This window comes from Onthophagus taurus, chromosome 11 (assembly GCF_036711975.1).
Source record: "Onthophagus taurus isolate NC chromosome 11, IU_Otau_3.0, whole genome shotgun sequence".
NCBI lineage: Eukaryota > Metazoa > Arthropoda > Insecta > Coleoptera > Scarabaeidae > Onthophagus > Onthophagus taurus.
This window is the reverse complement of record NC_091976.1, coordinates 26,703,053-26,846,384: the sequence shown is the minus strand read 5'-3', so window position 1 is coordinate 26,846,384 and position 143,332 is coordinate 26,703,053. Positions and strand designations below refer to the sequence as shown.

The 143,332-nt window shown below is 33.2% G+C and overlaps 5 protein-coding genes and 1 long non-coding RNA gene across 12 annotated transcripts; 2 read left to right on the top strand and 4 right to left on the bottom strand.

Annotated features, from left to right (window-relative positions):
• Positions 1-11,821: 11,821 nt before the first annotated feature.
• Positions 11,822-28,678, bottom strand: LOC111414351 (Rho GTPase activating protein at 71E). 3 transcript variants are annotated; one of them, XM_023045667.2, is made up of 10 exons: positions 28,181-28,678; positions 27,855-28,126; positions 22,630-22,831; positions 21,844-22,060; positions 21,503-21,580; positions 20,458-20,621; positions 20,258-20,401; positions 20,039-20,204; positions 15,391-15,532; positions 11,822-14,256 (listed from the first exon to the last, which is right to left on the bottom strand). In XM_023045667.2, exons 1-10 carry the CDS (start codon positions 28,343-28,345, stop codon positions 13,995-13,997), a joined length of 1,812 nt encoding a protein of 603 aa, XP_022901435.2. In that variant the 5' UTR covers positions 28,346-28,678; the 3' UTR covers positions 11,822-13,994. The 3 variants fall into 3 exon arrangements, with proteins under 3 accessions (XP_022901435.2, XP_022901437.2, XP_071055894.1); XM_023045669.2 differs by lacking the exon at positions 21,503-21,580 and having other exon boundaries at positions 28,181-28,674; XM_071199793.1 differs by lacking the exons at positions 27,855-28,126; positions 28,181-28,678 and adding an exon at positions 26,037-26,596.
• Positions 28,679-30,782: 2,104 nt separating this feature from the next.
• On the bottom strand, positions 30,783-44,820 carry LOC111414348 (stromal interaction molecule). Of its 3 annotated transcripts, none has more exons than XM_023045663.2 (10): positions 44,365-44,820; positions 44,167-44,312; positions 39,985-40,217; positions 36,811-36,923; positions 36,374-36,696; positions 36,151-36,321; positions 35,829-36,093; positions 35,653-35,715; positions 32,255-32,396; positions 30,783-32,049 (listed from the first exon to the last, which is right to left on the bottom strand). In XM_023045663.2, exons 1-10 carry the CDS (start codon positions 44,528-44,530, stop codon positions 31,671-31,673), a joined length of 2,001 nt encoding a protein of 666 aa, XP_022901431.1. In that variant the 5' UTR covers positions 44,531-44,820; the 3' UTR covers positions 30,783-31,670. The 3 variants fall into 3 exon arrangements, 2 of the variants coding, with proteins under 2 accessions (XP_022901431.1, XP_071056249.1); XR_002706262.2 differs by having other exon boundaries at positions 31,957-32,049; positions 32,255-32,421; XM_071200148.1 differs by lacking the exon at positions 32,255-32,396 and having other exon boundaries at positions 31,921-32,049.
• A 2,604-nt stretch (positions 44,821-47,424) lies between these two features.
• Positions 47,425-48,209, bottom strand: LOC111414349 (uncharacterized). The gene is made up of 2 exons (XM_023045665.2): positions 47,701-48,209; positions 47,425-47,643 (listed from the first exon to the last, which is right to left on the bottom strand). The coding sequence occupies exons 1-2, from the start codon at positions 48,112-48,114 to the stop codon at positions 47,584-47,586; spliced, it is 474 nt and encodes a 157-aa protein (XP_022901433.1). The 5' UTR covers positions 48,115-48,209; the 3' UTR covers positions 47,425-47,583.
• Positions 48,210-48,265: 56 nt separating this feature from the next.
• LOC111414347 (ras guanine nucleotide exchange factor E-like) lies at positions 48,266-59,171 on the bottom strand. 3 transcript variants are annotated; one of them, XM_023045661.2, is made up of 8 exons: positions 59,062-59,171; positions 58,754-58,991; positions 53,870-54,831; positions 51,155-51,241; positions 50,106-50,579; positions 49,569-50,053; positions 49,359-49,507; positions 48,266-49,148 (listed from the first exon to the last, which is right to left on the bottom strand). In XM_023045661.2, exons 2-8 carry the CDS (start codon positions 58,930-58,932, stop codon positions 49,082-49,084), a joined length of 2,403 nt encoding a protein of 800 aa, XP_022901429.2. In that variant the 5' UTR covers positions 58,933-58,991; positions 59,062-59,171; the 3' UTR covers positions 48,266-49,081. The 3 variants fall into 3 exon arrangements, with proteins under 3 accessions (XP_022901429.2, XP_022901430.2, XP_071056248.1); XM_023045662.2 differs by lacking the exon at positions 51,155-51,241; XM_071200147.1 differs by lacking the exon at positions 51,155-51,241 and having other exon boundaries at positions 50,106-50,348.
• A 145-nt stretch (positions 59,172-59,316) lies between these two features.
• Positions 59,317-66,041, top strand: LOC111414345 (WD40 repeat domain-containing protein pink). The gene is made up of 6 exons (XM_023045660.2): positions 59,317-59,435; positions 59,493-59,587; positions 59,635-59,745; positions 59,803-60,036; positions 60,095-61,888; positions 61,946-66,041. Exons 2-6 carry the CDS (start codon positions 59,501-59,503, stop codon positions 62,150-62,152), a joined length of 2,433 nt encoding a protein of 810 aa, XP_022901428.2. The 5' UTR covers positions 59,317-59,435; positions 59,493-59,500; the 3' UTR covers positions 62,153-66,041.
• Positions 66,042-73,258: 7,217 nt separating this feature from the next.
• On the top strand, positions 73,259-142,014 carry LOC111414355 (uncharacterized). Its single transcript, XR_011641907.1, has 15 exons — positions 73,259-79,198; positions 79,259-79,464; positions 95,550-95,671; positions 96,484-96,598; positions 99,998-100,417; positions 100,473-100,610; positions 104,883-105,112; positions 121,048-121,308; positions 123,831-124,032; positions 124,101-124,479; positions 124,535-124,867; positions 131,926-132,132; positions 137,330-137,573; positions 141,189-141,501; positions 141,574-142,014. It is a non-coding gene; the product is annotated as an uncharacterized lncRNA (long non-coding RNA).
• The last annotated feature ends 1,318 nt before the right edge of the window (positions 142,015-143,332 follow it).

Below are 143,332 nucleotides of genomic sequence, written 5' to 3'. Positions count from 1 at the left end.
GGATCAACATACCGGTCTTCGTTTATTTCTTCGAGGTGTACATTCGAATCTAGGCTTTTACACTCTTTCGGGGTTGAGTCTTTATTAGTTCGAAATGATTTCAATCTATTACTATGTACAATAGATTTTAGCTTTCCGTTTACTGATGTAATTTCGTAGTTCTCTGGTCCTTTAATTTTTGTAATCATGTACGGTCCTATCCAAGGTTGGGCTAATTTTCTATTTAGACCTGGTTTTATAGATGTGTCTTTTAAGAGTACCAACTCTCCTACGTAAAAATCTCTGTGCTTACTTCTTTTATTATAATACTCAGCCTGTCTTCGAGCGGCAAGCTGCAAACTTTCAAAAACCGTCTCATACACGTGGTTCATTCGCGCTGCCAATTCCGTCACATAGTTCTCATCACAGTCGTACTTACACCTGGAGGGTCGGAGAAAAACATCCACTGGTAATTCCATTTCCCTGCCGTATAACAAAAAGTGGGGGGTATAGCCCGTACTACTATGCACCGTTGATCTGTACGCCAGAAGAACATAGGGTAGCCATTCATCCCAGGTTCTTTGGTCCTTTTTAACATAGTGAGATAGTACGTCCTTGATCACCCGATGACTTCTCTCGATAAGACCATTGCACTCGGGATGATACGGTGTGGTTTGTATTTTGTCGATATTTAATAGCTTACAAATTTCCTTCATGAGTGACGACACAAAATTTGTACCCTGATCGGTGAGCAACTGCAGAGGAGTACCGTGGCGACTTACTATTTGCGTTACAAAAGCTCGAGCCACAGTATCAGCCTTCTGATCAGGTAAGGCTACTGCCTCTAAATATTTGGTGAAATAGTCCTGGAACGTAAGTATATACTTGTTTCCTTTGTATGTTGTTGGTAACGGACCCACTATGTCCATTGAACTTCTTTCGAATGGCTTTCGAACAGTTGTAAATTTTTGCAAGGGTGCTCTAGACATATGGGGGGAAGTTTTACGTCTATTGCATGACTCACAATTCGAACAATACTTTTTAACATCACGTGTCATAGACGGCCAAAATACCCTATCCTTAAGTAAAGCTAATGTTTTCGCTTGACCGCCATGACCTGCAAATGGTAAATCGTGGTAATCATGCAAAGCCTTCTGCACAAATGATTTCGGCAACACTAGTACTTCTTTTCCTAACTCATCAGTTTTAAATAAGAGCTTATCATTATCTATGAAATAACTATCCCTAAGATCTTTGTTTGATGAAAGCGAATCCCGTATTTCAATGCAAAACTCGTCCTTATCTTGTTCTTTCAAAATAACATTTTTATCCCAAACTGGCGTTGCTATATTTTCCTGTATTTTACATAGTGTTTTATTTTTAACGAAAGGTAATTTATATACCATTATCATGGTATTCGTTCCCTCAAAACATTCTCTTAATTCTTCTTTAACTAGGCTCCACTTTAGTTTATCGAGACCACATCCTATTCTGGGTATTGCCAAATATCTCTCCCCAGATTTATTCATTTCCTCCCGTAACGTTTCTAGACACTGTCTCAACATGTGGTACGTTGGTTTATGGTAGTATTCGTCCTTTGAAATTAAATGGTATATTTTTCGTTTCTCCGCTATTTGCGGTACTATGTCACCAACTCCTTTCTCCTCGGATCTTAATTTTTCAACGGAGCCAAATCGCTTTTTAAATTCCTTTGCAATACCAGCTCCCATCGCAAAATCCGCCGAAACGCAATGAGCTAATACCCAACCTTGGGGAGCATCAAACAAATTTCCCTCTACTTCATTAATGCATAACTTATCTTTCTCATCCTTTCGGATTAGGGAAACTATACTGTTTCGGCTGAGAGCATCCACGTTTCCATGCTTTCGGCCCGGTCTGTGGATAATCTCGAAGTCATACTCCATTAGCATTAAAGCCCATCGTGCTAGTCTCGAGCTCGGGTCTTTGATATTCATCAACCATTTCAATGGTCTGTGGTCTGTTATGATAGTGAAACGGCGTCCATATAAGTAGCACCGAAATTGCTTTATCCCAAATATGACAGCAAGACACTCTTTTTCGGTAGTCGAATAGTTTAGCTCAGCCTTCTTTAGTCCTCTACTAGCGAAAGCCACAGGGCGTTCATTTCCCTCTCTCACCTGGCTAAGTATAGCACCTAATCCTGTGTTACTCGCGTCTGTAGCCAAGATGAAAGGCTCATTGAAATCTGGGAAAATTAATACCGATTCTGATGTTATCGCGGCCTTTAAGCTTTCCACCGCTTCCAATTGCTCTTTTTCGAATTTAAACGCGACATCTTTGCGCGTTAACTTCGTAATTGGGGCCGCTAATCGGGTAAAGTCCGGTATAAATTTCCTATACCATCCCACCAGCCCTAAAAATTCTCTACAATTCCTAACGTTTTTTGGAACGGGGAAATTCTGTATCGAGTTGATTTTTCCCGGATCCGGTTGAACGCCTTGGGCAGATATTATGTGACCAAGATAAGACACCTTTGGGACCGCGATCTGGCTTTTCTCCATCTTAAGTTTTAGTCCTGCATCTCGGATTCTATCAAAAATAGTTTGTAGTTTGTTCAAATGATCGTCGACACCCGTTCCATTGAAAATTATTATATCATCTAAATAGACGAGGCAATGAGTACCTAACAATCCCGAAAATGTAAAATTCATGAAGCGCTGAAACGTCGCGGGGGCATTTACTAGCCCAAACATCATTCGGTTGCTCTCATAGTGCCCGAACGGCGTGGAGAAAGCTGTTTTTTCTCGGTCATTCTTCTCCACTTCTATTTGATGGTACGCCGACGCTACATCAAACACGCTAAACAGATTAGTCTTCCCTAACACATCTACTGTCTCTTGCAGATTCGGCAACGGGTACACATCTTTCTTAGTTACCGCGTTGAGTCCTCGGTAATCTATACATACTCGGGGTTTTATCGATCCGTCTGACATCTGCCGGTTAACGATTACAACCGGCGCCGACCAGGGTGAATGAGATGGTTTAATAATATTTTTCTTTAACAGCTTATCTATTTCTTCCTGCAAGAACTCTCGTTGATGAACTGGTACTCTATATGGACGTTTACTAATTGGTGGTACATTCTCAGTAATAATTTGATGTTTGACCTTGTGAGTTTTCGTAAAACTTTCGTCACCATTGTCGAAAATATCTCGATAATCTAGTAACAATTTTTCAACTTTCTCTTTGTCTGTTTCTGATAGGTGGACCAATGAGATCGATTCCAAAAATGTTGATGTCTCTTCGTTTTCTCTTATCATTGCAACCATCTCGCTTTTTACTTCTGGATTAACCTTCTTATTCGGTATTATACAACTATACGCTCTAGCTATCTCTGTATGCTTTGGAATCGTTATTGATTCTTCTCCTATGTTTGCAACCAATACTCGTGGTTTTTCCCCTCTTGGAACAGCACATCTTCCTATTAATATATTTGGATGAAAGGGCGTTTTACTTGATTCAATTACAATGTCGTTCTTTTTATTATTATTACGCACGTCAACCGCTAACACCTTCTCTGTAAACGGTTCAACGATATCTTCTTCAACGGTGATAACAGGATTATATTGACAGTTTTTATCATTGTTTATTTCGTTTTCTTCCGTATCTTTCATATCAGTTTCATCCTTAATTTCTTCTTCATTTTCGCATTCCCTTAACTCATTATTTTCTGCAACAATTCGTGACTTCTGCGTCACTAATCCACTACTTCCGCTGGGGTCTTCTTGACTTTCGCCTTCTCGGCTCTCCCTTTGACTTTCTTTAGTCTTTAATTTCTCTGTTTTTTTTTCTTCTTCTTCTATTCTTCTATCGTGACAATCCCTGTCCACATTTACATCGATCATTCGGCGATACCCGGTTTCATAGTCATCGTTGCTATCTGAACTTAACTCCCCAAACTCTTCTACCAAAACATTTACCTCGAGTGGCATAAACCTCGTTCGTTGATTCGTCTCCTCGGTTACGTACTTTTCTTCGACTTCACGTTTCTTTATTAGATACTCCGTCCTCGTTACTTGCGGTTCGATTAAATTTATTTCCGTTGATAATTCTGATACATAATCATTCGCGAGTTCCAAATTATCTACCTGACCTACACCTAAACCTGATGTGGTGGATTCTCTACATTCAAGGGAATCTGTAGACACAATACGCTGCGACCCCAAATTGACGTTCATGATACTTGAAAATCTAACATCGATACCTCCTACATTTAGGCTACCTTTACTAAAATCAATAATTACATTGTGAAATTCCATAAAATCGCGTCCCAATACTCCATCTGTGGTTAAAGGCAAATTGTCCAAACATACATAGCACGAGAAATCTCCTAAATTCGATTCATTCCCCAATGAAAAATTTAACTCAGTCGTACCTAGCATGTCAATTCCGTGTCCCGTTATTCCCGAAATACTAAAATCTCCCGACATAGGTTTAATTGCTTCCGAAATTACACAAGAATGTTTAATTATCGTAACAGGAGAACCGGTGTCTACTAACATCGTTATTGGTTTGTTTTTATTGAACAATTTAATAGAAAAAGGTGTTTCAAAAATGAGTCTCATATGCGGTATAATCTTATTTACAGTTGGGTCATAATTTTCGACAGACTTTATTGACCTATCGTAACCCTTTAATTCGAGTCTCCTGCGGTTCGGGTATTCACCGCAGGACGATATGCGTTTAAAGAGTTCGTCTCATTGTACCTGTTATTTGCGGGAATTTGCGGTGATCTAGTAACCTGCGGGGGCGATTGTCGGCCCATATAATTGTTATCGTTTACATTACGTCGCGGTTCGTTTTGATAATCTCGCTGTTGGTAATAAAAATTTCTTCGGTCGCGGTTGTTTACCTTATCGGATGAATGACCCTCTTGAAAACTAACACGGCGTGGGAGGTCACGCCTTTGGTCGTAGTTCGGTTGCATTTTATTTGAAGGTAACCTACATTGTTTACTAATATGACCGGGTTTCCCGCAATTATAACAATTAAACACGGTTGTCTGTGCATTACAAAATTTCGCAAAATGACCTGACTTTCCGCATCTGTAACATAATCTAGTAGTCGTATCCACCGCTCCTATATTAATTCGATTTGGACGATTTCGGTTTGTAGCCTGATTTAATTCTTCAAATGATGCGATCTCTTCCGCTTTATCTAGAGTTAAATCCGTTTCACGCATAAGTAACGTTCCTACCATTTGGCTTAATTCACGTTTCATTCCCACTTTAAATTGACTTAGTGCTAATTCATTAATTTTTATAATAACTCCCGGTAATTCTGCTGCTGTTACTTTCGCTTTGTCCTCCTCGATAATCTCATTCGCGATAGACTTTATACTGGTTACGTAAGACGACACGGATTCATCGTGTTTTTGGAACGCGCGCATTAATTTCCCTAGTGCTTCTCCCGGTAATTTTCGCGGGGTAAACTTTTTAATTAATTTTTCCCGTAATTCTACATATGTGACCTGATTACTCTGTAAGTTTGTTTCCGCCTTATAAAATTTATAAGCCTCTCCACTCAATCGATACCTAACAATATGAAGCATTTGTGTTTCATTCCAATTATCTAAGATCGCACGTTGCTCTAACCTTTCAAAATACAGTTTAACATTTTCTCGACCTGAAAAAGATTCTACCGTTCCTGCTAACATTCCTAAAGAAATCGGTGTAACCATCATTGGTGTTGTTAGAATAGAACCTTCAGCTTCGCCCGGAATTTCTGCTACGTTATCATCGGCGTTCATAGTGATTAAGATTTTTATTATTTTTAATGATAGTCACAAAATATTCACCTACTAACCCCTGCACGACAAAATTTATTACTTTATACGTACAAACAAAAGAATGATTGACAAAACATTAAAGAAAATTAACTCGAAATCTTTAAATTTTGAAACACGAAATAGTAACAAAAACAAAATAAAAAAATAACAATTAGATTTTATTTCTACTTTTACATCAAATTGTGCCAACCCCACACCTGACACCAGTTTGTCACAAACTAGCTCTCGAGAACTTCTCGTTTCCCGTAGTGGGTTTCCTAGCTAGGTCCACGGAGCGGCTCGCGTACCCAACTGTCCACGCACTACCGTTTTCTTGATAGCTAGCAATGACTGAGTTAGGGTTTGGCACACTGCATTCGTTCACTTGAAAGCAAACGGCAGTAATTTGAAATTAAGAATAAAAATAGATTGAAAGAAAACGAAATTTCACTGCTAAAGAATAAGTTTGCTTTATTTTTGAACAAGAACGTATTATATTATATATAAAAAAAAACAACTGACAAAGGTTTTAAAAAGTAAAAATTACATGACATAAGCTATTCAACAACATCATTACGAAATTTGCCGAGGTGGTTAGCAGGTTCAATGAGAAATCGGAAGTTTAAGATTTTAATAACGCTTACCCGTTTGTTAAAGTAAAATATTCATCGAAGAAAGAGAATCCAATTCAACGAATTTTATAACTAAATTGCTATAAGTTCAAATCGCACGACTCGAATTTAAAAACACAACAAAAACTTTAATTTCCCGGTTTCGCCCGATGCTTTTCTGTTCCAATCCCGTAACCGACTCCCCGATTTTTTCTTCATTTCTCCCCTGCTCCATCTACTCTAACTGCCACCTCGGCACATTCCTGCCAGAACCGCCTACGTAGTATTTAGTCTGGACCCTCGGTTCTCAAGACGCAACTTCGTAATTAAATTACAAAGTTCTGCCTGTATTGCGTTTTATTATTTTTTTTTAATCGCTTTCGAATCCCAAAATGCGGTTTGTTACACTGCTTAAAGGTCTACTAGCAACCTCAGTCCCTAACCAAAATCTTTGAGAGTTCTTATGGATTTGTGGTCTATTTCTTGCATTCTACAAGTCACTAGAAAGAGTGATTAATGAACAGCTTTAGAAGAATCTCGTTGTGCTACTACACTGTTGAATCAAACTGATACTATCTTTATGGATTCTATTTTATCATTTATATGCTGATAATACACATGTATATTGCAGCTTTATGACGCATGAGTTACCAACATTCTAATTTTTCAATCTTAGCCAGAAATCTTAATAATTTAAGTAACCACTTTCGTATCAAATGGAGATAACCCAGATTCTATGAGGTATCAGTTATAGGTGATTAGTTAATATGTTTCCTTTAATACTGGTTTTTGTGAATATTTTTCAAAGAGCCAGGAGTTGAAAAAATGTCATGCAAGTATGGGAAGTACGATTTAGGCCAAACTGGACATAACTTAGAATGTTGCATAAAGAATAAGATTTATATAAGTACGGAGGCTTTCACGGCCGGTGTGAATTAAACTAAAATTAGAACTAAAACTAGAACTAACACTAGAAACTTTCGGATATTGCCGTGCGTCTTTTAATAAAAGGTTTGACGTTTCGGATGCCATGTTGCAACCTTCTTCAGAAACTGGTTCGAAGTGACGAGATCAAAAATCGGTAACTATATATAAGTCGGAAAAACTAATTAATAATCAGTTTTCGTCAGTCTTCGTGTTCACCACCATCTTCCATGTTCTGCTAAGCTCCCAGCCATCCTCTCTGTTAACGTTATTTTTATGTCGGTGGATCTCTATGGCTTCTCTTGTCAGTCTTTGGTAGTATCTGTTGTCCCTAGCCAGCACCTTTGTTTGTTCGAAGTCTATTCGGTGCCCCTCTGCATGGCAATGTTCCGCAACCGCCGACTGCTGGATCTTCTTCAGCCTTACATCCCTCTCATGCTCCTTCATGCGGCACTCGACGTTGCGTCCAGTTTGGCCAACATAAACCTTCCCACAACTACACGATAGTCGATAGACTCCCGCTCCTTTTAATGGAGTTAGTTTGTCCTTGGCTATCGGGAGTGTGTTCCGAATTTTGCTGACCGTGCCGTACCGCACTACGATGTCGTTCTTCTTGAGGTGCCTAGCAATTCGTTCCGTTACACCTGAAACATATGGAAGACAGATAAATCCAAGTGGTTTTGTACTTACCGTGTCCTCTTTCTGCTTTCGCTGCTTGATGGCCTGGTTGATGTCCCTCGAAGTGTATCCATTCTTCTGCAGCACGCCTCGTAGAAAGTGTTGCTCCTTCTTCAAGTTCTCTCCTTCACATAGTCTCGCTGCTCGCTGAAATAATGTACGGATCACGGACCTCTTCTGTTGGGGATGATGATGTGAACATGCCTGTAAATACCTGTTGGTATGGGTCTTCTTTCGGTATACACCAAGTTCTATATCTCCATTTGTCGTCCTGGTGACCAATACATCTAGGAAAGGTAGTTTTTTGGCAGTTTCTGTTTCCATGGTGAACTTAATCATAGGATGTTGAGAGTTCAAGTGATCCAAGAACTCTTGGAGCCGTTTTTGACCATGTTGCCATATCACAAACGTGTCATCCACATATCGTAGCCATAGTTTTGGTTTCCACTGGCTCTTCTTCAAAGCGTCCTCTTCGAATAATTCCATGTAGAAATTAGCTATAACTGGCGATAGTGGAGATCCCATGGCTGCCCCTTCGAACTGCTCGTAAAATTCTCCTTTCTAGCTGAAATACGTCGACGATAAGCAATACTCCACCAGATCTGGCACGTATTCTGGTAAACCCTCCGGAATGAGTTTTCGGCGAAAACCCTCTACAGCATCCTTAACTGGTACCCTAGTAAAAAGGGATTCCACATCGAAACTTACCAACATATCCCCAGCCTCCAGCTTTACACCTTTTACCGATTCCACAAAATGTGTAGAATCCCTGACATACGATTCCGTGTTACCTGTAAAGGGAGACAGAATCTTTGCAAGATGTTTGGCCAGCTGGTATGTTGGGGAGTTGATGGCGCTGACGATAGGGCGGAGGGGGACGTCTGGTTTGTGCATCTTCGGTAGTCCGTAGATTCTTGGTGGTACCGGCGCCTGCACAAACAAACCTTTCTGCTGTTCTGCTGGAATTCCTGTGGTTTTTATCAGTTCCTTCATTTTTCTTACGATTTTGTCTGTGGGGAAAACAGATACTACCAAAGACTGACAAGAGAAGCCATAGAGATCCACCGACATAAAAATAACGTTAACAGAGAGGATGGCTGGGAGCTTAGCAGAACATGGAAGATGGTGGTGAACACGAAGACCTCTTCCCGCCTCACACCGGACGCGACGCAATTAGTCATTAATTAGCTTGTAATTAGCGTTAACTGATTATTAATTAGTTTTTCCGACTTATATATAGTTACCGATTTTTGATCTCGTCACTTCGAACCAGTTTCTGAAGAAGGTTGCAACATGGCATCCGAAACGTCAAACCTTTTATTAAAAGACGCACGGCAAAACCCGAAAGTTTCTAGTTTTAGTTTAATAAAAGAATAAGATTAGCTTCCATTAAATAGATTTCGACAAGGCAACAAAACTTATGAAATACAGCCAACTATTAAAAAGTAATGACCAGAAAGGTTCATCGCCATAAAAACAACATCAACAGAAAGGGTCGTATGGAACTCAGATAAACATGGAAGATGTTAGTGAACTTATTAACCAGATTTTGTCTCTGATTCTGAAGAAGGGTTTTGCCATGTACTAAGCATGGCATCTAAAACATCAAAGAGTGTTTTAATAGACGCACATTGATCTATACTAATACCTACACATCCCCCTATAATTTCAATTTCGTGTACTTTTATCACAGTAAATATACAGCTTTGGAGTATAACATTTAAAGCTTCCATTCATATCTTTATCAAATCGTATGGCTACATTTTGTGCTACAAACGACTTTTGATTCCAAAACAACCTGGTTGGTTGTTGATTGGTGCAGATGTGTTTGGTTTTACAAGATCAACTGCTCTCCTTAATACTCCAAACGAAACCCTGTGTAATTTAGACTCTTAGAAAATAGAAGAGATACTTTAGAAGTCTCAAAGTCTCAAAAAATACATTATTAGATAATACGTCGTCAGTTTGGGAACTAGCCACTTCAAAAAATCACTCTTAAAGATAAGGATTTAGCACAGAATACGACTATGACAGATATTTTCCAACAATAACGCCTCTGGCAAACCTAATTCTTGAGATATAAATTGACCAATGAGTATCAAACCATCATCAGCCGTCACAATAACAATAAGGCAAGTAAGTACATGGAGAGCTTTAATCTCTTTTGGTCCAAGGCATGATTCAAATTTCCAAAGCTGTTTCAAAATACAAAGATATAATGATGATGTTGATATTACATAAACGATAATCTTAATGGTTTTGGCAGATATGTATCAATTCAAGATGTTTAGTCTTTATTATTTAAGGGAGATGGGACTGGACTTTACTACTAGAAATTATTAGCAAGTTTAGAGTCTTGATACAACTTTAATGTGTAAGGTCATGCAAACAAGCAGATCACCCTGCAAAGTATTGGATAAAATACAATCTATTGTTACCTAATTTTCCTGGCATGAAACTTGCCAAATGGTGCAGCTTTTTTTTATGCTATGCTATAGCTCTGAATGACGTTTTTTGTAAGGATTCTTTTATCTTAATAGTTATTGTGGCTAAGACTTGTGAACATAAATGTAAGCATCTTCTTTTTGGTGAAAAATTAAGAAAATATTGCATTTCCTTGTTCCCAACAACTTTGATACTTAATACTTAATGTTCAATATTGTTAGATCTTTAACTTATTGGTGTGGACATAGAATGAAAAGCTTCTAAGTAAGTAATTCTTATCGGAAGAAGAGTTGGAAGAAGAAAGAATAGTGCAAAAAGTGTTGTTTTGACTCACGACTCCCAACAGCATAAGTATCGTCTTTAGTAGTTTGTAGATTTGTAGTTACACTGCCCAAATTTGAAACTACAAGAAATGTCTGCAACTACACTGATAATATTCCCAACCTCAGGAAAATACCTGATGCTTTTCTAGTAAAATTATGAAATTTGGTAATCCTTTTTGACACCCATTATTGTTTTGTGGGTTTTCAAAATGCAAATTTTTCTAAAGTTTTAGACATTTCGGTAATACGTTACCAAAAAATGTTTCTATTTCAAATCTTGTCCCAGAATTGTCTTAGTTGTTTCTGACATCTCATTAATTTACATTCATAGGGATTTTTATTGGGTTTATATTTTTGCAAAAATCTACTGTAGGAGGAAAGATGAGAGTTTGCGACCAGAACTTATAAAGTACTGCTTATTATTGCAAGGAAAAGCAAGCTTTTTACACACCACGAGAGCAACCTCGCATACAGCCAAAATTTTTGTAATTTGTAGTTTGCCAAAGACAAGGAATGATAGATACTGTATGTGGTTGGTCATCCTATTGTCTTGATTTATCTTCATTGTTTTAGGTGCGTAAATATTTTTTATCAAAAAAATATTTGGCTTGTGCCCATATTTATTTATTTAAGTTCTTTTCCATGTGAAAAATTAATATTAACTAAAAACACACTAAAATCGGGAAAGTATAGGAATTTGTTTATTTAATAAATAAATAGATTTGAGGTGGAAAATTGGTTCTATATTTAAATTTCCGAATTTATTTTAACAAGTTCAAAATTTAGTGCATTTTGTTGAAATATTCGACCTCGATACTTTGTTAACAAATAATTCATTAGTGTTTTTTTCCTGTTCAATGAAAACCTAAATAATTCAAACCGCGTCCGGAAAAAATCCACCTTTTTGCAAATTTAATTCCTTTGGAAGTTTTAGAAAAGTTTTAACTGTTTTTAATCTATTTCATTCAATTAGAAACTTTTTATTTGAACTCTTATTTAATTTACTCTTAATATTTAAATTTTTAATTTTCTTTGAATAAAGGAAAAGAATGTTTTATTATCATCAGTATTTATTTAAAAACTTGTAATACATAGAATACATTTATAATAATAATAACCTGAACACAAAGAAATATAATAGAGATCATATTATATAATAATATATACAAGTCGAAAATGTTACTTTGTTTCGATTAATTTTTTGGCATGAATCTCTTAAAAATACTGCTAAAAAAATTATCTTTCGATTCTTTGGCCATTTATAGCACAAAAATGCATTTATAAAACGAAATGTTTTCGATTATCAAATAAATACATTAAAAATTGTAGAAAAATGCTTCACTTTTTTTAATAAAGAAGTGAGTGATACAAATATATTTAATATACGATATTTTTTTTATAAAATTAATAACTAGGTACAAAAATATTTAAAAAGAACAATTGTACTATATTTAGGATATATCATAATATTCGTACGTTTTTTTTTTTTAATTTTCTTAAAAAACTCCTCGTATATAATATTGTAAATTTTAGCGTAATTATGCTTTTTTGGTGTTTTCGAAACATTTATTTATTTATTAATAATAATTAACGACGATTCTTCTTGGATAAAACTACCGATTCTTATTAAATATTTATGATTGATTAAAAAAAACATTAAATCGTTTTACCTCAAAATCCTTAAATAGATATTTAGAATTAAAAAAATTTAAAAACATGGAATGATTTCAATATAACTTATAAACAAACATTTTTATCTTCTAACTAATTATTAATTGTTGCTTTTTGAATACATTTTACACACAACATTAATAATTTATAACGAAAATGTTGGATATAAGATTGATGTACCATAATAAATATTAAAGGAAAGAACTCAATATTAAATCATTTAACCAAAATTTCACTTTCATGATTTATCTGGTATATATCTGGTCCCTTGTGCGTTCTATAATAAAAGTTATTACAGTAAAACCTCAATATAACGGAATATTACTTATTTAATACATAGACAGTATCTAATTAGGGTTATTCCTCTATTTCATATTGATAAATAAAGTCGGGGTATTCCCCGAGTTGTCTATAGGATGTATAAATCAAGGATTCATTTATATAAGGATTATTGAACTAGATATTTTCTAGTTCTAGGTCTAGTGTAGTTCTAGTTTTAATTGTTATTAAGCGCTAAATTGTTGTCTATTTTCACTGAAATAAAAGTAGAACTAACAGTAGACCTAGAACTAGAAACATCTTTATTTTATATTATGAATCTTAAGTCTCAAATTAACAAAATTACAAAACAAGAATAGAATAAATTAAGCATTTGCTAATTTAAAGTGTGGAATAGTAGTTGCCTATCCAGGCGTGACGTCACGAACGGGCCTTTGAGCTATGTATCTGTTCCAAGGATTCTACCGTCCTTGATATAAATATAAAACCACACATGATACTCCCTTCCCTATATTAATCCGTTACATCAAGATTTTACTGTCCCTATTATTATTAAAAATCATTAAAACGTAATAATTACAATTTCAGTCAAGATGATTTAATATTAGGCTCAAAAAAATGTTTTTAACATTAAAATAAATAAAATAAATGCTAAAATATATCTGGAATGCTTTCTTTTTTTAATGATAAACAGAAAATTAGATACTTTTGGGTATAATTCTTAATAAAAATGAAATTAAAAAAGTGATGATGACAAATCCCTGAACATTGAATATTTCTTCGTCAAGATATGTATAAATGCATTTGACGATTAATTCTTTTTATTTTTTTTAGATAATAATATATAGGATTGAATAAAATTAATGATATATGAAGCAAATCACTTTTTAGTTTTAAGCAATCCCATATAAATACTAATTTTACGAATTATTACAAATTTTAAGTATTCTAAATAATTTTTTGTCTTTAAGAAACTTAAAATTCAATAATAAATAGTATTCGTATCAATACTTATATTAAGTTAATATATTAAGCGTATCAAATGACGGATTCTTTTTATTCTTTTATATTTTATTCCCCCCCAAAAAACTATTAATACACAATAACGAAAATTAAAGAACCCTCAACACAATTTGGGTGATGTAATTATCTCTTTCTTTTTTTAATACCGCAAAATCCCACAGCCATTTACGAAAAACATTAAAAAACCTTCAATATTTAGGGCTGCATTTTTTAGTTGTCGTTGTTTTCATATTTTTCTTTATTTAATAAAAACTAAATCCGAGGCTTATACGTCAACGTGACATGTATAGTCTCAAAAGTTCTTAACGGTTGCGAACCACCAACGACGACCGAATCGAACGTTTGTTGTTGCTCAATTTCTTGAATATCATCCGCTAATTTTTCGTTCGATGACGGACACGTGCACAATTCAGTTTTCGTTTTGAAGCTGCACGAACGCGAAACTCCATCGTATTTTATTTTGAAACTACCCGAACGGGAATTGGTCGATTTCTTTTCACCGCGACTTTTAAAACTATAACAAATCGTTAATAATAGTTATTTATTGTGTAAGTGTTTTAGACAGCATTTTATTCACGCAAGAATGTTTAATTTTTTTAAGTGAATAAAATGCATCTAAAACACGCAAGCAATACAACGTTTTATCCACAATCAAACTCATTAGAATTGCCAACAATTGCCAACATTTCATCTGACGTTATCAAGAAATGATTTAACATTTCACTCTGACAGCGGCTGTCACCTCAAAAATAATTGGAATTAACTAAAAAAACATTGGGAGATGTTGAATTGTGCCTATTTATTTTCGATTGTTTATCGACTCCATTTGTAACATATTTGTAAAAAAGTTAAAGTTATAAAGGTAAAGTTGGTGAAAAATGGAAAAAAGTGATTATGTTCCCAAGATCTTGAGGAAGCTGAAGAAGCAACTGTCCAATGTTAATGTTAATATAAATAATAAATAGGATGTGATTGATTTAAGATAGTATTTTTCATTAATCCACTAGTGGAATAATAGTATATTAAAAAACAAGTTTCCTAAGACACGCTTGAAATGCACGAATTCAAGTTAAAAAACGAGTGACGAAGCCACGAGTTTTTTAATGAATGAGTTTATCCTTTTTTTTAATAAAAATAAAATAAATTTTGACAATGTAGGGAAATAGGTATGTAGCAGTTGGTAACACCGTAACATTTGAAAATAGAAATTTGAATTGACAATTAGAAACTGTCAAAACACAAAATGTATTCACCTGAAAAAAAAATGTTTCATGTACACCTCCTAAAATAAGAGATATTGTTCTAGACCTTGTATTCGATGCTAAGAACGTGTTTAAACATCCATAGACAAAAATTGTCACATTGACCACTAGAAAAATAAATGACCCAATATCACCAACTTGAACTGGTTCCATAAAATGTTACTAAAATCTCATTACAGCATCGGATGCTGTAAGGAGTCTCATTACAGCACCCGTTTGAGTACTGTAATAGCTTTCTTTACCGTCGCGAATTACAAAAAGTAACTTTATTCCACTAGTGGATAAAGTGGTACTTTATACGGCTCATAAGTGTGGATAAAAGTATTCAATTATAAGGTGATTGTGGATAAAAGTATTTTATATTAACAAAAATGATTTCTTTTTACCTATTTGATCTCGACCCATTTTCTTTATTCCTTCTACTTGACGAACGGTGTAAATAATGACGTTTATCTCTTGAATTTGATCGTCTAATACTCGGTCTTTTTTGTATTGATTCAGCACTTAAAGATAAACCCATAGCGCCAACTAAAAACAAAAATATTATTATGAAAAAAAGTTAAAAATAATTACTTTTTCTTCAAATTATGTAACAACATTCTTAGGTATGTCCAAACTTGCGTGTTAATGCTGCGCAATTTGGAGATACCCTTATGAACTTTAATATACACTGCAGTGATACTGATAAAGCTAATGATATCAATCCACTTTTATCTTAGATATCCGCGTTTTTAATTTATAGCAAAAAATACTTTTTGTTTGTTTTCTAGAAATCAGAAGGAGTCGTCAAAATACTGCTTAGAGAAGACTACATACAGCTAGTAGAAGACTAAGGCCCACTTTTACTACCTCTTGATAAATTTATCCGATAGATAAATTGGCGCTCTTATTCTCGTTACTACCATCTTCTGGTTAAGCTATCTAAGGGATTCTTACCACGGTTACGGCTATTTTATGCGCTCTGATTGGCTAATAGATGGGTTTATCTATAAGAATAATTTAACTAAAAGATGGTAGTAATGGACCTTAGCCAATGAGAGCGCTTAAAACCGCTGTAACCATGGTAATTATCTATCGGTTAAATTTATCAAGAGGTGGAAAAAGTGGGCCTAAGCACTGCTATTTGCTACTCTGGTAGTAGCCGGTCTTCTAAGCAACTACCAGAAAACTCGATACTACTTGCAAAGGACTAAAAATTGCTTATATACACTAAATACTACTAATAGAAGAGCAGATATTGCTTGCAGAAGATTACTTACTGCTTGCAGAAGATACTGAACAGAGACTGGAAAGGCAAGGAGGTGACTTGACAAGAAGAATGGAGACAGGAAAGGGACTGTATACTTTTTAACTCAACCCCAGTTTTTGGTAATGTAAGTTTATCTGTATTAACTTTAAAAATTTGGGAAAAATCGATTTCTTGGAAAATCATCATGGAATTTTCACCAATTATAAATTAAAGCATCTATTTTTCAATGAAAAAGTTCGTTTTGAAAAAACACTTTTACTTGTTAAGATATGTACTTTTTAATTCAACCCCAATTTTTGGTAATTTTAAATTTATCTGTATTAATTAAAAATTTGGGAAAAATCGATTTCTTGGAAAATCATCATGAAATTTTCACCAATTATAAATTAAAGCATCTACTTTTCAATGAAAAAGTCCGTTTTGTAAAATCATTTTTACTTGCTGAGATATGTACTTTTTACCTCAATCCCAATTTTTGTTAATTTTAAGTATCTCTGTATTAATTTAAAAAATGTGGGAAAAATCGATTTCTTGGAAAATCATCATGGAATTTTCACCAATTATAAATTAAAGCATCTACTTTTCAATGAAAAAGTCCGTTTTGAAAAATTACTTTTACTTGTTAAGATATGTACTTTTTAACTCAATCCCAATTTTTGCTAATTTTAAGTATCTCTGTATTAATTTTAAAAAATGTGGGAAAAATCGATTTCTTGGAAAATCATCATGAAATTGTTACCAATTATAAAACAAAGCATCTACTTTTTAATGGAAAAGCCCATTTTGAAAAATCACTTTTGGTTCTTGAGATATATACTTTTTAACTCAACCCCAATTTTTGATCTTTTTAAGTTTATCTGTATTAACTTTAAAAATTTGGGAAAAATCGATTTCTTGGAAAATCATCATGGAATTTTCACCAATTATAAATTAAAGCATCTACTTTTCAATGAAAAAGTCCGTTTTGTAAAATTATTTTTACTTGCTGAGATATGTATTTTTTACCTCAATCCCAATTTTTGCTAATTTTAAGTATTTCTGTATTAATTTTAAAAATGTGGGAAAAATCGATTTCTTGGAAAATCATCATGAAATTTTCACCAATTATAAATCAAAGCATCTACTTTTTAATGGAAAAGCCCATTTTGAAAAATCACTTTTGGTTCTTGAGATATATACTTTTTAACTCAACCCCAATTTTTGATCTTTTTAAGTTTATCGGTATTAACTTTAAAAATTTGGGAAAAATCGATATCTTGGAAAATCATCATGAAATTTTCACCAATTATAAATCAAAGCATCTAGTTTTCAATACAACAGTCCGTTTTGAAAAACCACATTTGGTTCTTGAGATATAACCTTTTTAGCTCAACCCCAGTTTTTGATCTTTTTAAGTTTATCTGTATTAACTTTAAAAATTTGGGAAAAATCGATTTCTTGGAAAATCATCATGAAATTTTCACCAATTATAAATCAAAGCATCTACTTTTCAATGCAAAAGCCCGTTTTGAAAAATCACTTTTACTTGTTAAGATATGTACTTTTTAACTCAATCCCAATTTTTGTTAATTTTAAGTATCTATGTATTAATTTTAAAAATGTGGGAAAAATCGATTTCTTAGAAAATCATCATGGAATTTTCACCAATTATAAATTAAAGCATCTACTTTTCAATGAAAAAGGCAGTTTTGAAAAATCACTTTTGGTTCTTGAGATATATACTTTTTACTTCAATCCCAATTTTTGTTAATTTTAAGTATCTCTGTATTAATTTTTAAAATGTGGGAAAAATCGATTTCTTGGAAAATCATCATGGAATTTTCACCAGTTATAATTCAAAGCATCTACTTTTCAATGAAAAAATCTGTTTTGTAAAATCACTTTTACTTGTTGAGATATATACCAAGGAAGCCACAACGGACAAAATTTTATGATTACCGCTCTTCAACTAACGACATCTCTGTTATCCCAATGATATCAAAGTATTAGCAACCTCAGCAAGTCAAGCTAACCGTTCAAAAGTTAATTCAAAATATTGAAGATGAAGTAGCAAGAGTGATCAAAGATACAGAGTCAATTATGTCTATAGTAAATAAGCTTTTCGTCTGAAGTCGACTTGACTAAATCCGATATTTCCATTGACTGCATTATTTTTTTCCGGGATGATTAACAGGCGGAAACAAAATTGACATTTCTAACATTCCTTCACGATATAATTGAGATTCCAAAAGAAAACTCGCTTATTCACGCTTTAATTAGGGTTTCTTCACGCTATAATTGGGGTATAAAAAAACCGACATCGCTTCACGCTGTAATTAGGGTTCAAAAGAAAACTGACCTATCCTAACATTCTTTCATGTTTGGGTTTCAAAACAAAACTGACCTATCCTAACATTCCTTCACGCTTTAATTAGGGTTTCTTCACGCTATAATTGGGGTATAAAAGAAAACTACCTGTCTTAACATTCCTTCACGCTGTAATTGAGGTTCAAAAGAAAACTGACCTATCCTAACATTACCCAATATTTTTGTCAGAGTTGATTGACATTTGTAAAAAAACTGACCAAACTCAACTTTTCTTTTCTGGAACTCATTGCTCTATTATTTCTACTCATTAATTTTTCTTCTTACTCATCTTACTATGTTAAAACACATTCTTTGATATTTTGCTGGAACTGCGTAGAACAGGATGTAGATAGGATGAAAACAAAACACGATAGCTGTTTGGAGTTTTCGGCATTAGCAGTTTCTGGAAAAACGAGATTATGACATGTAAGCTACTTTTTTTCTGTCTCTTTTAGTCTCGGAGATGGCTAAACGAATTTGAAACACTTTGAAAGTTGAATTCCTCCAAGTCCCAACAACTGCTATTTGCAGAAAAGAAATAAGAGTGTAGAAAGAAATAAATAAAAACCATCTGAAATTCTTTGATAACAGTTCAAAATAGAAATTTGAAAGACATCATCTACTTACAAGGGCTTAATATGGAGTAACACTTAAATTTTTTAAATCCATTGAAAATATGATTGGCAGAAGTGTCAAAATTGACTATAGTTTGGATTATCAATAGTATATGAATATACATAAAAAATTGATAGCTTGAGACAAGGAAATTATGATTGCAAATAAAGCTGGGTGCAATTGTATTAAAGTTATCTTACCCATGGCTCCAAGATAATCTTTTTGGATAAATTCATTTTCTTTCCAAGTGTGTGTCAACTTTTTACGCTTTTCTCTTCAAGAAATTTAATTTTAAAGAAACAAATACCAGTGGTACATAATCTCCTAGACAATAACTGAACGCACTTCCAAAAAACGGACAGATATTTTAAAATTAAATATAGTATGAAGAGGCCATTAGCTAATATTCAAAAATTGAATCTTGAATATGGCAGAATTTCTTTCTTTCGTGGTTAAGCATGTTATGACAACTTAGGTTCTTAGGCTGAGATCAATGGTTAGGTGTTTGACCATGTTTGTATTGTACTATAATTTATTAGGGAGTGCCTAAATTTATTACATTGGCTTTAATTTATAGCATGCTTGATTGAAACCCACGAAATTATGGCAACAAGATTTATACAGTGTTTGGACTCTGGTGAGCATGTGATAATCACTAAATGTGGGAGTAAGGAGTTTTCCTGGAGTTGTGCCATTAGTATACAAGTATCATTGTTCTTAATTAAGTTATTGTTATTGTAAAAGAGTGATCACATTTAAACTGAGCGAAATAAAGATGATAAAACACTACAAAATTAAAAAATAAGTTTTAACAATCCACAAACCTATTGTTCCTGAAGAAGGTTTTCTTAAAAGCGTATTTGTTAGAGCCGTCATATCAGCACTGTTTAAAGGAATTTCTAAAGAACCCCCACAACTTGAGCACTCAACAGATGGTGCTAAAAACCACTGGGATCTCGTCCTCATTCTTTCCGTTTGTCTTTCATGCACCTTAAAAAATCATTTTAATTAACAAAACAATTAATTAATTTTTTGTTCGTTACCTGAGGAAGATAACTTAAACTTCTTGTACTCTCCGCGTATCTATTAACCGCCCGTAATTCATCTAAAGTCATTCGAAGCGCTGAATGAGTCGCGCTCGTTTTCGACGATTGCGTTTCACTCGAAGATCTCGAAGTGCTATTACCCTAAAGCAAAAAAATATTTTTAAATTTGTTTAACGAGATTTTTGAATCATTTAAACCTTAAATAATCCATTTTGTTCCAATGATATACTCAAACGCGTACAACTTTCCAATAAAGTATGTTCTGCAATCATCCCCAAAGAACTTGAATTTAAAGTTTGTGCTTTCAATCCAGACTCAGCTAAAACCGGAGTTGATTGGCATTCTTCCACTTGTGACATTGCTGAAAGAAATAATTTATTTTCTATGGCGGGATTTAGATGATTTATTTTTTTTTAATTTTGATTAAAAATGAGTTTATTTTTTGTTATATATTTGTTTAAACTTACCTTAAAGATTGATATGATTTTAATGTCTACTTTTTTTTCAATTTAATGCAAGATTCTATTTAAACATAAACTAAACGTGCAAATAAGGTATAAAAACTGGGAGTTCCTACTGGGAAATAAAAATGATTTATGTTTTAATGGTAAGACATGCAGCACGAGCACAAAACCATGCAAACGAATGCTAAAACAAACACAAAAAATAAAAACTAATCATACACTATAGAAAATCATAAATTTATTATTATTTTTTTTTTTATTCAGTATAAAAATATCACAGCGTCGCAGAATGTGTTACGAATTAAATTATTCTTTGAACGATTAATACTCTTCTAAGTACAAAATGCTTCTCGACACTAAACACTAAATAATTTAAAAAAATGAAAAAACACCAATCGAAATTAATCTCTAAAAAAAGGTTAATTCGATGGTTAAGCTGCCTTTTTAACTGTTTTTTTTTTCGAAAATGAGGAAACGGCTAAGATTTTAAATTAAACAACTATAAAAAATCTAAGAAACGGATACTTAACAAAAAAAATGGGATGTGAAATTGTAGTAGTTTTAAACATATTTGTTGTATACAGGGTGTTGAAAAGTAACACATTAATATAAGTTTTTTTATGATTTTATATAATTCCAAATTAATTTAATTCAGAATTATACTAAATATGCATTACTTTAGTAACTCCCTGAACATAATATAAAAATAATAAACGTAATAAAAACGTAATAAACCTAACAAACGCAATAACTTAATAAACTTTTATATCTGTTTTACCTTCTAAAGTATATTTTGTGCGCCAGCGATCGCACTCGCATTGTAACCAAGTTTTTTCAGCCTCTAACGAGACTTGTCCTACAACGACAAAACCATCAAAAAATAATTATACGACGCGCATTTTAACGTTTCTTTAAAAATAAAAGTAATTAGGCGGTTAGTGATGCGCAAAAATCAACAAGACAACGATTAAAAAAAGTTTGCAAATGGTTTGATTGCTAACTTGTTTTTAATGGAAATAAAGCTACAGGATGTCGCGGGGACGGAGTTTGTTTGATGAACTATTTGTTTAAATAAAGCTAAAAGGACTCAAAATGTGCGTCTAAAATCTTCTTCCTCACCTAATAAATACTGTTCCAGTGCTGTGTAATCACCGGGGAAGATCTGGCTGTGACCCTTCGAATTCGCTGCCGGCGGATATTTAAAGGAACATATCCATTCGCCTTGAACGCGTAACACACGACCGGTTACCCTCGCGTAAAACTCATAATTATCTCTACCGAATAAATCGGATGAAGCAAATTCTTCTATGAGATGTTTCATCACCCTTGTAGCAACCTAAACAAATTACAGTTAAAAAAAAAGTCATTGTTAATAAAAAAATAAATATAAAAACAAAATGCATTAAAAATAACATGCTTTTTGATTAAAGAAAAGAAATTGATTGTTTTTTTATAAAAAACTTTCTTAGAAATATAAAAAATCACACATCAATTAAAATACAGGGTGTTTCAATAACATAAACAGAAATTTCATTAAATATAAGTAAGTTTTGTCTTATTTAAAACACCTTGTATATTTTTCTAATCAAAAAATATTAATATAAACTTACATTGACCTCAGCCTGTATGAACGCCAAAAAAAAAAAAAGAAAAGCATTGTACAGCATGAAGCAAACTAAACTGTTTCTTTTTAAACCCTAATTTAATTAGGGTAATTATTATTTAAATTAGGATTTATAAAACATACTTGTATATGGTAATAAGAGTGCGAGAATATTTAAAAATTGTTTATATTTAAAACAGTGTGTAAATAAATAATCAAAAAATAAATCGTGTTTGAAACTCATTAATTTGAAAATTGTAAAGTTTTTTTGGTAACACGAAAAAAATTAAACAAATTTTTACCTTATAACGCATAACATCTTCCATTTTCGCCGTTTTTCCGTCGCTGACGCACGTGTGGAAAAAACTTGGGGCTACACTCACGCCCAGGGCTTCGCTGGTCATCCCAGTACCCGCGGAATCGCTATTTGAAGCTATTACGCGAAACGTACCGAAAAGAAGCACCAGGAGTTTTTGGGTATACATTGGAAGCGAACTTATTATTCTAAAAGAACAAATAAATAAATTTGAATTAAACATATTAAACTGGGTTAAAACGTAAAATTAGATAAAAATGATAAAAAGAAAGTGTTTTATGTTATTATAACTTTCTAGTGGTGAAAAGGCAAGATTTGAGAATTAAAAAATTAAAAAGTAAAAGCTAGTAAAATTATTTCTAGAAAATTGCAACGAATTAAATATAGATTTTCAAAGAAAATGTAAAAATAATGATGGGAAAACTGTTTCATAAGAATTCTATTGTTACATCAATGCGAAAAAAACTTGGACAACAAAAATAGCAGTAATAAAAACGTCTTTAAAAAAATTTTAAATCTCACTTTTCCGTTTAATTGTGAAACAAGACGTGATTATTTGTATTTAGAGATCCACGTGTTTGTTTTCGATTTATATCAAAACATTCATCAATAATATTTATCAAAGGGAAATGTCATTTTTAAGTGGGAATTATTAAACCTATTTAAGTACGCTTTCCTGCTGAATGCTATTTGATTACATTTTTTTCAGTTTTACATATCTAGTAAATATTTACAATCAGCCCCTGTAGTGAACAAAATGTAATGACATTCGTATATATCATTAATAAAGAGTATTCACACCAGATTATCTTATATGACTTCTACTTCTTAATTTCACTTAAGATGCAATATACAAAAATAAATTTTCATAGAAACCAGGGCGTACCTAGTTATTTTGTCCCACATAAAATGCAACATGTCTGAATGATTCTAGTTCTAGGTTTAATGTTAGTTCTAGTCACAGGCGTAAGTAGCCTAGTTAACATAAGATATCACTATGTTGCATACCTATATTGAATTAAAACTAGAACTAACCCTAGACCTAGAACTAGAATTATTCGGGTTTAGCCGTCTTGAGAGACGTGCGGCTAAATCCGAATGTATCTAGTTCTAGGTCTAGTGTTAGTTCATTCAATCAAGCTAGAGGGATAAATAGTCACAGTACAGTGTGTTAATTAATTATCGTACCCGACGTCATCATTGCAAGTATGCAACCAATATCACAGTGCAATACGCATCATACGCAAATCCCGTATTGCAATAAAAATACTGTGATATTGGTTGCATACTTGCAATGATGATGTCGGGTACGATAATTAATTAACACACTGTATATAGCAATGCAATAAAAGAGACAATGAGACAATGGGAAGATATGGTAGAGGAGGGGAGGGAGGGATACCTGATTATTGGAGGCGACTTTAATGTAAAAATAGTGGAAGAAGGGGGAAGAGGAGGCCGACGATTCAAGGATAAGATTCTGAATGGAGAAGGTAGGGAGATTCTGAGGTGGGTAGAGGAGAGGGGATGGGAGATACTGATTGGGAATATACCTATACGGGTGCAAGGGGGGCGTCCGTGATAGATTATGTGGTAGTGGACCATAGAATGTGGGAGAGGATAGAAACTTTTAGGGTTAGGGCGCCAGCCTCTAGAAGTGTGCATAAAGGGATCGAGGGGAAGAAGGAACAGAAAGATAATGAAACATGGTGGAAAATACATTAGGGTAGATTGGTCGAAAGAGGGGATAGAACATTATAGGGGAAAGTTGGCAAGCTGGGGCCGACAGGTTAAATGAATTAATTGAGGTGGTTAGGGAGGCGACGTTGAAGAAAGAGAGTGGGCGACGGGGGATCAGACTGGGAAAAAACGAATGGTGGGATAGGGAATGCAGAGAGGCCAAGAGAGAAGCTTGAAGGAAATTGGGACAGTGGCAGAGAGGGGAGGTAGAGATAGATAGATATATATAGAGGCCAGGAGAAAATACAAAGAAGAATGCAAGAAAAAGAAGAGCGAGCTGACGGAAAGGGAGGCTGAGAAGATTAAGGAGTTGAAAGAGGAAAATGAGGTATGGAGATACTTAAAGAGGATGAGGAAGGGAAGAGAGGAAATCAGCAGAGATATACAAATGACTGAATGGAGAACCTACTTCATGGAATTGTTGGGAGAGGTGGAAGAGAGAAGACTGGGAGAGGGAGAGCGAGAGGGAAACGCTGGACCACATGCTGAGAGGGTGTAGTGAGGTAAGGGAGGAGGCAATGGACAGGAAGCAGATTTTGAGAGAGGGGGGCGAGGGCAAAAAATGGATAAGGGAGGTGATGGGGGAAAGAAGGTCACAGAAGAATGATACAATGAAAGGTATGGGGAGATAGTGACAGAGGAATTTCCAAAGTATTTGTTGATGAAGGGGGATAATGAAGCGGAGAGATTGAGCAGATTTTGAGAGAGGGGGGCGAGGGCACAAGATGGATGAGGGAGGTGATGGGGGCGAGAAGGCGAAGGTGTGGAAAGGGGGGAAGAGGGTAGAGGATCTGGAGGTATATATATATTAGAATGTATTAAAGGGAAAATTGTAAATATTAAAAAAAACAATAAAACGCTTATTGTTAATGTTTCCTGAACTGTCCGGGTCTGGAATCAAAACAAATAAGTTCCGAAGAATTACGAGAAAGCAGTACGATTTCATGCAGGAATTTTGCACAACAGGAATTTAAAAACTATGTTTCTTTGCCTTTTCTTAGTGAAATCAATGAATGATTTCTCGGAAACACTCAAGATTCCAGATTAATAATATGGCTCTGAAATAGTTTTTTAGTGCCAAAAAAAATGGACCAATTGAGACGCTACGATATAAAGATAAAAACTTTTTTAAAGTACTATTTCAATATTGACTCAATAGTGAATGAGAAACCAACAAAGAAACATAACCATTTAGTATTTTCCATTTTTTCTACCCATACAAAAATTTAAACAGAAAACGTGATTATTTATAACTAAATTTTCTTATCTAATTTGAATATAAAATCATTTAATTTGATAACTTTCTAAAAAATTCGTGATTTTATTCGAAATCGTTTTTTTAATTATTATCATAATAGCTTGATTAATAAAAATGAAAATTGAAACGATATCCGCCCACAAAAATTGTACTCATAATTATTAATATATTTAAAAAGTAACCACAACCGACTTTCATGATACAATCAAATATCGCAATGATGAGATCAAAAATTAACAGAGTATAACCGACGTTTCTCAACATACCAAGGAGAATTACAGCAACTCCCACTTTCAAAACCGTATCTATATACACAATTTAATTTCATTTCACCACGTGCGAATACTTTCTATATAGCAAAAAAAAGAAATAACAAAAAAATATTAAAATCTTACTCAAAAATGTGTATCGTAATATTAATTATTGCAATTCTATTTGTATGCATGCCGTAAGTAACACGTGTTATTATTATAATTAAAATATGCAGTTTGGTAATACAGATAAAGAAGTCGGGCGTCATTCACGGCACAATTATATCCACACCTGCTTTAATAAAGTTAAAGTCACGCGGTACTGCCAAATGAACCCGATCGTGCGACAATAGTCAATTTAGTATTGTTCGGAAGCAAAAAAAAAAATAAATAAATGGACCCCCTTTTTGTAATTATTCCAATTGTTTGAAGGGGAGTTACGCTCTGAATACCAATGCAACAACGCTTTTTGTCGACAGGAAAACAACAATCATAATACACAAAATAAATTGTCTTCAATGGAATGTGTAGTCAATAAAAAATAATTTTCCTTTTTTTATTATATTATATTATTATCTTGCCACCAAGCGATTAAATTAAAATATTGAAGTGGTCAAAACCGACGTTAAATTTTAGAACGTTCCAAAGGTGTATAATTGTAAATCTATCCTTTATCTTAACAAATAAGGCAAGATTTCAGATAAGATTAGATTAATTCGAAAACTACAAATTTTCAACATATACTCTTTGAACTAAAAAATAAATTTTGTTAATACAGTAAAAACCTCGATATAATGGATTAATATAATTAGTTAATTTAGATTTTTGTTCAATAAAAATATACAACAATCTAACGCTAAATAACAATTAAAACTAAAACTAACACTAGACTTAGAACTAGAAACATTCGGGTTTAGCCGCACGTCTCTCAAGACGGCTAAACCCGAATGATTCTAGTTCTATGTCTTGTCTTAGTTCTAGTGATAGTGTAATACTAGAATTAACACTAGACCGAGAATTAGAAACATTCGGATTTAGCCGCACGTCTCTAAAGACGGCTAAATCCGAATGTTAGGGTATGTTTGGGTTTAGCCGTCTTTAGAGACGTGCGGCTAAACCCGAATATTTCTAGTTCTAGATCTAATGTTAGGTCAACTTTTAGTTGTTAACTAATATTAGCACTAGAACTAACAGAAGACCTAGAACTAGAAACATTCGGATTTCTAGTTCTAGGTCTACTATTAATTCAATAAGAACTAGAAGTACCATCCTTGATTTATACACCATATAGACAACTCTGTGAATACCCCAAGTTTATCTATAAACATGAAATTGGTCTATTTCATGTTGAGGAATAACCCAAGTTAGATCCTATCTATGAGCGCTATTTTGTCCATTAAAACGAGGTTTTATTGTGTTGTAGAAGTACATTCATTATTTAAGCAATATTATTCACGTTGAAGTGAGTCAGAAGAGATTAATCATTAAAACATTTTAACACTATATGCAATTATTAAGTAGAGATTGGGTCAATAAAACATAACATTCATGTTTATAATAAAAACTATCAATATTTCAAACAAATGTTTCTAAATGAAATGATTAATAACAATAACACTTTGGTTATTGACTTGAAAAGTTTTTTTTAGGAATAAAATGAGTCATACAAATATTCAAACAATATTTGCAAATTTTTCTTTTATTTTAATGTAGTGGTTATTATTTCCTGTCTAAATTCTATATAGTTGATTAATAAACATAAAATTTAAGAAATGTGAAATAAATAAATAAAAATATCTTAGATAAATTTGTTTCTAGATCTTTTCATATCGAAATTTACATAAAACTTTATCTCCCCACAATATACTTACATTTAAATATTAAAAATTTGTGAACAAATTCTGGAATTTTTTCTTAAAGGTACAATTAGGAGACAGGTCAAGGAATTATACCTTTACTTACCTATGTATTTTATCTCTCTGTGCTTTAAGATCTGTCATATCAATAATTTCAAAAAATTGATGTTCTACTTCTCTCCCAAAAACACCACCGGGAATTTTTCTCAAAAACTTTTTAAGAACACTAGCAATTGTATACACACTAAAATTGTCCATATTAATCAGTCGGCCTGTTTGCAAAAAATGCGTGAGCTTTTTCATAGCACCTTGATGACCAGGGGCACGAAAAACATCTTTCCTCAAGGGAGCTTCTTTATTTAACTTTAATATTAATACCTAAACAAACAAAAATTAATCAACAAAAACAATATTAATAAGTTAAAATCGTACTAATAATGGTCCCGGAATATCGTTTTTACAAACTTCTTCAAGGGGTACCCCAAATTTAACTTTTTCCAGTCTTCGAGGATAAGGTGCTGAGGGATGTCCACAAGAAGTGACCACATTGCCGAATGTAGCGGCCCTTCTATGCATCCTGGCCGCCCAACTACTCATTTTCAATTATATTTGGGGCGTTTAAAGAGCCTAAACAGACTGCCCCAAAACCATTTTTATCCCCCGGATGTTTCGAAGCCGATCCCTTTGATTTATTTATTTCGTTCGGAACGGTTTCGGGGGCGCACGGTCACCAATACATTCTCGACAATTTACAAAAACTAACTGTTTCTTTTAACTTTTTTTAAACACACCACAAACCACACCTCACACAAACGTAAAAATCAATGGACAAGTTCGCACCAAGCACTTACATTTGTTGATCTGCGGGGAAATTTGTATCTAACCCACTTATGAAGTGAAGGTCCTTTTTAGTACCTAACTTCACGTCATGTAATTTGTATACAAAATTAAATAGTTTCACTCTTAATTTATAGATGGAGGGAATTTTAAATTAATCTTATTATGCTGATTAATTCTTAGAATGGAATGAAACGGTTTTGTGAAAATTAATTCTTCTTGCTTTATATTTGTTAATTATTTCAAAAATTATATTGTCAATGTCAAAAAGAGGTGCAACCTCAGTTAATGTAGTTATTGTTACTTTCGAACAAGAGATGGCGCTTCTTTTTAAATAATTTCATTCTTTAACCCTTTATGTCCCACGAAGTCAAAAATTTTGAAACTTTTTGAAAGAATTAAAACGCTATCAAAACACACTCAGTAAAGGCCTTTGGAATCAATTTTAGCAAAATATGCAGTCCCCCCATTCCAGGGGGATAATGGTACTTGATAGTACCCATTTTTATTGAAATTAAGGAATGAGACTTGTTCTAACTTAAAGCTCAAAGCTTTCTCTTTAAAATGATGTATAATAATTGTTGGGTTCGATGGGAAAAGTATTAAGAAAAAAAATTTTGAAATAAAACTTATGTACATTTTCGTATAACCTAAAAGTGTCAAAAAAGATGCTAATTTAAAAATTCCTGGAAGCCGTATTTATTGTAATTAAGGAATGAGACTTGTTCTAAATTAAAGTTCAAAGCTTTCTCTTTAAAATGATGTATAATAATTGTTGGGTTGGATTGGAAAAATATTGAGAAAAAAAATTTTGAAACAAAACTTACAATTTCGTATAACTTAAAGTGTCAAAAAAGATGCTAATTTAAAAATTCCTGGAAGCCGTATTTATTGAAATTAAGGAATGAGACTTGTTCTAAATTAAAGCTCAAAGCTTTCTCTTTAAAATGATGTATAATAATTGTTGGGTTGGATTGGAAAAATAGTGAGAAAAAAAATGTTGAAACAAAACTTACATTTTCATATAACCTAAGTGTCAAAAAAGATGCCAATTTAAAAATTCCTGGAAGCTGTATTTATTGAAATTAAGGAATGAGACTTGTTCTAAATTAAAGCTCAAAGCTTTCCCTTTAAAATGATATATAATAATTGTTGGGTTGGATTGGAAAAATATTGAGAAAAAAAAATGTTAAACAAAACTTACATTTTCGTATAACCTAAAAGTGTCAAAAAAGATGCTAATTTAAAAATTCCTGGAAGCTGCATTTATTGAAATTAAGGAATGAGACTTATTCTAACTTAAAGCTCAAAGCTTTCTCTTTAAAATGATGAATAATAATTGTTGGGTTCGATTGGAAAAATATTGAGAAGAAAAATGTTGAAACAAAACTTACATTTTCGTATAACCTAAAAGTGTCAAAAAAGATGCTAATTTAAAAATTCCTGGAAGCCGTATTCATTGAAATTAAGGAATGAGACTTGTTCTAAATTAAAGCTCAAAGCTTTCTCTTTAAAATGATGTATAATAATTGTTGGGTTAGATTGGAAAAATATTGAAAAAAAAATGTTGAAACAAAACTTACATTTTCGTATAACCTAAACGTGTCAAAAAAGATGTTAATTTAAAAATTCTTGCAAGCTGTTAGCAAATCTCTTGATGTCATCCGTCCATTGAGTTGGTGGCCTCCCTCTACTCCGTTTGTCAGCTCGAGGTCTCCATTCCAACAGCCTTTTCGTCCACCCTTCATCTGCCCTTCAGACTATGTGTCCAGCCCAGTTCCATTTAAGTCTAGCGATGCGAGAAATGACGTCTGTAACGCCTGTTCTTCGGCGAAAGTTCTCATTTCCAACGTGATCTCTTAGCGATACTCCGAGCATTGATCTTTCCATTTTACGCTGTGTTGTTCTAAGCCTGTTGGCAGATGTTATGGTCAAAGTCAGTGTTTCTGCCCCATCACTGATTGAACACTTTTCTTTTTAGACATATTAATAGGTTGCTCTTAAACACATCTTTGAGTTCATATGCTGCCTATGAGAGGGTTATTCTCCTCCTTAGTTCGCAATATCTGGTTGTCTCTTGTGATTTTAATTTCATTGCCAAGATAGGTGCACTAGTTCAATTTCTTTCGAATGCTTAATTCAGTTCTAAAGGAAAGAAAGGATAACTTATTAAATAGAGGCAAAGAAAACTCCACAATATTAATAAAAATATGGGTGTTTATTGTACATCTCTAATATTTTCTTAATCCTGTGCGTGTTTAACGCATCCAGTTATTGAAAAAAAAAACATTGCCTTTATAGCACAGATATCACATTGGATAAGGTTAAAAATTGATTTAAATTATTCAGGTTTGTTTAGTTTCGAATAAATCTAAGTCAAAGACAAAACTCAATCATTTTTATACAATTTATTTTCTTTCTTAGATTTATTCCTAACTGAACTAAAAAAATACGTTTTCTAAGGCCTATAACAAGAATGAGACGATATGAATCATTTTTACCCGATCTTACAACGAAATTCCCTCACTCCATCAAGTACGAATAGTACAAATTTTTGCTTTACTGAGGGGTTTCTGGAATTTTTTGAAAAATTTCCGTTCGCATTCACAACCACATAATGAGTTTACATTTTGGAATTTTTATCCGGAATTAAAACAATCCGAATCGAAATAATCAGGGCATAAAATACAATAAAGAAATTTTCTATGGGATTTTTGAGATTTATTATTGCTTTGAATTACTAGATGTTTGTAGATGAAGGCCCCAATTTTGAAGAAGGAAATAAATGTACAGCTACAATTTAGAAATTAAAAGAAAAGAACCAAAAAGAATTTTTTAGAAATTTTAAGTACTGCAGCTTTTCTAGATTTAATAAGTATATTCGAAAACATTAAAAATAATGAAAAATATAAAAGCAGTAATAATAAATAGATAATAAGATAAATCCGCCGCTATTATTTTTTTTTATGGAAGACAAATTCTTATTTAAAGACAAAAAACACAAAACCCCGAACGTACTTGTCTTATTTTTTACCAGATCAAAAAATAAACCAAAAAGTCAACAAAAAAAACGAATCATCAGAGGTCAGTCGCTTTTGGTTTTTCCAAACGAAAAAAATTTCTTCTTTTTCCGCTTAATTTCTTCATCGATAACCGAAGAATCCGTCGAACAAACGTCATCAGTGGAACCCGTATGCTCCCTAATCGTCTGCTGTTTAATATGGTGTAATTTCTTCGGTTTCCGTCGATCCATATGATCCAAAGACGGTTCTGAATGCGACGTTTTCGATGGTGGCAATGTGGCTTCAGAGGAAGTTACATTACCAACGTTGGTGTCTTGAGAAAACGAACGTGTCATTGTCGATAAAGATTTATTAAGAGATGGATTACGGAGGGATGCTGGTTGAGATAACATTCGGGTATGTTTAGGAACTAAAGGTGAAATATCTTCAGACCAGTTAGTGCTGAAAAAAAATTGATAAAAAACATTGTAATTAATAATTAAAAAAAATAATTTAAAAATAAAAATTGGAAAAGAAATCGTTTTCTAAAAATATCGAAAACCCAAAATAAAAATTTAAAAACTAAAAACATGTATAATGAGTAAAAAAGAAGAAAATGAAAAAAAAGCATTCTTCGTTTTATAAAAACCCAATTTGATTTACTCACACGTCCCCTCCAACGATGAAATTAACAGTATTTGTATTGGTAGTTTGTTTTGGTTCGAAATAGTCATCGTCTTGTCTACTGGCTTCGCTTCCGGAAGAGTCCGCCTCTCTCCAACTGTGCTGCGGCCATGAATCTACGGCTCCTACACAGACATCGCCATCTTACACCTTTCATGTTAGTAACACACCCGAAGACATGCATGGAAAAAATAGGCGAAGAAAAAAGTTTAAACAACCAAAATAAATGTTTTAAACCCTTATCGACTTCTTTAAGAAAAAAAGAAATACACCTTTAAGATTTCTAAACAATTTTTAAGGCTTACCTTAATAATAAAATTGTTTAAAAATGACTTGGTTAGTTCCAACACCCATTACTAACAAATGATTGATTTTTCTTAATTACTTTTAATATTAAAAGGGTAAAAAAGGATATAAAACAAAAATGCAACTCAAAATATCGCCTTTATGTAAATATTAATTCACATTATATACAAATACTCTTATTACTTACATGTCTTAAGACGCTATTAAGTACCCATCTACGGTTTACGTTTTTTCCCTCAACTAATTTTTTTTAAGAAACTTTTCTGGGGGTGATATAAAAAAATTGACGAAAAAACATAACATAATTAAAGGACTCAACTACAATAACTTCTACATTCAAAAAGAAACGAGAAGGGAACGAAATAGAATTGAGCATAATTGATTTCAAATACTAAATTAGTATCAATTACACTGATTCTAAAAAGAACTAGGGTACTCCGTTTAGAAGAGTTTTATCAAACTACAAAAATCCCTTGTTAGATTAAATCCCCCAAAAAACTAACTAAACAAAATAATAACTAGATACAGAAACAATAACTACAACTAAAATAATAAATATTCTTGTAATCATGGAAAGCTTTAAAGATTATTTTCTTTTTCTTTCCATATTTTTCATTGGTTAAATATTATTTAAGTAACATTCCATCTTAATCGTTTTTAAGATTTTTTTAAGATTCATGACAACAGAAAATAATCATAAAACCTGTATCAAAATACTGAACGATCATAAATGATTAAATTAAATTTGATCTAATGAAAAAGGAGATCTTTTAGATATAGATGCACGCTGGAGGATGATTTCTTTCTAATAACTGGAAATATCTGCATAACTCGCATACTCGTCAATTTGGTGTATGTCAAAAGATAACGATATGAAAATCTTTAACATCTATCTGCCCAGAATTTGATTCTAGCAACAGAATCTGGTGTGCGCCAAAAGATGGCAATGGTTTGGGTGAGATCTTAATTAAACCTTTCAAGATTCGCTTTCGTGTAGGCAACTTGAGATGTTGTCGGTGATATGACATAACATATATCATAGCTAATTGCTTGTATTTGTGGTCAGAATTAGGTCAGTTCAACTAATTCGGTGTTTGCAACGATTTTTGATGCTTGCCAAAAAATGACACAATGAAAAATTTGGTGATTTAGACATGAATGAAGGACACTCTACTTTATCTGGTCGAACTTTGCTTATAGCAACTGAATCTGATGACTGTCGCAAGATGGCAATATAAAAAATGTGCACTTTTAGTTTGGGTAAGAGTCGAGAGATTAAGTTTCTAAACATTTTGTCTCATGTTTTGGTGCAACATGTTTTCTGATTAATTGCTGATGTAACTTGACATGTTGTGGTTGATATGGCATATATCATAGTTAATTGCTTGTCTTTATAGTCAGAATTAGGTTACTTCAACTAATCTGGTGTTTGCAACGATTTTTAATACTTGCCATAAAATGACACAATGAAAAATTGGGTTATTCAGACATGGACTAAAGATACTGCACTTTATTTGGTTGAACCTTGCTTATAGCAACTGAAACCTGATGGTGACTTGATATGTTGTGGCTGATATGATATATATCATAGCTAATTGCTTGTATTTGTAGTCAGAATTAGGTCAGTTCAACTAATTCGGTATATGCAACGATTTTTGATGCTTGCCAAAAAATGACACAATGAAAAATTTGGTGATTTAGGCATGGATGAAGGACACTTTACTTTATCTGCTCGAACTTTGCTTATAGCAACTGAATCTGATGACTACCACAAGATGGCAACATAAAAAATTTGCACTTTTAATTTGGGTAAGAGTCGAGGAAGTCTTCTGGATTAAGATTTTCTCTAATGGGATAGGTGGTTGGTTGTCCATATAGATAAGACTTGTATATATTAATTGAGCTGAAATTTAGCACCGGTTTTGGTGCTTATCAAAAGATACTATTAGAAAAAATTTGATGTGTAATACATAGATGGAGGTCGGGGAGAATTTCTGATTAATTGCTGATAAATATATCATATATTCAGAGTTATTCATATTAAGTGATCACGTGTTAGACACTTATTTCTGATCATTGCCAAAATACAATACAATACACTTCCTATCTAGTTGGTGATTAGTTATATCAGTAAACCTGGATAATCTCAAAAGTATAAACTTATATATGAGAATCATACTACAAGGTAAGATATGGTAGAAGATTAGTTTTGAATTTGGTAAGTGCCAAAGGATGGCAATATAAAAAATTTGTACTATTAGTTTTGAGCAAGGGCCAAGGAAGCATTCTAGATTAAAAGTTTCTCAAGACTGGTTAGACTGGCTAATTGGTTGTCCATGTGGACAAGATATTGATATATTAATTTCTCTAGTATTTGGCAATGGTAAAAAAATGGCTATACAAAATTTGCATGGATGGAGGTCGGAGAAGTTTTCGATATATTCATAGTTAGGTCGTGTTTAAAATAGTTTTTGACGACTGAAGCAGAAAAACATCCTTCTCTAGAGTTGGTAATTGAGCAAGGGGAAGATGCAAGAGCTATACTATAAGGCTCTTTAACGCCAAGACGTTTGGAGGCGATTTTTCGACTATTCATTGACTTAGTAAAGAGAGTCTCTGATTCCCAGCAGAAATCAATTTGACCATGGAAGCCTCTTGATAATTGAAGATGAAGGACGCGGAAGATTAGATACAACCAAGAAGTTATTAAGACGTTGTGTAATGGCGTCATGCAAAAAAACTACTCATAAAACAGAGTAGAACATCATTCTTAAAAGAAATAAAGTTATGGTTAGTTTTTGAAACGAGATGCCATGAAAATCTTGAAGCTATTTAATTTGAGATTATTATTTGAGATCGATATTCAAAATTTATGCTTTAAATTTTGAATACTTTCATATTTTCACTATTAATTCAATCATTTTCGATCGCTCAGTACAAATATTTTTTTGATTCCATTCAATCCACCTTAAAAATCATTCCATAACTGTTTATACATAAATAAATACAAACCATTTCTTATTTTTTAATCGGAATTATGAGATTCATCAAGTTCATCAAAAGAACTATTCTTACCTGGTGTAGAAGTATAAACGGAGCTGGTTTCATCGTCCAAATCATCTTGGCTGCTAATTCGATCTAAAAAAATAAAATAAAATAATAAGAATAAAACAAAAATAGATATCTTATATTTGTAAGTGATGCTGCAATAAAAATTAAATCCGCATTACATTATTACAATTAACACGTACTTCTTAATAAACCAAAAGCTCGACCATTTAGTCCTTTATACAACGCCGTTTCCAACGATTGTAAACCATTATTATGGATAATATTAAATCCGCACAAACTCTCAATTTGTTTCCATCGATGAACTCGTTCTTGTAATTCTTGGGTAACTTCATTTAACGCTGTTCTCGCTTCCACAATCGTTCTATCAACGTCGTCTATTGATTTACCATGGGTGCTTACAAAAGCTCCCACAAAACTTGATCGTTTTTTACGCAATTTTTCACACTATAAGAAACAAAATAATAAAATTCCTAAAAAAATTTATGAAATAATTAAACTTACAGCTTCTCTTGCATGCTGTAATTGCTTTTCAGCTTGCATTTTCTTTTTAACGTAAGCTTTATTTTCAGTTTCGTGCGTTAATTGTAACCATTGTTGTAACCCAACCGGTGGGGACCAACAAGGAGCTTGTTGAAGTTTACTTTCAGCTATTAATAATTCATTTCTTAACATCTACACAACGAAAAGAAATTATTTCTTTTTTAAATAATTATTTTTAATTTACCTCAATTTCTTGTTTAAGTTGTGAAACTTCGCCGTCGGAATTCGAGTGATGTAAAGAATTCGGATCGGCTTCGCTTTCTTGTAAACGTCGCTCTAAATTTTGTTTTTCTGATGTAACATGTTCCTGAGCTTGTCGTGCTTCTTCCAATTCTTTTTGGAGTTTTCTTAATGCCGTTTCCGCGTTTTGAAGTGTCTCCATTTCCGTGCACATCCTCGTTATGTTCTTTTTGAAGTGTTTGTTTTGTTGGTAACCGTACCAAAAACCGATACCGCCACCAATAATCAATAAAATTACAACGAAATCTTTCCAAGAATTATGACCGTCTAGAAATGATAGAAAAAAATATATTTTTTTATTTGTTGGGAAGTAATTTTATGAATTGGAGGGGATTTGATGAGAAAATGATTGTTTTTTTTTTTAACTAATTGTTTATGCACCTTTAGGCGGTCCGAATAATACCACATCCATTGCTTTGAGCGAGATTTTTTGCTTGTGTATTGGATCTTTAATGCCTAGACTGCTTAGATAGTTCATATTATTTACAGCCAACCTAAAATATAAGTTTTATTTTTCGGTTCGAAATTTTTTGGAGAAATATGAACGTTAAAAGAACATAATCTGAACCTGTTTTGATAAATATAAACTTTCTATTTACATGCTTAGGAAATATTCTAAAAAACTTACATTATGGTTTTTTGTAACTTTTAAGAAATCCATTTTATGTTTTATAACGAAATTTACTTGTTACCTACTAAGAAACTTTATACCAATATCAAGAACGTTAACAATTGTAAACGATTAATTCTTATCGTAAAAGTTTCGTCATCGAAATTGACTCAATCAATACTCAATGTAAAGAAATAATAGAAATAATGAAGAAGAAAATAAATAAAAAACATTTTTAGCTTGAACAGATTGATTTAGTTAATTGACTTATCAGATAAACAAATTGTTTTAATTTTTAAATATACATACCAAACCAAAAAGAGAATAAATTTAAATCTAACATCAAAACCGTCATTTTCTTCCATCTTCAAAGAACAACATTAAAAGTAAATCAAAAACGAAACACAAAACAAACACTTTATTACCTTTTTCTTCTATTTACTCTTTATTATTTAACACATGACCACGAATCACAACACCTGACATTGAGAACATCATCGCGTTATAAAATCAGCGTATCAAATCTCCTCCCATAGATTCATTAATCATGTAATTAAGCATAATAAGGTCAAAAACAGTTTTTTAGTGAAGCGAAACCTTTAACATCATTTTCACTACTAACACGAAAAAGAAACCATGGCGAAAGAGGTGTAAATAAAGCGAAATTAATAAGAAATTAATGCTAACTGTAATTTTTTTTCAAGGTCATTTTTAGGTTTAGGATTAAAAAAAATCTGGAAAGTTTATAATTGTACAGGTTAAAGTCTAATAGATGGCAAATTTATACAAAAAATGTTAATATATCATATTAATGTTAAAATATATTTAAGATTTTTTAAATATTTTTTTGAACTAAAAGTAGAACTAACTCTAGATCTAGAACTAGAAACATTCGGGTTTAGCCCTACGTCTCTTAAGACGGCTAAACCCGAATGTTTTTAGTTCTAGGTCTAGTGTTAGTTTTAATACTAGTGTTAGTTGTAGTTTTAAGTGTTATTCAGTGTTAGATTGTTATATATTTGTTAGCCGTCTAAAGAGACGGACGGCTTAACCCGAATGAGTGTTGGTTGTAGTTTTAGTTGTTAACTAACACTAGACCTAGAACTAGAACCATTCAGGTTTAGCCGTCTTGAAAGACGTGTGGCTAAATCCGAATGTTTCTAGTTCTCGGTCTAGTGCTAGTTCTAGTTTTACACTAGCACTGTCACTAGAACTAGAATCATTCGGATTTAGCCGTCTTGAAAGACGTGCGGCTAAATCCGAATATTTCTAGTTCTCGGTCTAGTGTTAGTTCTAGTTTTATTCTAGCACTGTCACTAGAACTAACACAAGACCTAGAACTAGAAGTCTTGAGAGACGTGCGGCTAAACCCGAATGATTCTAGTTCTAGGTCTTGTGTTAGTTCTAGTGACAGTGCTAGAATAAAACTAGAATCATTCGGGTTTAGCCGTCCTGAAAGACGTGCGACTAAATCCGAATGTTTCTAGTTCTAAGTCTAGTGTTACTTCACAACTAAAACTAGAACTAACACTAGAATTAGAACTAGAAACATTCAGGTTTAGCCGTCTTAAGAGACGTACGGCTAAACCCGAATGTTTCTAGTTCTAGATCTAGTGTTAATGTTAGTTCTAGTTTTAGCTGTTATTCAGCGCTAGATTGTTGTATATTTTTATTGAACTAAAAGTAGAACTAATCTAATAAAAAAACGCAATGGTGGGGATAATTGTTCGAATTTGTGTACATTAAAATTAATCATTCAAACAGTTATTAACGTTTAAGTTTATCCTTTATACCGAAATTTTACTTTAATATATTTTATTTTAATTTATTGTATCTATCCTTTTTGCGATTTTAATGACGGTGTAAAATACACAAAAACCAGGTCGTACAATTAAAATATTTATATACTGATAAGGAACTAAAAACATTGTTGTTAGAATGAAAACGAAAACCTCTATAATAATTTGAAAACAAAGCAATTATCATTGCAAGATCAACCGCAAAGTTTATAATATTAAAATGAGAAACACTTTGATTAGATTTTTATATATGTACTCACGTTATGATTTGAAAATAAAACCAATCGGTAGCTTGATGAACAATAACTGCGTGGAAAATTGCGTTTCGAAAAAAAATCGGAACAATTTCCTGATTATTTTAAGCGGTATTACTCATAAATATTTTAAATATTTCAATAACTTCAAGTATTCGCTACGTTTTCAATGAAATAATTAAATTAACATAAACAAATAAAAATCGGAATAATTTTTATTTTATTAATTGACCTTCATGATATTTCCCCTTTGTATTAAATAGGTAATTTTTAATTCGTTGGGTTCTTTTACGTCAAAACATGACGGGGATTCTTTTATTATTTTCAAATTATGCAATTTAATGTGTACAAATTAACATGCTTTCAATGTTATTTAACAAGTTTTTTTTATTCTGTTGAATCGAGTTGTACAAACAAGTCTGTAATTGTTTCTTAAAATTGGAACTTTAATACTCATACGAAATATTATTTCGATGATTATTTCTCCATGAATTTATTTTTAGATTGTGTTTAGTTGAGTTTTATGATAAAATGGATCGTATTTCATACCTTAACACGTGTATTGATTCAATTAGCTTATTTTTGAGACAGAATAAAATTTAATCATGTTTTTAATCCCCAACATATGTTGTAAATTTATAAATTTATAAACATGTGCAAAAACCTGTGATATTTGTTTATTACCACTCAATTTTTTTTGTTTACATCATACCAAATGCGCATTTAACACACATTTTACGTTTAATAAGTTCCACCAAACAAAACTAATCCTTAAAATATTTATTTTATGTAAAAATTTTTAACCATATTTTTTATGTTACTATTATCGTTCATATTTCTTCAAAGAATCGGTTTCGTTTTAGTAAAAATAAAATTAAATAAAAGTTTTTACCTTGGAAGTGCAGCTCCAGTTACCTTATTCTGAATAAAATTTGGAACATATTGCGGCAAATCCACACAAACAGAGAGCCATTCAACGGTTTGCTGAACAGTCCAGTTGTGGACTTCCGATCTTAACCAAGATTCCCAAAGCTCTTTAACGGAAATATGCATATCGTCGTTTTGATGGAATGCTTTTTGACGCTTTTCATAACCAGAATCAATTTTTAAATCTTGACGCAAAAACTAAAAAAGGAAAATAGCTTATACACATTCAATTCTTTAATATTTTTAATTTAATAATATATAAGAAAAATAGTGTGCCAAATGAAACACTAGCAAAGAAAAAATAATGAGTCACCAAATATTTGCGAAATATTTGAACCCGGACTAATCATAAGAAGGAAAACCCGCTAAAGTGTGAAACCTCTAGAGATATCACGTTGTTAAACACAACATAGAAAATATTCTCCAAAGTACTAATTAAAAGACTGCTTCTTTATATAGAAAAGCCAAAAAAGTACCAAAGTGGTTTGGGTTGATTCTTTGTATGGTTAAGGTAGATCATCGATGGACCAAATAATTGTTCTACTTCAACATGGACACATTCCATATGTTTATAACAGCATCATGAGATTAAATATAGCAGCTAATGTGATCAACGACCCCAAAAAGGTTGGCAGAATCGTTGTAATCTGCACTGATAGCAGAGAGGCTATGCGACACTTGAGGAAGCTAACGTTTATAATAGTGATGGAACGGATAGTGATTTTGTGAAAAGTCGGATACTGGATATTCGGCCATTATGGTTATAATTTCTGGTGCATTTCTGAAGTGATACCCTACATTGCCACATTATTGCGAAATTTGAATAAAAATGAAATTAATAAGAAAGCTAATAAGATATGTCAACTTATTTGAACCCAAGATACAAAATGAACTTTTTTGATGCTAATTTAACTAACGAAGCAACTCTAAAAAGAGGATACTTTAATTAATAATTGGCGATATTTCCACAAGAAATGAATTTTATAGCGAATTTTGAAACTTATCTCAAAAACTAAAAGTTATTTTTCAAAACGGGTTGGTTCATTGGAAAGAGGACACTTTTATCAACATTTTGGGAAATTTTCATACTCATATTACAAGAAATGAATTTTATACGAATTTTTAAAATTTAGTCGGCGAAAATTGCAAAATTCGAAAAAATTGTCGATTATTTCAAAATGTTATATCTCAAGAACTAAAATTGATTTTTCAAAACGGCTTGTTGCATTAAAAAGAGGACACTTTAATTAATAATTGGTGATATTTTCACAAGGATCCTTCAAGAAATGAATTTTATAGCGAATTTTGAAAATTATCGATGAAATTTGCAAGATCGAAAATTTGATCAAAACTTCAAATATTATTTTCTCAAAAACTAAAAGTTATTTTTCAAAACGGGTTGGTTCATTGGAAAGAGGACACTTTTATTAACACTTTGGGAAATTTTCATACTCATATTTCAAGAAATCGATTTTATACGAATTATTAAAATTTAATCGGCGAAAATTGCAAAATTTTAAAATATTGTCGATAAAATGACAAAATAAAATAAACCAACCCTAACATTATTAATAAACGGTTTTTTGTCGGATAGAACACTGAGAGTAAGAGTGAACGACGCATATTCGGATATTTCTTTCCAAAACAAGGAGTCCCTCAGGGTTCTCCACTATCCCCTATTTTATTCAACATTTTTGTGTTTGATATGATGACTGAAAAACATAATAAGAAAGCATACATTCTCCAATACGCAGATGACACGGTGTTAATATCTCATGACCGTACTTTGAATGGAGCAATAGAAAATCTTCAAAATCTGACGAAAAAAATAGAAAGCTGGTATAGGACGTGGCGTATTCAAATTAACCCACAAAAAACACAGTTATTATTACCATTCCATAGAATATCTGATAGATCACCTAAAATATCGATAGCTAACATGTTCATTACTCCAATTAAGGTGTGCAAATATTTAGGGATTGATCTAGATAACAAATTAAAATTTAATGTTCACACTAAAAAATCTAAAATGAAATCTAACGCTAGGGCGAAATATTTTAGATGTTTAACATATAAAAACAGAGGCATCAGTTTTAAATGCTCAGTCCACGTTTATAAAACCATCTGCAGACCGATTTTGGATTATGGAGCATCCATTTTGTGCGACGTAGGAATTCAAGCCAAACAAACAAAATAACAAAACTAAGAAACCCTAGAAATCCACTTTATAACCCATCGAATCAACTTCTTTATGAGAAATGTAAAATAACACCAATTACAGACCGAATAGTTGCACTTGCTAATAAAAGCAATTTAAAAATAACTGAAAACCACAATCTCACATCGCTATTTCTTTCGGATAACAACCCTTTACCGAATGTCAATTAGTTATTATTTGTTGAAGGATATGAAGTAAATTATAATTATTATATGGATGAAAGTTCAGCAAGGGCAGGAGCACCTCGGTCGAGAGCCCGTTCCGGAGAATATAATAAATTTAAAATATAATTGTAAACAATGTTTGTATAATAATTGTAATTCCGGAATAAATACTTTTACTACTACTACTACTTGTCGATTATTTCAAAAATATATTTCTCAAGAACCGAAAGTGATTTTTCAAAACGGCTTTTTGCATTAAAACGAGGATACTTTAATTAATAATTGGTAATATTTTCACAAGGATCCTTCAAGAAATTAATTTTATAGCGTATTTTGAAAGTTATCGATGAAAATTGTAACATCGAAAATTTTTTCAAAACTTCAAATTTTTTTTTCTCAAAAACTAAAAGTTATTTTTCAAAACGGGTTGGTTCATTGGAAAGAGGACACTTTTATTAACACTTTGGGAAATTTTCATACTTATATTCCAAGAAATGGATTTTATACGAATTTTTTAAATTTAATTGGCGAAAATTGCAAAATTCGAAAAAATTGTCGATGATTTCAAAAATTTATTTCTCAAGAACTCAAAGTGATTTTTCAAAACGGCTTTATGCATTAAAAAGAGGATACTTTAATTAATAATTGGTGATATTTTCACAAGGTTCCTTCAAGAAATGAATTTTATAGCGAATTTTGAATGTTATCGATGAAAATTGCAACATCGAAAATTTTATCAAAACTTCAAATATTGTTCTCTCAAAAACTAAAAGTTATTTTTCAAAACGCGTTGGTTCATTGGAAAGAGGACACTTTTATTAACATTTTGGGAAATTTTCATACTCATATTCCAAGAAATCGATTTTATACGAATTTTTAAAACTGAATCGGCGAAAATTGCAAAATTCGAAAAAATTCTCGATCATTTCAAAAATTTTTTGTTTAAAAACTCAAAGTGATTTTTCAAAACGGCTTTATATATCGTATTGGGATTGTTACAATGAGGTTGCTAATGACAAACCTGATATAAATGAAGTTGTATTCAATGAAAAAAGTCCTATTGGAGTTGATTATTATCTACAGTGTCCAACACCTAAAAAAGATACTAAGTAATAGGTTTTTAATATCTGGCTAAAACCTCGTTCCTTCAATGATTAACATGTTTCTTTTTTAATTTTTCTTATTAGAAATATGTTTAGTGCAAATTGGGGTGTATCTGGTGAATCTTTAAAACCAGATATTTCGAAAATAAATTGTTCTAACAAATTTTTTTATGCTGTATCAATAAAAACAAGACTTACAAAATGATGTTTTTAATTTGAAAAAATTTGAGAGGGGTGTCATCCCCCAAATTTGAAGGAGGGTAAAGTTTGGGGTACAATTTTTGCGTCAAAATTTATCCCCCTGAGAAACAAACTTGACAGGTTTCAGGTTTTTTTTTGATAAAATCCTTGGCAGTTATGCCCTTCAGCTCATTTTCAATGGACCACCCTGTATATTATATGAAGCTATCATTTAACTCATCTCAACATTATTAACTAAGTTTCCCTATTGATCAACGCATTTATAGCACAAGAAGGTTACATTTGTCAAATTACTTTTGACACACTCACTGTACATAATATTTATTGTTAATACAATTAAATTTGGGGGTTTTAGATTATGAAATCCTTCAACATAATTCTAAATATCATCTTTAATACATTTATCTAAGAATTTTTTTAGGTTATGTTCTTATTCTTTTAATATAAATTAATTAACATACATCACCAGTTTCAGTTAAATCAATGTCACCATTAGCATCATCATCTAATTGTTGATGTAAAGCTCGAATAGCCTCTAATCCAGGTTTATCATTTGAGGCTCCAAATAAGCAATCGAAATCATCAACGTAACAACTTTCATGTGAATCTAAAAAACTAGGTATAAATCATCTTAAACGCTAAATACACATCAAAATAACCTTCTACAACTTTAGACATAGACCTAGAAAGCAATGAGTACCCCATATTTCCATTATTCCTCGGTTTTTCCGGTTCGGTGTTGGATTGATGTTGAATTTGATCACAATTTCCGTCGAACCAACACACTCCAAATACAAACCAAAATATTAATTTGCTGCACTTCATGGTTGTGATAAATTTAAGCCCCCCGCGAAACGTAGAGTTGGGTGTAAATGGGAAAATAATAATAATATTAATAAGGTGGTTTTATAAGTAAAATCGAAAAAGAAGTCTTGTAAAAAATTTACGGTTCACATAATAACAATAACGTTTGATGCGCGGCGGTCCACGCGTGACATTTCACAGCCGAAATTGTTGTAAAATTTACAGATGGTTTTTTTTTCAAGGTTGTATTCAATGCTGTATGTACAACAAAAAAGTCAATTTGTTCTTACTACGAATTCGTTTATTTGTTTGTTGTGATACCGGCTTTTTCGAGACTAACGTGAAGTTTTCGCGATTACTTCGAAACCAATTCGTATCAATTAAACTTTGTTTGAACTTTATTAATTAGATAATTGTTGGTTTTTGTATTTCTTATTCGACCGCTAACAACTTAAATAAAAACAAATTAAACGCAAAATTGGTTCGAAACGCGAAAGGAACTTAGCCCCATCTATGGAAGGTTTTTTCTTCATTAACATTATTAAACGATTAAAAACAATCATAAAATGTTACAATAGAATATTTTTTTACTTCCGTTACGTGGAGTTAAATCGTTGTGCAATGTATTATTTATAAATATGTTAAAATTTATTTGGCAATGATTTTCTAAACAAACTAAAAGAAAATAATCGAAACGAAATATCAATTAACCAGACAACAAATAAGTCTAGACCAATTATTATTAATAATCTTATCTTTATATTTATTGTTTTTATGGCTAAATAAAAGAATAAATAAATAATTTATAAGAATTAAATTGTTATTAACGTATGCAACCCAACTTACCAAAAAGTTATTTTCACACTCGAAAAACTGTCAAAATACATCTGACAGATCTGACACACCTGTCAAAAAACCTCAAAATTGTCAAGTGACAATTAAATTTAGAAAAATAGGAAAAAAGTATATTTAAATAAATCTATTATAAAATTCATGATTATATTACAAAGAAAAATATGATTTGTACTTCCCAAGAGTTTCATATTCCTTTTTTTAATAATAACTTTTTTCTACATACTTTTTAATTGTTTTACGAATTGATAAGATAACTGTCATTCGTGGAATACATAATGGAGCGTGCTAGACGAAATTTAAATCATGATGAATGTGTTCAAATTGTAACTTTGTCCAATGAAGGATTAACAAATCGCAAAGTTTTACATACTATTATTCTATTATACAACTTATAAAACGGTCGGTAGGGTTCTGCAGAGATTTATAGAGACCAACGATTATGCTAGACGACGTGGCCAAGGCAGGCCACGAGCTACAAATGCGGTGGAAGATCGATTTTTGATGCTTCTAGCTCCAAATACAGCTAAGCGAGGTTCATGACAAGATACCATAAGAAGAAGACTTCGTACTCAAAATTTACGACCTCGGGCAGCAGCTACTGGTCCCAGATTATCTGTAAACCACCGAAGAAACAGATTGGCTTTTGCAAGAAGGCACGTGGATTAGGAAATCCATCATTGGGAGCAAGTGTTATTTACGGATGAGTCACGGTTTTGCCTTGTAAGTTCTGATCGTCGTCCAAGAGTGTACAGAAGGCCAAATGAAAGATATTCCACATGTAACATTCCAGAAACCACATTATACGGAGGCGGTTCAGTGATGGAATATCTTTAACAGCTTGCACGGAACTTTTTATCCTTGATGGTGGACGTCTGAATTTTGAACGATACATAACAGACATTTTAGAATCTTTTGTGATACCTTTTGCACCTTACATTGGCGATGGGTTCATTCTTATGCAGGATAATGCGAGACATGCGGCACATATTGTTACTGAATATGTAAATTATGTTAATATTCAAGTCTTCGAGTGGCCAGCCTGTAGTCCAGACCTAATCGAGCATCTTTGGGACATAATGGGACGTAGGATTAGAAGTCAGCATCCACCACCTAACAGCTTAAACGAGCTGCGACAAAGTCTTATTCGCGTATGGGAAGATATCCCTCAAGAAACCATCAGATCTCTAATTGAAAGTATGCCATGACGATGTCGGCTACAATAACAGCCAAAATACCTAAATACCTCAAAAAAAACCTGGATGTTTCTAGTTCTGGGTCTACTGTTAGTCAACAACTAATTGACAACAAACCAGCCTAATATCTTGACTTAGTATTAGTTGTTGACTAACACTAGATATGCAGCAGCCCAAGGCTGCAGGTCCGTATGTCGCAACGGCCTGAAAACAGGCAAAATAGGCATTCCTTCTCAAAATCAATCTTCGGATCAAATATACGGCACCAGAAAGACTATTACACAAGTTTTGAATATGAGTATACCATTTCAATGTTGAATCTAAAGTTATTCTAAGGAACTTAATAGCTTTTACTTTACTATTCTTGTTTCATTATTCTCAACATCTGCGTCTTGTTCTTGTTTATATTTAATCTATTTGATGTCTTGATGACTGTCGAGCTTGGCACTTACTCGATCGTTGGAACTTACCCTTGCTGCGACATCGCCAACACAAAAGGTATATTATCTATGTATGCAGCAAACAATATAGGTCCCAGAATGGAGCCTTGTGGTATTCCATATCTGCAGGACTTCACGTTGGATTTAGTTTCAGACCAGCTAACAACCTGTTTTCGGTTTGAAGGTATGAAGCCAATAGAGCATGTGGCGAACGCCATAAAAATGTAGTTTGCGCATTGGTGTAGCAACAACCTATTTTAACCTTTTCATTGTTATCATATTTCTCAACTATTTCTTGTACCAGGTTAATAATTGCAGTAATTGTTGATCTACCACTTTTATAACCATCTGGCTGTTATCCAGAATCAGTTTGTTTTCAAGAAAGTTTACCAAACGCTTATTAATTAAACTTGAATTACACAAAAAATTTAGAAAAAAAGTATATTTAAATAAATCTATTATAAAAAATATTCGATTATAAAGTAAAAATAAAATAACAAATACTGGTCCACGATTATATTACAAAAAAAAATATGATTTGTACTTCCAAAGAGTTCCATTCCACCCCATTAATTTTTTAAAATAATTATTTTTTTCTGTGACTCAATCCAGAAGATTTCACAGATTGAATTTTCTTTAACAAAATCTATTAAAAAAAAACATTAAAACAACACATTATTATAAAAATTAAAATTTAACTTACTAAATTATTATGATCAATTTCTCGTTGTTTCTTTTTACGATTAATGAAACTACTAGAAGCCATAGGTTTGTTGTCGGTAATCGGAAATTGACTTTTTCGGTTATTTTGCGAAACGATTCGATTCATTAACATGCAATTATTTCTTTCGATTTCCCTCACTTGATACGAACTGAAACTTTTATTCGAACCGGTTTTTTCTAAACTATCCAAAATCCCTGATAAATCTGAAACGCGACTTGCACTTTCAAAACCACTTCTTCCATCTGAATATTCCACCCCATCAACGTCACTTTCTGAATCTGAACTAAACAGGTTACGGAATTGATCTTGAAAATCGTTTTTCATGCATTTCTCGTCATCATCATCGTTTGAATTCGAGTTTTTCTTCAACGAATCGTAACCATCGCCAGACATTTTCAATTTGTTTGCATGTATGAATTAATTAATGAAAGAAATATTATTTTGGATGGATGGATGTTGGTGATTATTGATTTTTTTTGTGAAATATTTATTATTTGATACTATGGCAACACATTTTTTTGTATTGATAAAAAATAAAATCAAATTTAGCTATAAAAATTTTTATTTCATCATGAAAAATATATAGAACATTAGTAGAAACATTTTTTAGTATGTGTATTGATAATAATAATTATATATATACGAAAAAGACGATTTTTTGAACAATTTTATGATCGAATTTTTTTTTTTTTCAGGATAGGATCATTTTTTAACAGATCTTAAGATTTTTCATATAATATATTTGGCTTTTCTAATTTTCCCTAAAAAAAACAATCAATATTTACATACACTAGAACGCGAACAACGCACAATACTTTTTTTTTTTTAAATAAATTAATAAATAGCTATTAGATTTTGCAGAAGCTCAAAATGGGGACTATCTATAAAGGTCGCAAAAACAGAAAAAACAATAAATTCCATTATTACATTTAGGCCCCTTTACCTATATTTTAATTAGTTAATTCAATTTTCATTAGTAAATTCAGTCGTATCCATATCTCAATCACAATAGATATTAAAATAAAAAAGAAAATAAACAAAAAAAAGTTATTTAAAACAATTACTTCAAGAAGAAACAACAAGAATCGAAATAATTTTTCAATAACTTTTTCTTCTTTATACATAGATATTGCATCTTTCATATTTTTTTTTGTGTCAATAAAATTGTATATGTATATAAAATATGAGCAAGTTAAACACAAGTTACATTGTATAGGATACAAGTTAATGATATGACAATTAAATGATAAACGTATATCTTTTCATTTTTCTTTAGAGCATTTTTTCGTTTTTCAATCGTATTTAGGACCGAATCATTGTAAGGCACTAAGGTTCTTTTTACGCACTTCCAAGGTCTTTGTCAGTAGTTTCCTTGGTTCAGGTTTACTTTGCTAACTGGTTGAGAACCTCCACGTTGTACTTGAGGTCTTTAAACAAAAATACAATTAAAAACATCTTTTTAAAGACATTTTTTGATCTTGTGCAATGTTTGGAATAATATACAAAGTTAAGGATGTGGGTTGAATGAACGATTTTAACCAAGCAATGGTGAGTAAGGTTGTAAATAATAGTTGTTGGACAAGAGAAGAGTTCATCATATATATGTTTTGTAATACCAAGAATAGAATAAACTTTACCTGGTACTTCTAGGTCCTGGAATTCTTGATGCAGGTCTAGGAATACCTGTAACAGGTCTTGGCAAACCACTAATTCTAGCTTGAGGTTTTTCAATATTAACAGGAGCACTACTTTGTCTTGAGGCAGGAAGAGCAGGGACTTTAAAACCCTACCCAAAAATAAAAAATTAAATAAAATCTACATAAAACTCTAATTTCTATTAAACAAACCTGTTCGTTTCTGTTGAAAGTTTGAGTATTATTTAAACTGGGCGGATCAGACGTAATAACCGGTAAATTTTGACTTACTGGCCTTAAATTAGTATAAGATCCTTTCAAAACCGGCCGAATGGTGGTCAAATTACTTCGTGAACCATGCAAAACCGGTTCAGGCATCCTCAAATTACTCGCCGATCCCGTAAAACCTCGTCCAGGAACGCGAGGAATATACGCCCAACGAGGTTGCATTTCCGCTTTTGGTTCGGCGATTTGTTTTAAATTGTGCATGCTTTTAACGGGACGTTCTGGTGACTTTAACGGCCGATCAGAATGTCCTGATGATTTTGAAAGCGTAGATCTACTCGTTAAATAGTCTTCAGTTGAGGATAAATCCGAGTCGGAAACGTGCTCTTTTTGGCGAAAAATTGGAGAAATATCGTGATGGAAAAGTTTTGACATTGATGTTGAGGGTTTTGGTGTAGACATAATTGGTAGACCTAAAGAAAAGATTTGTGCTAAAAAATATTTCTTGGGGAATTAGAAACTTACTTCTTTCTTGAAATTCAACAATAGCATCGACTTCGGCCATGTTTAAAACGCGACTAGAACCACCACTACTATTCGATCGACTACTTCCGTGTTCCAAACTATCATTAGATCCGGAAACGAATCCTCCGGAAAATCGTTTAATATTGACCATCCGATCTAATAATTCGTCTTTTTCTTCATTTTCGTCATCGCGATCCGCCGTAATTATATAACTTCTATCTTTAACATCGTCTAATGGATCATCTAAAGAAATCGTTTCATTTAAACAAGCCGTCGTAACATTATTAAATCGCCCCGGTAATTTTTTATAAGTCCCATACATATTTTGAGTTGATTTTGGTGTAGTCCGAAACGTTCCGCTCGATTTTAATTTCGTTGTTGTTACTGGTGGTTGTTGTAAATTAAATGTTGTGTTGGGGTCGATATTTTCTGAATGAGCATGGTCGAATGTTGGTTCGTTGTTTTTTGATGAGCCTGAATTGATTATGTTAATATTAGATTTATTTTTTAGTTTGAATGCTGTTTTTGTGGAGTTTTTGTTCAATTTAAAGAAATAATTTTTTATTATAATCAGTTTCTATGAAATGCATGCGAATTTTATCAAAAATACTGTTTGTAAGAAAAAATTTTGCATGCATATGCCGTAATTTAAATAAACATAGACCAAAAGTTGGGCCTGACCAGGAAAAACTTTTTTGCTGGATCAGGTAGAAAAATAAAAATTCAAGAAAGAAAAAAAAAAACATTAAAAATAAATAAATTCACGATCCCGAAAAATACCATGCGTAAAAACATTTATAAACAAAAAATTCACCGATCATATTTATTACTAAAAATACTAAACTACTAGAGTTATTCAAAGAAAAGTTACTCGAGATGAAAATTAAAAAAATAAAAATTATGAGAGAACAGAGATAATAATTTAGAAATGAAAACATAAAAAAAACAATGATACAATATGATAAAGTGGCGTAGATATATGCAGCCAAATAAACATTAATCTTTTGAAGCGCACCACCCTCTTTTTTGTCTTTTTCAACTATACATACCCTTGAGTGAGTGTAAAAAGGACGTGAATAGCTTATAGAGGTGCATTAATACTAAACAAAATGAACCTAGGGAAAGTTTTGAGGGTTCTGGAAAAAATATAAATCAAACTCTGGTCTATGAAAGTTAAAATAATTAAAATTAAAAACAATTAAGTAAAATAGAAAAATCTACTTTGTCATAATCTAAATATCTACAAAATTCTATTAACAATTAGAAGACTTAAAAAATTGTTCTAAAATTTCTTAACACACATTTTAAATTATAATTAACCAATTTATCAACAAAAATTTATTATTTATTCAAATAAAATCTTAAAAATTAAATTTGTATCTGTGTATTTAATTAAGATATTTCAACCTTGAGAAAAGTCTTTAGATTAGAACAAGATTACTCTTTGTACCACAGTTGAAAAATTATGTAAAAAGCAATCACACTCCCATCATATTTAAAATGTAAATCAACCGATCTTAATTATTGATCTAAAGAACACAGCTTTAAAACTTGTACCTAAAACTATATCATATTAAAGCAAGACTGATGAAATGTATGAGCAAAGCCAATGAAGTAACATTTCTAGAAATTTAGTTGCAATTATCAGCTGCACCAAGTAGCCAATAGAGCTAAAATCTCTGCATTTCTAAGCCTTAAACTTTTTGACATTCATATCAATGAAGAAGCTGGTGAAGACGGAAATATTAGAATTGTCACAAACCAAAATCTATGTAATAAATCGTTTCTGACAATGAGCAATACACGCTTGTTGCGAACGCTTATGTATTTGTGACATTCCACATGATTATTATCTACTTCTTCTGATGATGCAAAAATTAATAAGGTAAATAAAAACCTCTGTTTTTCTGTCTGCTCTCAATTACGTCAAAAACTTTTGGAACAGTTATTAGTAGAGTATTTTTAATATTAGGAGATCTCTGCGCATAAACAACATATGATCGTTTATGAGGAACGAGATGAGCATGATCAGGAAGCGCCCAAAGTAGCCAAATATCAGCAAAATCATCAATTGACAACTTTGGGAAATTACGAATCGTTGAAACAAAGATAGTGTTATTAGAAAGCTGACTACTTCACTGCCATGAATAAAAACTTCATTCATCACGATTTAATGACACCCTGTAATGTGAAGTTTGCATAAGAGGCAATCTATTTAATCAAGAACGTGAAAAAGAAATTATCTGAGGAAGCGGAAGTTGTAATTATAAGAAAACGTGAGATGTTCGACAATAGAAATGAAGTGATACAAACCTACCTAGATACAGTTGAGACATGTATGTGATGAAAAATGGAATACAACAACTGATGATAAAGTTAAAACATAAATGTCAAAGTAACTCGCAAAACAATGAAGTCTTACTAATCGTCTAGGGCAGCATAATCATTCAAATCAGCATATATTACATAATTAACTGAGGTTTTTGTTTTATTGTTCCTTATGGTTATGGATATTAATTTTTATTTTTTCTGATAGCATATCTTTACTCTTTAGTTTTGCCAACTTGGCTAAATATGCCCTAGCAGATTGCAACATTGCGCTTACTTATTGTACACCATTTTGAAGGACCGAATAATGTCATAAATAACAACATAAGTAATAAAATAAACTTAGAAAAGATCTTCACAACATTAATGTAAGATCTTATATTATTTAGGGGAACATCTTTAATGGCACATGGATTTAAATCACATTTAATAAACATTTTTCTAGGATTAGGTAATTGTACTCTAAAGATTAAAGTACATGAATTCAGATTATATTTGTTTCTTCCTACATTTATTGTTCCTTCCTTTCCTTTGAAGAGGGCATAATAAGAAACAGCGTCAGTAGTTGTGCAGTGAAAGCTTACATAGCTAGTGTTATTAGAAATAAAATTATGTATCACTTTTAAACTTGTTTCTGAAAAAGGAAAACATTAAATCTGAAACTTTACTTCTGGAACATATATAATCAAGGTTACATAGTGTGGTAGAGGAACAAAATCGAACATATGGCGATCTTAAAATAAAGTTCTTGGATGTGAGTGGTACTCAAATTAGAAAATTTGAAACCACTTTAATATCAGTAGCTGATGACCTTCCAATATAATAATATACACACAATACATATTTTAAAAGGTGTAATTAGCTTTATCCTTGATGATAAAACAATTTTAAATTAAAGTTGTTGGTTTTAAGTGGTATTGACCTTGAATGAACCAAGACGATTCGAAATTCCAAAAGGCCATTAATTCTGAATTAGGGGAAATAGCTTATTTATTTTGCGCCACTATGGATTAAATATTATTATTTCTTTAACTCCCACCATTGATTATCTCCTTGGAAGAGGCGGTTAAAAGATGATTCTAACTTAAGAATGACGAAGTGAACCAATTTTTTAATTTAATAGTGATACTAATTAATTAAGATTTTATTTCAATAAACTCCTTTATAAACTTTATGGAATTATAAGTAAATCAATGCCAAAGATTAAAATCTCCCGACTTATTTAAATCAACATAATTAATGATAATGCCACATATCAATTTAAATGAGATTATGTAATTATTTTAAAATCCTGTTATAATCCGGAGGAGGTGAATAAAAATTACTTGATGACTCACCTAAACCCAATCAATACAATTACACAAAAATATTCCCATTTACTTGTAATTCCATAAAGATAAAAATAATTCGAAATAACAAAAAACAAACTTTCTTACCGGTTTTAGTACTATTATAAACAATATTAGGCGATTCTGATTCATTGGTTGCAATTTTACTTTCCAAAAATCGTTTTTTAATCAATTCCTCTTCTTCTAACATTTTATTAATTCCGTTTGGCACATCTAAGTTATTCTGTATGTCAGAATTACTAGACGAGCTCATATCGCAACTCAATTCCTTAGTAATATTCTTCTTAAAAGTATTATTCATGTTATTACCCTCAATAATATTCGAAGCGTTCAAATTGTTGGATGAATTAATCAAAGTATCGTCACTGCTTTCTCTCATTATAACCGTAGTATCGCTCATATCCGAATTGGAAATTGTAAAATCATTCGTAATCGTCGCGTGATAATTCGGAAGGGTCGGTAAAGTGCGTTTGAGGAAATTTTCGGCACTATCCGAATTTAAACTGCTACAGCTTTCCGAAATCGACTTTTGCATAAATATTTCTTCACCACTGTGGTTTAAGAAAACTTCACCCGAATAATCCGCATCTCTTATCTCTCTTAAAACCGGATCATTTTTAATGTAACTATTTTCCATTAAATTCGTAAACGTCGATGAACACATCGAATTGATAAGACTCGGTGGCGACATATTTTGAAAACTGTCCACATTTAATGAAGAACTCATTATGTTATCAAAAATTGTGCAAGAAGCCGGTTGTGATAAATCAAAATATAATGGTTTTGTTGTATCAATTATATTTGATGTTATTGCTCCGGAAGGATGATAATATGTTTCTTGGAGGGTATCATCATATTTTACAGCCTCTGAATACTGTTCGTTAAATTGTTCTATACTAGGTCTTAGGAAACGTTTTTTTGGACGCGTATACGTTCGCGTATCTAAAAATTTTTTATCTAACAATTCAGATTGGGCGGGTTTTTGTACAGCTTCATTTAACCATTTCGTTATATCAGATTTTTCTGATTTTATTGTTGCTTCATATAACCTATAATAAATAATTACTTTATTACATAATTGTATCAATATTTAGAAAGTTTAATTAATTATCGTCTAATTTTAACTATGGCTATACTCTATTTTTTAATTCGGAGGAGTGTTTTCAAATTGAAGCGCCAAAAGGAAGAATTGCTATTAGATGTCACCGGCCGGCTAGAAACATTCGGATTTAGCAGCACGTCTCTCAAGACGGCTAAACCCGAATGATTCTAGTTTTAGGTCTAATGTTAGTGCTAGTGAGAGTGCAAGTGTAAAACTAGAACTGACACTATACCTAGAACTAGAATCATTCGGGTTTAGCCGTCTTGAGAGACGTGCGGCTAAATCCGAATGTTTCTAGTTCTCGGTCTAGTGTTAGTTCTAGTTTTACACTAACATCTTACTATGTAGAAGACCGAATGAACTGACACTATACCTAGAACTAGAATCATTCGGGTTTAGCCGTCTTAAGAGACGTGTGGCTAAATCCAAATGATTCTAGTTCTAAGTATAGTGTTAGTTCTACATAGTAAGATGTTAGTGTAAAACTAGAACTAACACTAGACCGAGAACTAGAAACATTCGGATTTAGCCGCACGTCTCTCAAGACGGCTAAACCCGAATGATTCTAGTTCTAGGTCTAATGTTAGTTCTAGTGAGAGTGCAAGTGTAAAACTAGAACTAACACTATACCTAGAGCTAGAATCATTCGGGTTTAGCCGTCTTTAGAGACGTGTGGCTAAACCCAAATGATTCTAGTTCTAAGTATAGTGTTAGTTCTACATAGTAAGATGTTAGTGTAAAACTAGAACTAACACTAGACCGAGAACTAGAAACATTCGGATTTAGCCGCACGTCTCTCAAGACGGCTAAACCCGAATGATTCTAGTTCTAGGTCTAATGTTAGTTCTAGTGTGAGTGCAAGTGTAAAGCTAGAACTCACACTATACCTAGAACTAGAATCATTCGGGTTTAGCCGTCTTTAGAGACGTGTGGCTAAACCCAAATGATTCTAGTGTTAGTGAGAGTGCAAGTATAAAACTAGAACTAACTCTATACCTAGAACTGAATCATGAAGTGTTATTGAAAGTGCAAGTATAAAACTAGAACTAACACTATACCTAGAACTAAAATCATTCGGGTTTAGCCGTCTTTAGAGACATGTGGCTAAACCCAAATGATTCTAGATCTAAGTATAGTGTTAGTTCTACGTAGTAACAGGTCTAGTGTAAAACTAGAACTAACACTAGACCGAGAACTAGAAACGTTCGGATTTAGCCGCACGTCTCTCAAGACGGCTAAACCCGAATGATTCTAATTCTAGGTCTTGTGTTACTTCTAGTGTAAAACTAGAACTAATACTAGACATAAATGAAATGTATAATATAAAACAGTTAATAACTAAATAATATAACCTATCTATTAGACAGGTTATTTTCCAAAACATTTTTAAGGATTTTTATTTAATTTTTGTAAATTTTTAAAATATTTTGTATTTAAGAAGAAAAACTTAAACTTATACCTAATCCCAACATACCTTCAAATTTTTCCATCAATTTGTAAATTAATTTACATGTTTACATTACATGTTTACTAATTGAATTAAATATATTAGTATATCTCATAAAAAGTTTTTACTTTTTCCTATATTATTTTAATTATTTGAGAAATATAGAGAATTTCATCCCTTTTATATTACAATCAGAGTTAATAACATTTTATGGATAAATTAAAGCATATTCTATTTAAATAAATAAATAAGTAAAAAAAAATATTGTTTTTTGATGTCATGAAAATGTTCGTACACTGATTCTTACTTCATTATGTTTATCGGTTCATTTCGTTTAACTTTGGTATATCAATTCAGTTAGGGATGCAAACGATACATCGATTTTTCGAAAACATCGATGTTGACGTCCATAAAACATCGATACATCGTTCATTATGAACGAAATTTTATCTTCGATGTTTGATAAAATAATCGACCATTATTTCCATGTTTGTATAAAAGAGCAATCAAATATTTGCCACTCTTAGCAACTTCGGAGTCCAACGAGCGATTATTCTCAGAAGCTAGTGCAACAATTAGTCAGGAAAGGAATCGCATATTAGGCACCAGGTTGTCCAAGCTAATGTTTTTGAATTCGATACTTAAAAATAAATTTAAATAACTACGTATTTTATCATACTATGATAAATATTATTGATTATTATGATCATTCTTATAATAAAAATTCACCCACTCAATATTTTTTTTAAACATGGATGTATCGGTATAAAACGTCGATGTTCTAATATCGATATCTTTATGAGCGATGTTGCATCCCTATGTTCAGTGCGAAAATTGCATCACATTTACAACATCAATTTACAATGAGCGTCCGTAGAAAAGAAACTAATGAAGAATTAAGAAATTTAATTGGTAAATTCAAAAATGAAGGGAAATCGCAAAACTTGTTAGTAAACCACAATCTACATTGCAATATATCATAAAAAAATTCAAAATGAATAATAATGTGAGCAATAAACCTCGCGCAGGTCGCCCTTCGAAGTTAAACTCACGAGACAAACGAAATATTATTCGTAAAGTATTAAAAGAACCTATTTTGAGTGATCCAATATTGGCAGCAGAGGTGTTGAAAGAAAGAGGAAAGGATATCCATCTAGAGTGTATTTGGTATGGAATGTGGTTTTTATTGATGAAATTATGGACGGTCTTAATATATTGAAAGGAAATTTGCGTGCCAGCGTTTATAAATTAAATCTAGGAAGGATATGGATATTTCAGCAGGATTATGATCCTAATATATATGGTATAATGTTCCAAAGCAATTAAATTCTCAACCTCAGTCGCCTGACCTAAATCCCATAGAACATTTATGGGACGAAATTGAAAGAAGAGTGTGAAAAAAATAGGATAATGGGCAAAGCCTCCCTTAACGCTTCTTTAATTTTGAAAGAATGGGAGAATATTAAGCCAGATGTTACTACAAATTTAGTATCGTCGATGCAAAACTATTTTAGAACAGAAAGGTGGACTGACACGATACTAGTTATTTATTTAATAGGATTTTTCTTCAGTTATTTTGTTAATAATTCGTGGTACGAACACTTTCGTGCGATCAAAAAAAGTAATTTATCTTTGTTATCTTTTTTAAATCTTACTAGAAGTATAGATCTTAATTTTAAATCATTATTAATCATTGAAAATATGTAATATGTTTCATAACAGTTATAAATAAACGATTATTTTGTTCATAAATACGGCTTTCATTATGATTAAACAAATAAGTAATTAAATTCCTAACTACAGTTTACTTAAAATCCTCTCCTGTTTTCAAACTCCCGCCAAAAAATAGCTTTTTTTTAACTTTTCATTTTAATCCTCCAAATTAAAAAAAGGTATAGAAAGTTAATAAATATTTTGAAGGTGTTTTTGGGAGATAATTATGATGTATTAAAACGATAATTTTAATTGAGTGATTTTTTAATGAAAGTGAAACGATTTTTATGTTTTTTTTATTATTATTTTAACACACATCACAAGATTGGAAAGTTTTACTTTCAATATTATTAAATTTTAAAACGAATTAATGTGTTTATTAACGAAAACGTTCTAATTTTAGGAATGTTTAAAAAATGAATAAGATTTTTTTGAGGTTGATGACAACGATTGTGAAGAATTTTAAAGGTGATAAGGTTTAATGAGTCATCGTAATGTTTTATTTAACACAAAAAAATCTATAACCAAAATAAATTTAATTTTATTAATTCTAACCTAACTTTTAACTGTCAATTTGACAGTTGAATTAAAAATGTCAAAATGACAGTTAATAAAAACATTAACCCCATTAGGGTTATTTAATTAATTTCAGCATTAATTACATTTAATAAACTCTTAAAAGCGTAAATAAAAATACTTGTTTACGAACCATGTTTCGTCGTTTGAGAAATCCATTTCTTCGACATTGATAAAATCATCATCTTGTAATAAAAGGACTTCATAGTCTTTTGATAACCCGATTTTTCCACAACTACTAGAATCGTCGCTTTGCCGCTGGAGATGTTTAACTTTGGTTAGGATATCGTTTACTTGGCTGGACAGCTCCATTCTAACCAATGGTTTAATCACATTTGTTTATTAACTTGTTGCCAGTAAAGCGGAATTTCCTGTAACAAATAATTGGAGGTTAAAAAAATTATTGGTTCGTTACGAAAAGTCAAACATTTCAATACTTACGTTTTAAACAAAAATAACAACGTAGTTTGATGTAAGTAAAGAACACAAAAAACATTTACAACTACGACCGTCCATTCCACTTTCTTTAAGAGCTACCATCTTTTAAATAGGATGCTCTATTTGTTCAAAATGCATCGATCTCTTTTTATCTTTATCGTTTTCCAATTTGTTATCTCTTTTTTAAAAGGATTTACGGTTGGGGGAATTTCAATTTTTAATGTTGGTCGAGGACTGTCATATTTTATCACGGATTTAAATAAATATGGAGGCTGTATCTTTTGAATGTAATGATTAGAAAAGGAGAGATGAGTTCGTTTTAAATGGGAGAAATGAGATGGGTATAGTTTGTTTGTATTATGTAAATAGTTGTTGAGGTATAATCCAATAATGTATTTGTATTTTTGTTTTTTAACCTCAATGTGTATTTGTAGAACACAAAATGAATAAAAAGCACCTCTTCGTAGAATATTTAAGCAACGTAAATACCGTAATAAAGCAACCACTACAACAAACGCAACGAATTAAGGTAGATTGAGTTTAAAAATAAACTTTAATTTAACCATTAATTTTTAGTTCACTTCGTTGGATGTATCCCAAAATTATATTGTGTTTGGTGCCACAAGCGGTGGTATTTATATTTTTAATCGATACCCTAGTAAATTTATTAAATTACTTCCAAATAAGGTAATAAAAATTCAAAATTGATTTATAAAAAACACAAAAATCTTTTTTTTTTAACAGGAAGGAAGCATTACAAACATTTCTGTGTCTTTAGATGAATGTGCAGTGGCAATAACTACCGTAAAAGGCCTTATTGTTATCATACAAAACTGTTTTTTAGATAATGGGCTAAAATATCAAATTTATAAGGAACATGAAGGAAAAAATATTACTGCTATAAAATGGCAAGTTAATGAATTGTATGTTGGGGATGATTTTGGGAAAATAACTGTGATATCATTACCTTCTAAAACAGTTAGTTTATTAATTTATTAAGGAATTATTTTATATTCTAATTTAATAATTTTTTTAGTCAAAATCTTTATTTAACATTCCAAGTGCAACTTTAATGACTTTAGACTCATCTGTAGTACAGTTAGATACATTTTCTAATTATTTACTAGCTTCAACAAGAACAAAGACTTATTTATGCGATACTGATAAAGAACAATACAGACAAATTGGAAAAAAACCCCGTGATGGTCATTATGGTGCTATTTTTCATCTTAATAAAAATTCCTTCAACCAGGATGATGTTAAAATTTATTGTGCAAGACCTGGTTGTAGAATTTGGGAAGCTAAATTTGATGGCTCTGTAACTTGTACTCACCAATTTAAAGAATCTCTTAATAATAACACTTCAAGTATTATTCATGTCAATAATAAAGAAAATTTAATGCTAAATGTATCAAAGTCTAAAAGTAATCCAACAGGATTTAATTTTGGAAAAATTTTTGTGATTTCCAATTTAATTTTATCATTCCAAGAGGATAGTATTTACATCTTTGATATCAACACTGTAAAATTATTATTTTGGACGAACTATTTCAATGGCATAAAAGATGTAAAAATTTTAGATAATTCACTTTACATTTGGTGTGGTAAACATTACTTAAGAACGCTTTATTTAACTGATATTGAGGATTTTGTTCATATCACTTTATCAAAGAGACAATATCGATTGTGTTCTGAATTTTGTTCAAATCATACAAGTGATATTTTGAGATTAATAAGTGATGGGAAATTAGATAAATTAAAAGTTTTAAAAGAAAAAGTCGTCGATGATTCTTTATTAGATGGGTTAAAAGAGATTTTAAGTAATTTAAGAGATGATAAAATTAATCATACTTCCCAAAAATTAAAAAATGGTATTTATGTAGTTAATTCTAAACCACAAGATGAGCTAAAATCTAATTACGCCGTTATTATATCAGAAAACGATGAAAAAAAAGTTAATGGAGAAGATAAATCATCAATTGAGATTTTATATAGCCAATATCAAATAAATAAAATAAACAATTCCGTTGATACACCAAAATATTTATCGTTAATTTATGATTTAAATAATTTCATTAAATTATATGAACCATTTATAAATTACATGGTTTTAGAGAAAAACGAAAATGAATTTGAATTAAAACATTGGTTCTTTAATTCCACACTAAAATACATGTCAAATAATTACACAACAAAAGTTTTTGAAAATCTCCAACACAAAGACGTTTTAGAATTCGTAAAAAACGCTTTTATTGAAATCAATAAATCTGAAGATAAACATTCCTGTTCATGTTCTTACCCACTTCCAACAGCAAAAAGCTCTCAATGCCACTACTTTAATGTAGGCTGTGAAATTTTAAATAATTACTCAGATAATTTATCAAAACAAAAAGAGATTTTAACAAACGTTCCATACATGTTTAAATACTTATTAAGTAAAAGCGAAGAATTTAATTTATCTTTAATAATCCAATACGGAGATATACAAATACTTTTAAATTTCTTAAAAGAATTTACTTACGATACGTGGGATGAAGCGTGTAAGTTATTTATCAAACTAAAAAGTAATCTTTGTTTAAATTGTGATTCAAAAATACCCGACTTTAATCGCACCGATTTAAATTGGACTCATCTCGGCCGGATTATGTTAAAATCGTTAAACGCGACGAGTACTATTAATTTATTAACACGTTATTCGTTACAAATCGAATCGGGGGAATTAAATGAAAATTTTTATCAAACTTGCATTTTAACATCATGTCTGCAAAGTAACGGGAGTATTCTTAAAGATAAAACGGAAAAATTAATTGAAAAAATTAAAGAAGATAAAGTAAGAAATGAAATTAATAAAATAATACTTTTATTTAAAAAAAATTATTTTTTTTAGATTGGTGATATCGTTGGAACGTTTTTATCTAAAAAAAATTTGGGTGGGTTTATGTCGAATGGACTTGGAAGTTCACAATATTGTACGATCTGTGATGTACCAAAAATGCCTATTTTAGATGAATTTATTAGATTAAAATGTGGTCATTGGTGCCATAAGATTTGTTGTTTAGATATGAATAAATGTAAACGATGTGATCAATTGTAAAGGGAAAAAAATTAAATAATATTTTAAAGAAATTATTATACAAGATTTGGATACGAGCAGGTATAAGGTATTTTTTGATCATTTTTATTTTTTAATATACATCATAACTGATACTTTTTTGTATTGGTACTATTAAGATCTGAAATGAATCTGATACAAAATCATCATTTTGTTTTCTCTACCAATTTTGGCTTTGTATTCGGCCAGGATGAGGAGATATATGTATCAAACAAGACGAATTATTTTGTTCTACCTACAGTGTTTATTAGCGCTTATATATTTTTTCTTACTACTCCAACCAAATTTACTAAAATAATGTCATAATGTGAATAGGCTGCCATTTTACGCCTAATTTTACTGCCTGATATCAATCAAATGCACCCTTCTGAGTTGATGTACATTTGTGCTTGTCTTAGAGCATTTTGAAATGTTGCGCGCAAACATTGGCGATTTCTTTTTCAATGTTGACTCTCACGACTTGCAAGGTTTGTACAAAACTTGCAAGGTTCAAAACTCAAAACTGAAGATCACACAGCCTGGAAATTAGTGCTACAAAATGTCCATCGTTGCCCAAATTATGTAGGAACTTTGGAACCAACATTGCACAAGACCCAGCTTGCGGCAAATACGTCTGTAGCGTTCAAAAGAATAAGGCCAAAATCGTACCAAACAGTTATTTTGATGCATTTCGTCATACACAAAACTATTCGTGTATGTATTTCATATGGGATATAGGAATCATGACTTAATTAGTCTACAACTTGATGACCAGTTTTAGGTTAATACAATTTTGATCACTGAGCCTCAGACGCAAAAGATCTCGGGTTAATTACTCAAAAAAATTATAAGTACCTACACTTGATAAAGGCCACTCATGGCCGACTGTACAATATGATGACCTGTTTCAGGCTGATATAATCACTGCGCCTCGGCCGCAAGCAACTTTGGCTTAATTCAAAACATCTACATCTTCACCTGATATGTATTTTTGAGAAGCTGTAATATTGCGATGTATGTACTAAGTTTTTGGCGAGCGCTATATCTACGGAAGTCGATGTCACGAGTTCGCCTATATTGTGGATTTTGAGAATTTTGTGAGAATAAGCTTTTAAATACAAATACAACTCAGCAAATTCAGTCTGACGGCTGTAACGTGGCATGGTTCATATTTATGGGATTAATTACTATGGAGGACTTATTTATGATGTTTAGAATATATTTGGCGTAAAAAAATTATTTATTCTTTGAAAAAAAGGAACAAAAATCAGTATTATTCTAAGAAAAATTAAACAATTATTAGTTCGAATCTAATGAATTTTCAGACAGCTCTGGCAAAGTTTCCAAATCACTACATTCAATCACTTCAATATTAAAAAGGTCCTCATTGCCTTCATTAACCTCCACATTGGTGGCAGAATCTAATAATTTTAAATTATGAGCAAGGAAAGTTATTTTACCAGCTCGTTCGGCTGTAAGCCGATTTCTTTTCGCAGTGTGAATAAAACTGTAGGTGCTGAAACTTCTTTCTATTGCTGCACTCGACGTAGGCATACTTAATGTCGACTCAAAACAAGTCTCATACCACCATACAACGGGATGTAGTTTTTCCACGGATTTTAAAACATCGTTTTCCAAATAACCCTTCTTTAGATCGATAAAGGGCCAATTCTGTCATTACCTCTGCAGACTCATCTGGACTTGTTACAGTAGCCATATTGTCTATAAACTCTGTTCCTTGTATTTGTTCTTCTCTATTAAGATGAATTCCATTAAAATTTGGATCTAGAAATATTTGCAGCAAGATGGATTGGATTTATTGCCATTGGCTTTCTCTTAACTAAAAAGTTTTTTACTTCCGATTCCTCTTGATTAAGCAAAGGGCTTGAGGAAAGATCTGTTCCAAAGTAACTTCCCAACTCATAAAAGCATTCAGCTACTTGACTTAACCTTGGTTTATCTCCTTGCAGTTGGGTTATGTATTTAAGAATAGGGTTTATTAAGTGATGAAAGTTTGAAACTTTCACCCAAAAAATATCCTCATCCAATATCAACTTTGCAACTCGTTTACTGAGTATATCTTCAACTGTTTCACAAACTGCTGAGGTTTTTAATACATATTTTGTATCAAAAAGACTTTCTAAACTATGAATAATTGATCGCCATCGTGTTTTTACAGGTAATTTTAAGGAAATCGCTGCTTTGGTGTCATTTCATTCAGTTTGCATTTTTTAAGTAGCCAATAAAATGTGAGAATTGTTAATTTCTTTGATGTCAGTCTTAACATCTTCCATAATAGTTTTCATTTTTGAAATGTCTCCAATTAACAAATTTAGCGTATAAGCAATGCATCTATAAACAGAAATATCTTTGTACTTTTCATGAAGTATATTTCTTGCTGTAACCATTGCACTGCTATTTTCAGTTACTATAGCAAAGAATTTTTCAGTACCAACTTCTCTCAAATCTTCATCGATTTTTCAGCAATATATTCTGCGGTATGTTGACAAATATTTGTTGGCAAAGTTTTATAAAAGCAGGGTTTGGTGTAGTAATAATAAAGTTAAGTATGGATTCGTTCCTTTGGTTGCTCCAACCATCACACTGTAAGCTAAGAGCATTCGCTTCTCCAATTTTCATTTTAATGTCTGCATCAACTTTTTCATACTCGGAGTCCAGTAATTTATTTGATAATAAATAACGTGTAGGCATTTAGATGGTCTCAAATGTTTGAAAAATGATTATTTTCAACAATGGCAAATGGAGTACCTGTAGCATAAACAGCCCTAACTAATAGTTGATCTAGCTCCTCTTTTTCAACTTTTGATGAAATATCAATAAAACCATCGAGTGTGAAACTCGATGAGGGTCTGTTAACTTCTGATTATGATGATGCTGTATCATTCAACCATTTCATCGTCATGTAAAACTAAAATTTAAGAAAATAATTTCCTAAACCGCCCGAGTTTTATCAGGACCGACAGAGCATGATGCACGATGAGAAAATTACCTCGGAGAATTTTCTAGTGGAGAATATTTTCAACAATTTACTATCCCACTCCTCCTTCTGCGCAACTGACCGGCCAAGATAGATTTGGCAAGCTGTACCTGTATAGTAAGAAATGGACTTTCTCGCTCATTAAGATTTTGTATACAAAATTATTGTCTTCTTACTCTAGATTTGAGTTCTTCATTGTTCGTTGTTAATTATATATTTGGTCTCATTTGCAAAAATTATGATACATTCACATTATGACATTACTACCTAGTACTATTATTTCCACATGTCATGTGCCATAGACAGAGATATAAAAGGTGTGACTTTATGTCTATGATGGTGCATGACCTGCATTTGGAGTCCAAATTATGGCTTTTTCAGCTTTTTCGCCGTTTGTAGCACCACAGTTTTCTTAGATTCTTCCGAGACTCCTATGTTTTCAACTGCTTTCTGTTTGTTATTTTCTTTATTACGGTCCTTTGTATTTTTCTGACCATTTTTTCAACTCTCTTCTCCTCCATTGGTATTGATTATACATGTTTTCTACACTATTTTTTCCTTTTTTGTGTTTACGACCCACACATTTTCTAAAATTTTCATAGGCTATTCCTCATCCTATTTCTTCGTCGTATTGATGTAGTTTTATCAGCTATTTGTTCATGCTTTTAGCTTATATCGTTAACTAATATCGAGTTTCAAAATTTATTGAGCTACATTTAAAGCTACATTCAAGTAACTGCTTTCACTATAATATCAAACCTTTTGTCTTCTCGTATCCAATGAATCAATATTTTTTAAACATGTGTTAGAAATGAAATTAGAAACTTAGAAAAATGTTAATTACGCTTTTATTTATGTCTGTGTGAAAATAAAACAGGAAAAGTGAGAATCGAATTAATTTCCCATTTATATTGTTTCCTTAATAATTTCTTCTGAAAATAAATATGAGACCAAAGAATACTAATTTCAAGATGTTAGGGTTTCCTTGGTAACACCTTCATTTTTGGGGGTGCAACCCTAAGTTATATTTAATAAGGGGATCAATTATGAAGAGTAAGAGTTTTCTTTCTGACGTTAATTATAACCCGTATTTTTTTTAAGGGGGTTCTTTTTTGGTGACGGAAGAAAAATACCATCAACGAGGTTAATGTAGCATAAACTCTACGGGGTGCAATGATTTTTAATGTTCTTTGGTTTCCTCAATAAATTTTTTCCGGGTCAACTAGTCATGATAAAAAAATTTTTTGGTAAAAGAAAAATAAATTGTCTCAAACTTTTCTAACTGTAATAGATAAAGTAACACGTGACACTTTTTGATTACCCGATAATTTTCTTTTTTATTTCATTATTCCTGTTATTGATTGTTCTTGCCCGAGCTTTCAAACAATTAACCCCGCCAATAAACCATATTTTCTCTTTCCCTTTTTTTCAGTTTTCATTTAATTCTCCCTTTCACATCCAAACTTGATTTTCTTTTTTAAAAATCCGTCGAAAAGGTATAGAAAAAAACATTTAAGAGAAAAAAAAATTGTCGTCTTTTACTCTTTCCTTATTCCCCTAACAAATCCTTGATGGGGGGCGGCGGGTTTCGTCGTGCAAACTTTTGGCGAAACTGTACTGGTGATTCCAAGACGCGCCGTAGTGAGAGGGTAGTTTTCCCTAATGAGGTGGACGTTTGTGTTCTCGGCGCGAGCCCGGGGGTGAAACAAAAAGAGGGAAATTTGGCTAATATCGGGTTGCCTATGGGGAGATTCAAGAAAACGATCTTATGGATCATTATCGCTATTCCTTTTGTTTTCATAAGGTTCTGAAAGAATATTTTCTTTTTTATTAAGAATAAAGTAAAATTCTTATATTTTTTTTTATTTTAAAAAGAAATGGGATTAGATAACCAAAAATACTTTAAGTTTTAATTACAAATTGCTTTTAAAGTATTTTCTTCGATAAATTACTTAATTTACTACTTTAATTATACAGGGTGATTTATTAGCTCATCATCAAACAAAAACAAAGTTGTCATTGTAATATGTTAGTTTGCTGTAAGGTTTAAGATTGGCCTGCTTTCAGAAGATGCGCAAGAAACTGGGAATAAAGACTTTAGAAGGTATAGAGAGGACTTTTCCAGAAAAATGTCAAGAATACACAATAATAGAGATTTTAAACGAACTATTAATATCTTCAGACCCAATTATAACATCATTTCATAGCAAGAAATCAAGGAATAATACAGATTTTTGTGAAGAACTTATAAGCGTTCTCTGCCTTGAAAATGATGAAGAAAGAAATAATTTTTTATCGTCAATTGCAACTAATATTGAAATTGTAAAACATACTGAGGACGAAGAAAAATAAATATAGGTATAAAAAAAATTTTAAAACGGTATGTTAAAATACTAAATTTGCTTATGGGTTAAAACATAATTTATGGTTATCATTACATTATTAAATATTTGTCACAAATTAACACAGAAACAGAGAATAGCGTAGTTTACTCTATTATTGCAAATAAAATAATATTTTTTCGAAGACAGCTACATGAAAAATACTCAGAAGTTACGTAGAATCCATAAATGCAACAAAAAAATGGAGGTTCCTATTTTAAAATGTCAACATATGGTATCTCAATTTTGGGACACCTATACATTTCAATTTTATCTTAAAAAATGCGCGTTAAAAAGTGTAACATAGATATTCAAGAATCTTTTCTGCATTTTTACCTTTCCTGGAGGTTTCCCTGGGGTTTCATCCAATCTGGTGTGAATGTGTTCCATACTGGATGTCGTGCCTTTATTTTACCTACATACAAGAATAAAGGCGCGACGTCCAGCCTGGCACACACCAGCACCATCTTTTCCGATTAGACGGAACCTCCTTTTCCCACATGGGCTTTTTATATCAGACTCATGTTATCACGAACTTTTTTATTTTAAAGTCGATAGATTTAAAATAAGAATTAATTACATTTAAGAAGCTATTAGTTTTGTTCAAAAACATTTTAATTTTACTCAAAAATTAGTCAACATATTTTTTTATATACAATTAAAAAGTGTAATAAAAACTGTAGCATTCCATTTAAAATAACGAGAATAGTTATTAAATAGAATACAAATGGTTGCTACTGAAATGAGAAATCAACCAGACATTTAATTTGACTGAAAAACTCTTTAATTCGTCGTTGTGAAGCATGTATTCTAGAAGAAGGAGGCTATTTTGAATAATATTTGTAATATTTGTGTTTTAAAAAAAATGTGTTAATTATGATATAAAAATTAAAACTTTTATAATTTCGTATATAATTGAAATAGAATCATATAATTATGTTAAAGTTTGATGGTGAGCTAATAAATCACCCTGTATTTGATATTGGCTGAGTTGCCAAATTACACCTGTCACTTAACACCACAAGTTTAGAATATATCTTGCATTTATTTACTTTGCACAACTTTAATAAGACATGGTTTTTTTCTTATTTGTATGCCAAAGTTGTGAATTATAACCAAACATGTGTTAACTTCTGCACGTGTCATTAAATTAACCCCCTTTTGAATTGAAGAAGGGGTAAGTTTTTATGTTGCAATAAAAGGTATGGTTAAAAAAAGGGTTGCACCCTTTTATCTCACCCCAATACACTTTTTTTTATTAAATTCAATTTTATTTGTAAAATTTTGATTTATTTATTTTTTATTCTTTTATTATTTGTTTTTTTCTAGGATTTTTTGAAGAAATTAAGAAGATAATAAGAAAATTAAAGAAAATCTTGAAGCAAAATATAGCAGGATTTTTCATTAAAAAGAAGTAAATGAATGAATTGCCTTTTAGATATTAATGAATTATCCCCAACATGAACTAAAATCAATTTTTTTAATATCTCATCTATATGAAAATGAAGAAGGGAAATAAAAAGGGTTCCACCCTAACCAAATAAGTTAAAAAAGGGGTAACAACCCTCCTAAACTTAAAAAATAAAGGGTTTGAATCTAAAAAGGTCCCATCGGATTGGATGATGCGGAGTGATCGAAGCTGGAAGATCCATAGTGGGTACGGAGAGGGGTCTCTCTGGTAGCAAAGGTTTCAGTGCTGTCTCCACAACCCTTAAGAGAAGCCATTTACATGACTCCACCCCTTCATTTTAAAAAGCATGCCCAGTATACATTTTCAATCCACCCTTTGATCCGTAGACTCCGAATACAAAATCTTTACGGAGCTTCCCTTTTAGTGTAAGTTGGGATGTGATGGAGTACACATTCCAAATTTTTTGCATGGCTCCACCCCTTTATTTTAATCAATTTTGTCCATTTCATTTCAATTTGGATTTTGTAAAGGGTGGATGTTTTTGATCGTAGAGTTAGAATCAAAAAGAATTGTGTGATTTGGTGTAGATTCTGTATAGGTTCATGTTCAAGTGTTTTAAAATTGGATAATTCTTGTGGGATAATTTCTTTATGGTGAGTAAATTTTCTGGGCTTATTGTTAAGGTAATTAATATCAATTTTTTTTATTATGCATGCAGTTTTTTTGCATAATTAACCCGTGGTAATTTCGCCGATATTTAAATAAGATTTATTATAATTGTCGATGCGGATGGGTTAGCTAATTGTGAGTATTTTACATATTTTTTGCAGCACCAAGTCATGATTAATGGTTAATAAATTATCATGCCAGACCGTCAAGGTTATTAAACGAAATTGCAGTTCATTAGCACGAATCTGTTTTGAATATTTAAATATTTTTAATGCATCAGAATATTTTCAAATACTTTCATTTTATCTAAGCTTTTAAATAACATAAATATATTTGTAAGTAGTTTTTCTCATCAATAAGAGATGGCGCTAGATGTATCCCAATTATGTTGCGAATTTTTACTTTAAAACGTAACATAACATTTTTTTTGCCACCTTTCATTTCCTATTTCCGTACCATTAAAGCTTCGAATTTCCTTTTAAATTTTCTTTACTAAATAAATATTTGACTACATTAACTCAAAGAGGTTTTCCTTGAAAAGCTTTGACTATAGATGGTTTAGCCTGCGACCTTCCTATGTGTACCGTAGGGTCGAAATGGTTGTAGGGTTGGAAAATTGTCACATAAAACCGTCCCCAAATCAGAGGGTTCGCCTTAAATCCCCTTTTCTTGGTTGAAACGTCTTGTTTTTTTCTTGTACTTGTTTGAATCTTCATCAAATATTCTTAAGTTATTTTTTAAACTAATTTTGGTAAATTTGGTGTATTTATATAATTTTTTTTATATTTCCCCTAACGTGTCGTTTTTTGTGTTGAGAAAATGGGGGAGCAAAAACCTAACATTATAAGATGACACTCAAATATTTTTGCAATTCGTGTAATGCCATAAGTTACTTTTACGACTCCCCGATGTTTGCTTTTGCATGTGGCGTTTTTTTATCACCACACCCCGCCTCGTAGAACGTTGTCCCCAAGGAACGTTATCCCAGAGTCCAGGAGACGTTAGTGCGGGGAGGCGAAAAAAGTGCCGGAAAGGAAATGGTTTTTTGAATGCCCCGTCGAATACGAGCTCTTTAGTATTTCACCCTTGCGGATTTTCGCGGTGACATGTCTAGAAAATCAATAAACCGTACGACTATGTGAATAAACTCATCCTCTTCACCATTCCTTTGCTACACAAAGATATTTTGTATTGTTTTAGAAAATAATATAAAGTGTAAGATAAATTGGAGATGTAAGATAAAAAACCTATATCATTAATCTTTAGCTAGACTTGGAATAATGTTATTTGTCAGGCACTTGTCACATGTTTATCGTTGTTGGAAATGGTGATTGTAAGGGTAAAGGTGTCCAAAAAAATGGCACTCATAAAACATATTATTTTAAGGATAGTTCTGGACATTTAACTCTTAGGTTGTCATTTTTTATCTTGGCATGTTCAAGTATTTCAAATCAATTGCGATAGCAAAATTGGATCATTATGCTTAATATTAAATATGCATATTATTAAGATTGAAACTTTGGCAACTTTGACAACTAATATAATACCTGGTGATGCGCACAATACAGATAACGTGCTCTCACGATGGAATTATTGTTATGCTAAAATAACGACTTATGATTTGACTCCCAACACGACTGGGCTTTACATCTGCAATCAGAAAATGTTTTTTTGACAAAAAGGAAATCGCTGTTAGACAAAATACCATAATTTTAGCCACAAAACGAATCTATGAAAGAGAATTTTTAGGCAAAGCAATGATGATATGGGAGGACAATGAAAATGAAGTATACACAAGAGAACCATGCAATGCCAACATTTTCTGAAGAGGAGCACCATCAAATCAGCAATCCTTTATGGATATCGTCTGATTTGACGCATGTGGCAGCACTATTTAGTATTTGTTTTGTCTTCTGCAACCCAATATCGTCATATTATAAGGTTTGGAAGAATCCACTCCCTAGCGCGCAAATAAAAAAGAGGTAGGCAAAGCCGAATTTTCCACCACTTGGGTTGCATCAGATATCGTGAATCCAGCTATTCGTTAAATTCGTCAAAATTTACTGGCGATCAAAAAATGATCATATTTTCAAAGTTTTTCATTGATGTTAACACTTTCAGTTATAACACTTTCTGGATATTACACATTAGCAAATATCTTTCAACGTATTTTTACAACCTTTTGGATAAGAAGAAAGAATTACCAAAATAATAATAAGTCAAAATAGATTTCAAAGCATAAAAGTGATTCAATATATAGTTAAAACCTTGTTAAATCCTTCTGATTAGTTTGCAAAAGTAAAACTATACTCCGAGATGGTGAAGAAGAAGAAAACATTCAGCTTGGCACATGGAGCACATCTTCACTGTTTTATTCTCTTTCAAAGCAGATACCAACAAAAATTGATTTGCAAAATACAGGGTGTTAAAAATAGAATGTAATATATTTAAAGAGGTAATTGTATGGACCAAAACGTCTTAATAAATATGGGTCCACAAAGAAGATATGGAAGGTATGAAAAAATGATAACCTTTTTGAAACAACTCTTTCTGAAATCTCCTCATTGGCTCCAATTTGTTGGCATTGTTGATTAATTCGTAGCTGCAGCTCTAGTAATGTTTTCAAATATCTCCAGAAAAAGAAGTTTAGAGGGTCTCTTCCTATCTATCTCTGTAGAAAAGTTTGATTTAAATGTTCTTTAACCGCAATCGAAAAATGAGGTGGAGCACCATCATGCTGGAACCACATTTGTTGCCTTTGGTCTAAAGGAAAGTGGTCTAAAAGATTAATTATTGTGTTCTGCAGAAAATTTAAATAAGCTGTCAGCAATTTCTCCTCCTGCTATAGACGTAGATACCAAGCTTGATCTTCCAGATAAAGAGCATTGTATGCTTAATAAACTGGAATCACGCAATCTTTAGTGAATTCTTGCAAAAATGCGATGTGAAAGAATCTCGATTTGAATAAGTTTCATCATACAGTCTTCGTAGTTCGGTGGCAATTCCATTAGCACGACCATACATGAAATGCATGTCAGTTAATTCTGCGTTAGAGTAAGCAACCATAGTCAACAGTCAATGTTTATTTCACAATGTTAGAAACCTATGATAAGAAAACTACATCTCCGAAACCGTTTGTGGTCCCATGTTTATTAATTTGTTTATTTTGGTCTATACTTAATCTCTTTAAATATTTTACATTCTTTTTTAACACCCTGTATATTAGTGATATATTTTGATTTGATGGTCAATTTGCTAATGTTGTAGAATGGGTTAATGAGGTTAATAATGTATAAAGTTTCTATGTGATTGAGAAAAATGTCTTTACTAAAACTAGTGAACGTGATGACATCATTTTTGTCAATACTTCTTCTTGAGGAAAAAGCAGAAATTTGTATGGTGTTGTCTTTTAGCACATTTTTCATTGTTAAAGTATTTAGGGAAATATTTTCAATTTGGTATGATTTGATTCAATTTTCCACAACTTCATCAGGGTTTTTTGTCCAATTCCTTATATTCTGATTTTTCTGCTATCAAGAGTTGGTTTTGAAACTTGAAAATTTTGTTGCTTCTAATATTCTTTTCCAACAAGTAACAAAGATTTAGAGTAACTACTTCCACTTTAATGTTAAATTTGTAGGTAGTGTTGAAAAATTTAGATGATTTTCATTTATATTAAAGTGACAAAATTCGTTTTTGTATAACTAAATAAGGAAATTATATCAATATTTGTTTTATTTAGGATATTTTGATGGATGAAACTGTCATAGAATCCTGTAATGGAAGTAAAAATCGAAGAAAAACCCGTCTCTTTTTCTTGCATACACATCGTCAAAGAGGGTGGACAGTTTGAAAAGCGGACGAGTTCTAGAGGCAAACAAACCTCGAAGGAAGAAAGCTCGACAGGACGACGGACTGTCGTTGTAGGAATGCAATAGTAAATCAAGATTGGATTTCAGGTTCCCCTTTCCAAAGACAGGGATCGCGAGGAGGTTAAGGGGGCGTTTCGCGCTAGTCTAATCTCGACCTAGCACTCGACCGCCGGACAATCCCTGGACTCTCTCCCGGACACAATGACGTGTCCGCCGATCAAAGGGCCGACCCCCCTTGAACGGACGCCCTTCCGCCGCCTCTCATTCAACAAATTGAAAAATACTCATTAGTTGGATGCTTGGCACCGGCGATTGTCGACGCTTGGAAAAAATCGGAAATTAAAGAAAGAAAATTCCAGGTATTCCCTGTGGATGTCGAAGGCTTTGTACGAACAATAGCACCTTCTTTTTCGATTTCTTTAAATTACTGAACCTTCTCTAAAAATCCAACCAATCAGATTTCTTAGAATTTACTTGAATGCGAACAAAAATGTGTAGATTTGTTTTACGTAAAATGTGGGTTTATGAAACTAATTAACTGTCTCAAAACAGAAAACGGAGAGTAATTGTTGCATGGTTCGTGTATTATTTATAATCCGATCTCTCGGTTCTATTTAAATTAAAAATGAAACAATGACGGCGTTTATTGACCGTGTAGAGTTGCGCGTTGAATAAATCGAAAGACGCTTAATTGCGGCTGAATTCGAAATGATGAATCTCTAATGATGTACCAATTTATCCATTGTATTTGTTCGTTTAGATTCAAAACGTCCATCGAAAAGTTACTTGCTCAACTGCGTATCTAGATTATTCCAGTACGTTGGTTTCTTTTTCTCATTTGTTCTTATTTCCCAACAATTAATCCATTTGTATGAAATTTAGATACTCAGAAAATAAAATGTACCATTTCAATGTAAATTTTATACTTCGTTTCGGGAAACGAAATTGTTCCACCCTTGTTTGCGCCACACCAATCTACTGAAAGCTCATACATTTCCGAATTAACATACCTCCAATTCTAACAAAGTAGTGAACGCAAATCCCAATTGATCGTTTCATTTACATATTCTTTATTTACAATTCAAATCACGTTCGTTGTAACTTCAGCACGAAAACTTTTCACTTCTGTACTTTTCAAAACATTTCCGTATTCACAATACCGAACAAAAGTTTCCCTTATTCGGGACACGTGGCGGATCCCCTTTGATCCTAGCATACATTATTCTCCCCCCCAAAAAAAGAAACTTGGAAAGAACACATCAAAATCATTATGAGATGAAATGTAACGAAAAGTGTTATAAAAAAAGCTTACATTTTCTGATAACTAAACAATTTTCTAACTTCAAAAATCATTAAAGATTTCCTTTACAGCTCCAATCTTCGATATTAATTACGAAAGTTTTCCCATTATTGTTAATTCGCCACCCGGTATATCGAGAACGTAAGGGGGTTCCGAAGGTGAAAGAAAGGGAGCAATTAAGGAGTCTGGATGACGACAACGAAGCGTGGAAACGCACACGTCGTCGAATCGTCCTCGTATCGGTTGCATTTCGGAACACTTCCTCTCTGAAAGAGTGGGAGGGAAGGAGATGGAGGAAACGAACGAGACGGAAGACATGGTGGCAAGGGGGCGGTTGGGGAAGAAGGTACTCGAGTGCCATCAGGTCGTAACTCAGGCAATGCACGGGGCGTGGTCCTCACTAATCGATTCGATATTGCGTTTTATCGATTTTACAAATTTACTAATAATAAAGAATTTTGAATATTTAATTTTGAAATCAAATAATAAGTCTAAAATATCGAAAAGTAATAAATTGTGGGATTTTTACATCTAAATCCAATAAAACTAACTTATTTCCCGATATTTCACCGTCGTCGTTCCTGCGGTCGTATGCATTCCCCGGGAGATATCGGAGAAATGGGAAAACTCTCCCCCCAACCTCCACACCGCGACGGTCCCATACATATTCCGATCGGCGGATATGGTCACATTAAAGTTGACCATGCTCCGTGTTGAATACTGTATGAGACGACGCCCCACCGACGCCCCCCACCCATCGTTTCGACGGCCGCCCCCATTGCGCCCCCCTTAACGACGGTCTCCAGTCATAGAGGAAGTTTTCGAATTTCGCCGCAGCTCGGTGCCGTGGTTGGGATATTTTAAAGTTTAGCTTTTTACAGATTCGTTATTTTTTTTTCAACTCCCCAACACTTTAGTTTTTCCTACGAGATTGTACAACTTTGGTTAAACTTAATTTTATTAGAACGGTTTTTGAATTTTTGCTACCCCTAAAAAGGATGATAAATCTCATTTTAGAAACGGGACGTTTGTTTTATACGAGCGCCCGCGGAGACATAAATAATACAACGTTTCCACCCCGTAGAGGTTTCTTCTTGCGGTCCGGCCCTGTCCTCGGGATTAGATTAAAGCGGCGGCCTTTATTTTAACTGATTTTCATTCATCGCGGCGCCCGGCAATGTTCCCAAATCCGGGGGCTGGGAGCCGAGATAATGCTCAGCCATTTTTCCCGGCGCCAGGCGGCATTATTTTAAAAACTTTTTATATCTCACCCGACCAAGGGACCATCAATAAGGGACGACGCCCCCTTACCCCAACCTTGTCGTCGTATTCGTCCTCATAAATCGTGCTAATACTGACAGTTTAGACAGAAAATATAAAACATCTTATTTTTAGTTATAGGAAATTTTCTAATCGCAAAATGGTATAAATCCACTTGACATGTTCGATACCATAAGGTGACCATTAGCTTTTTTGTATGGTGTCCAACTGTGCTCTGTTATCCAATAAACACCCCTAAACCATAAAAAAGTTTAGGGGTCATTAAAAAAAGACATCTGTGTTGTTATAGATATTTGTGTATAAGTTGTTTATTCTTTTTTACTTTTGTAAAATTCATTTTATTGTAGGTACGAATCGATTGGAATTTGATCGAAAAAATAAATATAAAAATTGGTAACGACCCCTTAGAAAAATACTGAATAAGTGAATGAAACGCAGAACGACCACGAGGGGGTTCTTTTTTTGCCGGTTTATATAAATTCTTAAATACAGTCTCTGAGAGATGGGTTCGACTACCCTCATCAAATTTTCTATAAACCGCGGACAATTTCTGACGTGAACGAGGGTAAAATCCCCAAGTTTTTAGAATAAAATTCACGACCTGTTCCAATTTACCACCCCTGTTGCGATAAATAAGTCATATTGCAAAATTCTTTTACAAAAAATTTTTGAAAAGATTAAAGCTTAATAATGTATTTTTGTACATACGAGGAACGGATAAACAACCCCAAAAGGGTTGTAGGGAAGAGTTACGCTGGTGATCCATCAACTATTCAACATGGTGACAGTTTGAGGTGTCGCTTTAGCTCCCTAGTGTATTAGTCTATTACACAAGAGCTTTCACCCGGAGCTTTTATCGTAACTGTACCTATTTATACACGTCCATTCGAACAAAATGAAAAATTAAAAATAATCTTTCGATTAACGTCATTTGATTGATGTTGTCTTAAAAATATTTGTTGAGCAATATGATTGAAGAGAAAATATTTAGCACCTTTTACACATCAATAAATTTTTAAAGTAACGCAATATCGACCTGTAATGCAGGGTTTGTGGGATAAAAATGCACAGGCTGAGAATTTTTTAGAAGAAAAAGGGGATTCTTTGTCGCCCGACAACAAAAAGCGTTTTTTAGTATAAAATCGAATAACTTCGGGGTATTTACGTCGCATTGTCCACGACCCCAGCTCACGTCTATTTTGGGGTGGATTTAAAGCAGTTTTACGAGGACTTGTAAAACATTTTCGCCGGCTCCAATCGCGCGAACTTTAGGGGTTTACGTTTGAATGACGTTGTCGACGGGAGCTTTACGAGACCATAGGGAGATTTCACACAAAAAGTAATTTACATTTTAATGAAGAGGAAAAAAGAATCTTAAAAAAAAGGATCTTGTTATACTTTAATTTCGAAGCACAACGAAGCGCCACGCGAGATAAAGTCCAGAAGAAGAATTGAGAAAAGTTGGGGAGGTCCGATTTTGGGTTGCATTTCTTGGTCGAAAACATTCATATATTCCCAATTACTCGGGCAGAGACGATATCCCAATTGCTCTTGCGCGCGGCAAAAACTAGAAAACTCCGCAGATGATGCTAATTCGCCGCATAAACCGGTAATTCGGCCGGTTGCGCGGCGGCGTTTTGAAATGCTAAGTGTCTTATGCATATATGTATATTCACAGGGCGGCCGAGCCCCGGGACAGAACCGCGGCAAAAAACTGGGGCCTTTCTGCCGGAGCCGCCCCTTTAAATATGGAACGTCGCCGCCGCCGCCGCTCTTCCTTCACAGCGGCCTCGCTCATTACATAAAGTAAATATTGTCGATATAAATAAAGTGATTCCTTCACTCTCTTGACTCCTCGTGGTTCCTCTTCGTCCATTTTTTTCCCCCGCCCTTTAATCCCCCCTCGACGCTTTCGCTTTAGGCCATACGATTACCGAAAGCACAGCGAAAAATTGGATATTCGCTTTCCGTTTGATCTTCGGTTATATTCGGATTGTCGGCGGTGAACATTCGAACTCGCTATCGCCCCTGGTTATAAATATTGGACTCCAATAAAAGTTGTTACTTAGGATTCGCGTCAGACGACATCAAAGAGAAGCCGAGAACGAAGAAACCCCTCTCATCGTATTTGCTCGTACCAGTAGCGAAACACGTCGAGGGTGCCAACAAATGACCCTCACAGAAATTAAAGAGTCTGATGTCAACCCTCCAAAATAATCTGGAAAAGCTAAAAAAATAAGGATAATTCAAACTTTTTGAACAGATGAAACTAATTTATTTATGACTATTGTGAGGAATTCGTTAAGCCATAACTATTGGTGGGCACAACATGCCAAATCACCTCGTGAAGTTTAACTACGAGTTATTACATGATAACATCTGGATCAGAACTTAAAGTTGTTTCAAGATATTTTGTAACATGTTCGATAGAAGTATTGTCAAAATAGACTAAAAATGTGTTTCGCAGCCGATATATACAACAGGAAGTTTGCTACATCGTTATCATATTGATACAAAACTTGCCTGCCTCTTTTCCTTACTACATTTTAGAAGAAAGTGCGTAGAGTATTTAAACCGAGGTCGCTTGTGGCCGAGGCGCTACATCGTTACAATATCCATGCAAAACTAAAATAATTTTGCATTTAATTAGAGTGCATGTTTTGGATTTTAGGACTAGAGATGCAAGATGTTGTCTAATTTAGCCGAGGTCATTTACGACCGAGCCGCTACACCGAGAATTTATCCATACAAAAAATTAAATGCAATAACAACATGTACTCCCGTTGGTAGTTCTAATTTATGGCCGGCATAATTGAACAGTGGCACTGCAAAAGCAAATTTTGAATTTCACTCGTTATGGGTTCTATGTGTCAAGGCTAATAGCGTACAAAATAGTCTATGTGCCATCCTCTATAGGAAATATCATTTTGTGATCTACAAAACAGCCCATGGTCGAAGCGTCAGTAATCAACAAAAATAATCAACGTTATTAGTATTCAATCCCATTACGTGCAGTAAAAAGGAGACGGAAAGGTACTGAGAGTGTTAGAAGAAAGGAAAAGATGCAGAATTAGTGACTTGCAACATACAAATTATTAAAATGTCGTTGTACCGGCTAAAATCCACCTGAACAAGAGGTAAGCAATTTTAACTTCAAAATCAGAAAACCATGTACTTATATTATACTCTTGTTGCAGGTAACATAACATGTTCTTATAAAAATTCCTGCAAATCTTTAACATTCAACTAGAGAAACTCATTATTTCAACAATATTATGAAGCTGCAAATCACGATAAGCAGAGTACTTTTCTTTTGGGGTTGATTCAAGTTATAAACATAAGTCGCAGAAGACATAGCACGTATGCTTACACCGCTCCTAATGGTAGTGGAGAGCATGTACAGGTTTACAGAAAAACGTTTTCTAATACATTTGAGCTACGCCACAACATGAACTACTATGAACTACAGATGAACGTGGTAAAAAAACAAAGTAAAAAAGTATTTGCCAGAAATGCGCCAGCAAATCAGGGATTATCCAGAGTATTCCTCGCGAGGAAAATCATTACAACCGGGACAAATTGATAAAAGAATTCCTGAGTCCAGATTTAAATGTCAATCGCATGTTTTTGGCGTAGAAGGAAAAAATCCAAATTCAATAGTTACTTATACCGGAAATTTACAATAATATGATGCAGTTGCCATAGTTACGAAACTACTATGCACTTACACTGTCCCACATAAAATGCAACATAGCCTAAATAGTACAGGCATTGCAAAAGAAAAGTTTTGCTTGGAAAACGGTACGATAACCCTGAGTTTTTAGACATCTTAAGAGACGCACGGTTAAACCCGAATGTTTATGGTTCTAGTGTTAGTGAGAGTGCAAGTGTAAAACTAGAACTAACACTATACCTAGAACTAGAATGATTCCGGTTTAGCTGTCTTTAGAGACGTGTGGCTAAGCCCAAATGATTCTAGATCTAAGTATAGTGTTAGTTCTACGTAGTAACAGGTTTAGTGTAAAACTAGAACTAACACTAGACCGAGAACTAGAAACATTCGGATTTAGCCGCACGTCTCTCAAGACGGCTAAACCCGAATGATTCTAGTTCTAGGTCCAATGTTAGTTCTAGTGAGAGTGCAGGTGTAAAACTAGAACTAACACTATACCTAGAACTAGAATCATTCGGGTTTAGCCGTCTTTACAGACGTGTGGCTAAACCCAAATGATTCTAGATCTAAATATAGTGTTAGTTCTACGTAGTAACAGGTTTAGTGTAAAACTAGAACTAACACTAGACCGAGAACTAGAAACATTCGGATTTAGCCGCACGTCTCTTAAGACGGCTAAACCCGAATGATTCTAGTTCTAGGTCTTGTGTTAGTTTTAGTGCAAAACTAGAACTAACACTATACCAAGAACTAGAAACATTCGGATTTAGCCGCACGTCTCTCAAGACGGCTAAATCCGAATGATTCTACTTCTAGATCTTGTGTTAGTTCTAGTGATAGTTCTAGTATAAAACTAGAAGTAACACTAGACTGAGAACTAGAAACATTTGGAATTAGTCGCATGTCTCTCAAGACGGCTAAATCCGAATGATTCTGATTCTAGATCTAGTGTTAGTTCTAGTTTTAGTGCAATAATGATAATATGCAACATAGTGATATCTCATGCTAACTAGTGCTTCTTTTACACTGTCACTAGAACTTACATTAAATCTAGAATATGAAACATTCAGGTTTAGCCCTTAGAAACATTATGATAGAGAAGTTTTTTTTTAATTTCTATTTTATTGTGTTATTTCTTAAATTGAGTTAATTTATTACAAATCTTGTAAGATTAGTATGTGGTGGAAGTCCTTGATGTGAGGACGACCTAAAATGTTATCGGTAAATGCAAGAATGGGATGCTTTTTGTGTCCCGAGTGAAAGCTCTAGAGTATAGAGCCGTTTTCGCTGCTTGGACGCGATAAGGCGACTTGCGTAAACTGGGGATTCTACGCCCTATGCGATGGTTTTCTGTGGGGAAGCTGGTATTACAACTTGACAAAGGGGGTGATACACTTACTATACATACTAAGCGAAAATCATGTATCTAAATGAATATTTCTGTAATTTTTTGTAAGTTATCGAAACAAAACTAGAATTAATTGAAATAGATTTGAATACATTTTTTTTGGAATTTTTTAAATGGCGTCGAAAATGAAGTTTTATTTCGTATCACTGAGTGTATTCTCCCCTTCTTATTTGAAATACCAACCCTCTTTATACGGCAACCATCCTTCGCTATCGCCCAAATAGTAATGGCAAAGGGGAACATCACCGTTTTTATTTTTATTATTTTTTATCTACGATGACCACTCAGTACCATCATATGGTATTATGATTCAATTTATTCCAGCCGATTACAATGTTTTCATAGATAAATTTTTTAATTTAGTTTCGTCGAGCAAAAATCTCCTGAAAACAACAAAAAGAAACTCGAAAAATCAGTGCTGTTAATGAAAATGCTTGGAATTCTCCGTTGGCTTCTATATACGTAGAACATTATCCTCCAGGTTCCTCTCACGATCTCTGCGAGAGAAGCGAATCGAGCTTTTTTCAATTCAAAAAGTTCGCTGTCGGACGAACTACGGTACGGTTTCCAATTTAGAGCTTCCAGTCGACGTTTCTTCTCTCCCTCCCTTTTGCCATAAGTCTTTTTGCAAGTTCAGCTGATTTCCTGCATCGTTTAGTCAAAGCAGTAATTTGATTATGTTAGGGTGGGACGAAGGCCAATCAATTCGTCGACTCTGTTTGTCTTAGCTTTGTCAATATAAATGAAGATAATTCGAATAAAATCAAAGATAAGCTAAAACTACAAAGAAATAAAAGAAGAAAAACTTAGCTATCGTCGGCGCCTAAGTAATGATTGCGATTAAGATAAAGATTCACGGTGTGTCTCGTTCGAATTGGATTTATATAGTTGAATGCAAGTGAAGAGATGGCGACGTCGTCGTCGGATTAATTTCGCATCGGATCATGACACCGCAGCATATATACAAAAAGGATTACCGCCGCCGGTAACGACCGTCGCACCTAATAACATAATCTATAATTTAATCCGCCATTGATCCCGGTGATTGGAAGCCGCAGCGCGCGTCTGTCTTTGCGTTAATTCCATTACCGCGTCGTCGCGTTGCGACGCCGCTTCCTCGCTCAATTGATTTTGTGTCTGCCGTAACCGTGGTAATATTGCTAGGTTGCATTAAGCCAACGTCGTATTATCTCCACAGACGGATCCATTATGTACTCTGTAGCAAAGTGGCGTTATAATTGCATAAAGGTGGCTCTGTCCATCTTGGATATAACACAATTAGAAAACTTTCAACCGGAGTACATTCTCTGAACGCGCGATATGAAAGCGGAGAGGGGGAAACACCCTAACGTAATTAAAAATCTTCCAGGGGCTAATGGAAAACTGATATTAAAGTTTACCCGTAACGCCCTCACGAACAATGGTGAATAAACAGTTTCCGGTAACCTGAACAACTTCCCCTACCTTTACTACCTTTAATACCCTTAATACCATTACAACCATCATTGAGTTTTATATTATTTAATTGTAACTAAATCATTTGAATGTTTTGAAAAATTCCTAAACTTGACAAACGCAAAAGACATTAATAACAATTCCTATAGTATATTCTCTTGATTTTAACCCTCATTGCGTCAGACGAAGAGGGTGAATATGCGCCGACGAGACGTGAGGGGAAATAAGGGAGAAGAGGCGGAGGCGCAGCGAGCTCGACGGGATCTCATCGGGGGGCTCCGAGAGCGAGAGTTGTCACGCACATGGTTTGATTGGGCTGCCGCCCTGATCGATATTGAAAGATTCGCCCCCCTTCGCCTCGTCTGGTCCACGAACGGAGGCTACTACTCGAACTGCCTACGTTAGGACATTCAGATCTACGCCGTCGCCGCCAACCATCCCCAACTTTTGCCCACTCACTAGGCCCGAGCTTGTAATTGCTTCCTTTGAGGTGATTTATGCCCGGTTTCGAATCTATTATGACGCCTCGGGGCGATAAGTATGCAAATCGATGCGAGAAAGGAAGGAAGGATGGAATTCGAATTTGGGATGAGGGTTGATGAGTCATCGTGAATGGACGGCGATGCTCTGGGGAGAATCCGAATGATCTGAATAGGGAATTAGATTCCTAAATAAAGAATTTATTATCGTAGAAACTAATTCGTTATTTATTTAGAAACACTTTTTGTCCAAAACTATTGGTTGTTCCTAATAGAACTGGTCAATATGCCAGACGTAACTGGCAAAGAACCAGAATACCATTACCAAAGCTTTAAAATCCCATCGAATTGCTAATTATCAGAATCTTCGAAGCAATATGGATAATAAAGATCCAGGAATGTGGATAACAACAAGAAAAGTACTGGGAAGAAATTCCTACAATTACCCATGAAAGGAATCAGTTCTCCACTGATGAAGGAAAAACTCGAGCCTTTGCTGATTATCTTGAATTAACATTTACTCCTCACATACCTCGAGAAAGCATGTCATCTTCTGTTACTATTCAAACATATAATGAAACTCATCTTCCGCGGATAGAAAGAGTAGATGAAGAAGTAACAAATGAAGAAATCAGAATTTAATTAATAATAATATAATAATAATCACTTTATTCGGGCAATTTTATAATTACAACCTTGTGAAGTAATATAATATACAGGTGTCCCAGGATAGATGTTACAAGAGGTATAATAACTTAAAAAATTTTGAATTTTATTTTAATGAGTGTAGACCAAACCCTGCTTGGTGTGGAGAGAATTTTAAGTATATTTTCATATTTTGAAAATTAACTCAGCCTTGATAGTGAAGCGAAAACTATTGTTAGTTCAGGTAAAGTAAGCTTTTTGTTCCTGATACGGCAAAATATCATTAAGAAAAGTTGTTCAGAATGAGAAATTGTGGCACTATGCAAAATTTCAGAAAGACCTACCTACATTAATTAAACCACTATATTTTAGATATTTACTTATAATTTACTTCCAACACGATGGATGCTCTACACATTCTACAGCACGTGTAGCTGAATGGTTAAATTTAATATTTCCAGAAAAGATTATATCTAGAAATGGTCCAATTGCGTGGCCTCGAAGGTCTCCCGACCTTACAATATTAGATTTCTTTCATGGGGTTGCCTTAAACAGCTAGTTTTCGCTCAACCAATACCGAACAATCGAAAAATATTAAAAGAACAGATAACAAATGCTATACGACAAATACGCATCGAAGAAATTCAGAACAGCTTTAGAGAAGTTAGGCATTGTATAGAAAAGTATGCAACAAAAGCTGGATGTTATGTTGAATAAACGACAGTTAAGTTTACGTTCGATTTTTTATAAATAAAATAAAATTATACAATGTTTATGTTATTTAAACTAAAATGTGATGGTTCAACCAAAGTAGATAGATCTTTCTGAAATTTTGCATAGGAAAATGTATGCAAATTTTTTGTACATAAAAGGTTACTTTACCTGAACTAAAAATAGTTTTCTCTTCACTATCAAGGCCGAGTTGATTTTCAAAATATGAAAATATACTTAAAATTCTCTCCGCCCCAAGCTTAATTCCTCAGCCTTAAGATAAAATTCAAAAATTTTTAAATCATTATATCTCTTGTAACATCTATCCTGGGACACACTGTATATATATATAATATACCTCATTTGGTACAAGAATGATTTTAAAATATTATAAAAGAAATTTAATTTAGTTATTGAAAAATCACCCAACATTGTTCAGGGGCAGTCCAATCAAGTGCCGAGGTAAATTATTGTATGGGGAAAATTCTGTCCGGTGGGAAGGAGGTGTTAGTCTACTCCTAAAGCGAACATTAACATTATGTACGTCCGTTCTGAATGTAATCCTATCTTGCAGGTATGGAGGGGTACCTTAAGTGATGACTTTTTAACTGCTTAAAACCAAAAGACACATGATGATATTTTCTCATGCCGAAAATTAAACGGATGCACTAGTTTTGAAGCTTTTGGATTTTTCCCTGACGCGTGGAATCCAAAAGGCCCCATATATGCTGTCACAGTAATAGAAGTGTGACAATACCAGAGAGTCGCATAAAAGTTTTTTGTGTGCCAGTCGAGACTATAACGATTAGAGTAAATCAATTTGACGAGCCATAATCAACGGATTAGTGTGTTCTCTAAAGCTCAACGCCTCATCCATGACCAGTCCGAGGTTTTTGTCAGACTTACTCAATGGAATACGAGTATCTCCTATCGACAGGTGATAAAACTCATTAATAAATTTCTCTTTTAACTTAGCGGGCCCAAACAGAATGATCTGGGTCTTAGTAATGTTTATCTTTAAGCAATACTCTCGAGCCCATCGATAATGCCATGCAAGTCACGCTTGAACTTATTGAAGCTTTCATCAAAGTGGCTTTCAGAAAATGACAGATAAATCTGAGTATCATCAGCATAATAGTGGACGCTACAGAAATTAACGAAGCTATTGAAACTTATCGTGTAAATTTTAAATAGTGTAGGGCCGAGAATCGACCCCAGACCTTATCTCCCAAGCACTCGACTTCACCTGATCAAAACTGACTGATTGAACCCTGCCTTTAAGGTAATTTTTGAAAAAAATCCAAGAATTGAGAAATCCAACATCCCAGAAGAGTCAATGTATTGGAATCAGTTGCAGTCCACTATATTGTTCAGAGCAGTTTCACAGCTATGTCCTTCCCTGAAACCAGACTGATTCACCGGAACAATGTGCTTCAGAAACTCTGTGAATTGTCTGTTAATTATCTTTTCTAATACTTTTGATAAGGAGTATCCACCAACCTTATATCAAACCTTTAATATACCTAACCTTATACCAAATCTAATTCTAAAACACCTCCCTTTGAATATTACTAGCCACTTAACTGATATCTTCAATTCATGCTTAAAAATGGGTTACTTTCCGGTGACTTGGAAAAAAGTAGTCTTATATCTAAGTACCATTCTATAAGCCTCTTACAGGATATATTGCGAAGACTTCAAGATCAGCTGCTGGAAAGAAATGTTATCCCAAACATACAATGATCCATGAATTGGTGCGTGTTACAGAATTTATTGAGAAAGGTTTTGAAAGTAAGCAATACACCACTATCGCCTTTTTAGATGTAGCTGAAGCCTTTGATACAGTTTGAATGGACGGATTAAAATTCAGTTATTGCATATAGGTCTAGATGACTATATTACTGTGTGAGAATAAATAGGACCTATTCAGATACAAGATCTATTAGAGCAGGAGTTCTTCAAGTAGGTATATTGCCACCAACCTTATTTAATATATTCTATGCATGATATACCGTGCTAATGATGCAATGAAAAAGCTCTGTTTACTGACGATATGTTGATTATGACCCAAGGCAGAGATTCGGAGGAAGCTATAGAACAGCTACAAGATGGTATTAACGACGTGCAGAAATGGCTTACTAAATGGCCCTTACACCTGAATAAAGACAAATGTGAACAACTTCACGCTGAACTAAACATAATGACAATTATGTTTCTTTCTTTCTTTTTCTTTAATAAATTTAGCCGTTATTTTAGCGTAAATATGAAATCAACCATGATGTAACATGTTTCAATGTATGTTGAGCTGGTTTTAATAAAATAAAATGACTCATACACGATTGGCGTGTGCGCAAGGGTTGGGTATTGTTCGGATTTGAAGGGTTGCAAAAGGGTGACAACCCCTTATGTAAATCGAAAGCTATTGAGCGAAAGGGTCGAAAGCCGGTTAGCTGCTCTGCATACGCAAGTAGTCCTGGGGGCGGCAACTCTCGAAGACGTGGGGTTTAAAGTTTCTGGAACCAATCGAAACTCTCCTCGCTCACCCTAGCTTTAAATTGTAAATTAGATCGCAGGAGTTTTTTTTTTTATAAAATGGCGGAAGACTTTCCTGAAAGAAATCCTGAAGCAAAGTATACTAATTTTGATACATAAAAATAACGTAGTTACATTTCAATTTTTCTCCCCACAAGATTATGTCGAGAATAACGCCATAACTGAGAATGAAGTTATCTTTTCGATGACAAAAACCCCAAAACTCCCCTATGTATCTTTAAAAAAAAGTTATACTAAATCCAGATAATCCATCTCAACACTTAATTACTATAAAACAATAAAAATGTAATCCGAAGACGGTATGCAACGAGGAAGGCGACCGAGAGTCGATCCAGTAATCAATTTGCGCGGTTTAAACAATGACTTATCCAGTGTGATTCGCAACCATTTTGTCTTCTTGCGGTTTTATTCCATCCCGATCGGTATTATTTCATTTAGCGCCGCAGCGACTGACAGAAGAAGAATATGACTTGGATCGCCTTTCGCACAATGTTATTATTACATTATTGCGTAGCGTTTTATGACACCCTTAATTCCATGGATGCGCCACTAATAATTACTAAGTAATATTAAGAATCCCGAAGAAGATCAAAGTTGTGGTTATCCGTTCAACCCAATACAATAAACAATATCTAAACCTCAACCTAAGTTATTAATATTGACTTTTAATAGGTAAAATCTATAAAATGTTGGAATTTTTTTTTATTTACCACAAAAATAACTTCCAAAAACCTGTCTAAACACGAAAGATTAATATCCGGCTAATCGATTTTGACGTCAGCCGCTGCCGCCCCCATTGTGCTTAAACCGCTATTCCGCCAGTCATCTCGAAGGCGAACGGGGCGCGCATTAAAAAGTTAAAAAGCGTCTGATACGATTTTGATGCTCTCTCCCGTGCTGAATTATCGATGATTTATGGTTGAATGTGCGGTTTTTGCTTTGCACCCCCTTAGCATGGTGTATCAGTCAGCTGTCTACGTACATAAATCATCATTCGACGCCGGGCGTCTCGACGCGTTTTCGGATTAGGGCGTCATTAATCGCGACCTGCTCTTTCGTAGTTGTCCTCTCCATCCAACATTTTTTTCGTCACAACTCGACTATTATCTTATACGAGAGTGAATTCCCATAGAGTAGGGGTCGATTTTCATAAATATTTGAACGAAAGAGTGATTACTATATATGATGGATTATAAAAGAATCATATTTTAATAAAATCTAAAAAGGTGACATCTAGAAAGTTCTTGTGTGATCTTTCTAGTGAGAGTACAAGTGTAAAACTAGAACTAACACTATACCTAGAACTAGAATCATTCGGGTTTAGCCGTCTTTAAAGACGTGCGGCTAAACCCAAATAATTCTAGTCCTAGGTATAGATAGGAGTTAGTTTTACATAGTAGCATAACAGTGCTAGTGTAAAACTACAACTAACAGTAGACCTAGAGAATTTTGATGTTTTTCGAAAGTGTTTCTAAGTTAAACTAAAACTAGAACTAACATTTGCCCTATCACTAGACCTAGAAACTAATAGTAAGTAATCAATAACTAATTAGTGTCTAATTCTACGAGCAATGCGAAGGGGCAGCCATGGGATCACCTCTGTCTCCTGTGATAACCAATTTTTACATGGAGATGTTTGAAGAGGAAGCGTTAAAGAAGAGTCCTTGGAAATCGAAGCTATGGCTCCGTTACGTCGAGACATTTTCGTGATCTGGCAACATGGAAAAGAGTAACTCCAGGAATTTCTAGACCACCTCAATTTACAGCACCCCATGATAAAATTTACAATGGAAATAGAAACTGCAAAACAGTTGCCATTCCTGGATGTGTTAGTCACTAGGAAGACAGATGGGGGCATGGAAGGACAGATGGGAGCATGGAGGTACATGCAGGCTTCATCCCACCACCACCCACAACAGAAGAGGTCCGTGATTCAAGCGAACAGAGACTATATGCGATAAAGAGAAGCGAAGAAAAGAAGAAAGATTCCTCGAAGATGTGTTGCAAAAGAACGGCTATACGATGAGAGATATAAGACGAGCCACCAAACCACGCAAACAGAAGGATGACTCGGTAAGTACGACACCAGCCTCTTTTATCTGCCTTCGTTATGTTTCAGGTATGACGGAGCGAATTGCGAGGCGTCTGAAGAAGAATGATATCTTCTGATAGCCAAAGACAAACTAACCCCATTAAAGTGAGCGAGAGTCTACCGGCTATCGTACAGTTGCGGGAAATATTATGTTGGCCAAACTGGACGTACGTAAGATCCAACAATCTGTAGTCGCAGAGCATTGCCACAAAGGAGGACACAGCATAGAGTTCGACAAAACCAAAGTGCTAGCAAGAAACAGACATTACTTCCAAAGATTGACGAGAGAGGCGATAAAAATTCAACGATATGGGAATAACATGAATAGAAAAGATGGTTGGGAACTCAGTCGTACATGGAAGATGCTAGTGATCTCAACGAAGTCTTCACCACCCGGATTTGACAAAAACAACTTAGTTGACAATTAGACACTAATTAGTTATTAATTACCTTTTCATGTATTTTTTGTCAAATTTTAACCGAATTCGTCACTGGCATCCGAAACGTCAAAATTTTTTTCAAAAAACAAACACACGGCTTAACCCGAAAGTTTCTAGGTCTGGTGATAGTGCTAATGTTCGTTTTAGTTTAATTAACACCAGCCATGAAAGCCTTCGTGCTTATGTTTCTAAGTTACTAATACTTAACCAAGGCAAAATAATTGAAAATCATATTGGAATATGGGATATATTTATTCGAGTCGTTCAAAATGGTTCTAATAGACTAAAAACATCTATGGGATACTTAACTAAGGTGGCAGGATTGAAAAAGTTGATTTTGATGTTTATTGGAAATTTCTGAGATAGGTTTATTGGAGGGCGTCTTATTGAAAATATGCTTCACGCAGTTAGGCAAGCGGATTTAAAAACTTCATCTCTTAAGAAGGTTGGGTTGGGTTGGGATAATTTGCCGGGGTGCTTAATAAAAAGCTGTACTAGATAGTAAAACTTTAGCAATCCATGCCTTTTTATATTTTCCACTTCTTTTTCGTATGATTCTTTTTCTTTGTCCTTTCTGTTGCCTATTTTTATGCCTAGTTACCAGATTAAAGTATTGCAGTAACGAATTTTCTTATTTCGATTTGGTTTTTACATATATATTTTACAATATATGAATGTTGAAAGCATAGTTACGAAACTACTATGCACTTGCACTCTCCCACATAAAATGCAACATAGCTTAATAGTACAGGTATTGGGTAGTTTTGCAAAGGAAAAGTTTTGCTTGTAAAAGGTGACGTCCTTATGATAACTCTGAGTTTCCGCCTTAAGAGATGCACGGCTACCTAGACTTACTACTAGGTCTTAGTTCTGGTTTTACACCAGCACTATCATTAGAACTAACACAAGACCTAGGACTAGAATCATTCGGGTTTAGCCGTCTTGAGTGACGTGCGGCTAAATCCGAATGTTTCTAGTTCTAGGTCTAGGTAGAACCAGAAACTTTCAGGTTTAGCCGTGCATCTCTTAAGGCGGAAACTCAGAGTTACCATAAGGACGTCACCTTTGCCAAGCAAAACTTTTCCTTTGCAAAACTACCCAATGCCTGTACTATTATACGAGAGTGAATTACCACAGAGTAAGGGTTGATTTTCCTAAATATTTGAACGAAAGAGTAATTAGTATCTATGATGGATAAAAAATATTTTAATAAAATCTTAAAAGGTGACATCTAGAAAGTTCTTCTTGGAATGCATTAGGTGGGAGTTTTATTTCTGCAATTCCTGCAATCGATCTCGCACACAAAAGCGGCGATTCGTAGTTGAGGGGGGTTGCCGGGATTGTAGGGGTTGAAGGGGCGCCGATGTGGGGGTGAAGTCGTCGACATAGTTTCTTTCTTCGCGTGTGCGGCCGTGCGCTAAGCGATGCAGAGGTCGGCGGGCCTCATTATAGGTGAAGCGAAGTCAAAGTTGGAACCAATTACACCCCATTGTTGCCAACGGCAGGGTCTCCGCCCCCGGAAAAACGTCCCCGCGCCCCCGTCTTAACTAGACATCCGGCGTAGAGATTTCAATTTAGCGATACGGCGGCCGAGTACGAGTCGGGGATACGCGGCCCCGTTCCAGCGTTTCCCAGTTTCTCATTTTAAATTTAATATTTCGCCGTCGGCGAACCACCCCTTACCACCCCCTTTACCAACCCCCTTCTATGTACCCGTAAACATTTTGATTTTGTTTGCGTTTACCGCTCGCTACGTTCGCTTCTCCGGGCTCTACTTCGATTTTGTTACATTCCTTCGGGAGGTTTTCGTTGCTCTTCTTTTTTACTCTTCTTTTTTCTACTCTTCTTTTCTCTACTTTTTTTTCTACTCTTCTCCGTTTCTTTTTGACGTCCTAATATAATTTTTCCCCAACCCCAAACTAAACCACAGATAAAATTATAACGATAGATTTTACATTTTGTATTTAGAGATTTTTTTGACAAAAAACTAAAAAAAGGCGAGAAGAAAAAGTGGTTGGAAGTAAAGAAAATGAGTGGAAAGCTATTCGCTTAAAACGTAAAGCTGCTCCAGAGTGAAGTGCAAAAGCAAATTTCTCCCCTGCGAATGCGAAGCAGCTTATACTAAACAAGGGTGGGCATCTTTTGAAACTGATAATGCACGACCGAGTCCGTGCAGATGTGTCCGAGGCTGGTCTTCGAAACCTCTCGCAAACGAGATGGGAGTTTGGACGAACGACGACGACTTACGTATTCAGAACGCGAAGGGCGAAGTCCCCCGAAAAACGAATAAGAGGGTACGTCAGTACGCCCCCGCAAAATTTATTTATGTATATTTACCCTAAAAGCGTACATGTCACGCGATAATTCGTTCGAATGTGCTAATTGCTTGTGAAAATGAAAATTTTATTTTTAATCAAAGACATCGTTTTATAACTTTATCACAGACAACGTTGAGAAATGATATTTATACTTACTTATGATTCATAAAATAGTGGTGTATGAATATTTAAATGGAGTGGACTGGTAAATAACGTAGTCGCCAACTGGAACAATTACTGGGATATTGCACTTGATTTATAAGTTAATTAAGCATGTTTTCTAGTGAAGATACTCGTATTTAATAATCACTGACCATAGGACAGCTCGTAGAGAAGTTACTATATACATAATGGAATTATGAATATTTATAACACTTTTCTTTGTTATTCACATTCCTTTTTATTAGAATAAATAAAAATTAATAATCAAAATTCTTACTTATTAATTAATTCTTCATTAATTCTTTATCATTGAGTATTGTTAACACAGATTTAGGGTCTAAACACAGATATCCCTTTAATATTTTCCAATTTAGTACAATTTGGTACTCTAGATTTTGACCTAGATCAAATGCCGCTGCTCAAGACATTTGATCCTATTGCGCCTTGGCTTGGGGAGAATGATGTATTAAGTCTTCTTAATCACACCAAACGTTCCAGCTAACACGACATTGAAAATGCCTGATTTGTCAGACTGTAAGCGATGCTGCTTAACAATTAACTGAGATTGCAATACATACAGTGAATTTCACTTAAGATGAAATATAGAAAAATATATTTCCATAGAAACCAGCGCGTATCTACTTACTCTATTCCATAAAAATGCAACTTGTCAATATAATTTGACAATAAAAATGTATTACAATCTAGCGCTGAATAACAAATGAAACTAGACTAATATTAGCACTAGAACTAACACTATACCTAGAACTAGAATCATTCGGGTTTAGCCGTCTTTAGAGACGTGCGGCTAAACCCAAATGATTCTAGTTCTAGGCATAGTGTTAGTTCTACATAGTAACGGTGCTAGTGTAAAATTAGAACTAACACTAAACCTAGAAACATTTCTAGGTCTAGTGCTAGTTCTAGTTTTAATTGTTCTTCAGCGTTGTTCTTAAAGCAGAAACTCAGAGTTATCATAAAGAAAATTTGGAAAGGAAAACTTTTCCTTTCCAAAACTACCCAATACCTGCATTAAGCTATGTTGCATTTTATGTGGGACAGTGCAAGTACATAGTAGTTTCGTACCTATGGTTACAGCATTCATATATTGGGAGTTATATGAAATTCCCCGTATATAATAACACTATGGAAGGTAAAAACCAAATCGATATAGGAAAATTCGTTACTGAAATACATTAATATGGTAACCAGGCATAAAAAAGAAGCAACAGAAAGGACGAAGGAAAAGAATTACTCGAAAAAGAATTGGAAAATATATAATGTAGCATGGTTTGCTAAAGTTTTACTATCTAGTAAAGTTTTTTATTAAGCATCCCGGCGAATTATCTGCTTCTTAAGAGATAAAGTTTTTAAATCCGCTTGTCTAACTGTGTGAAGCATATTTTCAACAAGAAGCACTCTAATAAACCTATCTCAGAAATTTCCAAGAAACATCAAAATCATCTTTTCAATCCTTTCACCTTAGTTAAGTATCCCATCTGTGGGACTTTTTTTAGTCTATTAGAACCATTTTGAACGACTAATAAATATATCCCATATCCCAAAACTTTGTATTTTCTGCAAAACATCCCCTTTAGTGATTTTCAATTATTTTACCTTGCTTAAATAACCTGAAAATTTATCCAACCGAATAGTATTATTTTGATACACTCTATAATACTCTAATTGTATGTGTTTAGTAGACTGGTACGATTTTGATACACACCAAGCAGTTACCACATATGAAAAAATCTTTGAATTTTCTGCAAAATATCTCCTTTTGTGTTGCATACTTGTTTCGTCATGATCAAATAACCTGGAGATGTATCCAACCCAATAGTACCATTTTGACACAGTCCAATAAACTGAGTTAATCTGAGAGTAACGTGTAGCAGACATGGGTGCCTTTTTAATTTCATAATAATTTCTGAGTCCTTCTTTATCATGATTTAACATTCCGCGATCCAAATCGTATAAGGTTCTTATTCCAGTATCTCTTTTTTAATCTTGTCACCACTTTTTACCATTAGCAGGTTATTAGCTTAGTCAGTGATTCCTCCTCCTTTTGCTGAGCCTGGGATCAACATGGCTCTATACAGGCAGAATTGAATTTGTACTTCATTAAAATTTTTCCCAAAGATATTCTTTCATATTGATATTGTCTCTGGTTTGGAGTATCACAATTTCCTCGAAATTATGAAATTGATGTTTAACTTTGTAGATATATTGCTACATTTTGGAGAATAAATTCAGTTCAGTAAACTTTTCTCTATGATGAGTTTTCCAAAATATCCCCTTTAATTAAAGCCTTCGTACTTATATCCCCTTTAGTGGTTTTCAATTATTTCGGATTGGTTAAATAACCTGAGAATCTAACCAACTGAATGGTATAATCCTTAATAATCCTTTTTAATGTTTTAGTAACTTAGAAACACTTTCAAAAAACATCAAAATCTTTTTTTTTTTCAATTTTACATCTTAGTTAAGTATCCTACAGATGTTTTTAGTAGACTAGAACGATTTTGATAGACACCAAGCAGTTATCGCATATTCAAAAATCTTTGAATTTTCTGCAAAACATCTCCTTTAGTATTGTTTGATTATTTCGCCATGGTCAACCTGGAGATTTATCCAACCCAATAGTACCATTTAACACAGTAATGTGAGTTAATCTAAGAATAACGTGTAGCAGTCTTTAAGTTAGACGTTTATTTAATTCTTTCAAGTATATAATTCTAAAATATTTTGCATCATAATTAATATAAATAAAAAGAAAATGTTTAAATTAGTATACTGTATAAACACAGTCAATAAAAGTCACTTACATTTTTTATAATCTACTCAGTGAACACTAAAGAATTTTAAAGTTGCACATAATGAAATAAAATGTAAAAATTTACAATCGTGTACGGTACCATATCTTTACACTTCTTAAGTTTTTGATGTACATTATTTTATAGTAAAGCACGCATATTTTTTCGCTGTCACTTTTGGACATTATCTCCATCGAAATGATTTATAAGACCCGCAACGATGCTAATTAAAATGCGTAATTACAATTGAATCCCTCGCTATTTCATTGTTTCGCATACAAATTATACATGGATTCTATTATAAAATAGAAACGGGAGCGTGGCAATGCTGAGTTATAATTTTTGTTGGATTGAAAACGTCGCTGTTGGAAATTGGATTTTAAAGCGGTTTTATTTTTTAAGGATTGTAATATTTATTCAACATGCGCCAAGAGGGAAATGATTATTCATAGATCGTGCTCACTTACAATTAGCGCGTACACAGCATTGCGTGCGGCGAATCTTTGTTTAGAGACGAACTCATCTTACCGCCTAATTAACCCAAATACATGGAAGTTACGAAACATTACGTTGTGCGATTAGTTTTACTGGATGCTCCCGTGAAATATTACTCTATGTTATACTCAAGGATGCAACGCGAAACTACAACTTAACAATATTAGTACTACATTTTAACTGTTACTTAATAATTACTACCAGAGAACAACCAAATCAATATCTTTTTTTTCTATTTTTACAGGAAAAAAGATCTGTCAGAAAATACATGATGCAACAAAGATACCAGAGGGACATTCACTGGGCATTCAAATCCCAGTCAGGAGACTTTCGTTTTGCCTTGCCCTCAACTTCGGATTCCCAAAGGTACGATCACATGGCAATCATAAGCATCTGAAAGTCGGAAGGAAAAAAACGTATTACTTCAGCTTCGGTTATAGGTTTTTTTTCTTCCTTCCTACCGACCCAGGGAATAGTTCAATATAATCTATGGGAAAACTTGGAACGATAAATATTGTTTCCCTATTTTATAAAAAGAAAATAAATTACTTCACGTTATTATTATTTTGTTTTGCCAAGGTTTAGCGTAAACAAAACCGAGTATCACACGTATTTCTGCATGCGCTATTAAATATGCATTACACGAATATCATTTGCGTCGGTCGTAACACGTAATTGAGCCGTGGCAATAATTAAGCGTAATAAAACTAAATTAAAATAGTACATTGTTCCGTTTTTTGTACTAACGAAGTGTAAATAGGAATGGGGGAATGTTACATAAACATAAACATAAGGGGTTATTATAAAAATTATAATTAACGTATGATTTAGTAAAATTTAAACATCTTAAAAAACTGATTATTGTACGTTACTTTTTGTGTTTTCTTGTATTCTCATGTTATTACAATAAACATTATTTTTTTTTACATCTATACATAAATTAACAATTTCATTACTTATTATGTGAGATACAATTAAGTTTACAATACAATATCATTTCACCACTTCTTGATTCTAGATTATGAATCTCATAATACATAATTTTTGAGAGAATCTGAGAAAACATAAGAAAACCTTAGTAAAATCCATGACTTTATTAAATAATGCTAGATAAGGTTATAAATGTTATGCTGTGCTAATACAAATTAATTTTGAGAAATAAAATCATATTTTTTCAGATTACCCAGAAGATTTCTACGCCATAAATAACACATCTAGAACATAGTCATTTTTCACGCAATCTATGAAAGACTTCTTTGGACAAGTTGTGCCTTAGATAGCAGATCTCCAATGGTAATGAAAAATAAAAGGAAAAGTCCAAATTAACTAAACACACTTGGTTCTTAATTCCGTTCCATCAGATCTTTCCTGAGATTACAAAAGGTTTTCCTTTACTCATTTTATGACAAAGATTATACAGCTTATGGATAATCGGATAACCTTTGCTTCAATTTTTGGTTTTTTATTCTCCGGAGTAACAGGAATCATGACCGGAGCAAATATGAGTGGAGAATTGAAAAAGTCCTTTGCGTATTTCAATGTCGAAAGTCATTGCTAGGCAGATGTAGACTTTGTGTCACTTTACTATCACTACCTATGCATGAATTTATTCGACCAAACCCAGGTTTTTAAGTCTAAAGGTTGAGATGTGCACATCCAAATAAGAAAAGATTACAACTTTGATTACAGCTCTTATGCTATCATCATACATTTAGTTTTTGAAGTAGAGACAGCATGCAGAAAACAATTTTGTGATATTTAGCTGTGATACTTTCAATATAGGTATGATGAGATGAGATTAAACATGGTGTTTCATTGTGGCTGTCCGTTTTCAGGCTTATTAAATCCTGTTCAATACGTCTTTGAGTAAATGCAAATTGCTTCAACTTCTCTGGACAAGTTGTGCCATAGATGGTAGATCTCCAATGGCAATGAAAATTAAAAGGAAAAGCCCAAATTAACTAAACGCACTTGGGTTCTTCTCTAGAAAGTTAAGTACCAAATGAGCCTACGATAAAGTTTGATTGAGTGGAAGTTCCTAATTCCGTCCCATATGATTTTTCCTGAGATTACACTAAATGAAAACGTTTACTCATTTTATGGCAAAGATTACACAACTCATAGGTAATTGGTTACCTTTGCTTCAGTTTTTGGCGTTTTATTCTCGGAAGTAACAGGAATCATGGCTAGAGCAAATATGAGTGGAGAATTAAAAATCCAGGAAAATCAATACCAAGAGGAACTTTATCCGCTACTACATTCACATTTGTCATTTATTTAACACTTTCATTATTAACTGCTTTTACTAGCAGTCGATTTTTATTACAAAATAATTATTTATTTATAACTGCTGTTAATGTAGTACCAGCAATAGTTGCTTTAGGATTATTTACTGCTACTTGGGCTGCTTGTTTAAGGCCCACTTTTACCACCTCTTGATAAATTTATCCTATAGATAAATCCAGCTCTTAGCCAATGAGAGTGCTTAAAACCGCCGTAACCATGGCAACCATCCTCTAGATAGTTTATCAGGAGGATGGTAAAAGTGGGCCTAAGTAATGTTATCGGAGGATCTAGAGTTATTGAAGCATTAGCTAAAGATAAAGCTTTTGCTAAATACTTTTTATAAAAAATAATTTTCATGAATTCATTTTTTTTTCTTTTAGGATCATTTCTATCATTTATTCCAAAAGGTACTTGGCGCAACAATCCAATTTTGGCGATTTCCTTCTGGCTTTTAGTCCAATTGGTTCTTTTAATAGGTTCCTTAAACATAATCGCTCAATTAAATTCGGTTCTATTCTTATTGAGTTATTTAGCAACAAATATGGCTTGTTTAGGTTTAGAAATCATCTTGTATCACTTTACTATCACTACCTACGCATGAATTTGTTCGACCAAACCTAGGTTTTCAAGTCCAATGCTTGAGATGTACACACCCAAATAAAAAAGATTACATCTTTTTGGCTCTTTTGCTATCATCGTACATTTAGTTTTTGAAGTAGAAACAGCATGCAGAAAACAATTTAGCTGTGATACTTTCAATGCAGGTGTTCTTTTAAATACGTCTTTGAGTAAAGACAGCAGAACTCCAAACTCCACAAACGAAATTAGCAACTACTTGGGTTCTTCTATATAAAGTTAAGCTCCAAAAAGAAATAAAGAGGCTACGATAGAGAATTGTTTTATTGAGTGGAAGTTCATAATTCTGCCCAATCTGATCTTTCCTGTGGTTGCTCATCATTTCTGTCACTCTTAATATGTTCTTAGTTTTGTTTATCTTAGTGTATTTCAATGTCGAAAGTCATTCCAGGGCGGATGCATATCTTGTGTCACTATTCGATCAAACCTAGGTCCAAGACTTGAGATGTGAATATCGAAGTTAGAAAAACTTACATCTTATTGGCTTCTTTTGGTCTATAATATTTAAATGGTTTGATTTGATTTTGATTAAAATCACTTTTTTTTGCTGTATTTTTATTGTATAAAATTTTTTCTTGTTACTTTTCTAAACTTTTTCTCTCTACTTTGCAATTTCAACGTTGGCGTGGCAGAATAATGTTCTGTGGACGTTAAAGCTTCGTATTGACTTCGAAAGAGGGAGGACGCTGAGCTTTAGCTCTCGTTCCGAGCTGTCTCGGACGCTTTTCCCTAATATTCCGAGATTCTGGAAAGTGGACATCTAGCGTGGATTCTCTCGACCATGAATTTCTGGAATAAAACTGAATAATGTAAGCGACAGGGATTACATTATACCTTCTCTCTTTGTTTTTGATGTCCCTTTACGAGGATATTATGGGCTGGGTTGATTCGAAAACTATTCGAGAAGTGTATAATAAAGTTTTTTCGCTGCGATTAATCAATGTTTTTGTTGCTATAAAAGGCGCCGGATGACCAAATATAGTTTGACTTCCTCTGCAAGTAAAAGTAGCGAAAAGAACAACCTTGAATCTCCATATTTCGAATAGTGTAATCGATAATTAAAGATCCAGGCCGAAGTTTTGAATAATCAAGTCTCCTTTTATGGTCGAAACGTGTGTCTGAATTAAAATGAAAAAATAAGGTTCGAATCCGATATGAATGCGTTTCGAATGTTCCTCGCCTGGTTAAAGGAATTTCGCGTACCGAAAAGGAGATCTCTTAATTGCAAATAAAAACTATTACCAAGTATAAATGGGTATCCGGCTAATGTCCGGCCCGATTAATAAACATTCGCCCGGACTCCGGGTATTATTAAAATATCGCGTATCGGCGGCAAAAAGCGGCGATCGGCGGTGCAGAGAAGACGGAAAGAGCGCCGACATTTGTAATTGTAATATGTCTTCGGATCCGTTCGCGGCCGTACATCATCTCGTAATGCTCGGGGTCCTGGACCTAATTATTAACCGCATGTTGCATTCGCGATTCTTCTCTCCAACAGCAACAACAACGGGCACAACCAATAATATTATCGTTTCGTTTCGAAATCGTTCCGTTTCGACCCAGCAGGCGAAAAAACCTCGATTTCATCGTACTCCTAAATCATTTTTTTCAATCAGATAATTACAAAAAAAAATCTTGTACACGACCCCCTTTTAATTTTTTTCTTTTTCTTATTATAATAAACAAAGAAAGAAATAACACAACATCCAACCATCTACTGTAATAACTAATAATCCTTTATTAATATTTATTTATTATTTTCCATTTTAGGTAAAAAGAAAAATTGTCACACCTATTTCCCGATGTACTATTCAGAATTCCGTCTGAAGGGATGGCGCCCTTTGGCTTGCGAAGTAAAGACGAAGGAGGTGGTGGTGAGACGGCGAGGAAGTCCTTCGGAATAAAGTGGTCGTGCATTATTCAAGTGTCCGCCGAGGGGAGGCGGTGAGTAAACATGAGCGCATCGCGAAATGGAGAAATTGGAAACGGCTCCTGGAGCGGAGGAGCGAAACTTATCCATTTATAATGGACGGCGGGAGGCGCGGAGCTTGGAGATGTTGCGGGGGCGGAACAACCCGGAATACAATTTCAGCCCTTTGTTCCCGAAGGCGCGCGGTGCGAATGCCTGAAAGCACTCGCTTCTGTAATAACGTTACCTGGATACCAAGAAGTACTTCTAATAATTTTCAGGTATAAAAAAGTTAATTAAGCTTTGAAAGGTTATTTAAGGTTATTTATTTTTTAGGGATCAAAAACATGCTTGAAATACATCAATTAATAGGAATGAGTTGTTTTGGAAGTTTATAATGGAAATGAAGAAAAAAATAAGAAAGATGTATTGTGAAGTAAGAACGAAAGGAGGAAAAATTTTTGAAATTTTTAGGTAACTTCAATTAAATTATTCTTAATTCTTATATCCTTTCTGGCATAAGAAACAATCTGGGATATATTTAGATCAGCCAATAATACTGTGAACCAATTTGTTTGCAAATCTTTAAAATTGAATAACTCATCAGTTACAGCTACTATTGATTTTTCGTAGGTTTTTTGAGACCTGGTGGAATTTCTGGAGATCGTTTTCATTTCTTCAATTCATTCCTTATTAAGATGATATCTCATGTTTCGATGTAGATGATAGCAACACACAAAGATTTTAATGGTATATGTATTCATACCATAATGGTGTTATGATAGATATAAAGCATTGTATAGTTGTTTCTAAATTGAATGCTGAAGGTTATTTCTATGGGCTATCAAATTGTACAGGCTTCCTAGGAATTAATTGATGATGTTAGTTATTATTTTGTGTAAAATAATCCCATTCCAAAGCAACGAATCTAACTTGAACGCAACCCAACACATCTCAAAGCAACAAATCCAACCTAAAAACAACTTAATTCCACTTTAAAGCAACTCAACCTATCTCAAAGCAATGAATCCAACCCCAAAAACAATCCAATTCAACTCCAAAGCACGCTAATTCAGCACCAAAAGAAATTGGCTTAAAATAATCCCATTCCAAAGCAACCCAACCCATCTTAAGCAACGAATCCAACCCGAAAGCAACCCAATACCACTTTAAAGCAATCTAACCCATCTCAAAGCAACGAATCTAACCGGAAGTCAACCCAATCCCACTTTAAAGCAACTCAACCCATCTTATAGCAACGAATCCAACCCCAAAAACGATCCAGTCCAACTCCATAGCGAGCTAATTCAGCACCAAAAGAAATCGATTTAAAATAATCCCATTCCAAAGCAAACCAACCCATCTCAAAGCAACGAATCTAACCTGAACGCAACCCAACACATCTCAAAGCAATAAATGCAATCTAAAAGCAACTTAATTCCACTTTAAAGCAACTCAATCTATCTCAAAGCAATAAATCCAACCCCAAAAACAATCCAATTCAACTCCAAAGCGCGCTAATTCAGCACCAAAAGAAATTGACTTAAAATAGTCCCATTCCAAAGCAACCCAACCCATCTTAAGCAACGAATCCAACTCGAAAGCAACCCAATACCACTTTAAAGCAACCCAAGCCATCTCAAAGCAACGAATCTAACCTGAAGTCAACCCATTCCCACTTTAAAGCAACTCAACCCATCTTATAGCAACGAATCCAATCCCAAAAACAATCTAGTCCAACTCCATAGCGAGCTAATTCAACACCAAAAGAAATCGACTTAAAATAATCCCATTCCAAAGCGACCTAACCCATCTCAAAGTAACGAATCTAACCTGAACGCAACCAACACATCTCAAAGCAATAAATGCAATCTGAAAGCAACTTAATTCCACTTTAAAGCAACTCAACCTATGTCAAAGCAACGAGTCCAACCCCAAAAACAATCCAATCCAACTCCAAAGCACGCTAATTGAGCACCAAAAGAAATTGAGTTAAAATAATCCCATTCCAAAGTAACCCAACCCATCTCAAGCAACGAATCCAACCCGAAAGCAACCCAATACCACTTTAAAGCAACACAACCCATCTCAAAGCAACGAATCTAACCGGAAGTCAACCCAATCCCACTTTAAAGCAACTCAACCCATCTTATAGCAACGAATCCAACCCCAAAAACAATCCAGTCCAACTCCAAAGCAAGCTAATTCAGCACCAAAAGAAATCGACTTAAAATAATCCCATTCCAAAGCAAACCAACGCATCTCAAGCAACGAATCCAATCCGAAAGCAACCCAATACCACTTTAAAGCAACCCAACCCACATTGCAAGTAATGACAACACCAGACATGAAGTAAAATCTCAAAGCCGCAGTAATATCTAATTGCCTACGGGACATCATATGATAAAAAGCTAAGTAAGGATCTATAAAACCTGTGTCAGACCATTTCTAACATACACGGCCGAGACAAGAGTCGAAATATCAACAACCCAACAAGTCATGAGAGCCACAGAGATGAAGATCCTAACTATTATAGGCTTAATCCTGCTTGAGAGGCAAAATGGCGAGATGTGCGAGGTACAAGATATGGTAAGATGGACATGATCGAAGAGAACATACTGGAGGGATCATGTTGAAAGGATGGGTGAGAAAAGAAACGCAAAAACCAGACACCAGGCGACTCCCAGGAAGACCTCATAAACGCTGGCATGATAGTTGGATGTCGTCATCATAAGATAATAACCCATAGGAACGGAAGTGGGAAGAGGAAAGAGTAGAGAAGATGAAGGAAGGGGAGAAATGAAAAAAAAACAGAGCTAGTCCCTAAAATAAGAAGAAGAAGATTTAGTGCTGACAAAAGGAAAGTGATGCGATTAGTTTTCTGCCAGTTGAACATGCAGTAAAGCATAGTTGGATGCCAAATTTGTGATTTTCAAATTTGCAGTCAAATAGATAATTAATCAAATTGTGGTCTTTCTCAAAACAACTACTTTCAGAAACCATATAACGCTAGAAATGGTAGTTCCAACCTTCATAGTAGTGAAGAGCCAACATAGATGCTAAAGAAAAAAAAAAGTCTTCTTCTTCAAATATTTTTTTCATAATATTTGGTATCATCAACATGTCCATTGATAATTTAGAGTGGTTAAAGTTTCTCATTTTATTTTTTGCTGCTTTGCGCAACCTTCCACAGACTCTTCACCAGTAGTAACATATTCCAGAATATGGAGATCATTATCAATCGATACCAAAATAGCTAGGCACCTTTGCCTCCTTGATATTATGGCCCTAGGATGGGTTTTCTCAACTCAACCCAAATATGTAAGAGATTTTTCGACACAATTTCAACATCTTAACTGTTGACTATGTTTTATCTAACTTTACATTCTACCTATCAGACTCTGCATCATGTATCTATATCTTTTGGGCATAGTCTACATTTTCTCTTCAGACAGTGTATCTGTAGTCTGTATATATATATATATATATATATATATATATATATATATCTAATACTACTTAAGTTATACATAATATTGATCTTTTAATGTTATGATACCAAAACCATTAAACAAATTGTTTATCGATACACAATTTCAACGTCAAGAAATAAATGGTAAATTGATTGTTTAAGAGATAAAAAAAATAAACTATATATCGTAACTATAATTGGTAATTCAATCCAAAGCATACATAAGAAAATGAAATGACTCTTTCCTGGTTCGTTAATGAATTGAAAATCTATTCTGGCCAACACAATGTCAACATCGGGGGGAAACACAATTCAATCTCACTCCTGATTGGCCCCGGTCGCTTTCAGGGGGGCTCCCATCGTATCTGAACCGGGAACGTTTGTCTTTGAAGTTTGCTTTCTCGGTCCCATCCGACAATGACGGGAATTTACAATTTTGTTCCCCGGGAAACGAGAAGAGAAGCTACTTTTTCGCAAAGAAATTCAACAAAAGATTGTTTCTTTTTACGTTTTTCTGCCCCCCTTTTCTCGAACTTTTAAAATTGTCCTAAACAATTTCGTACAAATTACTAATTTTTTACCATATGTTAAAACAGCGATATTAAATTCATTTCTTTAGAAATGTCAAAAATACCCCTTATTACTAAACTAACAAAAAAATTCGTACGCATCACGACTGTCATTGTAAAAGCAAAAGGAAATTTTTTTTCTTGTGGTGTCTACTATTTTGGCACGCGTTTCCGTTGTCAAGATTGTTTTATAAGAAGACTATTATTATTATGGTTACAGTTACCGCGACGTGAGACACAACTGTCCTCCTCCTTCAAAAAAATCATCATTAACCCTTCGCACGAGTTCTAACCATCCCTTTACTTGCGCGGCTATTCCTTTTTCAACGGTTACCGTTAAACTTTGCGGATTCAATTTCGCCTCCTTCTTTTACGCCGAAAATAAAACCCGCGGGCGACAAGAAAATAACACTATTTAAACTGAGCACGTGGCATCACATGTGCAACCCCTTCTTTTAAGCAGAAGAACCTGCAATTCCACTTAAACGTCTTTACGAAAGGTTCGATGACACCACAATCGAAGCAAATATTAAAGAAACCATTCGATATCACTAATTTAATGTTTAATTTTATTTAATCGGTTATTACACGTCAAGTTTAAGTTAAACGTCATTAGAGATTTTAATGTCTAAATTTATTTTTATGAAATTTTGATTGAAGCAAAATATTTGTTAAATTAAAAAAAAAAATTTGTTTTTGTTTTAGATTATTATGGAAGATTTATAGGGTTTTACAAGACATGAAGGTTAAAATAGGAAGTTCTACAATTAGGAAGATCCGTAAATAATTTTAAAGTAAGCATAATCGACTTTAAAATAGCTTGTGGTTCCAAATTTGAAATGTGACGAGATAATTGTGGGTGAAAAATGAATAATTTTAATAAAATGAAAGTATGGGAAGAAAAGGATTAAAAAAAATTGAGTAATATTTAAAAGGTAATTATTTTAATAATAATAAATAATAACGCTTATAATCCTGTTAGTTTTTTTGGAAATTTGAAATTGGTTCAATCTTCACGAACATTAATGTCTTAAATGATCTTTGTGACATCTGGCTTCTGTATTGGCTTAGGTTTATTTATATCTTATTCCAAAAAGAATTAATATCTGAAGATTCTTGGTTATGATCTGTCAATTAGATTTGAAGATTGGTGGCCTTGAAGCCATCAATCTAAGCAGAAGTATTAAAGATGAGCAAAATCAAATCTCGAAATATGGCAGATAGTACTCGTCGAGATCCAATATATTCGTTACCAATTATTTGGAGATATCAGCTAGATATTGTCGAAAAAGATGATGTTTTAACAAATTCTTTTTGGAAAAATTATGTGGTACATTCAAAAAAAGTTTGCGTAAACTGACAGAAACTCGGAAATAAGAAAAGATGTAATGAAATCAAGGAACCAAATCACCAAAATATACAGCAGAGAGAAGTTATCTTCTGTAATAAAACCTAATTATTCAGCACCAACCTCAAATTATAGAGTACTTACTCCCAATTATGGAACACCTAATTACTTTAATTAAAAATTAAATCCTTTAATTAAGGATCCTTCAAGAAATTGATTTTATAGCGAATTTTGAAAATTATCGATGAAAATTGCAACATCGAAAATTTTATCAAAACTTCAAATATTATTTTCTCAAAAACTAAAAGTTATTTTTCAAATCGTGTTGGTTCATTGGAAAGAGGACACTCTTATTAACACTTTGGGAAATTTTCATACTCATATTCCAAGAAGTGGATTTTATACGAATTTTTAAAACTTAATAGGCAAAATTGCAAAATTTTAAAAAATTGTCGATCATTTCAAAAATTTATTTCTCAAGAACTGAAAGTGATTTTTCAAAACGGCTTTTTGCATTAAAAAGAGGATACTTTAATTAATAATTGGTGATATTTCCCCAAGGATCCTTCAAGAAATTAATTTTATAGCGAATTTTGCAAGTTATCGATGAAAATTGCAATATCGAAAATTTTATCAAAACTTCAAATATTGTTTTCTCAAAAACTAAAAGTTATTTTTCAAAACGTGTTGGTTCATTGGAAAGAGCACACTTTTATTAACAGTTTGAGAAATTTTCAAACTCATATTCCAAGAAATGGATTTTATACAAATTTTTAAAACTTAATCGGCAAAATTGTAAAATTTTAAAATATTGTCGATCATTTCAAAAATTTATTTCTCAAGAACTGAAAGTGATTTTTCAAAACGGCTTTTTGTATTAAAAAGAAGATACTTTAATTAATAATTGGTGAGCGACAGTTCTGTTAGTAATGAATGTGATGATGAATTACAAGCGAAGAGAAGCAAACTAGACGAAACTGCAACAAGAGGTTTTATATATCATATTGGGATTGCTACATTGAGGTTCCTAATGACAAACCTGATATAAATAAAATTGTATTCAATGAAGAAAGTCCTATTGGGGTTGAACTTGATTTTTATCTAAAATTATCTCCAAAACATTCACTTCTTTTCTGATTATAAAAAATGGCCGGACAGGCGGATTTTAAAAAATGGCCGGATACCGGATAGTTGCCGGATATCCGTTCCACCACTAATCTCAATATTATGGACCAACAAACCCTCAATATGAACCACCAAAACTACAGTACCGAGTTCCATCTGTTTATGGACCTCCAAAACCGGAATACGGAGTTCCCCAAAAATCAATACGGTCTACGGCAAAATCAGCAGAGTGTTGTGATCAGCATGTTTTCAGCAGAGAAAAGCCATGATCAGCCATACTAGAGATTTTTACAGAGTTGTTACCCTTTGTAAAAACCTAATTATTCGGCACCAACCCCAAATTACCAAAATCATTCACATGCTGTTTATGGCTGCATTGCCAAAACTTTATAAAATCTTGGACCACCATTAAGACCCATTTTCATTCAACCTTGCTACAACACTTGATATATCCAATGAGCGTAGCATAACTTGTTTATGATTTAAGATGAACAGCATATAAAATTTCAAAATCATTATCTTTTGGACAGAAAAATAATGCTGCATTCTTAACATCTGACTTCTTCTACGTGCTGAAGAAGATGACCCATTTAATCGTTAGTGTTTATGTAGGACACGATTGAGTAGTTCCTTGAATCTCAGTGGCGGCAAAATAATATGTTGTATTATTATTATTAGACATTATTATATGTTGTACACCAGAATGCACAGCAGAGAATTGTTATCTTCTGTAAAAAAACCTATTTATTCAGCACCAACCCCAAATTATAGAGTACATACTTCCAATTATGGAACACCTAATCCAACTTATGACGTGCCAAGCACAAATTATGGTTCTCCAAGTCAAACGTATACCTAAGCCCCAATATGGTCCATCTCAATATTATGGACCAACAAAATCACAATATGGACCACCAAATCTACAGTACAGAATTCTATCTGTTTATGGACCTCCAAAACCTACGAGATACGGAGTTCCTCAAAATCAATATGGACCTCCCCAAAATTAATAAGGCCACAAACTACAAAATCTGTATGGGCAACTAAAAATCAATACGGACCTACAGAAAGTATGTATGTATGTATGTATGTAGAGAGAGGGGTGCGTAATTTTTACGCGCACTTAGGCCCCAGTGGGCCCCTTGTGCAGAAAGTCAATATGGGCCACTTCAAAATCAATATGATCCTCCTCAAAATCAATATGAACCCTCACAAAATCAATACGGACCTCCTCAAAATGTTTTACTCTCCAATAACGTTTTACAACTTGGTGCATTATCGTCTTCTTCCAATATGATTAAGTTGCTTACTTTGTCATCTTTGAATGTTTAAATGTTTCTATATGTGACGATTAGGATGTGTTGTGATCAAAATGTTTTCAGTAAAGAAAAGCCATGATCAGCCATACTAGCGATCATCACGCATCAACGATAATTATTTAGCATCAACCCAAAATTATCAGTATCATTCACGTTCTGTTTATGTCTGCATTGCCAAAACTTTATAAAATTTGGAACCACCCTTAAGACCTATTTTCATTCAACCTTTCTACAACATTTGATAAAAACCCTATTTGCTTTAGTTTCTAGATGTTAATTCTATACTAACATGTTTTGTAGTTTTTAATTAAGGTTTTTCATCTTGGTACAAGTTATAGGAAGTATCATATTACACGTTTTTGTTCAAAAGGATCATCAAAGAATCAAGAGCTTGTAGATGGAAGGATGACATAATACCAAAAAGTCAATACCCCACAGCACAAGTGGAAGAAGCACCAGAAAGACACCTGTAAGTCAGAAATTTCCGAATAACAATAACAGAAGTAAGATGAACAGCATCATTGTTGGGAATAATCCCAGTGTGCAGAAGATGACTTAGGAAAACCAAAAAAAAAAGCAGAGGTTTAAAACAACCTCTATGTTACTTAGAGAAGTAGAATAGTGCTTAAAGTTTTTCAAATGTATATGTCTAACGTTTGAAAAGCTTTACAGGGGAACCAGAAAGTTGAGTATAGACGAAGCGATGATAGCGTTTAAAGAACAAAGCCGAATCCAATAAAACCCATCAAGCAAATTATGAAACTCTACCCAACATAAGCAAGCGTAGCATAACTTGTTTATTATTTAAGATGAACAGCATCTAAAATTTCAAAATCATTTTCTTTTGGACAACAAAATAGTGCTGCATTCTTCAATATCAAATAACAAAACTCAACATTGCAAGCCCATTTGTTCATTCTAAAGCCCATCTAAATGTTCAATGAGATGAGTTATCAAAGAAAATTAATTTTTTTTTAACTTTTTAAGAAGTTATAAAAACTTTTCTAAAAACAATATATAAAAAAAAAGAATGAGACATTCTCGTTTAGTTTTGCAACATATCGGAAGTTTGGAGAGATGATAAACGTCTGCGGAGATCGGATGGTGGGCATCGAGGCAGTTCCCTCTTCCGGCCTGGAATTTACGATCACAACTATGTGTCACCGTTATTGTTTATCGTTTTTATTCGCCAACGGCGAAACCCCCACGGTACCGCAGGATATTCGCTCGAAAACGTAAAAGTAATTCGAAAACAACGCGATGCACCGCGAAACGAGCGTCTTGTTTACTTCACATTCGAACAACACTCGAGAAGCACCAAAAAATGTTGAATGGAAATTTTAAAGCGATATAATTTTTCGAAACGAATTTGAGCCTCGGGATGATATAAATTCTTTTCTTGGTATTTTTCTATTCGATTTGCCTAATTTAAATCGTATTTCTTCTCCCGGGTGGTTCTTCTCGTTGGGTTGTCACAGAATTCTATTGACGTAATTATGATAAATAAAAGTCTTCTTCTTCATGGTTATTCAACGTAATGACGGTTGAAATTTTCTCATCCATTGTTCGTTGGGATATACAATAAAGTAGCTCCGTAAAATTTTATACAAATTTACTTTGATATCATTAATAAAATTGGCGAAAAATTAAATGATCTTTTTAACTTACAAAAAGAATTTATGACTTGTTACATGTACATTTATTTTTTTAATTAGATTTTTCGTTGTTTTAGATCTTGTTTAATTTTTAACATCTTTTTTAATTATCTGTTTAAAATAATTACGCATTTAAAGCGATTAATTAACTTTTGAATCGCGTTGGGATTTATTTTGAATGAACTCTTTAATTTAATTCTTTTTAATCCCGGTTTTTTTTTTCGTTATGCTTCGTTTATCTTTTATTTGTCGTAAAACAAAATAATTATAGACTTAACAATTTTAATTAAATCAAATGGAATCGTTTTAATGAAACGTTTTTTGATTGTTTGAAATTTTTACTTCAGTACAATGACCTAAGCAAGCAGAAAACTTGATGAAACCAACCGGAAAAAAGACCCAATTTCAATCTATAATCCAGAACGTGCATTGATAATCCACTGAAACCGATAGATCGTCGTTCCGGTTGAGTTGTTCATAAGCGATCGTTTAAATAATTTAGGATAAAAAAAGTTCTCTGGAACGTGGTCGAACCTAAAATTTTTTTCTCGTTCCATCGAATGGTTTTAAGGCGCAAAAAGAACTTTGAATCGTTTTCAAATTCACTTCCCATAACTTTAAGTTACTTCATGTTACAATAAAAATTTAAATAGGTATTTTTTGTTCACTTTTAAAAAGTTTGTTTTGATTATTTTGCGAATTAATTACTTATTAGGATTAAAGAATAAATCCGGTTAAGTTAAGTCATGCAAAGAATTAAAAAAGTTTGTAGAACCGTTTAACAGATTTTAACAGACACCTACAACAAAAAATTTGAGTGTTAATCATGCAGAAAATTGGATAATAATGATACAACGTCTAATAAATTTATACAATTTCTCTTTATATAAGCTTTCTTTAACAACGTGAGAAACATCTTGTCCTATTTTGTCATTCCTTCACACACGGAGTAGCAATCTCGATAACGTTAAACATATGTAGATATAAACTGAGGATATAATTCCCGGAGCTGTTTAGCCTAAACGACATATTTAAGTATTCAGAGAGCTGCCTTCACGGAGTCGTTCGAAACGCGACTGATAACGCGTTGTAGAGGATCGTCCTTTCGGTGTGTTTACCTGGAGGCCACCTACTCGTCGGCATCTCGTCGAAATCTCGAAATGTTTGATGTTTCGCCGCACGAACGAGAGTACCAGATGGGCTCTTCAATGTTTAAATATGCATATCACAACGTGCGACTAAACAGATGTCCCCGAGAGATTTTTCTTTAAAACGAAGAAACAACACCTGTTTTGCTTGATTTACATTGAAACAACATTTTTTTTTGTTAAATTAAGTCATTTTTTTGTTAGAAACTAAAAATGAGACATTTTTCAAGAATATTCCTTTATTTATATGTAGCCATATTTTCAGGCTCCCGTAACCTAGCAACAATTCAGGCTGTCATTTATCATTTTCCGGGTTTTCCCGTTTTTCCGATGTATTCTTACACAAAATGCGGCCAAACCCACCCGTCGAGAATGTCTTGGTTACATTTGTAGAACAATGAACTGTAATTTATTTACGAAAATTATTGTCTTGGGTTTGTTCTAAAAAGAAAATTAAAAATATATCAAAATCAATTTTTCTTTAATATTTTGAGATAGAAAATGAAATTCTTAAAGAAATCTTAGATTTAAAATAACAATCTTTGCACCACTACATTTAGCGAAATCAATGGAGTTAGGATATAAACCATAAGCTTTAAAATCATTAGTTTCTGATTTAAGCTCACTAATTTTAATGCAACCGACTTTTCTTATTTAATTCTTAGGTAATATCAAATCAAGATATATCGCACTCCAATGGTTCTATAAGTCATGATGGCATGTACAAATTTTCAATGTTCCAGCAAATATCAAAATGGACTTTAGAAACTAGATTTGTAAAAATTTCTAAAAGCATCCAAGATTTTCAGAAATAGCCAGAAAGTTATAAGTGTACCCAGAAATGATCCTAAGGATTTCTGAAAGTATCATGGAATTTCTCCAGATTTTTTATAACGTTTTAAAACATTCTTAAATATTGTGTTTATTTGAAAATATAATGTTTTAGGAATTTCCAATGATCAGCAAGAACTGTTTAATGACGTCTAGGAATTTTCAAAAAGTTTTCAGCAACCTCAAAGGATTTATGAACGTGACAAAGGACTTTCAGATCATTTTAAAAGATTTCCAATGATTTACAAACATATCTAAGAATATTAAAGGTTCAAATTTTGTTTTTTGGTATATTTTAAGATATCTTTTAATTTCTAAAGCTTTCCTTGAAGTTCCAAGATATCTTAAGACGTCCTGCGTTTTTCAAAGAATTTCCAGCCAGCATGTTCTAAGTACTTCCAACGTTATTCAGGGATATCTAAAATCATCCTAGAATTTCCAAAAATTTTCAGAAATAGCAAAACAATTTTTTAAAGAAACCTCAGAATATTTATAGAATTTCTAAAGATTTTTTAAAGGAATTACAAAAGCATCGAGAAGTTTCTGAAGATTTTCTAAGATATTTCAAATCATTTAGAAACTTTTCTTATGATTTACAAAGATGTCCAGGATTTTCAGAAAATGTCTAAAGATGTTCTGGGACTTTTTAGAGCATTTCCAAGTATTTCTAAGGATTTTTACAGATATGATAATATTTTCAAAATAGTCAAAGTGTTCTCAGTGCTTTCAACGACATTCTAAAGACGTTCTAAATAAGAATAATTAAGAACTCAGCAATCTGAATAGATTTTGAACAGATTTTCTGAAACTTGTTAGATATCAGATCAGTTTAAAAGATTTCAAGCATATCTAGGAATATTAAAGATGTGCTGGGATTTCCAGAGAAACTTTAATAACTTCCTGGTGACTACACAAATTGATTGGCAAAGAAAATATCAAAATCAATTTTTCTTTAATATTTTGAGATAGAAAATGAAATTCATAAAATTTAAAATCATTAGTTTCTGAGTTAAGCTCACTGATACATTCAAACATACCTACTAATGTAAATACAACCGACTTTTCTTATTTAATTTTTAGGTAATATCAAATCAAGATATATCGCACTCCAATGGTTCTATAAGTTATGAGGCATGTACAAATTTTCAATATTCCCGCAAATATCAAAATCGACTTTTAAATTTTGTTAGAAACTAGATTTGTAAAGAATTTTCAAAGGTGTCCAGAAATTGTTAAACACTTTCAATGATATTTAGATTTTCAAAGAAATCTATACCTTCCTAAGGCTTCTCAGAGCATCTAAAATTTTCAGAAATAGCCAGAAAGTTATAAGTGTACCCAGAAAAGTCTAAAGACGTACTGAAATTTCCAAAAATATATGTGACATCCTAAAGATTTCTGAAAGTATCATGGAATTTCTATAACGTTTTAGAACAGTCTTAAATATTGTGTTTATTTGTAAATATAATGTTTTAGGAATTTCCAATGATCAGAAAGAGCTGTTTAAAGACGTCTAGGAATTTTCAGAAAATTTTCTGCAACCTCAAAGGATTTGTAAACGTGACAAAGGACTTTCAGAGAATTTTCAACAGATTTTGTAGGACTTGTTAGATTTTAGATTTCATTTTAAAAGATTTCCAATGATTTACGAACATATCTAGGAATATTAAAGATGTCCTGGAATTTCTAGATAATCTTCAAAAACTTAAATTTTGTTAGAAACTAGATTTGTGAAGGATTTTCAAAGTTGTCCAGAAACTGCAAAACTTTCAATGGTATTTAGATTTTCAAAGATACCTTCCTAAGGCTTCTAAGAGCATCTAAAATTTTCAGAAATAGCCAGAAAGTTATAAGTGTACCCAGAAAAGTCTAAAGACGTACTGAAATCTCCAAAAAAATATGTGACATCCTAAAGATTTCTGAAAGTATCATGGAATTTCTATAACGTTTTGGAACAATCGTAAATATTGTGTTTATTTGTAAATATAGTGTTTTAGGAATTTCCAATAATCAGCAAGAACTATTTAAAGACGTATAAGGATTACCAGAAAATTTTCAGCAACCTCAAAGAATTTGTAAACGTGACAAAGGACTTTCAGATCATTTTAATAGATTTCCAATGATTTACAAACATATCTAAGAATATTAAAAGTTCCAGAGAATCTTTAAAAACTTCCTGGTGACTACACAAATTTTGTTTCTTGGGATATTTTAAGATATTTTTTAATTTCTAAATGTTTCATTCAAGTTCCAAGATATCTTAAGACATCTCGCGTTTTTCAAAGAATTTCCAATTTTTCAAAATATTTTTTCTAATGTATTCCAAAATTATAATGAATTTTTAAAAACTTTCTGAAACATTTCAAGTCATTTTGAAAGTAATGTAATGATAACCAGAGATTTCTACAAGATTTTTAAAAGCTTCAGAGGATTAGATATGAGAAATGATTTTCAAAAAGATTTTTTAAGAGATCTTAAAGCACTTTCAAACATTTCTGGAGATTTTCCTGGGATATCCAAGCCATAAGTGTGCTAAGTTTTTACAATGATATCCAGGAATATCTAAAGTCGTCCTGAGATACTAAAAAGAATTTTCTAAATTTTTAAAAGACTGCTAATGAAACCTAAGGATATTTAAAGTATTTCTAAAGATTTTCAAAGAAACATAGACATTACAGAGCGTTTGCTGGGTGTTTCAAGATTTTTCAAAACAGCCAGCATGTTCTAAGTACTTCCAACGTTATCCAGGAATATCTAAAACCATACTAGAATTTACAAAATTTTTCAGAAGTAGCAAAAGGATCTTTAAAGAAATATGAGGATATTTAAAGAATTTCTAAAGATTTTTCAAAAGCATCAAGAAGTTTCTGAAGTTTTTCTGAGATATGTATTTCAGATCATTTTGAAAAACATTTTCTATAATTTGTAAAGATGTCCAGATATACCTAACAATGTCCAGGATTTTCAGAAAATGTCTAAAGATTTTTTGGGACTTTTTAGAGCAATTCCAAGTATTTCTAAGGATGTTTAGAGATAAGGTTTGCCGGGGGTTTCAATATTTTTATTTTTGAGAGGTATTGGTAATGAAACCTAAGGATATTTAAAGTATTTCTAAAGATTTTCAAAGAAATCTAGACCTTACTAAGGAATTCTAAAATTTTCAAGGACTTTCTAAAGATTATCTGTGGCATTTATAAAGATCAGAAATATATAAATGTGTCCTAGGATTTCCAGAAAATTTGAGATGTTTTGTATTATACATCTAAACCTTTCCAAGGAATCGTAAAAGCTTCGCAAGATGTTCATAGACTTTATAGAGCGTTTTTAAATGTTTCTGAGAATTTCAAAAGATATCAAGTAATTTTGTAAGGTTTTCTGGGTGTTCCAAGATTTTGCAAAACAGCCAGCATGTTCTAAGTACTTCCAACGTTATCCAGGGATATCTAAAATCATCCTAAAATTTCCAAAAATTTTCAGAAATAGCAAAAGAATTTTTTAAAGAAACCTCAGAATATTTATAGAATTTCTAAAGATTTTTTAAAGGAATTACAAAAGCATCGAGAAGTTTCTGAAGATTTTCTAAGATATTTCAAATCATTTTGAAACTTTTCTTATGATTTACAAAGATGTCCAGGATTTTCAGAAAATGTCTAAAGATGTTCTGGGACTTTTTAGAGCAGTTCCAAGTAGTATTAAGGATTTTTAGGGATATGATAATATTTTCAAAATAGTTAGAGTGTTCTCAGTGCTTTCAACGACATTCTAAAGACGTTCTAAATAAGAATAATTAAGAACTCAGCAATCTGAATGGATTTTCTGAAACTTGTTAGATATCAGATCATTTTAAAAGATTTCAAGCATATCTAGGAATCCAAGCATATCTCCAGAGAAACTTTAATAACTTCCTGGTGACTACACAAATTGATTGGCAAAGAAAATATCAAAATCAATTTTTCTTTAATATTTTGAGATAGAAAATGAAATTCATAAACCATAAGCTTTAAAATCATTAGTTTCTGTGTTAAGCTCACTGATACATTCAAACATACCTACTAATTTAAATGCAACCGACTTTTGTTATTTAATTTTTAGGTAATATCAAATCAAGATATATCGCACTCCAATGGTTCTATAAGTTATGAGGCATGTACAAATTTTCAATATTCCCGCAAATATCAAAATCGACTTTTAAATTTTGTTAGAAACTAGATTTGTAAAGGATTTTCAAGTGTCCAGAAGTTCCTAAACACTTTCAATGATATTTAGATTTTCAAAGAAATCTATACCTTCCTAAGGCTTCTAAAAGCATCCAAGAATATCAGAAATAGCCAGAAAGTTATAAGTGTACCCAGGAATGTCTAAAGACGTACTGAGATTTCCCAAAAAAAAAAAAAAGGTGACATCCTAACGATTTCTGAAAGTATCATGGAATTTCTATAACGGTTTAGAACATTCTTAAATATTGTCTTTGTTTATAAATATAATGTTTTAGGAATTCCCAATGATCAGCAAGAACTGTTTAAGGACGTCTAGGAATTTTCAGAAAATTTTCAGCAACCTCAAAGGATTTGTAAACGTGACAAAGGACTTTCAGAGAATTTTCTACAGATTTTGTGGGACTTGTCAGATTTTAGATTTCATTTTAAAAGATTTCCAATGATATACAAACATATCTAGGAATATTAAAGATGTTCCGGAATTTCTAGAGAATCTTCAAAAACTTAAATTTTGTTAGAAAGTAGATTTATTAAGGATTTTCAAAGGTGTCCAGAAATTGTTAAACACTTTCAATGATATTTAGATTTTCAAAGAAATCTATACCTTCCTATGGTTTCTAAAAGCATCCAAGATTTTCAGAAATAGCCAGAAAGTTATAAGAGTACCCAGAAATGTCTAAAGACGTACTAAGATTTCCAAAAATATATGTGACATCCTAAAGATTTCTGAAAGTATCATGGAATTTCTATAACCTTTTAGAACATTCCTAAATATTGTCTTTGTTTATAAATATAATGTTTTAAGAATTCCCAGTGATCAGCAAGAACTGTTTAAAGACGTCTAGGAATTTACAGAAAATTTTCAGCAACCTCAAAGGATTTGTAAATGTGACAAAGGACTTTCAGAGAATTTTTAACAGATTTTCTGGGACTTGTTAGATTTTAGATTTCATTTTAAAAGATTTCCAATGATATACAAACATATCTAGGAATATTAAAGATGTCCTGGAATTTCTAGAGAATCTTCAAAAACTTAAATTTTGTTAGAAACTAGATTTGTGAAGGATTTTCAATGATATTTAGATTTTCAAAGAAATCTATACCTTCCTAAGGATTCTCTAAAAGCATCCTAAAAGCATTCTAAAGATTTCCTGAGATGTTATAGAGTATATCCCTGGTTTATAATTACTTGCTGCGAAGTTGTGCTACTATTGCAGCCATTGAGCAGAATGTGTTTTGGGATATTTTAAGATATCTGGTAATTTCTAAAGATTTCCTTGAAGTTCCAAGATTTTCCTAAGATTCCAAAATATCTTAAGACGTCCTGCGTGTTTCAAAGGATTTCAAAAGATTTGCAAGGGATCCAAAAGATATTAGAGAGCTTTTGAACATTCTAATAACTTTTTTTATGTATTCCAAAACTATTAATGAATTTTTAAAAACTTTCTGAAACATTTCAAGTCATTTTGAAAGTAATGTAAGCTTCAGAGGATTAGATATGAGAAATGATTTTCAAAAAGATTTTTTGAGAGTTCTTAAAGCACTTTCAAACATTTCTGGAGATTTTCCAGGGATATCCAAGATTTTCAAAAAAAAAGGCAAAGTGTGCTAAGTTTTTACAATGATATCCAGGAATATCTAAAGTCGTCCTGGGATACTATAAAGAATTTTCAAAATTTTTAAAAGACTGCTAATGAAACCTAAGGATATTTAAAGTATTTCTAAAGATTTTCAAAAAAATCCAGACCTTTCTAAGGAATTCCAAAATTTTCCTGGACTTTCTAAAGATTTTCTGAGGCATCTCATATACAAAGATCAGAAATGTATAAATGTATCCTAAAAGTTTCGCAAGATGTTCATAGACATTACAGAGCATTTCCTGGGTGTTTAAAGATTTTTCAAAACAGCCAGCGTGTTCTAATTACTTCCAACGTTATCCAAGAATCTCTAATTTTCAGTAGTAGCAAAAGTATCAAGAAGTTTCTGAAGCTTTTCTCAGATATTTCAGATCATTTTGAAACATTTTCTATAATTTGTAAAGATGTCTAGATATACCTAACAATGTTCAGAATTTTCAGAAAATGTCTAAAGATTTTTTGGGACTTTTTAGAGCATTTCCAAGTATTTCTAAGGATTTTTAGAGATAAGGTTTTCTGGGAGTTTCAATATTTTTATTTTTCAGAGAATTTTCAACAGATTTTAAAAGATTGGTAATGAAACCTAAGGATATTTAAAGTATTTCTAAAGATGTTCAAAGAAATCTAGACCTTATTAAGGAATTCTAAAATTTTCAAGAACTTTCTAAAGATTATCTGTGGCATTTATAAAGATCAGAAATATATAAATGTGTCCTGGGATTTCCAGAAAATTTGAGATGTTTTGTATTATACATCTAAACCTTTCCAAGGAATCGTAAAAGCTTCGCAAGATGTTCATAGACTTTATAGAGCGTTTTTAAATGTTTCTGAGAATTTCAAAAGATATCAAGTAATTTTGTAAGGTTTTCTGGGTGTTCCAAGATTTTGCAAAACAGCCAGCGTGTTGTAAGTGTTTTCAACGTTATCCAGGAATATCTAAAACCACCCTAGAATTTCCAAAAATTTTCAGAAGTACTAAAAGGAGCTTTTAAAGAATTTCTAAAGGTTTTTCAAAGGAATTACAAAAGCATTAAGAAGTTACTGAATTTTTTGAGATATTTCAGATCATTTTGAAACTTTTCCTGTGATTTGCAAAGTTGTCCAGGATTTTCAGAAAATGTCTAAAGATGTTTTGGGACTTTTTAGAGCATTTCCAAGTATTTCTAAGGATTTTTAGAGATAAGATAATATTTTCAAAATAGTCAGAGTGTTCTCAGTGCTTTAAACGACATTCTAACGACGTTCTGAATAAGAATACTAATAATATTAATATAATAGTTAGGACTAACCAATTCGGTTAAGAGTTTAGGTCTTATTATTGATGATCAGCTTGCGTTTGGTGAGCATACTAATTTATTATGTAGGCGTGCTTATGGTTCCCTAAGAAGGCTCTACTGTAGTAAGATGTTTTTATCGCAGGGTTTGAAACGACTCAGGACTTTGCATTCACAGCAAAGTTTCTAAAAGTTTTCTGGGATGTTTTAGAACATTTTCAAATATTTCTAAGAATTTTTAAATATATCTAATAATTTCTGGTATTTTCAAAAGTTTCAGAAATAGCCACAAAGTTATAAGTGTACCCAGAAATGTCTAAAGATCCTAAGAATTTCTGAACGTATTATGGAATTTCTCTACATTTTCTATCACGTTTTAGAACATTTTTAGATATTGGGTTTATTTGTAAATTTAATGTTTTAGGAATTTCCAGAAAATTTTTAGCAACCTCAAAGGATTTTCAACAGATTTTCTGGGATTTGTTAGATATCAGATCATATTAAAAATTTTCCAATGATTAACAAAGATATCTAGGAATATTAAAGATATGATGGGATTTCAGGAGAATCTTCAAACACTTTCTGGTGACTACACAAATTAATTTGCAAAGACATTAAAAGATTTTCAGAAGCAAATCTTTTGCCTGCCAATCAATGAGACGCATTGAATTTGAAATAATTCTTCCGTGATCTACATTAAGCCTTATAACGGTTTATTCAAATGTTACGTTAGGTGAGCGTCCATCGTATTTATGTACGTAGCAGATCGTAACATTTCTGCTGGGTTCCCTCTCTCTAATTAACTTAAAAAAGAGGTATGTACGCGTACGTGCCCTGTTTCCTCGCTCCAGGATGTATCCTCCAGTATGTAGTAGCTGTGTCGAAAAGGTTAAAAAAAATATGTAGACGCCAATCGAACGTCCGTCTTCTATTCTATGAAAAGCTAAACGATCCGTTTGCAGGTTGACCCCGTCCAAGTCGCCAAATGAATAATAAACGCGTCTTCGGAGCGCATGTAAAAAGCAGTAATTGCCTGATGGCGAGTTGGCCGTATAAGTTTACGCGATCGACAACAACGAGTTAAGTAGACGAAGAGAGGTACGAAGGAGACGGTTAATAAGACGAAGAAAACGATGACGACGTTTTACAGGTGGTTCTACGAATAGTCCGCGAACTGTTTAATTAGACGAAGACATGACTGGATAATTAATGGTGGAAAACCGGGAATTTTTCCTATATACGCTATAGACTAATCCGTTTGTTTGCCAGAACGGAAATGAAACGTTGGATTTATTCTCTTAAGTGATGTTAACCAAAAGAAGATTTTCTTTTTTATTTCCAAGAATGTTTGTAAATTTCTTGATTGAGATGAAAATTTTTTAAATAATTTTCAAGAATTATGATTATAATAAAACAGTTTCAACTGAGTTGACTTATATCGAAACCATTTAGTAGAAAATACAGATTCAGGAACCGGGCGGCCAGTTTCCGCTACATTTGGCTCACGAATATGAACTTTATCTCAACGGTAGCCATTCGGCCGGAAATGTACGAAGAGAATTGCGGTTTCGTGCCGGGCATTGCCGGAAGCTATCTCGCAAAATTTTCACGATATGCATCCGCGATGAGCACAAACTCAATGCGTGCGTTAAAAATTACAAGAAAATAAAACTAAGCTCACCTTACTCTTAATATTCACGCTTTAAGGGGTATTTGCATGTTTAACAAACCTTTAAACCGGTACGGTGCTTAATTTAACACGAAAATAATGCTAATTTTTATTTATATCAAGACGATTTTTGCCAATAATAATTTTTAATACAATTTTTTCTACACCATATAGTCTATTTTTTTTCTTAATTGGTACTAATTAATTAATAACAATCACGTTATTATTTAATGTTAATTCTTTTATATATTTTTAAATGTATAAATTTAGTTATCCCGATGGTTTTCAATTAAGGAAACAGCGAGGAAGTTCCAATGACTTATTTTCCGGATTGTTGAGTAAAAAACGTCAAGTTAACAGTTTGAAATGCGTGAGTTAAACTGGAATTAACGTCAACGTATTGTGTTAATCCGAACACGCACGTTTAAGCCTCGGGCGAACGTTGATTTTGCATTGTAAAATTGAAGAACCATCGCGTGCTACCATTTATTAACGATAATGAAGATTACGTAAAAATTTATGTACTATATCTTCTTTAGATGAGAACGTAGAATATTATTTTAAACTCGCAATTTACAATTACAAATATGCCAAGATACTAATAATAGCAATAGAAGCAAACCAACGAACGATATATTTCTTTGAAGTTTTAGAAAAGGTATAATCATTGTAAGAGATGGTAGGATGAGGTGAAGCTCTCAAGAATAATATCTCACTTTGATAAACACCAGAGTTGGAATCGTTCGTTTATTGTATGCATATTCATCACGGTCTCGCAATAACTACTAGATCCCTTGGTGTGTTTGTCTTAAGAAGAGGAAGTTTGCAGCTTTCTTGTCATGCTGGTATCTTTAAGAGATATTGATGATAGGTAGTGGTTACTGCCAGGAAGACGCGAATGAAACACGGTAGTTAGAATTCTCTTTTTCAAACTGTTAACTGAAATTTAATCGACTTTTTTGTATAAATACGTTTTTATAATTTTTTATTTTTATTTTTACACTTTCTTATAGTTTTTATAGCTTTAGTTCCTTATGCGATTCTATAAAGGGTTCTATTTGTGGTTTTATAACAATACTCTTCTGATTTCTAAACAATTAACAATTTTTTTTATCATTATGATCAATTAGAAATTATTTCAGGTAATTTTAGAAACTAATACAATAACTACTTACTTTAATAGACTTGAACCAATTCTAATTCTTCTACATATACTAATATAAATAACAAAATCATATAGAAATTATAGAAATTCTGTTAAAATTAAAGTTTCTACTGATTAATATCTATTAATTATTTTTATATATAGTTGTAACTAGTGATGGAACGGATTTTGCGAAAAGCCGGTTATCCGAGATATCTATCCGGCCATTATGGTTGTAATTCTTGGTGCATTTCTGAAGTGATACCCTACATTGCCAGATTATTGCGATATTTGAATAAAAATGAAATTAATAAGAAAGCTGATAATATATGTCAACTTATTTGGATCCAAGATACAAAATGAACTTTTTTGATGCTGATTTAACTAACGAAGCAACTTTAAAAAGAGGATATTTTAATTAATAATTGGCGATATTTTCACAAGGATCCTTCAAGAAATTAATTTTATGGCGGCGAATTTTATCAAAACTTCAAATATTGTTTTCTCAAAAACTAAAAGTTATTTTTCAAAACGTGTTAGTTCATTGGAAAGAGGACACTTTTATTAACACTTTGGGAAATTTTCATACTCATATTCCAAGAATTGGATTTTATACGAATTTTTAAAACTTAATCGGCGAAAACTGAAAAATTCGAAAAAATTGTCGATCATTTCAAAAATTTATTTTTCAAGAACTGAAAGTGATTTTTCAAAACGGCTTTTTGCATTAAAAAGAGGATACTTTAATTGATAATTGGTGATATTTCCACAAGGATCCTTCAAGACATTAATTTTATAGCGAATTTTGAAAGCTATCGATGAAAATTGCAACATCGAAAATTTTATCAAAACTTCAAATATTGTTTTCTCAAAAACTAAAAGTTATTTTGCAAAACGGGTTGGTTTATTGGAAAGAGGACACTTTTATTAACACGTTGGGAAATTTTCATACTCATATTCCAAGAACTGGATTTTATACGAATTTTTAAAACTTAATCGGCGAAAACTGCAAAATTCGAAAAAATTGTCGATCATATCAAAAATTTTTTTTTAAGAAGTGAAAGTGATTTTTTAAAACGGCTTGTTGCATTAAAAAGAGGATACTTTAATTAATAATTGGTGATATTTCCACAAGGATCCTTCAAGAAATTAATTTTATAGCGAATTTTGAAAATTATCGATTAAAATTGCAACATCAAAAATTTTAACAAAACTTCATATATTGTTTTCTCAAAAACTAAAAGTTATTTTGCAAAACGGGTTGGTTCATTGGAAAGAGGACACTTTTATTAACACTTTGGGAAATTTTCATACTCATATTCCAAGAATTTTATTTTATACGAATTTTTAAAACTTAATCGGCGAAAACTGAAAAATTCGAAAAAATTGTCGATCATTTCAAAAATTTATTTTTCAAGAACTGAAAGTGATTTTTCAAAACGGCTTTTTGCATTAAAAAGAGGATACTTTAATTAATAATTGGTGATATTTCCATAAGGATCCTTCAAGAAATTAATTTTATAGCGAATTTTGAAAGCTATCGATGAAAATTGCAACATCGAAAATTTTATCAAAACTTCAAATATTGTTTTCTCAAAAACTAAAGGTTATTTTTCAAAACGGGTTAGTTCATTGGAAAGAGGACACTTTTATTAACACTTTGGGAAATTTTCATACTCATATTCCAAGAAATGGATTTCATACGAATTTTTAAAACTTAATCGGCGAAAACTGCAAAATTCGAAAAAATTGTCGATTATTTCAAAAATTTATTCCTCAAGAACTGAAAGTGATTTTTCAAAACGGCTTGTTGCATTAAAAAGAGGATACTTTAATTAATAATCGACAGTGATAACAGCGACAGTTCTGTTAGTAATGAATGTGATGATGAATTACAAGCAAAGAGAAGAAAACTAGAGGAAACTCCAACAAGAGATTTTATATATCGTATTGGGATTGTTACAATGAGGTTGCTAAAAACAAACCTGATATAAATAAAGTTGTATTCGATGAAAAAAGTCCTATTGGGGTTGAACTTGATTTTTATCTAAAATTATCTCCAAAACATTCACTTCCTGTGAATGGTGGAGTACTGAGTTCCACCACTAGTTGTAACGTATTTATTTATGTTATTATCATTTTTATCACTATTTTGAAGAATCTGAAATCGGCAAACTCAATCCATGTCGTTTCATAGAGATAAATAATATTAATAAGCTATAAATAAATTTTCATTAAGTTAATAAGTTAATCATGAACTAACTGTTAATTCTTTTATTGTTTAAGGAAATAAGAGCATATCCAAGACTTCACAAGGTCGGTGTTACTCGGAGCAGATCCTCAGTTATGATATTGCATCTTAGCCAAATGCCATAACCTCCCATGGTGACGAGGTTGAAGGTCTACTCCTTATTTTGCCGCTTTCAGCCTCTAATCTAGACGTGTATCATCTTCATTTTGACCCAACTAACAACATATGAACAACGAGGTCTTGTCTGAAGAATCTCCAAGCTGTTTGTTTTGTAATGAAATGGTGCAATAAAATCATTGTTTCAGATTTGGCCGTTTTGAATGGATGATATGGTGGTTATTGTGATGTAATGAACATCTGCTGTGGTTTCTGAGGAAGTTTCTCCAAACGCTGAAGAACAAAATTGGCACCTTCCAGATAGACGAAAGAGGGCATGAATTTGGTCTCCATAAATCTTTTGCATTGACTTCCTCTGCGTTTCTCTTGATCTATCTTTGCTGGAGTCTTAGCCGATTATCAATAATGTAGCTAAAGGATTTGGATTGTCGTTTTTGTGCACTTAAATGATTTTTTGTAAGAAGCAGCGGCCACCACGACCATTACAACGATGAATGTGTCTGCGATCTTGGTTGAATTCAACAGCGTGATGGTAATTAACTATACTCCAATGAAACAGTCTGGAAAGTAAGGTCTAGTTTGATTGTGATATGTTGTAGAATTTTCTTTTTTTTATTTTTAGATGAATAATCTTTCTTCTTGGTGTCTCGATGGTTTATTCGTTAGTCAAGTAATGAAGTTGATAAGAGATGTGATCGCTGCTGGTAGACCTCAGAGATAATTATGGGAGGCTGAGTTGGAGATAATATTGATTCTCCTTCTAATAATTGAGTCTCGGTGTGTGATGGAGAGGGAGCTTCCGGAGTTGATGATTAGTTATCCCCGTTGAAGAATGCTCTTTAAGTATTGAGTCTCATTTAGGTTAGAAGTTCTATTTCCAAAGCAGGCAATTTTGCTTCATGATCTTTCCAGTATTGATCCAGTTATGGTTTCAAAACTTTATATATATAAAAAGGTATATTTTTGTAAAAGTATATATTTTTTAATGAAGAATAGGATTTCTTTAATCACAGTAAATTTCTAATGATAAAAAAAGCATCAGACAATTACGTTTAAATATGTTCATTCTTTGCAATTCTAATGGTTTTTATGACTGATCAAATATAGAAGTAGAAGAAAAGTATCGGTCTATATGTGGAATCCGGTTGTAAATACAGTGTAGGTAGAGTAATTTATCCTTTTTGTCGGCGTTTAAGAAAAGATTATGCTAGTATGGAGAGGGTAGCACTATAAAAGTCCGATTAACTTGAGCGATCTCGCTCAGATAATTGGACCAGAAGGAATTTTATTAAATGATATGCGGCTGGCAATTAAAAATGCTATAAGGAAGAGAGGACGAGGCTCGCGCGCTCGCCGATATTGTTCCCGGGCAATAAAAACAAGTGTTATTGCGCTTAATTGAATTTTAAAGCCTAACCGTACCGGATGGCTGCTGGATGAGCTGCGTTTTCCAAGATTTCCACCGGCGACCGTCTTAACCGCGACATCAAAGAGCGCGATATATTTTTTTTCATTCGCTCCGTCGCCGACATATGGCGTTGTTGTCGCGACGCACAGTCGTCGGTTGGTTCCGTTCTTAATTGTTTAGAAATCAACGCGTAATCTATATGATATTAAACCCAGATGCGGTTAATTCATGGAAGTGTTTTATTTAATTATCGGTTAAACGAAACAAACAAACAATTTATTTGTTGTAAATGGTTTTTATATTGAACAATCAAGCCGAAGTTGATTTCCGTTAAATTGTCCGAGACATTCATGATCATTTAATTCAAATTCTGTTTTTATCTCAACAATAATTTTACCTTCTTTATCACCTAAACTTTCAAATTGGACGTCAAAGACAAAATTAAAATATGTGTTGAAAGAAATAAAAAAGTTTTGAAATTGGTTACGTTAACATGACGAAGTTATTACTTCCTTAATGGTGACACCTGCGTAAAATAAATAAAGTATATAACTCTTGAGCCGTTAGTATGTAAGTACATACAGTATTTGCACAACCATTTTCTTTGTCAATATACAATCGCACGTTACACAACGATCGAACGAACGAACGCGTAACGTGACAACATATTGAATCAGAGCTCCTGGAAATAGTTGCAGCTAAAAGAATTTTTCCCGTCATTTCTTCTTTATTGAAAAACAATCGTGGAAGCAATAGCTTAACGACGACAACATCCCGTAATATCCCAGTCTCGGGGTATCGCGAAAATTCCAAGAAGGCACAAGATGCCGGGGCATAATGTTATTATTGCGAAATGTGCGTTGGATGAATGAAACACGAGGCCGATTCATAAGCATAACGAAGAAGGTAGTTGCGACCAAACTATCCTCCCTTCTTGAACGTCAACGTCGTCGTCGTCGTCGGCGTTCGGAGTTGCTCACCGTGAGAATGAGAGGGAAAAATGCGGACCAGAGAATGCGAACGCGTGATACGTTTAACTATTGTAAATTAAGACCTTTTTTCTGGCCGCTCCGACAGCAATTACGGGCCGCATTTAGTTTTCCTTGGCTTTTCAGAAATCTTTATGCCCGCCACTTAGATGGAAACGTAACGACGCGGTCGTTATTTACTTTATATTTATACGCGACGAAATTTCCCCCGATGTTAATTGCCCGTAATGGCACCGTTGCTGGCCGATTGTTTATTGTGCCGACGAGAAACGCCAGCTTCTTAACCATCGTCGTCGTCGTCGTCGTCGCCGTCACCGTCCTCATCCGACGACGTCGACACCGAGATGCGCATTTTTAATTTCCCCCCTTAACGACATTTTTATATAACTGGAATTCGCGTAACACGATTCAATACCGTCTTTCTCATTCGAGATACGGATACGTTACATTTCCACTTTTGGAACGCTATTTTAATTACATTACCCTGAATGTCTTAAAAAAAATGTACTATCAATTAAAAAATTCATGCATCAAAAACTCATTCGTATATATTGAGTATCCCACAGGTTCCCATCAATATAAATACCGCTACACTCTCAACACTTTATACATCTACACTTTCGGTCTTAAATGCAATTTTAAAGCTTCGAAACAAGAAACACCTAAATTAAGAACCTTAACCAAGATTGAGAACTTAAATAAGACACTCGAATCTCTCTTCAATCTAACACAGATGCAAACCACCTCTAGGAACAAACCACTATGAGATCAGAACATTGCGACTGACACGATAACATTGCCAAGTTATGATAGTTTAGTGATTATGTGTCTAAACCCTTCTTGATGTTCGGTTTGTTTTTAAGCTTTTTTAAGCTTGTTGCGTCTTCTATGGAAGCTGTTGTTTTCTCCATAAACCCATACCTTCAGTTTTTCGCTTTGTTTATCGAAGGTCATAGTACACTGCAAGCTACTATATTAACTCCTTTAATGTTGTCGACTATGACCAGTAAGTTGTGCTCGTATTGCAAATCCTGCTTAATTTTTAAGTTCTAGAAAACACCGATCTTAGTCATAGCTCCAGGAATAAACAACTGCGAGATCAAAACATTGCGACTCACATGATAACATTGCCAAGTTATGATAGTTTAGGGATACTACGTCTAAAACACCCTCCCTAACATTCGGTTTATTCAGGTGGTGTACCAAAAAAGTGTTAACCATGATCAGTAAGCTGTGCTCATATTGCAAATCCTGCTTAACACCTCTAGGAAAGACTATGGATGCAGAGACCCGACCCACAACAACAATCTTAATCTTAGCTTCAGTATACTAAGTTTCAAAACCGTTTCAGAAACCTCTCTGAAATTCAGGGATAAGATTGTTTCGTATGCGTTACGAAAGCTAGGCTTCAAATAATGGTTCCTAACGTGAAAGGTTGAGAAACACATACTTCTAAATCCTTGGTAATCGTGTATTAGGTTTGATTATGATGTGATATTGTAGAATAACAATTTTATTAAAAACCAAGAGTAACGAAGATGGAGAACTTAATATAAGACACTCGAATCTCTTCAATCTAACACAGATCCAAACCACCTCTAGGAATAAACCACTGCGAAGTCAAAATACAAATATTGACAAAATATTGCGATATATGATAGTTTAGAGATAATATGTCTAAAACACCCTCCTTGACGTTGGATTTGTTCAGGTGGCATACCCGTTTGATAGCAATCTAAAAAAAGCGTCTGATAGAAATGGAACAGGTGGGGGAGAAGGTATTTAAGATCATTTCCACCTTTTTATGAAGCTTTACAAAAAGCTTTTGACATAAGCGCTAATTGAGCTTGTTGGGTCTTCTATGGAGGCTGTTGTTCTATTTCGCTTTGTTTATCAAAAGACATAGCACACCGCAAGCTACTATATTAACTCCTTTAATGGTGTTGACCATGATCCGTAACTTGTGCTCATATTGCAAATCCTACCTAACACCTCTAGGAAAGAGTATAGATGCGGAGACCCAACCCACAATAACAATCTTAGTCGTAGCTCCAGTATACTAAGTTTCGATCAAACGAATAACGACTGAACCTAAAGTACTTAAGAGGTCTAAAGATGCAGTTAAAAGAAATCGTTTCAAAAACTACTTTGAAATCTAGAGATAAGATTATTCCATATGCGTTGCGAGAGCTATGCTTCAAATAATGGCTCTTAACGTGAAACACACATACTTCTAAATCCTTGGTAATCTTGTATTAGGTTTGATTATGATGTTATATTGTAGAATAACAATTTTATTATAAACCAAGATTAACCAAGATGGAGAACTTAATATAAGACACTCGAATCTCTCTTCAATCTAACACAGATCCAAACTACCTCTAGGAACCAACCATGCGAGATCAGAACATGATAACATTGCCAAGTTATGATAGTTTAGGGATAATATGTCTAAAACACCCTTGACGTTGGGTTTGTTCAGGTGGTGTACCCGTTTGATAGCGATCCAAAAAAAGCGTCTGATAGAAATTAAACAGGTGGGGGAGAAGGTATTTAATATCATTTTCATCTTTTTGTGAAGCTTTTCAAAATCTTTTGACACAAGCGCTGATTGAGGTTGTCGTGTCTTCTATGGAGGTTGTTGTTCTATTTCGGCACAATTTCGCTTTGTTTATCAAATAATAATAATAAACTTTATTTCTATAAATACAAGAAAGCATAGAAAACGTCAAAAAGAAAAAATTCGTTAACTGTGTACAGGGTTCTTCCAAAAGATAACGCTTTATATAGAGACTATTAGGTATGTGGTTGTATACTTTAACACAAAAATGAACAGTACTTTTTTGCGCTTTGGCTTACTGAGTTTTTGGTGGCAGTAAATAATAATTTTCCATACCCCTTGCTCCATAACCATGTTGCTGTTCTTATTTTGAAAAGAAAGTATAATTATTCTTTACAAACATTGCTGATTCAAGAATTGTTATAGATAATATAGATAGGTTTATAGATAGGTTTACATGATTCTCTCATTGGGAGACCAAAAACTGCTCTCACACATTTTTTTTGAGCAATGAAAACGCGCCTTATTTCAACTAAGTGTCCCCAGAAAATAACGCCATACCTGAGTCGCGATTCTACACACGTATAATACGCACTAATAGCTGTGCTGACCGACACTAACCGAGTAATTGTTCTCAACGCAAAACACATACGATTTATCTTGATGGCTAGATCATTGATGTGGTATTTCCATAACAGATTCGAGTCAAACTCCCAAAAACATAAGTTCCTCTTGCAGGTAAATTGTTTACCATTGAATTGTAGATCTATTCGGTTGTTAGTTTTTACATTCCCAAACATCATAATGTTTGTTTTTTCAATATTTAGTTGTAGATTGTTATTAGAAAACCAGTTCTGAAGAACCGTAAGGTTGTTTAAGACCAGTGCTGACATCCGTTCTTCAGTTTTTGCTGTTACGACTGCAGTGGAGTCATCTGCAAACAGTACCAGTAGATCATTGATATATAGAACAAAGAAAAACAGACCCAATATAGACCCCTGTGGAACTCCTCGTAGTACCCTCATCCAATCTGATGCCACTTCAGTGTCGCTACAGTCATAGGAGATAACCCGCTGTACTCTGTTTGAAAGATAAGATCTGAACTAGCCCAGAGCAACTCCTCTGATCCCTACAGCCTCCAAATGCTTTAGAAAGATCCATCATTATATCGCTGGTAAGTTCACAACTATTTATTCCAGTTATAACTCTTTCCAGTAGCTGATAAATTGCTTTACTTGTTGATCTTCCTTTTATATAACCATTTTGTGACTTGTTGAGTATTTGGTTTTTGTTCATTAATCTCATTATCACTATCTTCTCGAAAATCCTTGCTATATTAGATATTAGCAAAATTTTATTTTCAAAGTACATAACACACTGCAAGCTACTATATTAACTCAATTAATGTGCTCAACCATGATCAGTAAGTTGTGCTCATATTGCAAATCCTGCTTAACACCTCTAGGAAAGAGTATGGATGTGGAGATCCAACCCATAACAACTATCTTAGTCGTAGCTCCAGTAATACCTAAGCGTTCTAAAGATGCAGTTAAACGAAACCGTTTCAAAAACTACTTTGAAATTCAGGGAGAAGATTATTCCGTATACTTTGTGAGAGCTAGGATTCAAATAATGGCTCCTAACTCCTAACGTGAAAGGTTGAGAAACACACATACTTTTAAATCCTTGGTAATTTTCTATTAGGTTTGATTATGACATGATATTTAACAATAATTAATTTATAGAAAATAAGTTATTTGCTGAATGTAAATTGCAAATAGTTGTAAATCAAAAATGGAAAAGTATAAAATGATGTCAAGCATGATTAACATCTAGCGGTTGTTAGAAGTCCATTTACGCTTTGTAACCAATTAAATGGGAATTGCCGGTTGATTGTTCGCGTCGAATTAGGAAAAGCGCGGTGAAATGGCGTTCGTTTCGCGATTTCTATTCCGCGTCTGGTCCATTCATAAAAGTGACCGCCATTGATCGGCGTCTATCTACATATGTTAATGAAAGCGACCGGGCGAGTTTCTACGTTCGTCCCCTGGCTGACTTTTCAAACAGAACTAACACGGGTCGGTCCCATTCACCTCGGCTACATGAATGGGAAAGTAGCCGTTTCTATTACTACCGCTAGGAATGCAGCAAGAATTTGCTAACCAAACGGGGCGTTTCGATTTTGAAATTGTACCGTATTAAATCTACTAAAAATAAGTTAGTTTTCTAATTGACCCAAGTATCATTTATTTTTTTTTTAATAATACTATAGCCATTTTCGTGACTTCGGAAAAAGCAATCAAGTTCTTTCTAGATTATTCTCGTCGAGTATTTTTAATCAGTAAAAACTTGGGCGGAGTGTTAATTTCCCGGTTTCTGCACGCCGGAGGTGGCGTCGGCGTCGGCGGCCCGGGAGCATAGAAATAAGAAAACATAAATAACAGGTTGCCCCGTTATAATGACGTCACGTCCGGAACTCATTATTTCCGGCGTTATTTCGAGTTGCGCCCTTAATATCGCGCGTTTACGTTTCGACTACTGATGGGGCCGGCAAGGCGCTATCTCATTACTCATAGAAGAACGCCTGAGGGCAGTATTAACGATGGGGGCGGTGGGTGGACGTTACCCACTACTCTTCCTCACATTTCCCCCCAACAGGTTCGCCAACGAAATGGAGACGGAAGCTGGAGCCACTTCGCAGAACAGTTATTAACAGGATGAAAGGAGATACTTCTGAGAAGATTTTCACCTAATTCTTGACTTTATTTAAAATCTATCTCAATCATAAAGGAGTCATCAGAAATATGGTATTAACCTTGAGATTATGTATTCGTAAAAAATAAAAGGCAAGAAACTTGTAGTTTTAACAGACACAAGCATTGACCCCATTCAGAAACCCCTCTCTTTTAATTTATGACAATCACGAAACTCATGTTACTCTACAAGTAAAGTATAGTAAAGAAAATTTTATCACGATAAATTTTTTTATAACATTACTTTTTATATAATTTGTAATTATGATGGAGATGAAGTTAATTTTTATGATCTTATTGCAGATGGCATCGACGATTTAAATGATGCAAATGAGGAAATGACATAAAAAGGAGAACAGTGAACGTTTATCTAAAGCCAAGGAAAGTTCTGAACCAAGAAAACGAAGATCTAAACTTTGAAACTTGTCTAAATTTGAGCATTTAGACGTTGGTTCTAAAGGTGTTTTGAAGTGGATGACTTAGGTTTTGGATAAAATAAAACCATTAATGGTGAGTAATGGGCTATTGCCTAGGCTTACACCTAGACACTATAATGAGCAAAAAGTAGACATGAAATTGTAATACCAGACTTCAATACTTGCTTTTACAATTGAGATGTGGGTAACGAAGAATTCATAATGGCATAGTAATCATGTTTAATTCAATACCCAACAAACTTATTTTGACATTACCTCAATATTTTCTTCTTGCCTTTATGCTCCTGATGACTAATTTAGAAACCAGCAGATTGTCGCCCGCATACAGATTATAATCTAAGTCATAATCAATTAAATAAACAACAATATATACAAAGTACAAGCTTAGGTCAAAAATACAGCCTAGCGACATCTGGATGGGACATTATTGATGCTGACAACCCTGAACTTATTGCTTAGTACTTTGTAATGATACTTGTTGCCATGGGCCTTAGTGACGCCCAAGTTGAACATAGTGGTTGTGGCAGAGAGATAGCGAGAGGCACGGATGTAGGAGAATGTTGAATTTTCTCGAATTGTTATCTTCTTACGAGAACACAGCTTATAGTTGTAAATAATTAAGATAAGTTATTTTCTGATTGCTTTAATTACATGGGTTTTGTTGAACGAGTTAACGCTAGAATATGTTTAGATATTTTTCCTGAGCATGTGGATGACTTCAATGAAGGTGCAATCCGATTGCTGCCTATTACTTTGGACTAAGAGAGGTTGTAGTGACTAAGTATTGACTCTGAGAAAAGATGGAGCTAGTGTGACCGTTTATGCAAGTGATAAGCTTCCTTGTGGGAAAAACGGACAATAACTTCTTTATGTGATTTGACGAAAGTGAAGCAACATTTACACCTTATAAGAAATTTTCTGCTCTTTCTAATGATATATGATAAAAGTCGATCGTTGTACAAGCAGTTAGTTGCAAAAATCAACCATCATTCCAAATTCTCTTCGTGTTTTAACTCTTTCCAGGACAATACCGTCTTTATGTGATAAGAAGAAACTCAAGCAGCATACATATCTTATAAGGAATTGTTTGAGCTCTCTAATGATATATAATAGAAGCTGATCACACGTTTGTATAAGTTATATTTCACCAAAAACGGCTAAAATTGTATGTTTACCAGTTTTTAAATATTACTCGGGCATTAACTTCTTTATATGATATGACGAAAGTGAAGCAATACATACATCTTATACAAAATTTTCTACTCTTTCTATTGATATATGATAGAAGTTAATTGCACCTTTCCACAAGGAGTTACATGCAAAAGAACTCCAATCATGCCATAATATCTTTGTGTTTTAATATTTTCAGGGACAATACCATTTTTATATGACAAGAAGAAACTCAAGCAGCATACATATCTTATAAGCAATTGTTTGAGCTCTCTAATGATATATAATGGAAGCTGATCACACTTTTGTATAAGTTATATATCACCAAAAACGGCTAAAATTGTATCTTTACCAGTTTTTAAATATTACTCGGGCATTAACTTCTTTATATGATATGACGAAAGTGAAGCAGCACATACACCTTATAAGAAATTTTCTGCTCTTTCTAATGATATATAATAGAAGTGGATCGTACCTTTGTACAAGCAGTTACTTGAAAAATTCAACCATCAACTCAAATTCTCCTCGTGTTTTAAAACATTCCAGAACAATACCATCTTTATATGATAAGAAGAAATTCAAGCAGCATACATATCCTATAAGCAATTGTTTCAGCTCTCTAATGATATATAATGGAAGTTGATCACACGTTTGTATAAGTTATATGTTATCAAACACGGCTAAAATTGTATATTTACCAGTTTTTAAATATTACTCGGGCATTAACTTCTTTATATGATATGACGAAAGTGAAGCAACCTATATACCTAATAAGAAATTTTCTGCTCTCTCTAATGATATATAATAGGAGTCCATCGTGCCTTTCTAGAAGCAGTTACTTGCAAAAATCAACCATCATTCCAAATTCTCATCGTGTTTTAACTCTTTCCAGGATAATATCATCTTTATATGATAAGAACAAACTCAAGCAGCATACATATCCTATAAGCAATTGTTTCAGCTTTCTAATGATATATAATGGAAGTTGATCACACGTTTGTATAAGTTATATGTCATCAAACACGGTTAAAATTGTATCTTTACCAGTTTTTAAATATTTCTCGGGCATGAACTCCTTTATATGATATGACAAAAGTTAAGCAACACATACACCTTATAAGAAATTTTCTGCTCTTTCTAATGATATATAATAAGAAGTCGATCGTACCTTTGTACCAGCAGTTACTTACAAAAATCAACGATCCTTCCAAAATTCTCTTCGCGTTTCAACACTTTCCAGGACAATACCATCTTTATATGATAAGAAGAAACTCAAGCAGCATACATATCTTATAAGAAATTATTTCAGCTCTCTAATGATATATAATGGAAGTTGATCACACGTTTGTATAAGTTATATTTTACCAAAAACGGCTAAAATTGTATCTTTACCAGTTTTTAAATATTACCCGGGCATTAACTTCTTTATATGATATGACGCAAGTGAAGCAGCACACACATCTTATACAAAATTTTCTGCTCTTCCTAATGATATATAATAGAAGTGGATCGTACCTTTGTACAAGCAGTTACTTGAAAAAATCAACCATCATTCCAAATTCTCCTCGTGTTTTAACTTTTTCCAGGACAATACCATTTTTATATGATAAGAAGAACTTTAGCAGCATACATATCCTATAAGCAATTGTTTCAGCTCTCTAATGATATATAATGGAAATTGATCACACGTTTGTATAAGTTTTTAAATATTACTCGCGTATTAACTTCTTTATATGATATGGCGAAAGTGAAGCAGCACATACAACTTATACAAAATTTTCTGCTCTTTCTAATGATATATAATAGAAGCCGATCGTACATTTGTAGAAGCAGTTACTTGTAAAAATCAACCATCATTCTAAATTCTCCTCGTGTTTTAACTTTTTCCAGGACAATACCATTTTTATATGATAAGAAGAAACTCAAGCGGCATACATATCCTATAAGCAATTATTTGAGCTCTCTAATGATATATAATGGAAGACTTGTTAACGCTAAAATATGTTTGGACATTCTCCTCAGCATATGGATGACTTCAATAAAGGTGGAACCCGATTGTTGGAGTGAGAGAGGTTGTGGTGACTAGCTATACACTCTAAAAAAAGAAAAGAAGGAGCTGGTGAGGCGGTTTATGCAAGTGATAAGCTTTCTTGTGGTTACTAAAATCGACTTCTCTAAACAACTGTGGATAAACGTAGTATGTGCTAAATCGGAGTCCTTTAAGAATTTAAGACTTGTATGTTGAGATTTTTCGTGTTTAAGGTGGAATATAGGTACCACATAATTTGCTACGATAAGACAAAGAATATCTTATAGATTGTATCTTGGGTAACAACATCCACTTCTCAAATTTCTAGGTAGCATCTTTACATAGATGTCCATTAAGGATTAGCGACTTTGCCTGTATTCTTCAGGCTACAGTAGACATTTCAACTTCGAATCAAATTTCAAAGTAGAACGAATCTTTTAATTGCGTTTATAAATTGCGAAAACTTTTACTGTGCCTAAACTATGTAGTATAAAGTAAAGTTGTTGAGAGCAGTTAGTATCTATGAATTGGAAGATAAAGTGCATATAATGTGTAACACAATAAATTATTACTATTTATAGTTTGCTTGATAACTTGTTAGGAATTTGTTAATAACAAACAAAAATAGAATAATTTATAAATGATTTGATAAAATATATTATTTGAAATTGTACTTATTACTAATTAGATGTTAACGTACACCTGTAAAACGTTTATCTCCGTCGTAATGTTCGTTTGTTAGTTGAGAGAGTTAACGATTACCGGTAACCAACCGTTGTAGTCGAGCGCGTAACAATGTGTTGCGCTTAAAATTTATGTGCACAACCGTTTAATACGTGTTATTAGGGACGAGCGTCTCGAAAACTCCATAATAGAATCTATTTGTTGCCGAACGGAGTTCTCTCGACGGATTCTCAACTACCGATCGCGATAAATCATAGATAATTCGATTTAATTTACGACCGCTCCGATATTTGTCCGTGTAATTATGCGAATTCGCGGTTCCGATAATTGTACCTGTGTATGTAAATAACAGAGTTGAGAGTCCTTCTCGTGTCATGCGAATATACTTTACGCTGTTTCCGCGATGTACAGAATTACTATAGTTTGCAAACTTCCCCTCGCAAAATGATTTATATTAATAAACACTTTCCGCTTTGAACGGTTTAATTACTTTATTAGAAAAGAAATTGATATGTGTATAACAAAACAAATTAAAATTAAAAGATCTTTAACCTCGTTCCGGTTACGCAACAAGAGAAGGTGATCGAAACACAAAAGAAGATGCCGGTGGAGAAGACAAAAGGGAATGCAACCGGAGTCTTCGATCGTGAATGGTGTGGCGGTGGGTCGAAGGAATAAGAAGAAGGAAGGATCGTGGTCAAGTCTTCTTCGTGGACCACCCGAGCGTCCCCCGTAATTAAAACGCGATACTATATTTACGGCTCTCGTATAATCAGTATCTATATGTAAATCGCCGCCGCACTCGTTATTAATCCAATATTGACGTTATATTTAAATTATACGGTTCATTCGGTATTGCACCGACCCGGACCCAAGAGGATCGAGAGAGAGACTTCTTCGTGCCGTCGAGAAAGTCGTTATTATGCGGCTAATTATCGGAGGTCGGTCAGTGAGCCTCGATTATTTACGGCGCCCCGAAGAACGCGCGCGCTCGCTATTTATTTCTCGTACAGAAATAATTATCTCTCGGTGATCTCTTTTTCGGGACCGCGACTCCATGCTGGATAAATAATAAAGAATGCCCAATTACCGCGCACGGCCGGCGTATTTCATTTTTACCAACGTCCACTACGCGAATAAAGTAGCAATTACGTCGACGTCATTTTCAAACGACGCCGACGCTTCGCGACCCAATCTTCATGTCGACAAGATTTATTAATTCTTAAAACTTTAATTTATTATACTTTTAATCACAAAACAACACAAATCACATTTTTATGATACATAATATTGAATAGAATAAGAAGCACGCCTTAATAAGAAGCTTTTAAAGTAATGTTTTGTTTGTTGTGACTTTATGTATTCACTATTATCATGTTCTTTGCAGGGGTCAATCTGGAACAAAGAGGCAAAATCACTAAACTTAAAGACAGTGAAAAGGAGATGCTAAAAAGAATAAAAAGAAACGAAATGAAAACAAGCAAAAAGAAGCTACTTGGAGCCGAAAGAACCAACTTAGAAATAACCAAAAAATTAGTAATAAATTAAAAGAAAAAAAAAAAACAAAATAGCCAGAAAGATGTTAATACCGCAAATGAGGATTTGGAAAAATGCTAACCAAACTGAAAGAGGTTACATAGAAGAGGTGATGTTAACATAAATGCTTGTCTAAGATTTAGCATTTAGAGGTTAGTTCTAAAGGCAACCTCGGAGAGAGATACGGAGGTGTTTTGAAATGGATGATTTAGATTTTTCATAAAATAAAACCGTTCTTGCACAACCAATCCATTAATGGTGAGTAATGGCTCATACCTAGGCACACAGTGAGCAAAAAGTAGACATGAATTTGTAATACCAGACTCCAACACTTGTTCTTACACTTGAGACGTGGACAAAGAAAAATTCATAATGGCACATAATAATCATATTTAATTCAATGCCCAACAAACTTATTTTGACATTACCTCCTGGAACAATATTTTCTTCTTATCTTTATGCTTCTGATGATTGATTTAAAAACCAAGCTGACTATCGCTCGCATACAGATTGTAATCTAAGCCATAATCAGTTCAATAAATAACAATAATTGCTCTTCAGTACTTCAACACACAAAGTACTGTCAACGATACTTGTTGGCGAAGACGTTAGTGAAGCTCAAGTTGTGACAGAGAGGTAGCGAGAGGCAGCGATGTAGGAGGAGGTGAAGAAACCCAAACAATCAAAAACTTTAATTTAAAAGTTAAAATTTAACGAATCAACTTAGAAATAACCAAAAAATTATTTATAAATCAAAAGGAAGAAAAGTGCTAGAAACGTTGAAACCGAAATAGCCAGAAAGATGTTAAAAATGCAAACGAGGATTTGGAAAAAATGCAAACCAAACTGAAAGAAAGCTGAACAAAATGAGAAACCCTGAAAGAAGCTGGAAATAAGACAGAAGAGGTTACATAGAGAAGAAAGAACGTAGTCAAAGAATTATATGATATGACGAAAGTGAAGCAACGCTTACACCCTATAAGAAATTTTCTGCACTTTCTAATGATATATAATAGAAGGCGATCGTACCTTTGTACAAGTAATTACTTGCAAAAATCAACCATTATTCCACATTCTCCTCGTGTTTTAATCCTTTCCATCATCTTTATATGATAAGAAGAAAGTCAAGCAGCATACATATATTATAAACAGCTGTTTGAGCTCACTAATGATATATAATGGAAGTTGCTCACACGTTTGTATAAGTTATATTTCACCAAAAACGGTTAAAATTATATTTTTACCAGCTTTTAAATATTGCTCGGGCAATAACTTCTTTATATGATATGACGAAAGTGAAGCAACACATACATGTTATCAAAAATGTTCTGCTCTTTCTATTAATGTATGATAAAAATTGATTGCGCCTTATGACAAGTAGTTACTTGCAAAAAAACTATCATCATCCCATATTTTCCTGGTGTTTTAACATTTTCAGAGATAATATCATTTTTATATGATAAAAAGAAACTCAATCAGCATAGAGATCTTGTCAGCAATTGTTTGAGCTTTCTAATGATATATAATGGAAGTTGATTACACGTTTGTAGTTATATTCCACTAAAAACTACCGAAAATAGCATCTTTGCCAGCTCTTTAATTTTATTGGGCAATAACTTCTTTATATGATATGACGAAAGTGAAGCAACACATACATCTTATAAAAAATTTTCTGTTCTTTCTAGTGATATATGATAGAAGTTGATTGCATCTTTCCACAAGGAGTTATATGCAAAAGAACTCCCATCATTTCATAATATCCTTGTGTTTTAATATTTTCAGGGACAATACCATTTTTATATGATAAGAAGAAATTCAATCAGCATACATAGCTTATAACCAATTGTTTGAGCTTTCTAATGATATATAATGGAAGTTGATCACACATTTGTATAAGTTATATTTCACCAAAAACGGCTAAAATTGTATCTTTATCAGTTTTTAAACATTACTCGGGCAATAACTTCTTTATATAATACAACAAAAGTGAAGCAACACATACATCTTATAAACAATTTTCTGCTCTTTCCATTGATATATGATAGAAGTTGATTACACGTTTCCACAAGGAGTTACATGCAAAAGAACTCCAATCATGCCATAATATCTTTGTGTTTTAATATTTTCAGGGACAATACCATTTTTATATGATAAGAAGAAACTCAAGCAGCATACATATCTTATAAGCAATTGTTTGAGCTCTCTAATGATATATAATGGAAGTTGATCACACGTTTGTATAAGTTTTATTTCACCTAAAATGGCTAAAATTGTATCTTTACTAGTTTTTAAATATTACTCGGGAATTAACTTCTTTATACGATATGACGAAAGTGAAGCAATACATATATCATATAAAAAAATGTACGCTCTTTCTAGTGATATATGATAGATGTTGCTTGTACCTTTTCACAAGTAGTTACCAATAAAAAAACTACCATCATCCCATATTTTCCTGGTATTTCAACAGTTTCAGGGACAATATCATTTTTCTATCATAAGAAGAAACTCAAGTAGCATAAATATCTTATAAGCAATTGCTTGAGCTCACTAATGATATATAATGGAAGTTGATCACACGTTTGTATAAGTTGTATTTCACCAAAATAGCCGTTTATGGTAAAATTATACCTTTACCAGTTTTTAAATATTACTCGGACAATAACTTTTTTTTCACTTTTGTCATATCCTATATATGACAAAAGTGAAACGACACATACATCTTATAAAAAAATTTCTGCTGATATATGATAGAAGTTGATTGCACTTTTTCACAAGTAGTTATTTGCAAAAATCTTCTCTCATCCCATATTCTGCTGGTGTTTCAACATATTGGCTGCTGGCATATTTGCCAGCTTTTAAATGTTACTTGGGCAATAACTTCTTTATATGATACAACGAAAGTGAAGCAACACATACATGTTATAAGAAATTTTCTGCTCTTTCGAATGATATATAATAAAAGTCGAGCGTACCTCTACACAAGTAGTTATTTGCAAAAAAGCTCTAATGATATTTAATAGCAGTTGATCACACGTTTATATAATGACGTCAAAATACTGCATAAGTCAGAAATGTAATAAACAGAGTAAGGACACTGTAACGATGCTGAAATAAAAGAATCTAGAGTATTATGTAGAAGATGCTAGAATAACAAAAAAGATAGCAAAAATTAGTTAACTTAAAATCGGTGCAAAAGAGAAGTAACATTTTAGGAGATAATATGAAGCCAGAAACAAAAAAACCAGAAGAAGTCAAAATTTAAAACACTTACCAGGAAATAGAACGAAGCCTGAAGCAAGGACAGCTACAAAATTATATAAAGACGAAAGAAAAATTCAAGGAATAAGCAAGACGTTGTGAATATTTAAATCCAATTCAAATATTTGGCCGGAACTGGGTTTGGTTCACAGAGATCAATCTCTTATAATGTTTAAATCCAATCCAAATATCTTATCATTAACATTTTGTGTTGAGTTAGGTTTATGACAGGTTGACAAACCCAATCAAATCCAGTCTAAATATCTAATTCTTTTGAAACGATTGTTCTATGTTCATCATATCATAAAAAAAAGTTCATACAGCAGAAATATATCAAAGGCATAAAATTGTGCAAGTTCTTGATGTTTTCTTGTGGTCAACCACAAGTCGTAACCTAAATAATCATTTTATACGTAATATAAAAACAAGAATTTCTTTTTTGATTTTAGAAACTGGATAATTTAAAAATCCAAAAAATATTACTAAGAATATCGATGATGGTGGCTTTCGCGGGCAATTATATTGGAGTGCTTCACGGTCGCTCCTTTAAATATACGAAAGATCGGGAAGATATGATAAGGACACGGTATTGTACTGGGGGAACACAACCAACGGGCAAGATGAATGGCAGGGCAGGATCATTAATTACTTCGATCACGATGTGGAGCATATCTGGCGCTACATCTTTTCTCTCTCGCGAGCCGCCTACACGAGCCTCCACATGTGTGCGAGTCAGCACATGCACTTGCTGACTTTAAAAGGGTAGGTAGCAAACCTCAAAACATTTTAAACATTTTTAATCAAATTATTTAAAACGTTTCTTCTTGCTTTTAGATTTGTATATGGTTACAGTTCCTACAAAGGCGTTTTCTCGAACACTTTTATAAGTGATGTTGGTACCGTATACTGGTATAGACCAAGATGGTTTAATTACCATTACCTATATTGGTCTACATTCGCGAGATGGTAAGAGCCGATCGAACGACTGTGGTCGCCGACGACCCGCATCGAAACTGGGCATTGATTATGGTAAATTATGCGGTGAATTTGTTCGTTTACATAGACGGTCCCCACGATACTGTCCAAGCCATGAGAAATGACAATTGCGGACAGTCTCATGTCGCCGAAGATAGACAGGGACCGTTCGCTTCTTGGATCTTCTTGTATCTATCCGATATACACCAGAGTGCTTACTGTTAGAAGTTACAAGCGGAAAATATCTATGTATATACTAAGATAAATAGAATAATAAATAAGTATAAACATTATACAAGTTTTTTTTTGGTAATTGAAGATGAATAAAATCTTTTTCGACTTCGTTTCGACTTTGATTCTTTCAACAACACCCCGACATGTCCAAGTTGAGGCGCGGGACCGATTGGATCTTCTCTCAATGGTCCTGTCGGCGTCTGCCCTCGCTAAATAAATCGTTCCTACGCTTATACATCACATATCCATACGGTCGTCGTCTTCGTCTGGTCTCCAATGGAATGCTTAAGTTGGGACGTGCATTTCCGTCAGGACTTCGCAGACTCGACGCAATGGCCCTTTCGTCTTCTCATTCTGACAGAACCGGATTTACATGTCCAAAAATCAATTTAAATTCATCAACAAAGAGATATCATTAATTTTAATATACATTTTATTCCTGTCAAAAAAAAAATCTGTTACGTTTATTAAATTTATTTTAAATTGAATGTTAAATTAATTATTGATTTATTTAAAGATGCTAAATCCGATCCTGAATACACATCTCATTGTCTTTAGCGGTCCAATTGAAAAAGCGAATCCCGAACGCGCACGCACATATAAATTATTTAAATGTTAGTAGATATGTATGCATGTTGACTCAAAGGGGACCGCGGTCTCGCAAAAACTGGTGTACGGTCGCCGGAATAATTTGCAATCGTCGGGGACCCGGTCCGGCACTTATCATATTATTTTGCCTCATGTTAGTTGTTTTTTTAACAGCCCGCAGAAACGTCGACAGACTTTTGTGGAATTTTTACGATTTCAACGGTAGCTCCATGACGGTCATCTCTAACAAGGCAAATTAGGGCCGGCTCTTTTTAGCTTTATTCGTTTCTCTCGCTCCGCATCGTGCGAGAACCAAAAAAAAAAAAAACCACTTCGAACTCAGAAAATCAGAAAAACGACACTCAATAATTTACTTTTAATTGCCAATTTCGAACGAGATCCCACTTCAAATCGGAAAATTTTCAGACTAACGGAATTTTCGAATAATTTTCAAACACGTGCACGATCGAAACGAGATAAAACAGTAAAACTCTTCGGGGGTTTTAAGGGCGAGTTTATATGGGCTGGTTGCGGTGAAGTATATGGAGAAGATGAGAAACGAAAGAAAGATGGCGTCCACAAACTCGTTAGCGCTGCGAGATGTTTTTTAGTCGCTCAACACCATATTAGAAGCGCAGACGATTGGTGGGACATAAAAGATTTTAATTTTTATTTCAGAATTAATCTCTACTGGATGGTCGAAAACGACTACTGCAGTAAATACTCCAACAGTTATGACACGTAAACTTAATCAAAATTAAACTAAAATTACTTCTCAACAAATTTCTTTTAACGT

Excerpts from the sequence above, each read along its gene's own strand:
- LOC111414345 (XM_023045660.2), top strand. The coding sequence starts at position 59,501 with ATGAATAAAAAGCACCTCTTCGTAGAATATTTAAGCAACGTAAATACC. Across the intron at positions 59,746-59,802 it reads TTAAATTACTTCCAAATAAG|GAAGGAAGCATTACAAACAT; the intron begins GTAATAAAAATT and ends TTTTTTTAACAG. Across the intron at positions 60,037-60,094 it reads TATCATTACCTTCTAAAACA|TCAAAATCTTTATTTAACAT; the intron begins GTTAGTTTATTA and ends TAATTTTTTTAG.
- LOC111414349 (XM_023045665.2), bottom strand. The coding sequence starts at position 48,114 with ATGTCTGGCGATGGTTACGATTCGTTGAAGAAAAACTCGAATTCAAAC. Across the intron at positions 47,644-47,700 it reads AAATTGATCATAATAATTTA|ATTTTGTTAAAGAAAATTCA; the intron begins GTAAGTTAAATT and ends TTTTTTTAATAG.
- LOC111414348 (XM_023045663.2), bottom strand. The coding sequence starts at position 44,530 with ATGAAGTGCAGCAAATTAATATTTTGGTTTGTATTTGGAGTGTGTTGG. Across the intron at positions 40,218-44,166 it reads ATTTAACTGAAACTGGTGAT|TTTTTGCGTCAAGATTTAAA; the intron begins GTATGTTAATTA and ends TTCCTTTTTTAG. Across the intron at positions 36,094-36,150 it reads TACAGCATGCAAGAGAAGCT|TGTGAAAAATTGCGTAAAAA; the intron begins GTAAGTTTAATT and ends TGTTTCTTATAG.
- LOC111414347 (XM_023045661.2), bottom strand. The coding sequence starts at position 58,932 with ATGGAGCTGTCCAGCCAAGTAAACGATATCCTAACCAAAGTTAAACAT. Across the intron at positions 50,054-50,105 it reads TGTTGAATTTCAAGAAAGAA|GTCTACCAATTATGTCTACA; the intron begins GTAAGTTTCTAA and ends TCTTTTCTTTAG. Across the intron at positions 49,508-49,568 it reads CTTTCAACAGAAACGAACAG|GGTTTTAAAGTCCCTGCTCT; the intron begins GTTTGTTTAATA and ends ATTTTTGGGTAG.
- LOC111414351 (XM_023045667.2), bottom strand. The coding sequence starts at position 28,345 with ATGAGTAGTTGGGCGGCCAGGATGCATAGAAGGGCCGCTACATTCGGC. Across the intron at positions 28,127-28,180 it reads ATATTCCGGGACCATTATTA|GTATTAATATTAAAGTTAAA; the intron begins GTACGATTTTAA and ends TTGTTTGTTTAG. Across the intron at positions 14,257-15,390 it reads AATGGGTCGAGATCAAATAG|TTTTAAAAGTCGCGGTGAAA; the intron begins GTAAAAAGAAAT and ends GATTTGTTATAG.